Source organism: Homarus americanus, unplaced genomic scaffold (assembly GCF_018991925.1).
Source record: "Homarus americanus isolate GMGI-L3 unplaced genomic scaffold, GMGI_Hamer_2.0 scaffold52806, whole genome shotgun sequence".
Lineage (NCBI taxonomy): Eukaryota > Metazoa > Arthropoda > Malacostraca > Decapoda > Nephropidae > Homarus > Homarus americanus.
In genome coordinates, this window is record NW_024720773.1 from 5,138,568 (window position 1) to 5,281,534 (window position 142,967).

At 39.2% G+C, this 142,967-nt stretch overlaps 5 protein-coding genes across 8 annotated transcripts in view; 1 reads left to right on the top strand and 4 right to left on the bottom strand.

Annotated features, from left to right (window-relative positions):
- Positions 1-5,659: 5,659 nt before the first annotated feature.
- LOC121860923 (PHD finger protein 19-like) lies at positions 5,660-53,422 on the bottom strand. Of its 2 annotated transcripts, XM_042358299.1 has the most exons (13): positions 53,338-53,422; positions 51,492-51,571; positions 31,328-31,465; positions 30,655-30,855; positions 29,914-30,099; positions 28,100-28,272; positions 26,408-26,603; positions 24,872-24,939; positions 24,299-24,463; positions 23,866-23,883; positions 10,864-11,056; positions 9,089-9,268; positions 5,660-8,061 (listed from the first exon to the last, which is right to left on the bottom strand). In XM_042358299.1, exons 2-13 carry the CDS (start codon positions 51,513-51,515, stop codon positions 7,432-7,434), a joined length of 2,172 nt encoding a protein of 723 aa, XP_042214233.1. In that variant the 5' UTR covers positions 51,516-51,571; positions 53,338-53,422; the 3' UTR covers positions 5,660-7,431. The 2 variants fall into 2 exon arrangements, with proteins under 2 accessions (XP_042214233.1, XP_042214234.1); XM_042358300.1 differs by lacking the exon at positions 23,866-23,883.
- Positions 53,423-66,317: 12,895 nt separating this feature from the next.
- On the top strand, positions 66,318-81,931 carry LOC121860924 (platelet-activating factor acetylhydrolase IB subunit alpha2-like). The gene is made up of 5 exons (XM_042358301.1): positions 66,318-66,545; positions 72,500-72,706; positions 73,201-73,323; positions 75,600-75,701; positions 77,573-81,931. Exons 1-5 carry the CDS (start codon positions 66,480-66,482, stop codon positions 77,804-77,806), a joined length of 732 nt encoding a protein of 243 aa, XP_042214235.1. The 5' UTR covers positions 66,318-66,479; the 3' UTR covers positions 77,807-81,931.
- Positions 81,932-82,989: 1,058 nt separating this feature from the next.
- On the bottom strand, positions 82,990-103,419 carry LOC121860925. The gene is made up of 13 exons (XM_042358302.1): positions 103,280-103,419; positions 100,011-100,098; positions 99,299-99,394; positions 88,766-88,916; positions 88,585-88,684; positions 87,873-87,974; positions 87,412-87,575; positions 87,154-87,244; positions 86,606-86,757; positions 86,382-86,496; positions 85,658-85,798; positions 84,494-84,634; positions 82,990-83,534 (listed from the first exon to the last, which is right to left on the bottom strand). The coding sequence occupies exons 1-13, from the start codon at positions 103,406-103,408 to the stop codon at positions 83,400-83,402; spliced, it is 1,605 nt and encodes a 534-aa protein (XP_042214236.1). The 5' UTR covers positions 103,409-103,419; the 3' UTR covers positions 82,990-83,399.
- Positions 103,420-107,872: 4,453 nt separating this feature from the next.
- LOC121860926 lies at positions 107,873-120,711 on the bottom strand. 3 transcript variants are annotated; one of them, XM_042358304.1, is made up of 13 exons: positions 120,606-120,711; positions 120,241-120,334; positions 119,408-119,500; positions 117,118-117,265; positions 116,537-116,636; positions 116,220-116,321; positions 115,730-115,893; positions 115,339-115,429; positions 114,313-114,464; positions 113,634-113,748; positions 111,824-111,964; positions 110,931-111,074; positions 107,873-108,983 (listed from the first exon to the last, which is right to left on the bottom strand). In XM_042358304.1, exons 2-13 carry the CDS (start codon positions 120,302-120,304, stop codon positions 108,846-108,848), a joined length of 1,452 nt encoding a protein of 483 aa, XP_042214238.1. In that variant the 5' UTR covers positions 120,305-120,334; positions 120,606-120,711; the 3' UTR covers positions 107,873-108,845. The 3 variants fall into 3 exon arrangements, with proteins under 3 accessions (XP_042214238.1, XP_042214237.1, XP_042214239.1); XM_042358303.1 differs by having other exon boundaries at positions 120,556-120,689; XM_042358305.1 differs by having other exon boundaries at positions 120,537-120,689.
- Positions 120,712-133,231: 12,520 nt separating this feature from the next.
- LOC121861128 overlaps positions 133,232-142,967 on the bottom strand; it is a 17,617-nt gene continuing 7,881 nt past the window's right edge. Inside the window, exons 11-12 of the mRNA XM_042358692.1 lie at positions 134,172-134,371; positions 133,232-133,474 (exon numbers count right to left, since the gene is read on the bottom strand). Coding sequence (XP_042214626.1) covers positions 133,232-133,474; positions 134,172-134,371 — 443 coding nt within the window. The remainder of the gene's footprint in view (positions 133,475-134,171; positions 134,372-142,967) is intronic.

A 142,967-nucleotide genomic window follows, 5' to 3' on the forward strand; every position in this document is an offset into this window, starting at 1 on the left:
TGTATATATTGGGTAATTGGTTCCAGTTCACAGAAAAAAACATACTAAGTAAAAAAAAAATGCAGTAAGTACACTTACTTTGAGGTGTGTATGTAGAATGTTCCTGGTTGATGATGATGATGATGGGAATTAGAAGTGGGGGGTGGAGGAGAAGGGAGAAGAGAAGGAAGTGGGGATGGAGGAGAAATCACCTTTCAGGGGACCCGTGCTTGATGCCGTCATTTCACCAATAAAATTTTAAGTTCACTCGGTGTAATTCTAGATTATTTTATTTAAATCAACACTGCACTATATATTATCAATTTGCTAACTAAATTTCAGAATGACCAATAATTTCAATGTAAAAATGCAAAAATATTTAAGACACCAACAAAATAGATGTTCACTCCACTGTCAACAAAGCCAAACTGACACCTGGTGGCTGAGTCAAGCAGCTGATGGGCACACAAAATACTAGTTCCCTGTACTGCATATATTATCAATGTGTTAACTAAATTTTAAAATGACTAATAATTTTAATATAAAAATTAAAAAATATTAAAGAGCACAACTTCCTTGATATTTACTCCACTGGAAACGAATGTAAAGTTAGAACAGATTACTGAATTTGCAGACTAGCCCATCAGCTGATGCTCACAACAAACGTGTTGTTCGTAAGGATTTCATTAATTGAAGTTTTGTTTGTTAACCGAATTGAAGATCATTATAGGAGGTAATTCCTTAACCGAAAATTCGTTAATCGAACCGTTCATTAACCGAGGGACCACTGTATGTATGTATGTATGTAGATCCACAATGAAAACGTGGATAAGATAAATCTTGATAAAATCACCACGGAAACAACGGAGCACCTTAGCTTTCGTCTTTATTCAAGAATCTTGAATAGACGAAAATATCGATGTTTATCAGATATATTATATATATATATATATATATATATATATATATATTATTACACATAAGCAGCCACGTATACAATATGTAGGGTACAAAGATGAGATGAGAGGCCCAGAAGGAGGTTGAAGGGTGTGAAGGGAGTTTGTTTACGTATAATTATAATCACCTGACTCAGCCATAGCTGACCAGCTAAGGGGCCAGGCTATAGGGTGGGCATTTCAGTATAGCTACCCATATCTTAGAGTCAACACCTACCCTGGCTTCTCTCTAGACTTTCAACACGTAAGTTTAACTAGTACTTATTGTGTACACAGGTAGACTGTGTCCATTACATCATTTGTCAGTGTGACAGTATAGAAATATGGCAAATTGAGTATTCATTGTAAGTGTTAAGAGTAGACTAATTACATAGCCATGATTGTTATGTAAATATATATTGGATTAAACATTTATGTAAGAGTGCCTATGTATGACTTATTTGAAATACTAAATGAATTGTATTCAACAGGTTTGACCGAATTATAATGTTCGTGTACGACGTGAGAATTATTATTCACCCTTTAACCATCCGGATGGCGGTTATTTATATATACAGGTATATATATATATATATATATATATATATATATATATATATATATATATATATATATATATATAGTATATATATATATATATATATATATATATATATATAGTATAATGAGTAAGTTGAAACACATACCCACTATAGCCCCAAGTCCTTTTATACATCACAAATCACTTAATTTAAGAGAAAAGAAGAAATTGAAAGAAAAAACACAGTAAAGGAAAGTCAAAATTAAAGTTTAACACTTACATTGAAACCTGGGGCTGGCTGATCTTCAAACCCATATAACTACCAATCTTGTTTCTTCAGGCATATTAACAAATTCCAAAGAACAGTTCCAACTGGTGGCATAAAAGACATCATTTAAGTTTTGAGAGAGAGAGAGAGAGAGAGAGAGTGTGTGTGTGTGTGTGTGTGTGTGTTACCATTAAGTTGAATGTGGATGGGTAGGTCTCTTAAGTTGCCAATGTGAATAAACATGAAGTCATGATGAGATTGCCACAACAGGGAGATATGGAAGTACAGTCAGGTACTCTATAAATAGCTGAACGAGTGTAATTTGAGCCTGAGACATACACATTACCTACTCACATGGGACTGAAAGGAATCCCAATAGAATCAAGAATTTTTTATTTATAATGGACTACATGGAACCCAATATTGTAATTTTTAGTTTCCAGAAGACATAAAAATTCAAAACAACAATTTGGTAAACTTGAAAAATACTTTCTTTTGGAGTCAACATTTCTTTGTAACAGATCTAAAATGAAAAGATAAAATGTTCCCAGTACATACAGGAAGCATTTTGTACTATTGGGACAAACCCTACAGGGAATAAAATTATTGTGTACTTATAACCGCATACTCATTGCAAGTGTACCTACACTTGTCTCAAATCTGGAAATAAATTTCCACAATGAAAGCCCTGCAGTTACCAGCATGGTAAAACCATGAGAGGAGGTGGGAGAAGGTGGTTACTTTGCACACACTAATGTCCTTGTGATTGCTAATTGCAAATTCACTTACCGAAGCTCAATCTTTTTAGCACTGCATTTCCAAGTTTAGTGTCGATTGTATTCAAGGATAAACTAGATTACAGTACTTCAAAATTTAATTTAATTTCGGAAACCACATTAAAAGTTAACTGGGACAAGGCCCCCCCCCCCCCCCTATTATTATACTTGGCCCAGAGTAATTACCAGGACACTACATCTATTACCAGCTCCTTGACCTTCCAACTCATAACTGTACTTGGGAACTCTTGCAGGAGCACCATTGGATCATATCATTCAAGATGCAAGTTCATGGTAAATAACTGCTCACTCACATGAATATACATGCTATCAGTGCACCCTCTCAGCTAGTGAAAAGCTCTGACAAACCACTATTCCATTACAACTCTTCATTGCAACATAGTTCAACATCCTACACATATTCTGCAATAACAACTGAATGCAAGCATCCATATCTAATTTCTTAAATTATTAATAAAAATAGGAGTAATTAGAGAATATGTGTCAAAAAGTATTCATGTGTTCCTAAAAAAGTTGTTTACCATGAAAATACATCTTTATTTAAAACAATAAAAACATTTGATCATAGATTTTCTTCATGGATACAGTTGCCATTAAAAGTAAGTCAAAACAGTGACAGAAAACAGAAATCACAAAGTTTAATGCTACAGTAATTGTGGAAGCAGTGACATACCAAAAAGGAAGTAGAATTTGTAAAGTGCTGTTTTGTAACTATTGTACAGTACACAAGAGGTACAGGAGAATAAAGATGGGGAGGAGTTACAGTCAGAAAAGTTTTAAAAATCTAAATATATATTGTGTCTGTTCTGTGATTTTTGTGCTGATCTTACATTGTTTACATGTCACTGGAAAATGTAAATCACTCAAATATTGTGTTGACTGTTTTCTTTTCGGGATATGCTTTAATGCAGATACTTACTGAGTATTCACATATTCTGAGAATTAAGAAATTAAACAAAAAAAGGTAATGCAACACAACTCATATTTGCCTTCTAAACATTAGTAATGTTACCATGCAAAAACATAGCCTTTCCTGAACAAGCTTTCTTACATGGATGTATACTTAAATTATGCCTGGGTTAATAACAAGATCAATACTGTACTTCTCTACGGCTGATCCTGGTATGACAACTGCTGGGAAAACTGTTGAAGACAAATAATCCATAAGCAAATATTGGGAATGATGAGTGAAAAGTTTATATATATATATATATATATATATATATATATATATATATACAGTATATATATATATATATATATATATATATATATATATATATATATATATATATATATATATATATATATATATATATATATATATATATATATATATATATATATATATATATATATATATATACACATACATACATACATACATACATACATACACACACACACACACAGTATAGTCTTCATTTACGCGGTCAATTGAACCGTGGAGGTCCGTGTAAAATGAGAAACACTTAAACGAAATAACAGAACATGTGGGATTAATTGAAATAGAGACTGGGTCGACCCCCAAACTACACTTTTTCCTACACAATAGTACATTGTAGTAAAAATATCTTAATTTTATGATGGTATGCACACACAATTAATAATTAAGAGAAATATCAATAATATTAGGTTTTTTAACACTCACATTAGTAGAAAAGATGGCTGGACACACGGGGATGGGGGGTTGGTTCCGAGGCAGAGGGCAGATTATTGGCCCTCACCTGTATCACTTGTATCACTATTCACCACAATTGGCTTGCAGGGCCTCTGTCAAACCCCTCAAAGTCCATATCCTCACTATCACTGACTTGGGCTGGCTGTGGTGGGTGAAGAACTCGGTAACGTTTTGTTGACTGGGCGACTTTGTGCGCATCCTACCCATGCCGCTTCCCGCATAAATGATGGAATGAACCGTGTAAATAAAAATTGTCGGTCTGGCAAGGTGCCGCGTAAATGACCAAACGCGTAAACCAAATCCGTGTAAATCGAGACTATACTGTGTGTGTGTGTGCGTGTGTGTGTGTGTGTGTGTATGTATTTATGTATGTATGTATGTATGTATATGTATATGTATATGTGTATATATATATATATATATATATATATATATATATATATATATATATATATATATATATATATATATATATATATATATATATATATATATATATATATATATATATATATATATATATATATATATATATATATATATATAAATTATATATATAAATTATATATATAAATTTTGTGACAATTTTCCCACAGGGAAATAAACATCTTTCCTATGGAATGACATACAGTACATTGTCTAAGTCCCCATTATATATGTTATTCACAATTATTTTTTATTTATCTTCCAAACTAATCCTTGAAAAGACAGACTTTACTGAGTGCACAATAATTACAAAACACAGCTATTGTGAAAATATTATTCTGAGTATATTCCAGATACCTGGAAAGTTTTAAATACTTCTTGAATAATAAAATATTTAAGAGTGCAGAGTGATAACAACTTAGGTGGGTAACTCCATGTCTATTGCCTGTGCTGACTTGTTAAAACAAAATGACTAGACTACCAAACGAGTTCAAGAATGTGTCATAGCAAAGGTATAGTTACACATACACATTAGTTAAAATGTCATAAGCATTTTCATAACACATCCAAGTGACCATGTTTACTCACACAGTGAGCATAAGTGGTGCCCTATATTTTACCTTTTGAAAAAATTCTAAAGGTGGGAAGGCATAAAAATATAAATCAATCAATCAATCAACACAAAAATTACACATAACACCCAAATGCATTTGACACATCCTTAGTTAGCTCGATGTAACCCTGTTTCCGGGAGTTTAGGAAGAGGCAATGACATTAAAATGGCAGTGTTTCCAAGTGTTGTTGTTGGCAGGTAATGAGCAAAGTGAAATAGAAAAGGAGTTGGTACATATGTAACAAAATGACTACATCAGTAAAAATGGACATAATAATGATAATAATAATAAAAACACAATTGGTAAACAGGCATTAGACTGGAAAACAGATGAAGAGGACAGTACTGTACTGTACTGTACTTAATTAAGCCTCACAAGGAGATAGATAGAAATGGGATTGGGACACATTACAGCTAAATAATTTACATGATATTTAATAATCTCAAACACAACATACTTATGCATGTACAGTACTTGAGATTTGAGAAGAGGTACAGAAAAACATATACTGTATATTGACGAGATGACAACTGCGTAATTCACACATTCCAATATTTAAATTAAACAACATTAAGTATATTACATCAAGTGACTTATACTTGTAACCAATAGAGCGAGAGGCCAACAGAATTTTTCCCTTTAATTCTTCAACTGGATAAAAATAAAAAAGCACAAACTGTATTCAAAATTTAAGAAAGCCTTTCCTAAACATTTAAAAATACTCAACGATAAATTCTAAAGCACCGTGTAAAAAATCATGTATGTACCTGGGCAAAGAAATAGATAATGTACACAAAGAAAACTTCCTGATTTTCTGCGTCAAATACTGTAAACTCTCGTCTACTGATCTACTCAACACCAGTTATGTCTTATGTGCCACAGGAAAAAATAAAGATAATTATACTGTAGTCTGTACATGTCACGGAAGATTCATGCATGATAACGTTTTGTACTGTCATCATTAGGTATACAAAAAGGACAGAAATAAGGTACTCTAGCAACTATGGTCAATGGCAGTAAATGGTACAACGCTGAAATATGTCGCAGACAGAATTATGATTCCTGGAATGTTACATGCTGCAACGCTTGAAACATCTTACAAGTTGAGCACGATGGAATAGTGGCAGTGATAGTTGAAGGGCTAGCAGTAGGGATCCCTGGGTCAGGTTCACTTGGTATGGAAACAGTACTATATAAAAGGTTTAAGTCTTCAATAAAGCATCTAAAACATCACAATGTTATACACAACAGAATGGTTAAGATTAAAATTGTAAGAGACATTCAAAACAGAAACAAGAGTAAAACCCAGAAAGGGAAAGCCCACTAAATAACCTGACCCTTCCCTACTGCCTACCTTGACAAACTGTCGGCAATCTTTGGCAACAAAACAAGTTATAAACGTATGTACACGGCTACACACAGTGCAATTTCTCATGCACCACTACAAACAGGAGAGCCACTTCATTATGATCCAAATGAAGCAGGTTCAAGAAAAAATAAAATAAAAATAAATAAAAATAATAATATTAAACCTGCCACACAATTGTATCCCCAATCAAAACAAGGATACTTACTTCCCATGCCTTGAAAAACATTCATTTCCATTTGGTGTTCAGTAGGTTGCCCCCCTCCCCCACCCCACCCACATTTTAAGGAATCGTACACTCAGTCATACATAAACACAAGTCTGGCATCCACAACGCCAGATAAATATAACCAAAAACAAATACAGGACTTATGTACATGACTAAACAATAGTGAAATAACTTGCTTTTATGTGGTTGCTTCGGGCTGGTCTAACACCTCATACACCACCCAAAAGTCACTACTTCCACAAAGCACAATTTCCTGATCGATCACTTTCAACTCTTCACAATGGGTGTATTAGTGTTCTTAAACCTGATTTCTTGATATTTTTTTTTTAACAACAAACTCTTGCTCCCTCCCTAAGCAACCATATCACAAACTAAAGTTGAGGCTGTACGCCGCACCTGACACAAACCTCACACTCTTGCATCACTCACTCTGGCAGTGCATTATGAACACAGTCTGAATGTGGTTATGGGGTTGGTGCCTTATGCAAGTTTGTCTCAGAATTGACTATCTCCAAACTGGTTCACTTAGAAACCACTTCAAAGAAAAAAAATTAGTGCTGTAGCCAGAGGCCACGAGCAGGATTTGGAACTCGGATTACGAGGAACTTGGACTGTCCCATTCTATGAGGTACTGAACTTTATCTTCAAAACTGACTCTTCTTGCTATTACATGGAACTTTTCACCACTTGCAATTCGGTTTGCGGCCCCGAAATAGTTATTGACGGTTGATTTAAGGTCACTGAAGGAGAAGCCTGAGTCTCCCACTTTGGGATCCTCCACTATGTCACTGCAGTCATCTTTAGAGCCTGCGTTTAGCCTACCACTGAGGGCATAGTCCACACAGTTTTTTATGCTGTTCGTGCCATTTAATCTGATTCCATTTCCACCATTTATACTTAAAGAACCATTCTGTAGCAGGAACATGATCTTAGCCTTGTCACACTTCTTTCGGAAACGTCTCCTCTTTACTTCTCCATTCTTCCCTATGCGGATGTCACTTTCATTTAGTTTCCGTTTGAGAGGTCTAACAACCGGCAATCCGTAGCTTAGTGAATCCAGGTTCAAGAAGGGATTGTTCTGTCCCTCAAAATTAGAGGGTGGAGGAATGAAGGAGTCCAGGGTACCATGAGAGGATGTTTCATCTCCACTAGTGTCACCTGGGGTGATGCAGTTTGGTGTTGGGATCTCAAGACCAGATTTGGTGACAGGCCGCATACCTTGTCCCTGAAAAGTATGTACTGTATAATACCATAACAAGCCAGGGTCTACAATTTTTCTTTATCTTTTAAGCCAAGGCATATAAACAAAGTACCAATTAAAAATGAAAGGAGATACAACACAGAAAAGGGAGGGTGTGATGATAAATAGATTAATAAAGAATTTTAAACAATTGGTAAATATAATATTTCAGAAAGAGAAAATTGTCCTATTTATGAAGAGATGATCTAAAAAGTGTTAAAGCAAGAGAAAATCAATAAGGGAAGAGGTGAGACTTGTTGTAAGCTCAAGAATGGTGAAATACCAAGAATAGATGGAATCCCTGGAGAAATATTGAGAATGGACTGTGATGTTTGCCAGAAAACCAGAGGCCAAGGACGGATTCCACCTACACTGCTGAGGCCTCTACCAGTGACCTCTGAACCCTTTGGGACGAGATGATGGACATTGTGGGTCAGAAAAACTCAAAGTTGAGTGATGGGGCAGAGTGCATCCTCACCTTGATGGACTTCAGCATGTGGCCATGCCTTTGAGGAAAATCTGCCTGTATCTGTGAGCCCTATCCTACTAATTACTAAAGGTAATGACTGATTGGTCATGACAAAGTATAACCAATACCCTAGATGGATGTTGGAAATGAATGGAATTCATTAAATAATAATATATCAAGTATATAATACATTGAATGCCGGAAGTGGAGTGAAACTCTTCAGAAGTGATACACCATATACTGTAATGTCTTTGGTGAAGTTTCCATAACATAGGACACAAAACCCATGTACGGTAGCATGGTGGATAAGGACTATTAGCTCTCACCTAACCGGCAACTCATACTTTCTTGTATCTCCTTTATAGGGCCTATAAATGTCAAGAAAAATACTTTTCATTTCTGTAATTCCATCCCCATCATGGGCACCCTGAGTTGTCAAACCTACACATGTCTAGGCTTTATAAATCGCCCAATCTAGTATGTCTGTTATAATGAATATTAACAAAACACCAGGTGGGTAGTGATGAAGAAGCACAAGTTTACCTGTTTCAGCGCCTCTTTTAATAGCTTCTGTGCCCGCTTCTGCTTAAGGTCCCGTAAATCATCAGATTTGATACTCTGCTGATTTTTGGGTGGACGTCCTCTTTTTCTCTTGATAGGAGCTTGGGAATCAGTGATGCTATTCTCCTTTACTGATCCAATCTCTTCTATCATTTTTTTGGCCTGGAGAATGAAATAGTAATATAATACTTATACTGATAAGCATCTTCCTAATTTACTCTGAAATTTTTTCAATGGCAGTAATTTGACTAAAATTATTAATATTTTTTCTTCTAAACTTCAAATAATCAAATACACTTTTAAATGCTATATAATCAGAAGATAATTCAAGACATTAATGCTGCCACAGAATACTGAATTAGAATAAAATACTGTAAAGGTTAGAAGTTTAGCTTATTGATACTATACATCAGGCTGTGCAGATTAGCAGTGCCAGGCAGCCAGGACAAAAATTTTTTTTTCATGTCTTTGTACCTGGCACTTGCCTGGTGGAAAAGCTTATATTTTGAGAGGCAAATGCTTAGATGGAAATTTGTCAGGTGTTGTGTGATCCCACCTCACCACATATGTTAAACCAGGGAGGTGCACCAGGATTCATGACCTATGTCAGGTGCAGGTAATTTATCGCTACTTTATGCTGTCAATTTGTCAACATTTCAAAGGAACCACCAAGCTGAAAGGTTGTAGACGAGAGGTGATAGGAGTTATGACCTCACATGACAAGGACTTCTGACACTGACACCATTTAGATGGACACAAGTGGTCTGTAAGTTGACACACACAATTAATTTCCATGTTTTAAGTTGGTTATTTACCCTTTTCCAAAAAAAAAAAAAAAAAAAAAAAAAAAAAAAAAGATATCCAGGCAAGCAAATTACCTTCAAAAATTTGTCAGGACAAGTATATTTCAAAGATCACTTTGAAAATGTTACACATAATCTGCACAGCCTCCTATACATGTAAACACCATCTTATTGTCAAACCTACAAAACAATCAGTACACCCTTGAAAATATTTAACGATTAATGGAATTAGTTAGTGCTGTTTAAATTGTATCCTACTTTAAAACCATGCATTATCCTAAAACCAATACTGTACCATGTCCAAAGAATTGTGTATGCAGCAGCAGTAAGATTGTACTATGTTTCAATTAAAGTGCTGCAGTACCTTACATGCCTATTGATGAATAGACGTGAAAAATATTCAAGCCAAGCTGCATCAAAACATCTACAACACTACACGAGTCATGTTCTGGATACTTATAGTGTCTGATTTCATTGGTTGAATAAAAAGAACATGTACAATTCATCTTGCCTGTGTGTCTTCGAGTTAAAACACAATTTCACATAGTTGTATAAAATCAAAATTACCTTTCTAATTATTTCAGAGCACCCTAATATTTTTACTGTCTTAAGAATTTACAGCACCTTAGTTCTCATCTGACTCATTTGACATTCCTTTCAGCCGTTCACTTTACCTTCACAGCACTGAAGCACTCACCAATCATTTACATTTCACTTCAATCATCAAAGCTCCTCAGCACTTCATTACCATATTGTATTCATTTCTAACCACCCTCAATAGTGCTCACATACCACTCACTCCACTGCACCTTCCAACATGTTTCTATTCATGTAAAACTCAATGATCCATTCCTCCATAGTTGTATTCATTCCAATCTCTGGTCTTAAAATAACAATGTCTTGATGTCTCTCTAAACAGTGCAGTCTTAGATGGATTGCGAATGAAAACCTTACCTTTTTATCTTCCATGAGGATATCCAGTTCTCGTTTACGTTTTCTCTTGCCAGAACTGCTAGGGCTCTCCTCATCTGGCTCCAGCGCAACAGGAGACACTGCACGCTTCTTAGCTGGACTGAAACGTGCCATAGCCTCGTCTACTTCCTCTTGCTTGTCCTCTCGCAGTTTATAACTTCGTGGAATTGGCGGACTGGAAGAAGAGTAATTAATTAACAGAGTCAAGTGGCTAAAATCTTTAGAGAAAATATCATAAAACTTCTGAAAGTGGACTTTGTAAGTCTAATTAAGACTGACACTATTATCTTCAGCCTGTCATATGTCCCCATCGTTAAATTGCTTGACTAAAACAAAAAGTTTTTCATGACATTTCAAATACTGTATTGTACTTGTCCATACATGCAGATTTATTTTTCCTTGGACCAACAATACATTAAAATAAATCAACATTTAATCTAACAACTACCCAGTACTGTATATCTATTCATATCTCTTACCAAACCCACTTCCATTTTTTTTATTTGTGGTAATATTCTAAAAATATATCATCTCATTACAGGGGGTCCCTGGGTTACGAATGGGTTCTGTTCCTGAACAATGCTTGCACTAGCTTTTAAATGATACTGTATAGTTGGGGTCAAACGTTTGCTCCCTCCCAAAATGAAGCAGCACCAACTCCAATTGAGATAAAACACATCTACACCAGACGACAGTCAAGGGAAAGTAATTTCGGGGACTCATTCCCGTGACACAGTTTCACCACATGGAATGAAGTCTTGTCCATGACTTATATGCAAAAAGTTTGAATCTTCCTGTGTACAAAATAAGAGCCCTGTCACAGGACACTTCCTTGTCAGGAAAGAAATCCTGGTTATCCTATTACAATCATTTACCAACTAGTGTTAAGCATACTTATGTCTCAACTACATTAATAACTTCAATTACCCTAAAAGAAAACAATAACAGTACTTCCCATGATCCAGATCTCAATAAAAGTATTGGTGGTTATATTTTCAAGATCACTGAATCCCTAATCTGGTCAAGTGTCTAAATAAAAAATACTACCTATTTTCTTACATACCCTGAGTATCTCCAGGATGTTGTGTGAGCAAGGCTTCACACACCTACACGCACACAACACATGCATGCACACTCTCCTTTTGTCAGTCCAACACCCAAGATTTGATTTAATCCATGAAATCCTTTCTATACAAACCCTGAATTTACTTATCCACATACATAAACCTTGAAAATATTTTGGAATATGCAATTTATATTTGTGCTAAGCATTACTGACTATCTGTTTCAGCTGACATTTAAATTTTCTTAAGTGGAATTTTAAGTGAAAATCTAACGGGAAAAAATGATAACTAAATCTAACAACAGTTGTGCAAGCTGTCAACTCCCACAAAAAATGAGTTAGCTTTAGCAAGGATTCTAACTCGACAGCCACTGCCTCACCACAAACAATTACATTCCTGATGGCTGCAGGATCAAACTCACACCAAACTGTGCAAGAACAACCAAGGAATATTAAAATGCATTAGTATGAGTATCCCCCAACAAATGTAAACTAAGTGTATACAGAACACCAATATTGGGGATAAATCTTCACACTACTACAAGCTTTATGTCCTATACTGTATGTGTGAAACAACTAAGCTAAGTTTAAAATTAATTCACAGGAAATTGTAGAAACTTATTACACATACTGTACACCCTTTAGGAAAGTATTCATATCACCCTGAGAAATGTATAACATGAAGCACCTCTATAATACTACACGCACGTTGTCTATGTATGTATGTATGTATAAGTTTGAAATCAAGCCACTGAATACTGTAGCACTGAATTACAAAAAATATACACCCAAAGCATTAAGGGACAGAGCACTCTTCTATAAATCCAGTTCTGCTGGTGGGGAGGAACACTCTCAATCATTCTACTATACACCTCTGCCCACATCCAGAACCAGGTGGAAGGTACTGTACTGCCCTGACATGACTTCCTTTGCTATTTTGCCAGTTTTTCTTTCCTGACATTAGCCATCATATAGAAAAATATCATACAGGTCTCAGTTTGCATTAATTTCTTTAAGCTGATTTCTCATGACTGTAAAGTATAAACACACACACACCTCAATCAAATATTTAACATTGCACTGTTGAGCAACTAATTACTGAGAATGAAAATGTAGGAAATCATTTGATAAAAACAAAACAAAAAAACCCACTAGAGCCATTATTACTGTACTGCACATTAATTTAAATAAAGTGATTCTAAAAGAAAGAAGTTAGGGTGGTGAAAGTAGAGTAGATATAGAGCTAACCCAACCATAAACAAAAATTATATGATATATGCAGCACTCAATTAAATGTCAATCAAAAGATATAAAAATCCTCTTTAAAAATGATGTCAAGTTTGGTAGATAGGCATTTAAACACTTTTGACTAATGAACTTTTAAAGCACTTAAGTTGGGCTTATTTACAAAAAGTACACACAAAAGTTTACATCAAGGGCAAAATGACCTTTAGCTGTAGTATATTTGCAAATATTTATCCAGTACAACATGCAAAAGGAACAATAAAATAGAAGCTTAGCTAAAATAAGACAATTAATTTCCTGCAATATTACCGAGGCTTCTGTATTAATTGCATAAAATGAAAACTTGAGAGAAAGAGAAAGTAAGAAAATGCAACAATTCCTAATTTATGATAACCTTGAAAGTGTCAGAACTCTACTTCATGTACACAAGCCGTTTCCTATTATGATGTGCTGTGACTGGACAGGTGTTGAACTACTGTTTCCTATCATCCACCAGCTAGTAGGTTGTTTCCTATCATCCACCAGCTAGTAGGTTATTTCCATCCCCTTGGCAGGATACTAGTCTCCTGGCAAGCGCACTCAACACGGCTGAGTGCTCAAGACCTAGTGTACAAGGAAAGAATATAATCATCCACTCCAGTTAGGAAAAAGCCACACGACCATTCACTTGAGAGGTGAATGAATACAAGCCCACTTCCAAGTACCGTACCGTACTACCCGTACTATAAAATAACAGCCTGGCTGTCTTTGGTTACCTAAAGAAGCAGTAATTAAAAGGCTTCACCATCTTGGTTTCTTTTATATTCTTTACACATTCACAATGAGGGTCACCACTGCTCATAAATATTTGCAAGGCCCTCATTTACCTAACTGTTATTTCCTTATGTTCTAATTAATAGAATTTCCCTTCTTTCCTCTAGACTCTTTAAACAGTTACTAAAGCAGTCAATTTTTTTTTACCTCATTACTTAACTCTATATGGTGTCATGGAAAAAATTACCCAGACAAAAACTTAAAAACCTTTTAAAGTCATCTTTTGTAACAGAGCTTAATTTTTCACACAGTTTCAACATCAATTTGATTCACTTTACTCCAGTTCATAGTCTTTTTCCATTTTCTTGCACAATTCTTCTCCAATCGACACAAAACACTGGAAGTACTGTATCATCAATGACTCACTCCATTAATTAGGCAATCGCACCTTTCTTACCCTTAACTGTACCTCATTAAATTTTCCTTACTACCATTACACCACCTCCATACACTTCCATCCTTCATCCAGACTGATTTCTTCACAAATCTTTGACCACTAAATCCCTAATATTTTCTTAAATCTTCAATCTTTCTCCTATGATACATAAAACTGTGCCCAGGATGCTTACAGGTTCATATCCACACTCAAGGGTTGGAACAATCAGGCCCCAAAGCTCTTGCTGGTTCAAAAGAGCTCAGAGATTACCTTCAATTCTAATTTTTGTATTACAATCTTCTCAACTTGTATTTTCTTGCAACCTGCCTTCCTAAGCATTGACCTAAAAAATCTGAATACATCCACCAATTATTCTATGCTTCCTCTTCAACTAATACGACCCTAAAATTTTCCTCTTTCAAAGCACTAAAATGGCACAGTTAAATACACTTTGAACACCTTCCTCTAACTGTATGTATTTATAATACAAAGACACACACAATAGGTTGACAATATACAGTATATGTTATTTCATATAATTTACCCTCGTGCATCTAATACTGTACTTTCTTAATATTCTTACAACCATGCCATAAAGAGCCACAGCTTTCCTATGTTTACTTCTGTTCACATTATAATCTTAAAAATAAAATAAAATATTTACATACAGTATATATTTTCTTAAGGAATTATAAAATGAAGATTCTTTCATCAATAAAGTACAGTACAAGGCAATATCACAAACAATTTTTTCCTGAAATTGAGTGTAAATATCCTCAGTACAGGAAACAGTACAGTAGTATTTCACTTACATATGATAAATGCATAAAAAGGAAATGACATACAAAAAATATATATATATATATGTAAAAATTAAAGCCTGGATGTTCATGCAAAATGCCATAAATGCCAATACTGGATTTATCATTTTTTTTGTGTGATTCCCTAAAAAATTACCTATTTTCACCTAATGTGAATATTTTACCAGCTTTTATTACTTTCTAATACTGTACAATATCACCATGTTTTAAAGAAAGCCCCAGAGATGCTCATAAACAACATCTCTCTGACAGGAGACAAAATTTCACTTGAGTACATTGTTTGTATAATCTACTGCTTTGTTCACATCACCTCTGTGTGAGAAGGTTGTTTCAATAAAAAAAAAAAGTTATATATATATATATATATATATATATATATATATATATATATATATATATATATATATATATATATATATATATATATATTTTTTTTTTTCCCCATGAGTACATTGTTTGTATAATCTACTGCTTTTATATTATAATTATTACCCATTTTAACATTTATTTAACATATTGATAATATATGCAGTACAGGGAACTAGTTTTTTGTGCACCCATCAGATGCTTGACTCAGCCACAAGGCATCAGTTGGGCTCTGTTGACAGTGAAGTGAACATCTATTTTGTTGGTGTCTTGAATATTTTTTCATTTTTCATTGAAATTATTGGTCATTCTGAAATTTAGTTAACATATTGATAATATATAGCACAGTGAAGTGTTGATTTAAATAAAATAATCTTGAATTACACCTAGTGAACGTAAAATTTTGTTGGTGAAATGACGGCATCAAGCATGGGTCCACTGAAAGGTGATTTCTCCTCCATCCCTACTTCCTACTCTTCTCCCTCACCCCCACTTCTAATTCCCATCATCATCATTATCAACCAGGAGCCTTCTACATACACACCTCAAAGTAAGTGTACTTTACTGCATTTTTTTTTTTTTACTTTGTATGTACTTTCAATATCCCATTGGAACAATGGATTCGGTTAACGAATGACCCTCTGGAACGAATTGTGTTCGTTAACTGAGGGACCACAAGTTGACAATCCCTTATCCGAAATCCTTGGGGCCAGATGAATTTTGGATTTCAGAATTTTTCAGATTTTTTTTTTCTTTATTTTCAGGGATCGTTTGTTAACCGAACTCCATTATTTCAATGGGATATTGGGTAATTGGTTCCAGCTCACAGAAAAGAACATACAAGAACATACAAAGTATAAACAAAATGCAGTAAAGTACACTTACTTTGAGGTGTGTATGTAGAATGTTGCTGGTTGATGATGATGATGATTGAAATTAAAATTGGGGCGTGGAGGAGGAGAAGGAAGTGGGGATGGAGGAGAAATCACCTTTCAGTGGACCCATGCTTGATGCTGTCATTTCACCAACAAAATTTTAAGTTCACTAGGTGTAATTCAAGATTATTTTATTTAAATCAACACCGCACTGCGCTATATACAGTGGTCCCTCGGTTAACGATCACAATTCGTTCCAGAAGGTCGTTCGTTAACCGAATCCATGTTTCAATGGGATATTGGGTAATTGGTTCCAGCTCACCGAAAAGTACATACAAAGTAAAAAAAAAAAAAAATGCAGTAAAGTACACTTACTTTGAGGCGTGTATGTAGAATGTTCCTGGTTGATGATGATGATGGGAATTAGAAGTGGGGTGGAAGAGAAGGGAGAAGAGAAGGAAGTGGGGATGGAGGAGAAATCACCTTTCAGTGGACGAATGCTTGTTGCCGTCATTTCACCAATAAAATTTTAAGTTCACTAGGTGTAATGCAAGATTATTTTCTTTAAATCAACACTGCACTATGCTATAAATTATCAATATGGTAACTAAAGTTCAGAATGACCAATAATTTCAATGAAAAATGCAAAAATATTCAAGACACCAACAAAATGGCTGCTCTCTCAACAGTAAACAAAGCCAGACTGAACCTGTACTGCATGTTAAATAAATGTTAAAATTACTTATAAATTTAATATAAAACATTCAAAAATATTAAATCGCTCAACTTTATTGATATTTACTCAATTGGAAACGAATTTAAACATAGAACACATTACTGAATTGGCAGACTGGGCCATCAGCTGACCATCAGCTCACAACAAAACGTGATTTTCGTAAGGATTTCGTTAATCGAATTTTTGTTCGATAACCGAATTGAAGATTCTCATGGAAGGTAATTCGTTAACCGAGGGACCACTGTATTATCAATATGTTAACTAAATTTCAGAATGACCAATAATTTTAATGTAAAAACGTAAAAATACTCTGTATTCAAGAGAGCGACAAACACCATGTTTCCTCCACTGTATACAAAGTTAAACTGACGCCTGGTGGGTGAGTCAAGCGGCTGATGGGCGCACAAAAAAAAATACAGTAGTACCCTGCTTAACACGGTCAATAAAACCCACAGGGTACCTTGTTAAGTGAAAACCGCGCTAAGTGAACAATAGAACATATGGGATTAATTCCAATAGAAACTGGCCCGATCCCCAAACTCCACTTTTTCCGACACAATACCTATGTTCTAGTAAAAATAACATCTTAATTTTATGATGGTACATGCACACAATTAATACTTAAGAGAAATAGAGAAATACAGTCGCCAAGTTAATGTCCATTCAAATAATGGACTCGACTCCCTCCCCCTCTTCTCACACTACACTCACTGGCTCTTCCCTCTCTGAGAAATTTTGGGGGGAAAACCACTAAATTTTAATAAATAATACCTCAAACTAAAGTTAGGATAATACAATTGACATTGCTGGATTCCTGTAAGACCAGGAATATTTTGAATATAAATGTCATATATTTTGCACAAAAGATAACATATTTACTGAGAGTAAACATTATATCTAAAATTTGTATGTCTAATGCAAAATCTATGATGTATATATTCAAAATGATCACCAAATTGTAAGAATTCCAGCAATGTAAATTATATTCTGGCCGGGTAATTTGTATGAATTTTATGAGCTAAAACAAATATCTTCAGTTAATAAAAAAAAAAAAAAATATTCTTCGACACTATCTGTCAATCAAAGTACCCCACCTTGCCTCCCCCCCTCTTCCAACCGTGCGGTCAGTCCCAACCCTCCCCCCACCCCCCACCAATCCTCCCTTCAAGAGATGTTGGGTGAAAAAACTAAATTTTAACATTTTGTATTAAATAATACCTCAGATTAAAGTTAGGATAATATAATTGACATTGCTGGATTCCTTGTAAGACCAGGAATATTTTGAATACAAATGTCATATATTTTGCACAAAAAATAACATATTTACTCAGAGTAAACATTATATCTAAAATTTGTATGTCTAATGCAAAATCTATGATGTTTATATTCAAAATGATCACCAAATTGTAAGAATTCCAGCAATGTAAATTATATTCTGACCGGGTAATTTGTATGAATTTTATGAGCTAAAACAAATATCTTCAGTTAATAAAAAAAAAAATATTCTTCACACAGTAACAGATGGTCGGTCGGTCCCTCCCTCCCCCCCACCCCCCACCAACCGTCCCTACCAGATGTGTGGGAAAACCAGAATATTTACCTTTTTAGTAATAAATAATACCTCAAACTAAAGTTAGGATAATATAATTGACATTGCTGGATTCCTTGTAAGACCAGGAATATTTTGAATACAAATGTCATATTTTGCACAAAAAATAACATATTTACTCCGAGTAAACATTATATCTAAAATTTGTATGTCTTATGCAAAATCTATGATGTTTATATTCAAAATGATCATCATATTGTAAGAATTCCAGCAATGTAAATTATATTCTGGCCGGGTAATTTGTATGAATTTTATGAGCTAAAACAGGCAGTCAGGCAGGGTGGCGGGTGGGGCGAATCTAAAAATAGCTCTGGAGCTGGACACTCACGATTGTCCGTGTATACGTGGAAAAAACCTGTGTTAAGTGAAAGTTAGACTCTGGTGAGGCACGCGCGTATACGGTAAAACGCGCTAAGCGAAACCGTGTTAAGCAGGGTAATACTGTAGTTCCCTGTACTGCATATATTATCAATATGTTAACTAAATTATAAAAAGACTAATAATTTTAATACAAATTTTTTTTTTAAATATTAAGAGCACAACCTTCTTGATATTTACTCCACTGGAAACAAATGTAAACATAGAACCGATTACTGTATTGGCAGACTAGCCGATCAGCTAATGCTCACAACAAAACGCTTTTGTCATAAGGATTTCGTTAAAGATTTGTTCGTTAACCGAATTGAAAATCCTTATATATATATATATATATATATATATATATATATATATATATATATATATATATATATATATATATATATATATATATATATATATATATATATATATATATATATATCCTACCAGTTTTACATGTGCGTTGAAAAACTTTGAGACAAAGAAATGAGAAATTCCTATATTCTCCCAAATTTAAGTCATTTCCTCATTATCATTTTATTTTATTTTTCTGAGGGATTTCCAGTCTCTTTTACATTGAATAATGACACTGAGGATCATATTGTCTTTCAAAATATTGGAAAATGCTGAGGACCAAGTTCCTGGCCTGACTAACTCCTAATTGACTAGTTGGCCTTGAAATTTGTAATTTCCTAGGACAACAAAACTTTGCAACTGTGCAGGCATCAAGTGGTGGAGCTTTAGTAAGTGGTGAAATTTGCTGTTATTTCTCCACAGGTTGTGACTGTCATTATTGTACAGGTGAATACCAATATATTTTTCTGTTCAGATACACTGTGTACGTATTGACAGTTCAGGCTATCTAAAACTCTCCACTAGTATGACAACTCGCTCCCATTATTACTGCACGTCAAAATAAAACTGTTGTCCTTATACACATTTATGACAAATACTGAAATACAACAATATATTTCTTGATTGATTAGCAATTTCATAAATAATTTTCAACACATATCACAAATCCTCTATACAGCACCGTATATAGAAATTATAAAGACTCAAACTAGCTTACCACTTAACACAATACTGTGACACAAAAGACAAATCCCATCTAATCATCTTTTCTCTCACGGTTTATATGAAGCCTCCGAGGGAATAAAGACCCAATTTCTTTTATTTCTTTACACATACACGAGATGTGAAATGAATCTTACATCATTTTCTCCATTGTTATTACTGCCAAAACAGCACTAGAGAATTTATAAACATCACAAACTGTAAATGCCCAATACAGAGGACCCCCAAGTTTGCAGATTTTTATTTCGCGGTTCTCTATTATTCACGGATGACACCTGCATTTACCCGAGAATGTCAGTGGGTAGTTTTAAAGTTGCCGGCATTTACGAGGGAGTCATTCATTCTAGAGACAGTAATTACCTTTACCTGTATTGTAAATATGTGTGTGTTGACACACACACACACACAAAACACATACAAGTACAAATAAAGAACAATTGGAAAATCCTCTCACAAATAATCATAAGCAAATTTATTAAAAATGTGAGTCTACCCTAAAGTCTGTGCTTTAATAAATAAAGCACAGACTTGAGGGTTGACTCACATTTTTAATAAATTTGTTTCTGATTATTTGTTTGAGGATTTTCCAATTATTTATTTGTACAGTACTGTACAGTATATGTTTTGTGTGTGTCTATACACACAACATATATAGAATACAGGTAAAAGAAAAAAATTTCTACGCGCAAACATATAAAGGGAATATAACATTTCTTTGTACACAAGTAAAAATGTAACCCCCCCCCCTACAAATGTTATTCGCATATTTGACGATTCATGGCCATTTTGAAAACCTAACCACCGCAAATTTGGAAGGGCCCCCTGTACTCATTATATTTTAGTTATTGCAGTAGCCAGTCATAAGACCATACAAAAAATTTGAAGGCATAACTTTTTTTTTCAACATTTTCATAATGAACCAACTATAGTATCACTGGTAAATAGTTCCACATAAATATTAATTGTGGGTGATAAAATGCAGCATTTCTGATGGTCTTGCAATAAAAATCATCTATATTTTATTAGTGAAGAGGGCTAATGTTAACTTGCTTTTCATTTTATTGATACTTGGATGTTCTTCTTAAAATAATGTCAGGAAAAAGCAACGCTTAATAAACTCTCTGAATATATATCTGGCACCTTTTGTTTGCTGGTGACGTCAGTTTCTGATGTCACCCAGACACCGCTTGATGACAGAAAAGGGCTTTTAAGACGCTGAACCTTTTCATCATGTTTGTGTTCCCTTTATGATATTTATATGAGCACAGCATTTCACTAGCTTTTTTTTTTACTTTTCCATGTGCAGAAATTATCAGACACATATAGAGAATAGTTATTATCCCTTAAACTATCAGAATATAAATAATATTAAATACTGCATCCATCTGCCAGCCAAAGCTGCTTTGCTACAACTAACCCTAGGCCTCATTTTTTAAGTTCGATTGAACAGACTATAAATTAGCAATTCATGTACAGGTAATGACAAATATCTTATCTATGCCATTTACTCTCTCACCCTGAATTTGGAATTTAACCTATGTAAATACAAGTCAGGACACACTGAATGACTACATTAATTTTCAACTTCCTAAAGGTGTCACAAACATAAAAATACTATACTATATATCTTCTGTATTCATGAGTTACATGCAATTTGGCCAAAAGGTGGTCCCCCAGTCACAGTTATGAAAGCTACATTACAGATGAATTTCCCCTATTAGAGTCAGTTGGGTCTCCTTTTCTATAGGATAAATTTCAAACTACAAAACAGATCAGAACAGTACAGTACCCTACAAGCCCATCCCAAGTATATGGTAAATGAGAGAACTACAAGCAGAGGTTTCCTACTGTAAGTTTCATAACACAAGACAACCACTAAACAAAATATATTCAAGCTTAACATATGTAAATGGTCAGGCCAAGTCATATTACATGGAAACCTGAGATAAAAGAGTCCAACATACTTGTTATGACTTAATATACCATACACATAGCATCACTAATTTATGTACAGTATAAAAAATGGAATGGTGAATTGTTGCATATTATTTTTCTTATAAATTCCAAACAACAATTTCAATTATTTAATTTTTAGGAAACTTTTTTACTATCATATGACAAGCTTGTATATTGTAGTGATAAAAACAACAATTCCAACATAAAAAAAAATATATAGTTTTTATGAAAAAAGTCAGGAGGCAAGATTGTGGTGCATGTTAATGTGCAAATGTGACAACCTACATCATTAACAATAAAACACAAACGCTTTGTCTGAAGACAATTCTAGATGAGCTACTGTACATTGCATTAAATATCAACTTATTCTGAATGACAATGCTGTGACTGAAGAGTTTGAATATCCTAACTATGTAGAAACTGACTTTAAAGTGTTGAAATAAAGATGATTTTGATATATGAAGGTGGAAGAAGAGGAGGTAAAATCAAAACACACACAGAAGAGAGCAAGCATTCTCATCCTCCCCTTCTAGGATGGTGATATTAACAATGAAAATATTCAGATGAAGTGATTAAAGTGTGGTAGCTAAGTAAGAGTGGGGTCCAGTGTACTATACAAATGACCAGTGACCATGCTATATAGGGATATGGGTCAACAAAGTGAGTAAAAAGGAAATATGGAAAATTAATAACCAGGTAAGGTAAGAGTGTTGGGGGAGAAAATTGTGATGCTGTGGGTTGTGGGGAGTAAATTGTGATGCTGTGGGTTGTGGGGAGTAAATTGTGATGCTGTGGGTTGTGGGGAGTAAATTGTGATGCTGTGGGTTGTGGGGAGTAAATTATGATGCTGTGGGTTGTGGGGAGAAAATTGTGATGCTGTGGGTTGTGGGGAGTAAATTGTGATGCTGTGGGTTGTGGGGAGTAAATTGTGATCGTGGGTTGTGGGGAGTAAATTGTGATGCTGGGGTTGTGGGGAGTGTGATGCTGTGGGTTGTGGGGAGAAAATGTGATGCTGTGGGTTGTGGGGAGTAAATTGTGATGCTGTGGGTTGTGGGTAAATTGTGATGCTGTGGGTTGTGGGGAGTAAATGTGATGCTGTGGGTTGTGGGGATTAAATTGTGATGCTGTGGGTTGTGGGGGAGTAATGTGGGGAGAAAATTGTGATGCTGTGGGGAGAAAATTGTGATGCTGTGGGTTGTGAGAAGATTGTGATGCTGTGGGTTGTGGGGATTAAATTGTGATGCTGTGGGGAGAAAATTGTGATGCTGTGGGTTGTGGGGAGAAAATTGTGATGATGTGGGTTGTGGGGAGAAAATTGTGATGCTGTGGGTTGTGGGGGAGTAAATTGTGATGCGTGGGTTGTGGGGCAAAAACTCTACACGACACATGAACACGTTAGTTGATGTACAGTAATGCAATGACAGAAAAATCTACCAGTGACTACTCAAAGAAGATGAACTGAAAGTATTTTACAAGAGAAGGAGAAAAGCTACTAGATATAAATACAGCTTGTAGTTTTAGAAGTTTGTTTTTAAAGATTAATACATTAAGACTCAATAACCAGGAAATTTCATCACACAGACAACTGAAGATGTTAAGGGAATTAGGTTTAGTGCTGTACAGTATTAGAATTTAAGTGATGTGATAAGACTCTCAAGTAAACAAATAAAAACAGCCAGTCGTTTACTTGTCAGCTATCCAAAGCCTGCAAAAGAAGAGAAAATTATGATAATTGCTTCTAGTACCAATATAGCTGCAGTACTATAATAGAAGCAAAAAAAATCCCAAAATTTCTGAAAATATGACACAATACAGTAGTTGACTGTCCCCTCAGTCTTCAATTAACAGGTTCTACAGGATGATCTGTTAGAAAATGGGCCAAGACATACACACAAAAAAAGGACACCACAAGCTAAATAATAACACATGGGTCAAGACATACAAAAAAAAAGGACACCACAAGCTAAATAATAACACATGGGCCAAGACATACAAAAAAAAAGGACACCACAAGCTAAATAAAAATACAGTGTTCCGATAAAAAAGTTAAAAAATATTCTTCCAATAGTTTTAAATGAACAGAACAAAATAAAATAAATACAACACATGTATTCTAGTACCTGTCAGCATTGCGAGTCTTCTTGTTTCGAAGTGTTATGTGTTTTATAGAATCTTCAGTAATAGGACCAACATAAGGTAAGGTTATGGCCGGCACAGGTGGAGGTACTCGAACTCGTAGACCCCAGATACTAGTCTTCTTCTTTATCTCACGTCCACATTTAAATCTGCAAACACAGTACAAGGTGAACATAGTATTCAAAGATGGAAAAATGTAAATAAAAATAAAAATCCCACACAAAAAACTTTAACACTGGCAAATCCACAAATAACACACTCTAGGAAAATTCAACGTCTGATACGGTAACACACAAATCTTTACAATTGGCTGACTAAGGCCTGAAACTATTATAACTATCATTAGCAACAAACAACTACTGGATTGTACACTGTATATGGAGAGAAAAGTCATTTATATCGAGGGTACATTAGATGTGAAATCTCCAAATCTAATGAACAATATAGAGATCAAAGTCCGTTATATTGAGGATCTGTTCGGACGTAAAACCCCCACCTAACGGATTATACGGAGCGAAGTCCGTTGAGGGTTTCACTGTAACTGACGAAGAATTTACCTTGGCCTATTTCCTTCCAGCACTCTTAATACCTCGTGCTTTCGTTCACTGACCCGCATATTTTGTAACTGAAATGTAAGAGAAGAGGTGCGTTTTACGACAAGAAAGGACCCATTAACACCACTATATCACGCGATGGTTAACAATATCACTTCAGTACAGTATATACACACAATGGTCAAATATTGCTAAACTTCATGACAGGAAACACAAAGATCATGAACCCAGGAACAGTATTTCCCCCCCCCCCTTCTAACTTTTATCAGTGATGGCTAAACATATCCCAGTTAACTTGATTTTTAACGGTGCCTAAAGCTCCCAACAGGGGCTTAATCTCCCACACTGTACTGTACACTTATCATTCTATGTTTCTAAGTAGGAGAACATTAACTGGAAGTGTGAATGAAAGGTGATGTCATGAAAATAGGTAGAGAAGTGAAATGGGGGAGAAAATATAACTGAGAGAGACAAGGAGGGTTGAAGAGAGTGGGGGAGGGGAGAGGAGAGAGAGGGAGAGAGAGGGAGAGAGAGGGGAGGAGAGGGAGGAGGGAGGGGGAGGAGGGGGGACGAGAGGGAGGGGGGAGGAGAGGGGGAGGAGGGGGAGGAGGAGGGGGAGGAGGGAGGGGGGGGGGAGGGGGGGAGGAGAGGGGGGGAGGAGAGAGGGGAGGAGAGAGAGGTTGGAGAGGGAGGAGGGGGAGGAGGAGGAGGGGGAGGGGGAGGAGAGTTGGGGAGGAGGAGGAGGAAGGGGAGAAGGGGGGATGGGGAGGAGAGGGAGGGGGAGGGGGAGGAGGAGGGATGGGGAGGAGAGGGAGGGGGATGGGGGAGAGAGGAGAGAGAGAGATTGATTTGTATGCATCGAGAAATTGTTGTCAGGACATTGGTGTAAAAGTGACCCTGGATGTAAGAAGTTAGAAACCACACCGATGACGTCCTCTTGAGCAACATGTAGGGTGAAGAGGAAGCAAAGAAAATGAAATATGGGAATAAGATGTGGAAGTAAACACAGAGGCAATCACAGTGTTTGCTAAGGTGGTACACTATGACAATTAAAACAGAGAGAGAGTGAATGATTGGTAACAGTTTCTAGTTCAAAAGTAGATGGTAAAAAAAAATGCAAAGGGAGGACTAAGAATGAACAGGAAGGACATGCTCAGGGAGGTACTGGATAGGAGAGGGAAGGATATCCAGGAAGCAGTAGCGTGTGTGCATGACTGGAGAGCACTATGTTAGAGATATATAAGGATGAAAGTGATGTAAAAGGGTTAAAGCAATGTTGTGGAGAGGCAACACATTTAGTACAAGACATCTGTAACAACAATTCGATAGTGAATGACACCAATTGATGGGAAAGAAGTATGAAATGATTAAACTGAATCGCTCTATATTTAATTATACTGATTAATTCTGACCCTACAAAAGTCTTTAGGATATATACTGTAAATACATATATATCTGTATTTATTGTGAGATAAGTGAACCAAGAGCACTACAAGATATACAGTGTGCGTGGTGTGGCAAACAGACAAGAAAACCCACCCCTAGTGGTGCTTGTAGTAATTCCCAGTTGTCGTTGATCCACTGAGTGATTGTATCCTCGTACTCAAAGTATGTCTTTGAGTCTTGTAGAGTTAAGTTAAATATTGACAGATGCACAACATCTACCCATTTTACATCTAATCTATGAAGGAACTCATTTCCCTCATTACACAAAGCACATACAAACACATAAAACCTGGAAAAAAGGAAAAATCCATTACAATATATCCTCAGGGTAAGAATCCTCATATGTGTTGTTTTATGCACGGGGGAAGGGGGGGGGGGGGGATATTTACACCATTACTTTAAAATGTGGGTCTAATTATATGCTCATGAAAACTGAAGGTCTGATTCTCAAATCCCCTTTTATGGCCCAGATCATGACTATACAACCCCCACTAAAATGGCAGGAAGAGGAATGAATTACTCTGACCCTCTAACTACCATCAACCTACATTAAACTGAGATCATGGGTCACAAACTTCAACTCACAAACTATTAAGTCAATGTACAATATAAAAGCCTTTAATTTGGAGGTTATTATGATGGCTTTATGATAATTTGCTAGCTATTCACTTCAAGATACAAATTCTCAACTGTAAATAGTCAATTCTTTAAATACAGTTGATCTACTGTATGTCCACATAACTATAAGTAATAGTCAACTTGCATAAAATCATATTGTAAGTACAAGTCAAACAACTGAGACCAAAGTGAAGGTTAAAAGGTGATGATTTCCCTTGTCCTCCTGGTACACTTAACAAGAGTTAAAGAGCTTGAAACTACCCTTTTTGAGAAGTAGTAATCTGGGTACCTTCATGCTAAAGGGTGCACCTCAGTTTTGTTTAAACTATCGTCAGGTCATCAGCAATAATAAACAATTATCTACTTCCAATGTGACATAAACAAAGACCAACCCCTTACAATTAACTAAAAACTTGATTGATCTAACATAAAACTCGACTAGTGTTGAAACTAGACAACAAAATATTTATATCCCAGTCCCTTCAGAGGTGTACAAGAAGGCAGTGCTGATGAGCATTTAGATAGCATGGTACAGTGTCCAGGCAGGAACTGAAGGATTAAGTCTGGAATTCAACATGGTCAACCCAATTAACAACCACAGAGCATGAAGACTTGATGTTTACTCTCTTAAGTGGTCACTCATTTCTGAAGATTCCTTACAGACAAAGTTACAATGGGAAAACATTACTAATAAATGAATTAATTAATGTCTAATGAAGTACCTGGTCTCCAAACTGTGAATTTAGTACTAAACTACACAAGTGTTACACACTGTCACTGGTCATCCTTTTTTTTTAATCTGTATTTGTCCAGCATCAATATGAATTAATTCAATTTTAATTAGCATACAGTATATGATTATGCATTAGTTTTTATATGTGGACTGAGTTAGTACTGGGCACCATGAAAAATATTACCAAGAGGTTTCACAATACTGTACTGTACTTTAGTTTTATTTTCAAGGTCTTTCAGCATCTAGTTCTCCATTCTTAAAATTTTTAATAATATTTACCGGGTAATCAAAATTATCTTTTCTATTTACCGTAATCTCAGTGTTCATCCCTTCACTCACCATATCTCTTCACCTAATAGTATGACTACTGTCTGCCTTGAGGAAAGCAAAACTATTTTATTTGTACTGTATTATACAAGGTAAAGCTTAATTACCTATCACCATATAAGAGTGGGTAGTGTAAACAATCTACACAGGCTTCATGAAACCACTGTTTGCACCGTTGGCACTGGAGCATGCGGTTGTACCATTCCCCAGGGCCTCCACAATAACAGTATGTTTGCTCACGGTTGCTCTTGTGACCTTGGTCCCACGTTAAGGAGTTGATCTGCAAATAAACAGGTTACTGGTTCTTCCCTCAATTCAAAGTGTTCTACTGATCTTAAAAACAAATGATTAGGAACACTTAATACTACCTACAAGATATGGTCTTTACAGCTCAAAGTGACAAGAATTAACAATAAAACACTCAGTAGATGAAGCAATACTTTTGTTAACTCTACAGCCATTCACCTGCTATAGCTATCACTCTTGATATTCACCACATAAGTCACCGTTCCCAAAAGAACTCTCTCTCCCACTCTTTCTGACCTTATGAAGTAGTTCATAATAATCAAGACATCCTTCTCAAGACTAACCTGAGTCTATATCACACATTTCAGCAGATGACTTCAACATGTTTACCTAGATGTGTAAGTAGTAAGCACCAACAGGTAACTTTTGAGAGCCCTGCTATCTTTTTATTGCAGTTATTTAGTTCCCTCCCCTTATTTTCTTCACAGCAGCCTTCTAAAATCACTGAACCCATTCTGCTCTCTTCTTATCTCCAGCCCTGGTTATGTTAAAGTCTTGAAATATTCCTTCTACCTCCTGACAAATAACAGTATGTGTCTCCCACTGATATTCTCATTAGTCTCTTAATATTAATTTGATTGTGCTGTGTAATACTGAAGTAACCAACATAGGTACTTTATTGCTTCTAACCAACTCAAAAATCACATTAAAACTACCCACTCTGAAAAGCCTAAACCACAATCTATCTCCATCACTGATGCTCAATAAGGAACACTACCAAAATCAATACTAAATGTTCATGACACTTCTATCCTATACAGTTATGGATATCGTTACATTTAAATACTTATCAGCAACACTCACATCTGTCATAGCACACTAACTACAAATTTTCATATTTCCTGTTGGTTATTAAACTTCTTTACTTTCCATCCGTTAAAAGTACGGTAGCCATTGTAATAAGTTTCTCATGTACAGTCAACTACTAAAGTCTGTTGGCCTCTCCCCCTGAACCCAGAGATTCAGACTCATGAACCCGAAGCAGTAGACTGATACATAATTTAGCCATAAATGCCTCAGATTCATGGGACCAGGAGAAGCCAACGGACTTTAGAAGTTGACTACATTGCATTCGCCCTTTTATATAATTTTGGGTTCCCTGCTAATCTCTGAACATGCATTTCAGAAAAATACACATTATGCTATATTGTATATCTTGAGACACCAATGTCTTCAACAGCCTCAGATCAAATGTCTGCATTCTACTTTGATCTTCACCATTCTTTATATTTCTAATGTTTGATATCCTTTATGAAATTATCATTCAGAACAGATTTTGAATCTTTTATATCATATCAGTTATTCACTTGTTGCAAATTATCTTAAGTTGTTATTAATACATTCTTTCTACTTCCAACTATCTCTATTCAATCCACATAATCATATCATTCAATCCCTTCCATCATCATTCACACACAATAACCTGAAGTATCCAACCACCTGCTGTTCCTATACCCCAACATATATGTTGCCATCTGCACCATCGCCATACTTAGCTCACACGAATTCCCTATCAATAATCTTTAATGACTATCAATATACTGTACTATAAGTAAAACCCAAATGACACAACTTTCTTCCATTAAGACACGACACCAAATACCCCTTTACTTACATCATACGGCAGGACTAGCTTATTATTCTCTTCAGACTCTTGTTGATGGTGAGGACGAGGACGCTGCTTTCGTGGAGAATTCTCCCGTGATTTCTTTCGCTCTTCTTTCTCCATAGCTGAATGTCCAGAGCACCTTGGACATTCCCACTGGCTTTCTGGTTCACAGTACTCTTTGCCTATTCTTGGCTGGGGATAAAATCAAGCTTAAGACTCTCAAAAGAAATGAATTACTGTACATTTTGTATTTTAATCAATTATGACAAATTAATCTATAATTCCTTCACTATGTCAGTGACAACAGAGATTTATATATTTCTTCCTGCCACAAATAAAGCTTAAACCCATCAGTTTCTCATCTGCAGAATTTTTGTAAATCTGGAAACTCATATAGGAATCTAATAATAAAAACAGTTCCAAAGCTGGCATGTGGCCATGCCCCCCTGCTCAATATCTTCCCTCCTGTTATTTGTGATTCTCATTAGGTTAGTTATTTAAAGCCCTCATCTTTTCCCGTCAGAACATAGTCTATGTAAAAAGCTCGTCACCATTAAAGGGTTAATGTTTATTTTTCACATTGTACAGGACAGAGTTGATTAATTATCGAAGTGCTGTGGGTGAGATGAAACATAACCACAAGATTTTGATGGTAGTGATAATGATTATCAAATAAAGTTAGATAATCCAAGACATCAGTGATAATTGGGATATCCTGAGAAAGAGAGAGAAGAGACACACACACACCTGGAGGCAATCCTGATGGTAACCTTGTTCACAAATATGGCATAATACTATCTCATTTGTATCCCAACTCTTGGAAGACTTGCAGATAACACAAAGGTCATCTGACTCGGGCAGCTTCAGTTTGGTGATATCTTTATACAAGGACCAGTGGGCCGTACTGTCCTCAAACTGTACCATACACCGTTCATTTTCACTGTCGACCTGAAAAATTCAAATTAGTCAGAAGCAACTTGAAAACAAATATAATGTAAGCAGTTAAATAATTGGAGAAACTAAACCAACTTAGTTTAAGCTATATAACGGGTAAACGAATAACCAATCAAGGACACAATGAACTTTAACTTCTAACTAAGATCTATTATGGATTTTTTCTATCTCCTGAAGTCTGAAGTGTCACAACATTGTTTAGTAAAGTACAACCTGTCAATAACAGACGTCTTATCAACGGATATTCCTAACTAATATTCACTGCCATATAAGATGTGTGTTTTGTTGGCCGGGATGGGGGAGAAAAGGAAGCCCTGCCAACACTGAACAGGGCCTGCACAAATTAGTCTAATCTGATAAAACAAAAAGTGCTAACTGTACAAAAGCTGACAACTATGACCAGCAAAACATATCCACAGTAAACTAAATGAAGATATGAACATGAGGGAGGGGCAGAGTTACTCACCACAACTATAATTCCCAGGTAGAAGAGTCCATCCTTCCCATGTGAGAGCACGTCCTCGCCCTCTATGAAACGTGGCACTTTTTCCTTGGTGGTGCTGTCTGGTGTAACAAACCCACTGTCTCCCTCACTGTCCCCATCCTGCACCAGGGAAACAGAACACACCATAAGTTGTTGGAGGAGGAGAGCATCACTATTTTGTCACGCTGGACATAAAATATCCACTTTACATTATAATGTATAATGCTTTGTAATATATATATATATATATATATATATATATATATATATATATATATATATATATATATATATATATATATATATATATATATATATATATATATATATATATATATATATATATATATATAGTGCACAATAGCATTATTGGATAAAAAATAATAATAAAAAATATCATTGACAACCACATTCTTTCAAAACTAAAATTATGCTATTAACAAATATTTAAAAAATATATAAAAATTCATATTTTGTTTACCCTAAATAAATTAAATATGTGAGACCATACAAGAAATATTAGAATAGGTCAAGAATTTCATATACTGTACTTGGCAATGATGGTTTGTATAAGTGGTGTGATGGAGTAAGATCAGGAACATTACATTAGAGAGAGGCAATAGGAGAATAATGATAAGTATTATTATAATAGGATGGAATATTAGCATGAGGTTGAGGAGGAAATTGAAGTAGTACAGTACAGTAAAAGGGTGTACTATCCTTCACTACCTCGACATAACAGTGAAATTCTGAGATGAGAATGAAGCAAAATACTCATAAGCTTAAACTACAAAAATGTGAAGACTGAGAACTCCAGCTGGTGTTAAAAATACTGCAGTGGTGTATGGGGAAGAGGGCAGAGGGTATGAATTATGGTGCTGGGAAAAAATGTACTGTACTGCACTCTTGAGATGATATGGTCTAGTGAGAAGATTACTTGAAGACATCCAGGTAATAAGTGAGAGTGAGTTTACAGAGAATTTGTTTCATAGCACATGGGAGAAAGTGGAACAATACTTCATGGGGTAAAAATAGAGGCAGAAGTAAGGAGAATAGTGTGTGAAAGAAATATACTATGGCACAGAAGCCTAGAAACTCCTCTGTAATGATAAGCTATGTAAAAGTGAAGTTATTCCCTCTAGAGTAAATAATGGCACTGTAGAAACAATGTAGTAGTAATTTCAACTGCATAAAAAAATTTAAAATATCCTTGTAACAAAAATTTAAGATGTGATATACTACCCTCGGGAAGAATGAAAATAAGTACAACTAAAATGTATACTCTACAGTAAACCCTTGTTATTTGTGGGTTTACCATTCGTCGTTTCGTCTACTGGCGGTGAGCAGATGGTGGCTAGCCCATGAGCCTCAGCTGGAGCACTGTGGGTCACCCCTACGTCATCTCCTCTCCCATGTTTGTGCTCAGCCATTGTCTTGTGTTGTGCCCAAAACTTTCGTGTTTTTGTGCAAAATGGCCCCTAAAAGACTGTCTAGTGCTAGTGTAGTGAAAACATAAAAGGCAAAAGTCATTGATGACCCTTACAAAGAAAGTTCAATTATTATATAAGTTAAAGAAAGTAATGAACGCCACCGCAGTTGGCCGGTTGTTTTGGTGTGAACGAATCCACGGTGCGGTACATTAAGAAAAAAGAATAAGTGATTCGTGACTGTTGCAGCGAGTGGTGCTACAAGCGCAGATTGTTCGTGTTATGAACATACTCTAGTAAAAACAGAAAAAGCATTGAACATTTGGATTGAGGAGCAGTACCGCAAAAACATGCCGATTGACAACAACAATCAAGTTCCAAACTTCCACATATGAATGTAAGTACTGTAGTATGGGTGACTCTAATTTCTCATACAGTAGTGCATTATGGTAAAATAAGTTGCCATTCAGTTTTGCCTAAGACCCCATTCCTTGGAACCTACCCACCCCCCCTCCCCCTCCAAAAAAAATCACAAACGTTTAATATATTTTATAATGGGATGCAACTATTAAAGCTACAAAGAAAGGGAGAAATTATTGGAAAATGTCATTTAGTAAATAAGATAAAAACATTAAAACTAAACTGTCTTTGAGGGTGAGGTATGCCTTCTGGCCATAGTTCTAGTATATGATGATGGAAAATACTGATTCTCACACTCCGTATAGTTGTCAGGACATGAAACTGTATTTGTGAACATTTCAATTTGATCCACAAAGCCTTCAAGTTTATAAAAAATAAATAAAAAAAATATATAAATCGTGCGAGGGGTAAATTGTCCACCTTCTCATATTTGGCGATGCCTTTAAATATAGGGTTTCCCTATACTACAGTACTTTGAATGGAAAGAGGAAATGAGTTAATCCAATCAAGGAAAGGACTTGGTGAAAGGATCGAAAGTTATAAGAACATGTTGGAATTCTTTAAGGCAGGGTAACTTTCAGCTGTCCCTCTCAAACTCTTATAACCAACAAGTTAGTGGCGTGTCACAGTGCTCCCAGCAAGAAAGCAAATAGTTACTGTACTTTGCTTATGCCCCTCCCTAAATAACTACAAATTGTCTCATGATCACTGACAACACAAATCAGTTTTAGGGGTGGCCAAATTAAAGACTTGTGATAATAATTTCCAGTTTGCATTAAGAGTAAGACCTCATTACAGTACAGTACTAATTTCTATGAAGTTCAGCAAAACCGCTCCACTCTACTAAGCGTGGTTAATTAATAATATTTGTATAAGTTGTAAATTTCATATTATGCAAAATTTTGATTAAGAGAAATTTGTGGTTAGGGATAAATTTCAAAGTAAACAGGAGGATATTATAGTCTTAGGATAAAATTAATCTCAAGAACATCAAAGTACATAAATGGAAGTCTAGCTGTAATTTTCTTTTTACTGGTGATTTTTAACAGTGTATTGCTATTGGTTGAATAAGCGAGCGAGCGAGCGTGTGTTGTGGCGACCTGTGGTGTAATGGTCAGCATGTTCGCCTCGCAAGTGAACGGACCCTGGTTCGATCCCCAGGCAGGGTAAAACTATGGGCAAGTTTCTTTATGCCATTTGCCTGTCTACCCAGCAGTAATTGGGAACCTGGATGTTAATCGATGTGCAGATGTATTCTGGGGTAATGGTTAGCCAGTGCAGTTGGCGAGTTGTCCGGTCTTCTAGGACTATTCCTTGACACTAGGTCATGCAACTCGTTAACTTAGCGTGTGGTTGTTGTGTTGGCGACAGCTTGTACACCTTAAACAAATTCACGCCTAGGTGGCCCTTGGGCCGGCCATCTCGTTACACGAGGGGCAACCATTATTACTATTATTATTATGTGTACTGTATGTGGTGTGAAGGGTGACCTGTTGTGTAATGGTCATCATGCTCGCCCCACAAGTGAGAGGTCCCAGGTTTGATCCCCGGGCAGGGTGAAACTATGGGTAAGTTTCTTTACGCCATTTGCCTGTCTACCCAACAGTAATAGGAAACCTGGATATTAATCAATCAGCAGATCTTGTTCCAGGGTAATGGTTAGCCAGTGCAGTTGTCAAGCTATCCGGTCATCTCCTCAAACATGAGGAGCCACTATTATTATTTATTGTCAGTGTGTGTGTGTGTGTGTGTGTGTGTGTGTGTGTGTGTGTGTGTGTGCAGTTTTGGTTCCAAAAAAATGCAGCTTTATTGGATAAACGGCAGTAAATTAAGTTGAAAGAATATTAATTCAGGAGGCAGCTATCTTATCTACTGTGATAAAGGCAAACTTTTATGTCTAAGCTGGATGGGGAAATCTACATTGTTTCAATGGGAATTAAGTCACCAATCAAGCACAGGTGATGCTACAGGCACATTCCCTGAACTAAACTATCCGTGAATGCAATTTATACCTCTGCCAAATTTTCTAAACTGATTAAGGAGTTGGTATATATATATATATATAAAAAAGTATAAAATTACAAAATTAAATAAAAAATAAAAATAATAATAATGATCTCTGCCTATATACACTTAACAAATATCATTCCGATAAGGCAAGCTGTCATGAAGTTTTACAGAAACAAATTTTGGTCCAGATTTGTGGACACACAGCAGTAGCACTATGTGTCTCCACCCTCCCAACATTTTATATTGAAGCCTTTTAAATAAGTTTCTTGTCACAGGCAGCAACATCAATGCCTATATAAGGGTATATGAACTAACTAATGAACATAGATGCATCCATGCACCATAAAACTGTGACATTAGAAGACCTCTAACCTTGACAAATTTTGTGGATGTACAATGCGTTGCAGCTCAATTTACACAGCAAAAGTTAAAAACCTAACAGAGGTTGTATTTGGGAAACATTTATTTAAATAAAATAGCTTTGCAGTTACAGTGAGAACAGTCAAGAGTCAACTGTTGTCCAGCGTACATTACCATTTTTTTAATCACAAGCTCATTCGTTGTCGACTTCAGCCAAGTTTACTTGACTTTTTTCTTTCTTTTAGTCTCACATTGAGAAGGGAATAAAGATTCTATTGATTCAAAATATTTTGTTAACAATGAGGCAGCATTCATGACCTCTGCACCTGATACACACCTTGACACTGCCACATGACCTAAGACGACCAGGTTAAACCATGTGATACTGTATCAATGTGTGTGACATTAAGCAAGTCAATAATCCAAAACTTTCAGGGAAAAAAAGCTGTGACAATAAGATGCCAAAATGGATATTTGGCCAATTTGACAAGTGGATTTATATTTTTGACACTAAATAAGTTATAAAATTATGTGAGGTACTATTCAGCAAGTTGTAATGTTTTACATTAAACCTGTGTCAAACTCTATCATGGAATTTCAAAAATATTTATTTAAACTTGTTGTGGATCTTGAGTAAAACACAAATATCAAAGCTGAAAGCTCAAGCATGCTTAGTGGGTCAAGGAATTTTTCTAAGGTCAAAATCTGAGAAAGACAATTCAAGATACATTTCAGAGCCAGCAACTGGGAAAAGTTTGGAAAAAGTTGTGAAAGAAATCAGCAGAAAAACAGCAGCTGGGAATCGGCCAGGAGACATGAGGGTAAAATATTCTCTTGGAATTAATTACTGCACTATGGAGTGAGACAGGATCCTTCTGACATAGGAGATACTAATAGAATTTATATGGAAGAACAAACATTTCCAAATATCACAAAGCATTACTTATACTCAACGGGTTTTAGGCATTTAATACAGATGCCTAAATCTGAATCTACTTTACTACTGAGCAGCTTACAGGATCCTCACATTAAGCTAACAACACACAAACACTTCTAAAACGGGCACTGTCTACAACAGCGTCTATGTCTGGTGTACCTTTTCCTGTTGAGAGTGTAGGGTAGCAGCAAGGATCAAGAGCAACACAGACTCTCCCTAAACTCACTATCACTCATTCTTTCTCACTCCCTTGCCAGATGTATGTTGTTATGGTCTTCTCAATATTCACATCAGGAAAAAGTTCAGGACTAGCTACTGAGCAAACTTCTACCTTTTCAAACAATCTCTGCTTGTAAGAATATAAAATTCACTCAAAATGTCAAGCAATGAATCATAACCTAAATCTTCAGAAATTTTATTGATCAATATATTTTAAAATTATCACTCAGTTTCTTTACCATAAAAATAATAATATTCTATGCATGAAATAAGCATAGCCTTAACAACTATATAAGCCATAATTAATAAGAGTACTATAGTTATAAGACCAAATTAGATAGTTATTGGTTAGCTTGAAGCCAAAGCAGCTGTAGTTATTAAAAAGCATTATGATTAAAATGCCCAAAATAATAAATGCAACCTATAAATCTAGCCTTAAAAACACAAGGTAGTATACAGTACTGCCCCTCCTGAAAAATACATATTCATCGAACTCATGAGAACACAACTTAGAAAACAACTTGTAAAGAGTAAACTAATGATCACAGAATACAGGAGCACCACATTCTGCTTTAAGTTACAATGATTCCTACACTCCTTACATCGCACGCACGCACACACACACTTCCCTCAGTTCATCATGTCTTATACGCCATGAACCTCTTTCACCCTCAACCCTTCGCTCTCTGCTAGTTTCATTCCACCATGTGAAGTCCCTCACAGTACATTACATTCAGATCAATCAACTTTTATTTCCTTCTTCTATTCACCAATAAATAGTCTTAACAATACTGTATTGCATAAAACACAATATAAGCAACATAAAATAATTCAGTGATTAACCTATTTCATACAATTTAATGTACAAATCACAAGCATAATTATAACAGAACCACAAATTTTTTAGTTAGTATTAGACATGAGTGACAAAGTAGACGATCTTTATATTTACACAATATTTTTATTTTATTTTTATTTTTGTCACAGAAACAAGTTTAGTATTTCTAATCATAAAATCAAACCTGCTGCTACCTGGAATTCTACAACAAATAAATTCAATATGCTCTTAATTCTACAGTTGTTGATCAATGTATTGGCAAGGAGGCAACAAGCAGGCTGACAGTATGCACATGCATCCTTGGCATAGTCTAGATCAGACACTCAAGAAATCCTCACGTGTATGATGTGTATTGTACAGTGCTGTGTAGGGCGTCCAAAGTTCTAGCTCCACAGGGTTTTTGAAACATGTCAGTAATTTTCTACACACCATCCCATGTAACGCTGGCTTATTACTGATATTAATTTTAATATTTGTGTTTTCGTTACGCTTCAATTGGCTTAATATGTATCAAGAGAAGCTAGTTAAAATTATAGCACTATCAAATCTACCATTTCCTGAGGAGGGAATTTAGTTACCTTTTTTTACAGTTCACTTACAATAAACAGGGGGGGGTGGCATTGCGTGGCATGACATTACCGACACTATTAAAATTCTACAGGTCCAAGCCTTGGGATACCTTTGTAAAGACAGTATTTAGGGCATATAAAGCTAGCAATGGAATCCTCTAAATTTGCAACTGACTCCTGCAACATCTTTTACAGTGATTTTAGTCCTAATTTAATAAGCTTGATATCAGAACATCCAGTCACCAGTGGTATTACCAGATGATGATGTTCATTTGTTTGAATCATAATAAAATTTACCAGACTACTTCATTTATCAAATCATGAGTACTGACCATAGTAATACTACAGTACCATATTTGGGATTTATAAAAAAGAAACACTACTGTACTATAACGATTAATTACAAAGAAAGCTTTCAAACCAAACAAGTATTTTTTTTGCTTTGTAGAACACAGCTTACAATACAACCTTTATACTGTACCATGTACACTTAAGCAAACTTTAACAATACTATGCATGGAATAACAATTAACAATTACACAAACACAATATACAGAATATCCACATTCTAAGAAGGTTTAGTGCTTCATTCTTAAACATGACTGGTTTCTACATGGATGATCTTTAAAGGAGAAATTATATATAATCAATACATAGCAACTATACTCTTCTTGAAAAAGATGGTTGGCCACAATTGGATTTCAAGAATCATTCTTCAGCCAAGGACTAATATAAGCTAGGGCAAAAATTAAGCAAATCATATCTACTGTGAATTCAACTGAAGCAAGAGTAAAAGTTAAATGAGAGATGATGAGTCTAACCAGGGCATTGCTTCAGTCTCTTCACCAATAAAGGTCACACTATTTTTACAAGAGTCTAATTTAAAACAACTTTTGAAACATACACCAAACCATTTCAGGTGCTAATTACTGGCAAAATACTGTGTCATAAGTACAGTACTGTATGTTGAATGCAGAGACAATAAATAGCAACAATAACATGATAAACAGATATAAGGGTTAAACTGCATGATAACCTCCTGATGTCAGATCAACAGGTTTTATGCTCACAAAATTGGTTCCATGCACTACAGTACTGTAAGCTCCAAGACTCATCATCTTCAGTAACAAACACTGCCACAGGTACAGCATAAAAGATCGTCTACTTTAGTCTACTCTATATTGGTCTTGCTAAGCTAAAAATAAAAATAAATAAATAAAAAAGGGCAAAATGATAAACCATGAACCACTTGCCTAAGTAAGAAGAAGACATAGAGTTGGCAACTCCAGTTATAACTGAAATGATAAAAACAAAACAAACAAGAAGAGAAATTAAATTAAACAATGCAGAACGAGGAGATAAGTCAGGGGATGATGTTCACTGAACATGCATACAAGAAAAATAATACAGCATAACTGCTAGTCCTCTACAAATACATACACTAATTATTTTGGTACTTGTAATTTATCAAGAAATAATGAAGAAACATTTTCATATAGCAAAACAATTATGCATAAGATCCATGGAAAATTATGGTAAAAAGGTTTACAGTTATTCAACTTGGTGGCACCCGTTACTTTCTTATAAATGATACTTCATGTAATGTGCTTTTTGTATATACTGTATATCTATGAGATTTTTGGTGGTACCTGTACAGTAAACTATTAATTACAGTAATAATATAAAACAAAACCTAAACTACTGATTATGGTTCAGTTTATCCCTTTAATTTCACTCTTTTATCAGCTGTTATGAAAGAATAATTATATACTTGCAGCCAGTAATTAAATTATTTTACTGTACAGTACAGTATTCTAAAATTACCTAAGCTAGTTTGTCACATTAAACATAAGAAGTCTACTGGCCAAAACTAGGATTGGCCAGATTACTAAACTCATGCAAATATAGTACAGTACAAAGTATTTTTTTTTCTGAACTTCTCCAGTGCCCTCAGATTAAATGATTTTCCTTAGTGCAGTCCCAATTTGAGCCCATTTATAATTTTTTCTGTTTTCCTTCTACCATCCAACTCATTTTGGTAAATTTCACCTTCTCCGTGTGTTTGGGCTGGAGTGCAGACTGTTTAAGAACGTTACCCATTAGGTTCAATTAAGTTGGGGTCTAGTACTGTACTGTAGTATGATTATGACTCATTCAAATGAAACCAGACAAGCACACAAGACTCTTAAACAATATTTTTTTTTTACTTTCATAAGCTTTAAAACATGGAGAGGGTTAGCAACATAAAAGTTACTAGAAAAAGGTTTTTTCCCAGAGTGAACAAGTTACAGATAAACCAATCCAAAACAAGTAAAACATTGGTATCAATCCATCATCCATGGCCAGTGAAGCTAACCGTGACAACTTGAGTACAGTACCCTACTTTGTATCATACAAGATATGGTACTGTACCCAAAAATATTTTTTCTCAACAAAATTATCAGAGAAGTAACAGCAAAGAGCACAAAACAAAAGGATAGCTACTCCAGGGCCAGATAAAATTTATTTTTGTCTGTGACAGAATCTGTAAAAATCCAAATACTGTATTGGCTGCAAGTGCATGGATTTGATCAACCTAGAAGCTGGAGGTATTGCTGAAATTTACAGTATTTCACATCATGCAGAAAAAAGTTTACCCCCTCCCAAATGTCACTGAAAATCCAATTTGACCTAATGTGCCTTTGACTGGCAGTGGCAACTTTATTTGACTCCGGGATGCTCTTTCCAGTACCAGTACAGTATACTGTCGTTCCATTATCAACCTATCTTATTCACTAATGGGTATATTTAGAGTTTAAGTGAGGTCAGATTTGAGGTAACTTAAATTCATGGGTTAGGAGTTTAAAAGGCAAGATTGAAATGGGAGTGAAGCATGCTGTCCTTACACACATAAGAAAGGTGTGGGTAAAGAGAAAAACATTTGTTGACATTATCTTTTCAGTTTATGCTGATCTAATTTTTCTCCAAACATACAGTATTGTATATATTCATACTTGCATACATAAAGAAATCCTAATACTGTACACCTATAAGAGGTACAGTATCCTACTTTATATCACTAAATATTATCTCATAAAATTCCAAGAAAAAATGAAACTACAGTACAGTATAACCCCTTGTGTATGGGATCCCTTCTGAGCAGAATTAAATCATCTGGCATTACCTAAATAAAATATTAAATGTGGCCTCCCACAGTGAGATATGATAGTAAGATAAAAGTATTGGAAATATTTGGGATAGATAATAAATTGTTAAATACTATCCAATACTTTTCAGAAAAGGTGAAGTATGTACTTAAAGTGAGAAAGAAAAAAACAGAGTTGATATCAAAATTCTATTTACAAGCAAACCACTCGTCAGACTAAAAGAGTGTAGCTCTTCAACACAAGCAAAACCTAAGTTGTCTCCAGATCCTAGTTGTTAAATGGGGGGAATGGTTTACTGTTCTAGACTCTCAAAATGGCAAGCAAATGAATAAGAGCTGCCTGGCAAGAGGCATCAAGCTAAAAACAAAAGTTGCAAGTGTAAACAAATAAGTTTAGAAAAGTGTATTAGAAGTTAAATTTGGAAAAGAATACTGTAAAAGTAAAAATGATGAAAGTTAGAATAAAAAGAGACAAAGAAAAGTGAATATTAATCTGAATGAAGACAATTTAGATGAAGTGAGGTGTTTCAGGTATCTGGAAGTAAACATATGGATCAAGAAAATCACCAAGATGATATTGGGAAAAAGTAATAAGTAATGATGCACTGAGAAATGTATGGAGACGAGAACTCTGCCACAGCACACAAGGTGGGGATGTATACAGAAGCACCCAAACCAACAATGTTATACAAATGTGAGGTACAGATTCTGGATGTAAGAAAAAAAATTAAATGTTTGAAAACAACTATAGTGTTTAGAAAGTACAGAATATGAAACACACAAATATGATGTAGGAATTTAAAGTGTTAATTATGATAAACAATCAGGAACAGATAAGGTAGTATGGACCTAATGCGAATGAGAAGTGATATACTGCGCTGTAATGAAAAGTGTTCCATAATTCACTGGTGAATGGTATGGGACTGAGGGCAAGATAGATCGCACAAGGGTCACTATTTTGTGGCAGCTACAGATACGTTAGTGCATTGTAGGTCTGTGTCTACTGTATATTGTAGTGACACACACACATTAAAGAAAAAATGTGGATACAAGTATGTGAAGCCATCTTCATTGATTGGAGAAACCTTCTTTCAATGGAAAAAGTAAGAAAGGTAAGCATTACATAAAATAATAGTTTAATCGTATACACTGTAACTTCATTTAATATCCACTAAATAAAGCATAAACTGACCTATTTAGCACCTGTATTCGTATGCACCCTTGGACCATGAAATATTAAGCAAAATAATCTACAAATGTCTGTAGCTTCTCGTGTAAAGTAAAGTGACAACGGTTTTCATGTGGCAGTCATAAAACAGTGACTCATGTGCAGGAACCATAAGATGAACATCCAGGAAGTACAACTGGAAAGTCTGGCATCAAGTGGTGTATTGGTATGAATGTGTTGTTGGTGAGAGATGCTGGACTGTGTAAAGCAAATAGGGTTGAACCATAGGAACAGCTCGACAACACAACATGTCTCTACAGTAGTTAAAGAAAATGTATGACATTGAATGAAGGGAGGGCTGTTACTCTTCTTTCTGGTCACCCTGTACCACTAGCAATGGAAAGGTTTGAAAGAAAGAAAAAAAATAAATTAGCATTAAACATTTAATTACAGCTGAAGTCAGGGGCTAAATCAATAGTAAATACTTTTTATTTTAGCAACATAACCCAAATTGAAACGAATTTCTTCACAATCTGGTGAGTACCAACCATTCCAAAAATCTCATGTTTGTATTTATAAGCACCGGAGCAACCAAAATATAAACAATTAAACTAATCTAATAAATGTAAACCCTTACATTAAATGGCAAATAACAGTTGTTTCTACATGGCAAAATAATTTCCTCCACCAAGAACCAACACCACTGGAGAACTATAAAGGAACTTGAGGGTTATAGTCATGCTCATCTTCTACAACACTAATAATTAAAACCCAAATTATAAGGAAGTGTCTGGCACCACCGAAGAAAAAACTTAACATGCTGAATATTGTTACAGTACTAGGCAAATGTTATTAAATTGAATCAGATAATTCCACCAAAGTAAAATACCTGAAAGAATACTTTGAAATTTACGGGCCAATGAGAAAAGGAACTGAGTTTATTTCAAATATATTGTGTAAAAAATTCTCTAATAAAGTGAGAAAAGGAACTCCCTAAAACAACTTGTTTATATTTAGATACCTGTATACTCAAACTTGGATGCAAATATATTAATTAAGAATTAAATTAAGAATAGAGCAAACATTGAAAACTCAGCAATGAAAAGATAAACAAGATTATAAAATATTGTATAGCTGAAGGTAATTATTAACAATTAACAATTACACCATAACAGTTCCACTTAATGATATAAAACTTACCTTTTGTGTTTAGTTGGAAGAGAAAAGGAGAAAAAATCACAATCACTTCAGGAGTAGATGGACAAACACACAAAGCTCATGTAACTTAAAAAAATACAAAAAGTCAACAAAGTGGCTTGACTTAATGAGAAGACTGTTTCTTATCTCAACTGTGAGACAGGTGCTCTGAAAATTACTTCAATCGTGACAGCCCATTATGACCCACACAAGGAGCACAGAATCCAAGTAGGACAAGCGCCAGTACAGTATACCCCAAAAACAATATCTATATGATGTCCTTCACTAATTAAATCTAGACTAACAACACTACAACCTGCCACTTGAATCACTTTTAACTGCATTTTTTTTTCGACACTTGTCCTACTTCAGTTCTGTGCTCCTCATATACAGTACTGTACTGGGTAGTAACAAGAAATCTCTTTACTTGGCAAAGAAACCAAATGTGTAATACTTTTAACCCAACAACCCAAAAGGATTTATCAGTGTAACAGCATCAACGATTCAAGTCAACCATAAATGAGTATTTCTAACCCCTTGAGTATGATGATATTAACCCCTTGAGTACGATGACAGTAACCTCTTGAGCACAATAACCCTAACCTCTTGAGTATGATGACTTTAACCTTTGATACTAGGCCTAACCCGAGTATGATGATTGTAAGGTCCTCGTACTCAAGGGGTTAAGTAGGATTTACAGGTACCAAGAAATGGATTACCTCAGGTTACTTCATAAATCACGAATGTCCAAATAATAAAAAAAAATCCACAATACAATACAGTGTACAGGTATCGGCTTCCCTTCTATACTCGGCTCAGACTTGACAATGCACGAACCATGTACATAATGTGTCGGCTAGTAAGGAAGGTAGGAATCCATAGCAAGCAAGGACAACCCTTTGCCCTCCTAAAACTTATAAAAGGAAAATGAGGACCATAAAATGTATAGGAAGGGGCTTTAGACCACGTTCAAGCAGGATACAAAACCATTGCCACGATACAGTAATGTTCAGATGAGCTTTGCAACCAGAACCTTGGGCAGATTTTATCAATGCAGCTACAATAATTGGCTGACAGAATGAGATGTATTAGGTTAATCCAAAGTTCTTCATTATTTAATTATTTTTTTCTTCAAATGCAAGTAGAGTAATATTAAAAATTAATTGTTAATCCTGAATGATATCTAAAGCTGGGGAAGTAAAAATTAGCACGTGATACACACTGATAACATAAATCTTGAAAACAAAAAGGCATTTCCTGTCATCAACTCACGTACATATTCACCCTACATGACTCAACAATTTTCCAATCTCATGAAGCTCTAGGTCCATGGACAATCTAAACAAAAACTGTATATGCTAGCAAAACCAGTGCTGACCCACAACAAATTCTAATGAGCTATAATGTGTCAAAGGAAACAAAATCTAGTTTGTTAAGCATCTCAAAGAGGTTATACGCAAAAAAAATAATTTAAGTTACAGGTATACCCTGAAAACCAACGCCCCCCCCCCCAAATAACCGCCACTCTACATAACTGACGATTACATATAGGGCAAATACCCCCATAGATCCGACAATTGAGGGAGGAGCGGCAGTTGTTTTAAATTTCGTGAGCAGTGGCTTGGTACAAATTCTTGCCACCAAAGGGCTCTGTATGCAGCCTCGGACTCATTCCTACCATCTTTGCTCGTTTACATTTATCCTGCGTCTCTGACTCTGTGTTTTTTCGTTATTCCCGACTTTGTGTGTTATGCTATCATGCCTAAACGCCCCAGTGATAGTTTCTCTTGTGCTGGGCAGCTTGATGTAATGTGATAAGGCATAATAAGAGTAAGTGGTGATGGACCAGCAAAGACTGGTAGATACTTAACTTACCACCCTAGAATGTCTCTAATATTATCAACACAGGTAAATAAAAGCCTAAATTTATGCTTTACATTGCTTCGTATGCTTGCCTTGTGTCTGATTTATTTTCTTGCTTGACAGTCTGCATGATGAAAATATAGCAAGGATAGATGGGAGTTTTTTGAGGGTTGGTCCCTAACTCCCTAAATTTGTTATATTCTTATTGGATTAATTGCTTCAAAAACCGTTGATTCACTAACCAACGACTTTTCCCGGTTATCGGGGTACAGCTGTATATTTTCAAGTATCCTGATAAATGAATACACTCCTCTAAGAAAAGAGGTAGATACCTTACAGAGTACAGTACAGTACAGTATTGGGATTAGTCAAGTTATGAAACAATGTATTCCCCCCCCCCCAAAAATAACAAATTCTCCCTCGACAGAAGACAAGATAAACTTCCCAATTCCTTCTACTGGTATTTAACTGTAAAAGTTAAAGTAAAAAAAAATCTTGATGGTGTCAAAAGACCACAACCAAGAAGAGAACTTGTAAAAAGAAACACCAATGATTAAACACCATATTACATCACAATAATACAAAACAAAGTACTATACTGTACCTGTATCTACAATAAGACAAACTAGATCCCCATATGAAGGTCCATAAACTGGATAACCTAAACAGTGAAAGTGAAAATGGGTCTAACAGGACTGACTGCATAATGCGCACAGAAGTACAGCACCCAGAATACATAACCCCAACACCTGGGCACCTCTTGGTCACCTGTGTTCACCCCAGTCATAAACAAACAAAATCTTAATGGGGGTGAGTTGAGGGCTGTACAATGCTACTGGAGTGTGTGTGTGGATGAGGAATAAAATAAATGAAATAAATTCAGTCCAAAATAGGGAATTCATTAACCCTTAAACAATGGGAACGTTAATAGATGAAAAACGCCTTTTGTCACTCCCGATTTTGATCATCTATATACAGTACAATACACTACAGTAATCAAGATTTTTTCCGCACCATAATTTTTTTTATGTCGGGCCCGATTTCTCCCCGAGTGATTTATTTTGACTCGTGGCAAACTTTCTTCCCCCACATTAGTCCCTCCCTCCACCAGTAGTGTTTTTCTATTGGCATGAAGGAAGTGATATCTAGCAAGTCCTGTGACACAATATGAAGAAAGACCGCTCACCGTAGTAGTAATGCATTGATACCCAGAAAAATAAGTAAAATATTATGGGAATTATAGTGTGAGAGTGATACTGATGAACTGGTAGATTCATCGAGTAAATTCGGGTGGTATGTGAGCTTCAGCAATAGTGACCCCGACGAACTAGTCATCACATATAAGTGCTTACAGACCAGGGGGAACGTGAGGCAGAAGTGCGTCTCCATGTGCTGCATATGTACAGGGTAGGAATGTATCACCAAAGTGTACAAGGTGTTTGTGGTGCAGGAGACTCGAGTACAGTAGTGGCGATGATTTGGGTCATAAAGTCATTGAGGAAAAAGATGATATAAAACAACTGTAAATGAACTTTTGTTTGTTTCTCCCTCACCATGTTGATGCCCCAGGCCCATAAACTTGTTTTTCATCATTACTGAAAGATATACAACTATCAGAGGACACCTGTGTTTGGGAAGTACATGGACAAGACAGGTTCCAACAGTATTGTCATGACTCAAATCCACACAACCCCAACCCTATCGTCTCAATCTCCGTTATTATAAAATGAAAATAATGCATAAATATATACTGTGTATACACAATTATTTCAGCTTGATACCTCGTTTTACTTAATTCTCATAAGAAATGGTTTCTGCTATATTGAAAATTAGCTTACAATATCCTCTTAACTATCTACAGGAGTGAGGTACTTCACTGTCTGGTTCCCGAGATATGCTAGACACTGTCAGTTGATTGAAAATGTCCAAAGGAGGGCCACCAGACTGGTGTCTGCACTATGGCACCTCAGTTACCCCGAGAGATTAGAACATCTGCAACGGCCTAGCTTATACTAAAGACAGGCAAGAGAGTGAACCTAATTGAAGGTTATAAACATCTCAGAGGACACTACTCAGCCGAGTGTCCATACCTGGAGTTCAACTAGAGGTTGCAGCTCAAGGATGAAGAAGCCACAAGTCCAGAAAACTGTGAGGGCAAACTTTTTCAGCATGAGAAATGTAAACTCTAAGAACAATCTGCCAGTGTGTTGTGACGGCACCGAATGTGAGCTATTTCAAAACCAGACTTGACCAACACTGGAGCAGGTAAAGATACATTCAGGAGCCAGTGCATGCCCAGTACAGTACTTCCCAACAGTGCTTAACAGAGACGTGACCGACGACCCAGGCGGCTAACAAACCAATCAGTGCTGAAGAGGATGAATTGTACATCACAAGAAGCTGAAGCTGCAAGAATTTAATAGGAATCAATAATAAAAACTGGACCACGCAGCAATACCCCCACCTGGTCACACATGCAATATCTTTCCTCTCATTGTCCGTGGTTCTCACTAGGTGTACAGGGAATTTGATGACACCACTGTAATCAATAAGCAAAAATTTTCTTTTTCATAAGAATATTTTATTAGTTTATTTATTTTTTTAAACCTTTATTTATTCAAGTCAAAGCAAAAAGTCTAACTAAAAAGCTCCAGTCATAAGGACTTTACCAACTCTCCTTCAACTCAAATATATATGTAGAGTAATTGTTCTGTATATTTAGCTGCTAAAATGTCTAACTGGATTCCCTACCTGTCAAAACACCCATTTGAGAAGAAACGTTAACACCTAGCATCATAGTGATCAGTCAATTCTACACCTAACTAACAGCACAGGACACTCATAGTCCTTGAAACATACTGAAGAGAAATGTAAAGAAAAAGATGCAATGACATTCTTCATATAATCTACCATGTACAGTAGAATACAGTACTATACAGTATACGTGTTTCCGACTGGTAGGCTCTCTGTACTCCTGATGATGCGTGTCTGAATCAAAAATGACCGAGCAATTGCAATTTGATGCACGTACAGTACACGTCAAGTATGATGGAGTGTTAATGGCTTCTGATTTTCACAAATTCTAAATCATCAAATCAAGCCACACCAAAGCTTCCTAAGCCCATATCTAACATCACTCCTCATAATCGTGTGAAGATCCTTGGGGCTACTTTCTGTCTGAGAGATGCCTGAACTAGATACTGTACTGTACTCCCAATATCACTGTATGGGCGTTAAGCATGGACTCAGAATGTAAATAAAATAAATTAGATGTGACAGAGAAATATACCAGGTGAAAAGACTTCTTGGAAAACAAAATAACAGAAATGAGTTGTGGAAGCAAAAGAAGTTTTGGACAGAGGGCCAATCAGGGTTTATTATTTGTTTAGGTGGCATGGACATGATGAGAGAATGAAGAACGAAAGATTGGTAAAACATTTCTAATTAAGAAACAGACAATACAATTGAAAGACTGTACAGGAGTTTGAAGGACAGGGGAAAGAAGGGGATGGACACTGAGGAAGCAGCAGTGTTTACATGTAATCAAAGAACTTGATCCTGAGTGGTTTATAAGGAAGAACACCCAGTTGATGGTTGATCCCAGGTTGAGTAAATTCATCACCATTATCAACATTTTGCAGCCATTTCCCATGCTTGTGTGGGTTAGCCACAACAAGGATAAATCTTGGGGCCATGTTATGGAAGGAGAAGCTACAGCAGAACACAATTCTTACAACAGTTAGAGAAAAAAGAAGGCAAAGGATGGGAAAATTGGCATTGCTCCTGATTTGTCACCCTGAGACTTGCATGAGTGCTTTTATTTTTTTAGGGGGGGGGGGTGTAAACAAACATTTCAAAACATTCAAATACAGATCACCTGTATCAATCTAAAGGCCTTTTACCCTCACCCTTCCCCATCCAGTGGCATTTGAAGAACCTGTTTGCACAGCAATAGAAACTTTTATACAGATTTCCAGGTCAGATTATTGTGAGAACAAACCAATAGAAATGGGAGGGATCATCTGTGACATCACCAAGGATGTAACACACAGCTGGGTTTTCTTATAGGCCAGATAATTGTGGGAGCAGAAAAGTCAAGGATCAGCTCAGCTGTGACATCACAATATGGCAACAGATCAAGCACACACACACGCACAGCCTTCCCCCACATCCATCCCATCACCTCACTGGTTGACAGAACACACTGGTTAAACATGTACACTACAGGGAGAGTGAGGAGGGGCCAAGCAACACCTGACAAATTACTATCTTGGTATTTTCCTCTCAAAATATAAACTTGTCTGCCAGGAGAGTGCCAGGCACATGGGCATGAAAATATCACTTGTTAGGCCCCTAATCTTGACACTGCTACTCTGCACAGCCTGCCATAAACAAAATCCACTTATGACCAGAGGGAGTTGTGACCCTACCCTGCCTGTAAGTCCTATATATACAGTAATGCCCAATTTGAATCTATCAAAGTGGATGGTAATAGGAAGGGCATCCAGTGGTAAAGTTGCTTCAAATTTGACACATGACAACTGGGATGCCAGGCCATCAGGTAATCATGTCTAACCCACAGATTCATGGAAAATGGCCTTGGGAAACACAAAGAGCATGACACAGTGCAGGCAACACATGAAAACAGTATGCCAGAAGCAAAAATTTTGGGACACAACCTATACATGTACTGTTGCTTCCACTCCTGCCTTTAACAGCGAACCTGCAGTAGCTAAAAGATTCCCAGTCGACCGTAGGGTATCAATGATAGTGATTCAGTGAACTCATGTGATTCATTGCTCTAATCATAATCACATTAACAAAATGAGAGAAGGCAGTATAACTTAACTGGGTGTCCACTATACAGCGAGGTGATGGTGGATGGAGGGCAGGCGAGCAGGTGGTTAGGGAGGGGGGCTGTGAGTCGAAGGTCCCTCCACCTCACAATATTGTTTTGAAACAAATAATATTGGTTTCATATTGCTTTAGATGAAAGAAATGTCACTTTCAACTATCACAAGTATCAGGCAATAATTTAGAACTTCTTTACACTGGTTCACTCTCAAAATGAGCTCAAATGAATCACATGACGTTTGCTGATTCACAGTCAATGATACCCTTCACTTGGCTGGGAATATTTTACAGCAGTGCCACATCACATGGGAACACCAGGTTCACTGTTAAAGGCAGAGGCAAATGTACCTATTGGATCAGGGTTGGAGCCTTGGTTTGACTGGGGGAGTAGCTGTCTATGCAGCAAGAGACGCCGATTCAATACTACAATATACCTGCCTTCAGTACAGATACTTTTCAAAGAACCCATGAACCATAAAACAATCACGAGGACAGAAAAAAACACAATGGTGAACAGAAAAGAAATGTGAATGAAAATTTAGTGCCATAAGCATTAAAAAAAGACTGTAAAAATTAATTACTGTGGTAGGATCATTGAATACTGTATACTGTATAGAATTCTTCTCAAAACTTTTCAGATGTGATTAAGTTAGAAGACTAAAATATTATCTTGCAATATCTCAATGTTTGAAAAAATACAAACAATGAAACGATACGTACATAGAAATAGACAACTGTTCAATAAATCTTTGAAATTGTGGTCTGAAGACAAATGTAACTAAAAAGCTATCATCATAAATAACTTGGACCAGTGTTCTTCATATAACTGTACTAAACAATGATTCCAACAGCTACCAAGAAATAAATACATTATATATACACACACACAGTATATATAATCTCAAGCAGTCTAACATGCTGTGGCTAAACTACTGTACATGTAGACAAATTTAAATTACCACTAAAACTAGTGTCTACTCAAGAACATAATAATATGCCCATAATGCACTGCAAATATTTGTATTTCTTCTAATATACTTAACAGAAACTTCTCCATCTCTATCAGTATGGCTTCCCTCACATCTACATCAGAGTGGCTCGTGCAAAATAACTAGGTTACTTGTAGGAGCCACGCTTACCCTCTTCCTGGCGCTGGACATCATGGTCCTTGTCCTTGGGTCCTTGCACCAAACTCAGCCGGCCGGCTCCCTTAATAGACCTGAAACACACAACCTTGTCAGATAAGCCAGTTAGAGCACCATCCTGTTTACCAGTTAACTGCAACTCTAGGCATTTAATACACAAATTTCTGAATCAGTCCCATTCACTTTCTATATATGATGTTAATCTGACCTTTCAAATTATGCACCTTAAATATAAACCAATAAGCTATTATAGGATTTAGCCATATACAGTATATATATAATGCTGCAATGACAAAATAAACTTATCTATTTCCATGGGTACAAAAGCTGCCATTAACCATTTTCAATTAATTTTAATTTTCTTTAGAAGTACAAGAAACATTACAGATACCTGTAACTCACATCTTATCTGAATTACTACAGTACAGTATTGTATTTCCTTTTAGTAAGATTAGAAGAGATACTCATAAATGCCCTTTTGGCACAGTGAAGAAATAAAAACTGAATTCATGTTTATAATAATTTTCATAACTAAAGGAAATACCTCACAGTACAGTATAGTATCAGAAATACAGTATCGGGTTCCTTTATATACCTGTACATACAGGTACTCTTGATGAAATATAATTCTACATTTTGCTCCCAATAGTAGAATCTATATGAGCATGTTTGTACTTACTCCTATAAAGCAACGCTCAGTTCCTGGCTTCTGCCCTAACAGGTCTTCAGCTAACTGACAAAAAACATCACTGAGAGGACTAATTTATGGAGGAACAAACGAGAGTATTACTAACTGGAGTAGAAATTGTTGAATGATTCATTATAGCTGAAATCAGAAATAATTAAGGGATGGTTAGGTTAGGTTAAGTTAAGCCACGAGACCATGGCCTACTTACTACTCAATTAAATTCAAAGTTTGTAATGGAAATAGCAAATTACATCTGGAATATTCCTACTAATTGAGATAAGTGCTTTCATATATACTGTACTACACTGTTTCAAGTCAATCTACACACATGGAGCTAAGCTTACGTTATTTCTCTGAAGTACGACCCGTTAATTCTTACACAAGGTTTCAATACTAAGTTTAAGACCTGACCAAAAGAAATTCATGTCACTGACCAAACAAAATTTATTGACTAGAAATATTTTAAAATCCCATAATATAAAAGAAATTTCTGAACTTTCTCTACCCTTGAAAAAAATTACATAACCTCCATCACCTTCAACAACACTTGACATTCTAAAACTTAAGAAACACTTTTAAAAATTTCTTCCATATAAACAAGAACTAGAGAACCCAGGCCAAGGATATACTACACAACTCCCTACATTTAAAACAAATAACAACCCATTTAAAAGTAAGTTTTGGATACAGACCACAATTTGGCCATAGGAAGGGAAAAATCGAGGAATTAAGCCAAATACGAGGATGTCAAGGGAGAGAGAAGGCCAAGACCATCTGTAGGGTTAAAGACATGGTGGAGATGTCCCATAGCTCACTTAGACCATAGCTCCCAAGGTCCTACTTCCTCTTCAAAACACCGCCCTGAAAAAAATTTACTTCACGTGAAACTCTCATTTTCTATGGTAAGAACGCCGTCTACAGACAATGCTCCATATACCGGTATTATTTTATTGTACACGTGGGCCATGATCCCGGGTTCTCTAGTTGAAAATTCTACACAACAACTCCGAGAGGCAGAATGTCAACAATTCATCCCCCGATCTGTGTAACGTTCACACTGATAACACAGCCGTAACCTCTTTTACCACACACAAACAACACTTCACACAAATATCAAATTATAATAAGTACAGCATGTCATCGATATATCACCTTTAAATAATGTATTTGAGCCAAGCCGACGCGTTTTCAGTCTTCAAATACGGAATCCGCGTTCAGCCCAGGGACCTCCAGCCGCCATATTCCTCCACTGAATTGAAATCCAGCGATTGTAACGGCCCGCACGACCATCCACCAGCGCCAAGTTCAAACTCATCAAACCTGTTTCCATTTCCTTTACTTCTAACAACTACAACACCTTACACCAAATAATGCACACTAATAATGTACTTCTATGTTATATTTGGTGAGTTGTATACAATTAAAATTTAGTTAATATATTTTTTTAGATATATATGGAAAATCCCAGACATAAACAATACGTCCACTAAAAACAAACGTTGCACGTGGCAAGAATAGATAAATAAGAAATAGGTGTTGCCTCCAATCTGGTAAAAATCATTCGTTGATCAGTAATTAAAACCATACATCGTGATATCCACCAACTACCGAAGAGAATTTGTGTTTTCTTAAACCATTATATATCAGCGCACAAACAAGCATGAATGCATGAACACCAAGTTTTTTCGATAAATCGAAATCCACTGCCTTTTGAATAACTCATCATGATATTAAAACCCATACCAACCTATGAATCAGACTACTTATTGAAACAGTGGTAAAGTAAACGCTACTGTATTATCCCATTTCGGCTGCATTTTTTTGTGCATTCTGTCACCTCAAGCAAAGTTGCCATCTTATCTTTTCTCGGGAATATGATGTTTGCTGTGTTTTATTATCAAGGATTGTTATATTGTAAAAAATAAAATATATAGGCACTATGCATTTCGCAAAAGTAGACTTTAAATTGGCTGTGTACCCAGTGCTGTAGGCTATTTACAATATTTCTGATCGAAATTTATTTACTTTCACGACTACATTAGCTAGGAAAGTGTCAAAACGAATTTCAGGGGCGGATCCAGGGGGGTGTCCTGGGGGCCCGGACCCCCCTTTTCACCAGAAAATTCCAATACATTTTATTTAATGCAATGTTGTACTCAGGCGTTTTTATCCAGTAAAAAGTAATTATTATTGACCTCAGAATATATCCTGATATCAAGTGTACGTGACATCAAAAGGGCTCCCAAAAGCCAATAATATTAGTTTGATTTCAAAAAATTTCTAGGGGGCTTACAGCGCCCCTCCAATCCCCCAACACCCCCAGCTGGGTGGGCTCGCTGTGCTCGCCATGTTTTCTCACCCACAGTTTCTTGGACCCACAGTGAGCCTCACCCACTCCCCTTTTTTATATTCCTAGATCCTCCCCTGAATTTTATATTTTTTTTTTATCTTTTGGTGATTTGAAATTAATATGCCGACTGAATCTAATCAAATACAACATGGGTTAGAAGATCACCTGTTCGCATCGATAAAAAACATTCTTACCTTCATGTTGACTCCAGCATATCCACTACATTGTAGCCTCGTCTAAATAACTTACCAATGAGCTATAGATTCGCCCATTAGGATGATTTCTTACTAAAATGTACAGGTTCGTCATTATCAATACAGTATTGTGATTATCTGACCTGGAAAAAGTATATTACCAATACAGTACAGCCTATCAAACACGTCACAGGTCATTAGGTACTGTACAGCCTATTAAAGGCCTCACGGGTCACCAGGTATTGTACAACTTATCAAACGCGTCACAGATCACCAGGTATTGTACAGCCTATCAAACGCAACACATGTCACCAGATATTGTACAACCTATCAAACACGTCACAGGTCATTAGGTACTGTACAGTTATTAAACGCATCACAGGTCATCAGGTATTGTACAGCCTATTAAATGCATCACAGGTCACCAAGTTTTGCACAGCCTATCAAACACGTCACAGGTCATTAGGTACTGTACAGCTATTAAACGCATCACAGGTCACCAGGTATTGTACAGCCTATCAAATGCATCACAGGTCACCAGGTATTGTACAGCCTATCAAATGCATCACAGGTCACCAGGTATTGTACAGCCTATCAAATGCATCACAGGTCATCAGGTATTGTACAGCCTATTAAATGCATCACAGGTCACCAGGTATTGCACAGCCTATCAAGCATATCACAGGTCACCAGGTGTTGTACAGCCTATCACACAGGTCAGCGTAAACCTGCACTCTACATACTTGTGTTGAATAAATACGAACGGCAAGATTTTAAGAATAAAAAAAAGTCATGGACAATTGTAAAACAAACAAGAATAAGAACTTGGCATTGGTAATATAAAGCAAGTCAATACCACACCAATTGTTCGTCATACCCTAAAGGAAACGCATATTTTGGTCTGACTATATAAAACTGCCAAAATGCTATTCAAAAGGGTGGTTAATGGTTCATATGATGTGGAATCGACAATAAAAGTACTAGAAAATTACCTTTGATATACAACTGTGATCCTAACCTTTGGCAGAGAATTCAGATTTGGCGTTTTACATTAGACGAAGTCTTCGTCTAGTACAGTGGTTCTCAACCTTGTTTGCCTCATGCACCCCTTTCACCATGTCAGAATGTCATTCCCCCCTCCTTTCCAAGATTGTCTGCCTCAAAAAGTGCATTCCAAATAATATGCATATAATACTGAAAATCCTTTATTTTTCCATATTAGTATCAGTTTCCCCTGAAAACCTGAGGGGGGAAATTCCCCCCTGGTTGAGAACCCCTGGTCGAGTAGCTTCAACAAAACGCCATAATTTATGATTTGAACAGGGAAATGTCTTTACCCAGGTCTACAGAATATCAATGTTACAGTGCGTCCTCTTTTGTGAGTATGAAGTTTAGATGTTAATTCATATTTGAACCAAGGATTCATATTAAATAATATTAAAAAAGAAAACACAATTCGGGCTCTTCAGCATGATGAAATTTAATCATATAATAAAGGCACAGATTATATCTTTCAAATTAGATTGAAATAAAGACGTCTTTCGTTTGACGACAGTACAGTAGTCCAACTAAATATACGTACGTTGGATTCATGTGAATTTTTGCAAAAATGAATAAAATTTATTTACATGAATAATTGTTGCCGTACATACATTTATAGTAGTTATGTTGGATAGGATGCAGATCTATTCCATGTATTTTGTACTTGCAAGTTTTTTGGAAAAAAAATGTGTAATGTATAGAATGAATTGTGGAAGATTTGTAACATATTTTGTTAATAAACTAACTGTATTATCTATACTAATAGTGAATTACAGCAAGTTTTACATATAAGGTTTGAGTATGCTGAACGTGAGATAGAAAGGCTACTTATGCATTTACATGTTAATTTATTTTGATTTATTTACTTCGTATTTCTTTACCTGTATTTCAGTCCAGAGGAATACCTGAAGCTCTCTTCTTACCAATTAATGCCTGATAGTCAATCAGTACTTCCCGGATACGGTACCTGTTCTTTACTACTCTTTAAATATTCGATTGTAAAATTTTTGATTACTCTATTTCTGCTGTGTAATGTTATAAATACCGACATTGACAATGACCAGAGAACTGTACCATTGTTGCCAACTGTTGGTTATTGAATAAAGAAAACCACAACCGAAAAAATACTCTGACTTAATGGCGTAAGAGAATAAAAGAAAAATGTTTAGGGATACATTAATTAAAAGCCCGATTTTATGGACGATCAAATTTGGTAACTGCACTGCGGATCGATTGATTACAACTGTTTTATTTTTTTAGTTTATCAATTACGGATTAAGGTCTGCAGGGTTGCTTACTTTAATGACAAGTTCATGGGATACTGTACTTCAGTAAAAACACTGTTAAAAACTTTTATTTTTTCCCACACTGTAACGTGAAAATTCTTCTCTTACCTAAAAAAATAAATAAAAATGTCACTGCTGGAGTAATTTTCCAAAATGATTAAATTGCAAGAAAATATGGATAATTATTTGCCTGTTTTGCTTAAGAACATAACCACAGGAAGTATTAATATTCATCTTCTGAATGAATTAAGATGGCATTTGGAATTTCCATGGATTACTATACTGAGGGTGAATTAATAGAAACAAGTGCCTATCAACGGAGACGCTGTGCATCATGTCGTGTAGGGAGCACTTGTGAAGCCCACATTACTACAGCTACAGCAAGAACCGTTCCCACCGTAGACCCGTGACCGTACACTTGTGAATAAAGAAAAAAGTAACAACAAAAAAGTTTCATTGACAAGAGACTTTGATAATCTTCGCGCTAGTGTTTTCATATTCAATATGGTGACTTGTTCCTTCATTACAGTCAAATATACTTAAACACCAAATCAATCTGCAATATTTTTTATGCCACGTTGCATTGTGAAAGGATGCGAACGTCTGTGAGAGTTCTGGCAGAGACCGTATATGGCTGAGAGCTGAGTTGGTCTACTGTTCTCAGCACAGACCGTAGCATCACATCCGCTCCCCTCCACTCACGGCTCAACCTGCATACTTAAATGCCAAGAAGTACTGGAAAATACAACTGTTAGAACACATCCTTCATCACGAATTTTATCCTGGTAGATTTTAGTTCACAATTTTCGGTTGCGTTCGTGAAAATTCAGAGCTCATCTCATTTTTTCATAGACCTTTCACGGTGTGTGTGTGTGTGTGTGTGTGTAGAAGCATGTACAGTACTAGTTAATAAACGCCAAATAGAGAACAAGACAGACAGACAGAACCATGACTGCCACACGTGGGTTCACAACCAAGCTGGTCATGGCTTTTTGTCCTTACAGAGGTGGAAAGGCGCGTACGAAAGTATGAAAAGAAATTTAAGATGTTGAGAGCATTCAAACAACATGTTGGTATTGGAAGGAACAGTTTATGTACCTAATGAAAATACCGATATTAGAAGATAGATAAAACGAGTTAGTAAGTGAGGGGGAAATCAGGATTAGTATTAGTTTTGAGGGGTGTATAGTTTCTCGGGAGGAAGGTGGTGCTGAACAAGGAAGGTTTAGCCTCTACCTTCCCCTATACAACGGTTGCTGGGAGAGGGCTGAGGGTGCTACCATGCTCAATGAATGCACACCACACTTCACTTCATGCAACAGCAAATTTCAATGCAATTAGATTACATAAAACAAAGGGAGACGATTTAGAATTTTAGCAGTAAGGAAACTTAATTATCATTGACAAATGGTGATATCATTAATATCACCCAAACAAGTATCTGCGTCGACGTCTATATCTGCGAAATTATTTTAGGAGGCCTCACAAATTTAGATGATGTAAATGATGACCTTTCAGACACATCGGTAAGTGTAGTTGTTTCTTCACAACAAATACCTGCGGCTTTCATATATAACTAATGCTGACACCAAAACTACCTCTACTAATATAACTTACATGGAATTTCAGATAAACTTCTGTATATACAGGTATGTAATATTGATCCATGGAAATTTCCACAGGTGTGGTCTATCAGCTGACCCACATCGATGTGCTTCACCAAAGAAAACGATTCTCTAGGAGTCTAGGCATTTTGAAGAATTTACTGTACCCGATTTGTTTACGCTGGTTATAGCATAATAATACAGGAGACATTAGTTAAATCCCTATTTTTCTCCGTTGTTTAACTGAGATGTAGAGTGAAACAAAATTATAGAGTAAAAAAAGATTTATGCTGAACATTTTCAATCGACATATTCTACAACACTATCGCGGGGTAGTCAACATCATAGTCTTCCTGTCCTTGTTGAGTGAATTTACACTAATCAATTGCACTTCAGTGTCAAATGTCTACACTCTCCCCACCTTGCCACCGCACTATTCTCGTGTTATCAGAACTTTCCTTGACCCTAATGCACCTGTCTCTTCTTCTGCCATGTGGTCTTACCCTCATAAAAACATATTTCTCTGCACTCCAGAACCTCGTTAATTACATGCCTAATGTAGAGGCTGCTCACGTTCATCCACCATGGGTAAAATTCTTCTCTAGTTGACTCCTTCATCCACAGCTCCAAGGTGAACCCATCAGACGAAGAATGTCCCCGGGCTCCTATCACACACCATACAGTATGCTTCTTTATGCTCAGGTTGGGTCAGTCGAAGACTTATCGAACACGACCTACAGTTGAATATATTGACTAAGACACAGTTGATCCTCTCCCTCAGAGGACATTAAACCAAGTGATTGTGTATGATTCTCAATCTGCCCCTTTACCCCTCTCTTCCTCTCATCCTAAATAACTTCCTTTAGCCCAATATGACGTCCTGTAGACTCGTGTTGGTTTAACCCTTTGACGAAGACAGTTTAACCCTTTGTCGAAGACAGTTTAACCCTTTGACGAAGACAGTTTAACCCTTTGACGAAGACAGTTTAACACCTTTGACGAAGACAGTTTAACCCTTTAACGAAGACAGTTTAACTCTTTAACGAAGACAGTTTAACCCTTTGACGAAGACAGTTTAACCCTTTGACGAAGACAGCTTAGCCCTTTGACGAAGACAGTTTAACCCTTTGTCGAAGACAGTTTAACCCTTTGACGAAGACAGTTTAACCCTTTGACGAAGACAGTTTAACCCTTTGACGAAGACAGTTTAACCCTTTGACGAAGACAGTTTAACCCTTTAACGAAGACAGTTTAACCCTTTGACGAAGACAGTTTAACCCTTTGACGAAGACAGTTTAACCCTTTGACGAAGACAGTTTAACCGACGATTTGACGAAGACAGTTTAACCCTTTGACGATGGTGGTTTAACCCTTTGACGAAGACAGTTTAACCCTTTAACGAAGAAAGTTTAACCATTTGACGAAGACAGTTTAACCCTTTGACGAAGACAGTATAACCATTTGACGAAGACAGTTTAACCCTTTGACGAAGACAGTTTAACCATTTGACGAAGACAGTTTAACCCTTTGTCGAAGCCAGTTTAACCCTTTGACGGAGACAGTTTAACCATTTGACGAAGACAGTTTAACCCTTTAACGAAGACAGTTTAACCATTTGACGAAGACAGTTTAACCCTTTGACGAAGACAGTATAACCATTTGACGAAGACAGTTTAACCCTTTGTCGAAGACAGTTTAACCCTTTGACGAAGACAGTTTAACCCTTTGACGAAGACAGTTTAACCCTTTGACGAAGACAGCTTAGCCCTTTGACGAAGACAGTTTAACCCTTTGTCGAAGACAGTTTAACCCTTTGACGAAGACAGTTTAACCCTTTGACGAAGACAGTTTAACCCTTTGACGAAGACAGTTTAACCCTTTGACGAAGACAGTTTAACCCTTTAACGAAGACAGTTTAACCCTTTGACGAAGACAGTTTAACCCTTTGACGAAGACAGTTTAACCCTTTAACGAAGACAGTAGCCATTTGACGAAGACAGTTTAACCCTTTGACGAAGACAGTTTAACCATTTGACGAAGACAGTTTCACCGTTTGACGAAGACAGTTTAACCTTTGACGATGGTGGTTTAACCCTTTGACGAAGACAGTTTAACCCTTTAACGAAGACAGTTTAACCATTTGACGAAGACAGTTTAACCCTTTGACGAAGACAGTATAACCATTTGACGAAGACAGTTTAACCCTTTGACGAAGACAGTTTAACCATTTGACGAAGACAGTTTAACCCTTTGTCGAAGCCAGTTTAACCCTTTGACGAAGACAGTTTAACCATTTGACGAAGACAGTTTAATCCTTTAACGAAGACAGTTTAACCATTTGACGAAGACAGTTTAACCCTTTGACGAAGACAGTATAACCATTTGACGAAGACAGTTTAACCCTTTGTCGAAGACAGTTTAACCCTTTGACGAAGACAGTTTAACCCTTTGACGAAGACAGTTTAACCATTTGACGAAGACAGTTTAACCCTTTAACGAAGACAGTTTAACCCTTTGACGAAGACAGTTTAACCCTTTGACGAAGACAGTTTAACCCTTTGACGAAAACAGTTTAACCATTTGACGATAGTGGTTTAACCCTTTGACGAAGACAGTTTAACCCTTTGACGAAGACAGTTTAACCATTTGACGAAGACAGTTTAACCCTTTGACGAAGACAGTTTAACCATTTGATGAAGACAGTTTAACCCTTTGACGAAGACACTTTAACCCTTTGACGATAGTGGTTTAACCCTTTGACGAAGACAGTTTAACCCTTTAACGAAGACAGTTTAACCCTTTGACGAAGACAGTTTAACCCTTTAACGAAGACAGTTACCATTTGACGAAGACAGTTTAACCCTTTGACGAAGACAGTTTAACCCTTTGACGAAGACAGCTTAGCCCTTTGACGAAGACAGTTTAACCCTTTAACGAAGACAGTTTAACCCTTTGACGAAGGCAGTTTAACCCTTTGACGAAGACAGTTTAACCCTTTAACGAAGACAGTTTAACCCTTTGACGAAGACAGTTTAACCCTTTGACGAAGCCAGTTTAACCATTAGACGAAGACAGTTTAACCCTTTGACGAAGACAGCTTAGCCCTTTGACGAAGACAGTTTACCCCTTTAACGAAGACAGTTTAACCCTTTGACGATGGTGGTTTAACCCTTTGACGAAGTCAGTTTAACCATTTGACGAAGACAGTTTAACCCTTTGACGAAGACAGTTTAACCCTTTGACGAAGACAGTTTAACCATTTGACGAAGACAGTTTAACCCTTTGACGAAGACAGTTTAACCCTTTGACGAAGACAGCTTAGCCCTTTGACGAAGACAGTTTAACCCTTTAACGAAGACAGTTTAACCCTTTGACGAACACAGTTTAACCATTTGACGAAGACAGTTTAACCCTTTGACGAAGACAGTTTAACCCTTTGACGAAGACAGTATAACCATTTGACGAAGACAGTTTAACCCTTTGACGATGGTGGTTTAACCCTTTGACGAAGACAGTTTAACCCTTTGACGAAGACAGTTTAACCCTTTGACGAAGACAGTTTAACCCTTTGACGAAGACAGTTTAACCCTTTGACGAAGACAGTTTAACCCCTTGACGAAGACAGTTTAACCCTTTGACGAAGGCAGTTTAACGATTTGACGAAGACAGTTTAACCCTTTGACGATGGTGGTTTTACCCTTTGACGACATTTTAACCCCTTGACGACGTTTTAACCCATTGAAGAAGACAGTTTAACCCTTTGACGACGTTTTAACCCTTTGAAGAAGACAGTTTAACCCTTTGACGGCGTTTTAACCCTTTGACGATGATGGCTTAACCCTATGACAATGATAGTTCAACCATTTGACAACGTTTTAACCCTTTGATGAAGACAGTTTAACCCTTTGACGACATTTAACCCTTTGATGAAGATAGTGTAACCCGTTAACGATGATTGTTTAACCCTTTGACGATGATGGTTTAACCCTTTAAACACAATGATTTAACCCTTTGACGATGTTTAACCATTTGACAAAGACAGTTTAACCCTTTGACGATGATGGTTTAACCCTTTGACGACGATGGTTTAACCCTTTGACGACGACGCTTTAATCCTTTGACGATGATTGTTTAACCCTTTGACGACGATGGTTTAACCCTTTGACGACGTTTTAATCCTTTGACGATGATGGTTTAACCCTTTGACGACGATGGTTTAACTCCTTTGACGACGTTTTAATCCTTTGACGATGATTGTTTAACCCTTTGACGACGATGGTTTAACTCCTTTGACGACGTTTTAATTCTTTGACGATGATGGTTTAACCCTTTGACGACGATGGTTTAACCCTTTGACGACGTTTTAACCCTTTGACGATGATGGTTTAACCCTTTGACGACGATTGTTTTAACTCCTTCAGGACTCAAAGGGTTAACACACAGTGGTGACTATTTCGCTAAAGACGCCTACGTATGTATGTATATGGCCCTGTTACGCCACTGTTACTGTGACGCTTTTGAAACGTTATTTAAAACAGTCTTATAGTAGGATTTTTACTTATGTTGCCACAATGTTATATCCAACATTAGTTAAGATCATAGTTAATTTTATTTAGTTAATGATATAATAGGTTAAATGTTAAGGTCAAGTCAGGTAAGGTCAGGTTAATGTTACGTAGGTGAAGGTTATGTTAGGTTAACGTTATTTCAGGTTAATATTACGTTAGGTTAAGGGTGTTTGGTTAAGGTTATGTTTGGTTAAAAATTTATAGTTTGATCACAAAAATAACCTCTTAAACGACCCAACACAAAACACTCCCATACACCTGCTGTTCTTCACATGCAAACTGGTTCCCGTTGTTGTCACTTACTGACACAACAGGTATGCTTCACTGAACCATACCTCCCATAAGTAACACATCAAAATAAAAATTGTATTAAAAAGAATGTGGATTTAGTAGCTATAGATATGAAAATAGTCTCATTAATATAAATAATCAGATAAATTTAATCTTACACTTATTACAAAGAGAAAGTAAATTACTTTAAGATTTGTATATGATGTAAAAACTATCTATTATGTTTTATAGTAACTTAAATAGATATAGAATCTATACTAGTATGATATTTTTACTGCGAATTTGGTTGGTAAGTCCACCAATGAGAGGCTGTTGTTCCGTCGGTCCATACCTGTTGTCCAAAAAATATTAACAACAAGGAACCAGTATTCTACAGCATACCTACGGAAAATTTTTAAAGGTTTGAAATGGGGAACAAAAGTTTGGTTAGGTTGATTCTGATTTGCTTGTATTAGCTCCAAATAACTTTTATTAGATAGATTTGGGTTAGTTTACAGAGGATCAGGTGAGAAATTATTATTATAGTTTTATTTTAACTTGAATTTAGTTAGAAGTAGGCTATCAAACAGGGAGGTACTACCCCCTGGGAAGATATTGGAAGCATAATGGTAGACCCAGCTGCCATATGGCATCACAAAAATTGTGACCAAGTCCCAGGTTGCTGACCTGACTTTCTGCCTCATTTACACACAATTGAAGGGTCTCAATTGTTTCTCTTACTTTGACGCCACAACATATGTATGGTTTCTCACACTTGATTTGTTTGTTTAAATTGTTTTCCATTTCTGACTTTATTTTTGGTTATTTTTTTTCTCCCCCAGTCGGTGACCTGTACCTGGGTGGGCCAATCAAGGTAAAATAAAAATAATAATAATGCGTCAGGTTAGTTTAGGCTTGGTTAAGTTCCCGTTACTTGTATTAACTCAAAATGACTTTCATTATATTGAGTTAGGTTACTTTAACAATAGTTTGCCCCAAAAATTCAAATGATTTATTTTACATTGAATTTAGTTAAGCATTATGTTACGTTAGGTTGGGTTTAATGTGAGTTAAAAATACAACATTTCTATTTGTTAGTTTAATGAGACACCCCACCTTATTTCACCTGAGTAGTAGACACCAGCGCTACTTGGAGAGTCAATTTATTTTAGTTTAGATAAGGTTAGGTTAGGTTGGGGTTTGTTAGGTTAGCTTGTTTAACCATCAGGTGAAATATACTAGTGTGCCTCTCAGGTGAAATAAGCTGGTATGCCTCATCTTCAGGTGAAATAAGCTGGAGTGCGTAATATTTAGGTGAAATAAGGCTGGTGTGCGTAATATTTAGGTGAAGTAAGCTGGTGTGGTAATCTTTGGGTGATCCGTTATCCCAGACCTTGGCCATAATAATATTTAACCATGAATTAACCTTATAATTGATTAGGTTTGGTTTAGGTCATGTCAGGTAAGGTAATGCTAAGGTTACATTATGTTAATATTATGTCAGGGTAAGGTTGTACTGTATTATGTTAACGTTATATTACGTGAAATGTTAAATTAAGGTAAGATTAAGGTTGTGTTAGGAGAACATTATGTTTTTTGTTAATGCTATAGTTTGTTTAATATCAACTTAAGGATATGTTGAGACAATATTAGGTAAAGTTGGTTAGGGTTATGATAGGTTAAGGTTGTGTTAGGTTAATATATAAGATAAGGGTTATGTTAGGTTACCGTTACTTTAGGTTAGTATTAGGCATATGGACGTGTGCATAAGTTTTTCGTCACGTTTCTAGAACTGTATTTAAGTTTAATGAAACATTATTGCAACGAAACTTCTGCCATACAGAAAAATGTTCCAGTGCCTGTATGTTCTAATATGACTGTTTAATAAAGCTGAATTATTAGCTGGGTACCAATACAAGAAAGATTCAAATAACTTGCGGTAAATAATGACAATTTTTTTTTATATGAGTTGATGTTTCCTCAATATATATATATATATATATATATATATATATATATATATATATATATATATATATATATATATATATATATATATATATATATATATATACTGTGTGTGCTAATAGTTAAGTAGCTCAATGATCATGTACACTGATCAAGCAAAACAAAAAACAAGTGCTACAGCCGCCATGTTTGTTGTGAGGCGAAGTGGCTATTTTCGCCAAATATAGCTAGATATTTTATTATATAATTAATCTGCTCATTTACTGTTTCTCTGTTGAGAGTGAGTGTTATTTGCATAGGTTATGACTCTTAAAAAGACTCTCAAAAGCATTTTGTTGTTTTAGAATTGTTAAATCTTATTAAGCTTATATAATGAGGAATTTGTAGGTAATGGCAATACCATCACTGTTTTGGTACGTGAAATATTCTAAGACACAAGTTTTAAATATATTATTTTTCATGTATTTTATTAAACAAGACATGAAATATTCACATTGCTCATCGCAAAATCTATAGCACTTTTCGAGCTCTAAATATAGTGGGCATACTTAACTATTATAAGTCGACGTGAGTTTGATCAGAATGATTAATATTGAAATGCACGTTTATTTACTTCTATAATTTTGATCAGATCTCTGAAAAGGACAAACGAAATTCCCAAAACAGGTAAATTCCTACATCTAGTCAAACAAATTTAGATGTTGCGTCGATAATTAACTAAAATGATCGGTTTATTAAGCAATTTCTCATCAAATTATCTACACAGTAATAATTAAACAATAAACTGCCTTTCAGTGTATCACCATTGAATTATTGTTGCCATGGCAATGGTGACCACAGCAGCAGCCCTGGCTACAGCAGCAGCAATAGTGGCGTGACTGGCGAGTCGCTGGCGATATCCCGCCACCACAAGTTGTCATCCGCTGGGAGAGAGTTGCGTCTGTTGGTGTTGGAGGCCTCACCTGGGTACTGTGTTGTTGGAGAACAGGTTCCGTGGTGCTGGTGGCGTCACGATGAACCCAGCAGCGGTGCCCACACCCCTCGAGGATGTACAGGGGGATGGGCGCTGGCTCAGCATGGTAGGTGCTCAATAGGGCGGGGACCAGCCTGCACTTTTGGCTTGGGGATGACTAATAATTTCTTCCACAGCTCTGTACTATTGACTTTTTAGAGAGATCTGCTTTATCATTAGTTTTCATGTAAATTACGGCAAAAGGCAACTTATAGTACAGAGGAGAAACTTCCATCCGATAAGTTAGGCATTCACTGAATAAATGCAGAAGTGTTAACTATACCGTACTGCTGTCTGAAAACTGAATACTTTGGTGTGGTTGTTGTCATTCAGACCCTCTTGTAACTCAGATCACATCCTAGTGGACACCTTACATACAATCACATCTTCAGTGTGGCATAACTTCCGATGCCCCAGCACTTTATTAATGCATTTTATGAACATGTCCATCCCACCTCAGAAAGTGGTTGTAAAGTATCCCAGAGGACCCAGACCACACTGACCCCATTGTACTTAAACACCAGAACTTGTCAGAATATACTGTAAAGTTCACCTAAACACTGGGATCTATCTTTGTATCAGAATCTACCATTGCCTGTAAGCTTCGGCCTAAGATAGGTTGACAATAGAGTGCTTAGAAGTTCCTGTTATATTAAGGCAGAGACTTGTGTCATATACTGTACAGTACTTAAGTTGGTAATTAAGTTTAACAGTATTGTCATATACAGAATTATTTAAGGTATTATTGCATTTTCACACCCCACATTCCTATCCCTAATCTATTATCATATTCTAATAAGATGTCTAATTATAAGATAATTTTCTTCTATTACATTACCAGCGCAAATGTATATTAACGTAGATAGCGTATCCAAAATTTTCTCTATTTTATTCCATTAATCCTCTGCCATTATCGCCTACCTCACCTCCCACACTGCGTGTCTCCTTCATAAATCATCACGCGCATGCGTTCCCGTACACGTCACGCGGTTTAATTCGTGGTATTTTTGGCCCAATCAAATTCGATTTTTATTTTGGGTCATATTTCCAAATTCAGATTCATTTCCAACCATGGAAGTCTGCGATTGGTGTCACTTCAATTATATGGAGCTGATTGCGAGTTTTTTGAAAAAAACGAAGAAACTATAGCATTTTTTTGATCCCATGGTGTTCTCCCGTCCTCAGTAAAGTGTTCTAAGTGCAAGAACGAATGTAAATATCGTCAAGACCAACATATGTGGCATTGTGGTAACTCCTCCCTTATCCCAAAGACAAAGAAGAGACGGCCAATAAGGTAAGAAATAAGTGATTCCATCATATGGTGAGTCAGTTAGGTTAGGTTTGGTTTATGTTTTTCTTTTTTTTTGTGTGTGTGTATTTTGTATTCGATTAGCCATTATTTTTTTTTTTGAAAACGCCCCACGAAAAAAAAAGGCCATTTTCCGACGGAAATGAAGGTCACAATTGGTTTAAACACACATAAATACACTAGAAAAATATATTTTTTACTGTCTAACAGAGTTAAGTGCTCTTATGCAAATTTACCTTATTTAATTTCACTCTGTACCGACTATAGTCTTAAGCACAAGAATTGCAAATGAAAAAAAATGGTTAAAGTGCAACTTGCAACAATAAAATGGGTAATACTTTGTGACATTGGCTCTTGAGAAGAAGTAACTCGAGGAAATTTTTTATATAGAAGGAAACTTACATCTTGAATAAAAAAGATATAGAGAAATTGCAACATTCTTATTTTTGTCTTTCCCATGTTTTTGTCCAGAACACGAATCTACATTGGCACAGGAGCTTCCTGGGACAAATATTTCATAGACATTAGTGCTTCTTTGGCAGCAACTTAGGAACATATTTGTATAGACGATTCTAAATTCTTTAAGTTAATAATATACAGTACCACCATTTCACAAAGATTTGCAAAAAGTTTTGTGATATTAATTCGGGATTTTGCCTTGGTTGTGTTTCATACCTAAATAGCGTACTCACTTCTCCCTCATTAAACAAGATGATATATTGTAGATAAGGTAAACCAACCAAACCTACCTAACCTGCCAACCCAGGGATGGAAGTCCATTATTATTGGTCAGGATAGGTAGGTTGGTTGGTTACAGTGTTATTTTAATATCTTACCTTATTGTCAACAGGAGGAAGAATGCGAACATCATGTTCCAAGTTTGCACAGACCGTATTTACTTCTAACAAAGACAAGGGAAAAACAAAAGTAAGAAAGTTGCAATTCCTCCACCTTTTTTTGGATATTAAAGAGGTGAGAAAGAAGTTTTCTTGTATAGAAAATTTCTAAAGTTGTTCCTTCTCATGAGGCAGTGTCATAAAGTATTACTAATATATTATATACCAAATGCTGTACTCCTTTTAATAGAGGCAATTTTAAGAAGATTTGGCATTCCCAGCACAGTACTGTCCCTTAGATTTATTTCTATTCCTTTGGTTTGGCAAATTGTAAAAAATTCTCGCTGAACTACGGTATGTCAGATTTGGGCAGAAAGTAATAGCTGAACACAATATATTTTCATGTTTGGTGGTACAGGTACTCACACTTTTCTTTCTGGTAAATATCACACATGGTCCAGTGATAGATTTTGTCAGTTTGACAAACCATCGAAAGCATTAGGCTACTGCATACGTGCCACTTATCGAGTACAGTATTGTAATGAGAATAACAAAGTTTATCTTGGAGTTGATTCTAATAAGTGAGAAGAATCTTAAGTTTATAAGTCCACACACCTTAATTTGGTTTTCACCAAAATCTGTTAAATGAATTACCCGGTTGGAATGAAAATGATGTTAAAGTAGCCCACACCGATTCTTTCTACTACCGTACGTACCTCCAAAACTAAGATGACCCCCATCTCTCACTACTGCAGTGTAGATCCAAAGATAACAAGTTAACAATACTGTATTGTATAGTACTGTAATCGATTCAGTACGGTCCTGGATATAATTGCTATCTTTCACTGGCACATTTCAAATGATACTGACAAAATGGAGGGTGCATTGTTTGCAGATCAGGAGATATTAAGCAATCTGGTTCAGATCTGTTCTGGGATGTAAATGATTTTTTTTTTCTGAGTGAATGGACAGGTATAAACCATTACCTTAGCTGCTTGTGGTGTGAATACCAGAGCACATACAGTATTTAGTTTCCTTTTTATGGTTTTGTGGATTAAAAAATCAAACTCCTCAGAAGAGAAGCTTGTTGAAATACAACACCAACCTCTAGTTTAGACCAACATATTGGTAGAGATTGAAGGGTTCCAAGAGTCACTCTAAAAGTTAGGCCATAAATTTTGAGTGAGAGTGATGGGTTCTCATAGGTTCACTGGGAAAGTTGAAAGTGTAAGATGCAACCAGCTTAACTGGGGTCTGTTTGGATACAGGTAAATGTAGAAACTGTTTTAGGTACAGAACTGTACTACTGTACTGTATTAAGTTCCACAGACTGGGGTAATGCTCTGGCTGATACCCATTCCATTCAGGCAAACTGGAAGGTTTTTATAGCCAATTCTCCTGAAAAGAGACAAGGATGAAGATAAAATACACTAGGTATACTGGTAAGTGGTGCAGTGTAGTACTGGACTACCTTCATAGGTTGGAGGGGCATAGAGTAAACCCTCCCAATACTGGATTTATTTTTGCCAGCCCTGTCCATTATTGGGAGTAGTATTCCCTTAATTGGAGGGTTTTTTTTTTCTCTCCTGTGCATACAAAAAATAATGGACTAGAATATAAATTTCACACATAATTTCCATCCATCAAAATGCACATCTTTTCTGGAATGAATACTGTAAATAATAAGTTTATAAGTCCACCAGGCTTTGCAGGTTATGTGGAACATATGCTTGTCCCGGGCAAGTGACATGAAATTTACTTGTCCATATTTTTTTTTTCAGGGGGAAAGTTAATTAAACATATTGAAACATTAAAATTTATAGTGTGTCACAGATCACCCATGTCTGTCTAGATACCTTTTACCCTCACCCTTTTCCATCCAGTGGACAATTGCAGCGTCTGGCTGGTGTCAGGGGTAATTACCCTTGTCTTGTGATGTGTTAACTCCACACCTGCAGGGTGTGTGGGGAGGATTTAGGTTGTACCTGTAATTATCCTACCTTAACTACCACTCCCATTCTATAATCTGGTGTTTGAACTGCTCAGTCATGTACCAACTGACGACATGGTCAATAATGGAAAGTCACTCCCATTAATGGATTTTACAGGTTTTGCCTGCTAATGATCCTGGACAAAAGGCATCTGTTATTGGGAATATTCAGACATTATTGAGAAGGTTTAGTGTATATGTAGCTGTACATTATATATACTACTGTATACCATATTTGAGTACCCCTGTGAAAAATGTCTTAGCACTTCTGGAGCCAAATTTTTTTTTTTTATACTTTTATACTTTTACTTTTATCCTCTTCACCACTGATCGGCTCGTTAGCCATTTGGGTTGTCGGTCACGTCTCTGTTACACACTGTTGGCAAGTACTGGGCATGCACCTACTCCTGAATGTACCTGAACCTGCTCCAGTGTTAGTCAAGTCTGATCTTGAAACAGCTCACACTCGGTACCATCACAACACTCTCTGGCTGGTTGTTCCAAGAGTTCACAATTCTCACTCTGAAAAAGTTTGCCCTCACAGTTTTTTTTTTCAACTTGCGGCTACTTCAACCTTGAGCTATGACCCCTTGTGGGGCGGGCATCCACCAGCTCCAGGTATGGACACTCGATTGAGTAGTGCCCTCTGAGATGTTTATACACCTCAATTAGGTCCCCCTTTGATTGTCTGTAGTGTTAGCTATGTATTATATTTGTCAAACCTTCCTTTTTCAGACCCAATTGATAGATAACCAGTTATGGCATAAACAATGGGAGCAAAAGTTCCTTTAAGTCATATACAGTAGGTAACTGTACTTAAAAGTAAACAGTGCGCTCTGGGATAATTTGAATCCCATAGTCCCGAGCGAGTACTTTTGTCTCCCTCAGCCATACAGAAAGTGAGGCATCCAGTCATGGGGCGTGTAGCTACCACTACAAAAATTTTAGCCCTTCCCGGCCATTCACGATCTCTGAGACATTTGTCATGGACCAGCATTCCTTTCCTACTGCTATGTGCTGTATACCAACAGTGCCATACAGTATTGTCTTGCTCACAAAGTAACAGTATCCCCGCACTTCTTTTTAGGGAATATAAAAATACATTACAGGTACAATAATCTCCTGAATTACACATCACTTTTTCTCCATGATTATTAAAAGCAAACTTAATTTAATAGTTTATCATGAAAAGTTTTCCTTTTTATTCTCACTTGACTGTTGTTTACATGCATACCACTATAATTTTATGTATTTACCAATTATAATATTAATTATTTGTCTATATACCAGCATAATATGGGGGTCATAAGCTACAAAATATCAAATAAATGAAAAATAATTCTGTATTAATTCGAGTTATATTAATTTAATTTTTTTAAAACTTTAACTGCATATTTTTGCTTTTTTGGGGGTCACTGGCATTTTTCGCTCAGGACGTCTATGGCTTTAGGGTCAGGAGGTCATGAGGTTAGAATTCAAGATCACAGCTTATGGTATTTGGATCTTACTGGTTAAAAAGGGTGGCCTCATTTGAGTTGACACAATCCTTGCATGCATCTTGGTGAATGGATGAGAATGGTTGTCGGCAACACAGTGAGAAAAATAGGTAATCTGTTATCATAGCAACTGATTGGGGTAGGATGGAAGATTCAAAATGTGAAGTTAGGTTTCCTCATGTGAGGCACAACATACAACTTACAGTAGGTGTTCCTGGGTTTTGGTAAAGGTAAATTTACCCTATACAATACAGTACAGTACTGTATATGGAACTCAGTCCAGTATGTATCACACCTCTTTTATTGTTCTGTTTTATGCATCAATGTTTAGTGATATTTATACAGAAGAGCTGATATGAAATTTTATTTTATTTTTTTATATTTTTTCAGCACAATAGATTTGTGAACCAAGCAAGAGAAAGTGAGCCTGATGTTGTGTTTGTGGGTGACTCATTAGTGGCCAGCCTTCAGTCTACTGATCTATGGGAGAAGTGGTTTGCTCCCATGCATAGTCTCAACTTCGGTATTGGAGGTGACCAAACACAACATTGTCTTTGGAGACTTCGAAATGGAGAATTGGAGTACATAAAACCGAAGGTAAGATTTAGTTGCTTGGTGACTACACACTTAGGAGGGTCACCAGTAGAGTACATGCAAGGGTGTCTAGGGTGGGGACCCTCCTGTCCCTGTGGAATCCCTGTCTATGAATCTCATGGCTGTGCCTTGGGGGGAAAGGCTTTATTCTACACTTAAAAAATTAATATCACTGAGATTGAATGTTGATATGACTTATCATTTTGTTTTTGCATCATCTTTCACTGCTTGTAGAAGAAATATATTACAGTATTGTACTTTGCTTAATGTATACAGTATTTATCATAAGAAAAGGGATAGCATCAAGAGAACATAATGCCTGGTTATGTACTCTGCTTTATACTGGAAGAAATCTACAACTGGTTGATGCCATGAAGGCTATTTGAAGGTGGTGGTAGGAAATGAATTTTCAATGTTGCTAATAAATTTCAAACTGTTTTGATATTGGTATTTGGAAATGACATGATAAGAATGACTACTGTACTGTACTCTTACAGGCAGTTGTGGTGTTAGTGGGGACCAATAACCATGGACATTCAGCTGCTGAAGTTGCTGGAGGTATTACAGAAATTTGCCAGACAATTAAGGAAAAACAGCCAGAATCCTATATAATTGTTCTTGTAAGTAATTTGTACTTTTTTGTATTGAACTGTACCAGTATTTTCATTTCTCCCTAGTGCATGTTCTTTATAGGAAAAGTAAACCTTCAATATTCACAATACAGATATATAAGTTTGTATTGTCAATATAATTTATTGCGATGAACTAATTTAGATTATAATTTCCAGTTCTATGCTGTTTCCTATGCCACAGATGGTGCTAGGAGTTATAAACAAAAACTTAATACAGTAAAACCCCCACAATTCATACTCCCCTAATTCAAAATCACTCATAATTCGTAATGTTTTCCTATTACGAAATACAGGTATGTTACAATTTTTGTAATATTTGGGAAAATTTCAAATTGAGACATTTACAAATATGTATGGATGCGACCATTCGGTTCACTGTAAACAAGAACTGTAAACGCGTGTCGGTCAGATCACGTCTGTGGCCTTGCGTGTGAGCTATTTCCACCAGTTTTTCCATCATTGCCTAGTGTTTGTGCCATTTTGTCTGATAACCCTAAATCTGGTACTGTCCTGTACTTAGAAATGTTTAAATTTTGATTGGGGGCAGATAACAGAGAAGTACCATTGTTTTGTTTATTTTTCCCTCGAGTCTGTGTCCATCATAATTTATAAAATCTCGTAATTCGTAAAGGGTAGAGCCTCTATTATTTCGAATTATGGGGGTTTTACTGCCACAGATCAAGGAGGCCAACAAAATCTTATATTATATTACAGTGTAGAGTTAAATTAGTGGTTTAAAGGGTAATAAAAATTATCTGTAGCTAACACCAGACAAAGGACACGGTAAACGTGGTCTGGGTAAGGCTAGTTATGTTTGGCTCTGGGAACATTGAAGATTTCTAGACATACTACCATGAATTGCTTACCACATCACACTGTCACTACCCTTCATTCCTCATTACTAATTTAATACATTATAGATACAGTACACTACAAGTATATGATGTACAGGAATACAAGAGGAAAATTAGCATCATATCAGGGCCATAGACCGACCTGGCAGCTGACACTTCTGGTTCAACTGCTACCAAATAGAATTTAAAATTGGTGGAAGATTTAAAAGCTACCATAAAATAAAAAAGTACATTATCTCGTAATTATTTCAATTCAAATCACAAAAAACATATGAATTTGTGAAAATGCACTGCAATTTTTCATTTTGAAAATATAAATGTCAGCAGAAGAATGATAAATCTGCAGGTCTGCTGATAGAATCAGTAAAAGCAACAATGTTATCGCCCCAGGCTTCAGGAATTAAATGCCACTACTTTCATAGTTTCATCCTGTACTATGAATATTTTTAAGGTTTTCACAGGATATTCTACTAGAAATTCAAAATGCTACTTATATGTAGGTGGCAAAGGCACTGAGAAAGATAGTACAGGTAGTGTCTGCTAAAATCATCAACTGCATGGCTTACCTCATTTTTTCTTTTTTTTCCAGAATTTTTGTATTGCCACTTCTTCTAAATGTTTGATGAAATGAAATGGCAAGTGGAGCTTTCACAAAAGTTAAAATGTCAGAATTCATATGTAAGAGGATTGGTAAAGACAGTCTCAAAATGTTTAGAGTCGAAGCCAAGGTCACTATCCCACACATTATAGTGACACTTTGATAGATTGGAATAAGTAGCAAGAGTTTGCTGAGATAGTCAGGGAACTAATGAACACAAAAGGGAATATACTGTAAAGATAAATGTATTAATGCTAATTTTATAGATAAATCAGTTGTAATTGTGTGCCTGACTGGTTTGATTAAAGTAAGGGGGAAGGTGGCCAAAGAAAAAAAAAGAAGACTTTTTTAATGAGGAATTTTAGCTTTCATTTTGGTTCCCTCGCATTTATGTTGAACATTAACATTTTATTTTTCACAAAATATTTTGAACCAAGAGTTAAATGTCAGTAAAATAATTAAGATGCAGAAGCCCTCTTTCAATATAACCAATGTAGTGCTTTTCTCAAAATCTTATTGTCATCTCCAAAATCACAAAACTGACATCTTAAAGTAATTGCTCATTGTTTAGCCTTGCTCTGTGGGGAATTTGGATAATTTTTATTTTAACCTAAGTACCACTAGCTTTATACTGTACAGGAGTATGTAATAATATTAAAACAGGTCTTGAAGTATTTTGGTGATGCTGTACTGAACTGGCTGCCATCAGTAGGTTGTGTCCAGTTAGCCCATAGAATTAAGAAGAGGATTCTTGTACTTCAGATGATTAATGTGTTCTCATTAGTGATTGTGTATAAACTTTGGTGTTCCAGACACTTCTACCCCGAGGAGAAAAACCTAACCCCCTGCGCGAAAAGAACAGTCAAGTCAATACTCTCATTAAGGAAGCTTTACGTCAAATTGAATTATGCCAGGTTAGTTATTAGAATGAGTTTAAATGTGTTGTGTGATGGTGTTGTCCACTTGTCTGGTATCTTTGTTTTCAGTTCCTCAAAAACTAAAGTCAACATCTGTTAACTTGATATTATGGTTGCCATTAAGTACACAAGGTCTACAAATTTGAAATTTCTGTGCCTTATAAAAATTATGACAGTCCTTATGGTCTTGTGTGTTGAAACAGTCCTTATGGTCTTGTATGTTGAAATACTGTACAGTACAGTATTCCAAAATTACTCTGCCTATTAACTTTAAACTTAGTAGCAGTGATCACCATTTGACAACCTAATTTTTTGTTTGCATTTTGTTTAAAACTAGTTGGGCCTTCAGCACTAGTCCTTGTAGGAGTGATTACAAGTCAATGGACATTTGACCACGGTTACTTCAGTACAGTACTTTCAATAATCTGAATACAGTATGTTTGATTAATATATAAAACACATGAAAATGCTGCTGTTAATTTCTGTGAAATTTTCCTTACTGTTGGAAATAAATTTATTTTAGTATATTAACACATTCTCAATATTTCTTATTACTATCATCAATATTGTTGAAAATAATTGTGCAACTTTGTTAAACAATTATTGACCAGCATACAGTACAGTATGTTGCCCTGTAAGATAACACTCTTAAGGTCCTCCTGCACTGTTATATTTTATTGTATTCTTTTTTTTTATCTTTCTTAGATACCTTGATCTACTTTACACAAAAGTGGGAAGTAGTTAAGCTAATTACTAGATACACAATTACTACAATAGAATGAATCACCTTATGTAATTTGTGTACTGTATAATTATTTTGACTTCTAGATCCTTTCTTGTTAATGCTATGTGAATTATTTCTTATAATTCAGTTACTTTTGAAAGAGTTTTGCTCACTCACCTCTGGGAGAGGAAAGGATTATTTAAAAGATTCTTTTCTAAGGTGACAGAAACTAGACACATATCCTCAGAGACTGTTAATTAAGTTTCATCATACAGTGATGGTTGTTGGTAGACTTATTGTACCTGATACTATTATTAAGTTACTTCTGTAGGAGGGTACTGTACTTTTTGTCTCTTCCTTGGTATTATTCTACATTCACCAAACTCATAATTTATCTTCAGTATCCAAAGTCTGTAATTTTTGACTAATTATTTGAAGTTCCAAACATCATTTGACTGAATGTGTCACCTGATTAGTTAGCTCACCTGTTTGTTATTTTGGTGATTATTAGTTTTACACAGAGACCAAACCAGACTCTAGAGTGTGATACTGGTACTGTACAGTATCAGTTCTGGTGTTTTCATAAACTTATAATTAATATTTATAACCACTCGATAACACTGCCAAGTGGTGAAAACATTGTCCAGATAATATTAATTTTATTGTTACAGATTTTTTATGAAACTTTAATGAGAGTACAGTACAGTACTGTACTATACTGTATGTACTGTATATCATTACTTTAAAGTGTGCAACATTAAATTGAAGTGTCTAAATATGTATCATCACTATACAACTACAGAACACTAGTTTTCAGATAATTAGGCCACTCATTAGGTCCATCTTTTGTCCACACAGCATAAACAAATTTGTGAGTTATTTAGTTATTTTGACACAAGATTGGGGAGAGATATTGTACTGCTAGTATTAATTCTTACCTGGTACTTGTATCACTCAAAAATTACCTGTTAAATAGGGATTTGGTCTCAGAGCACTAGACTGCTAACCTATTTTGATAACTACTCTGCCAACATAGTCATTGTGGCCATTATGCACAATGGAAATGTTTGAAATGGAGTGATATATTTTGTTTCATATTCTCCATGATGTAGTGTACATCATCATAGCTTGCTTATTTTCACAGGTGGTTAATATTGATCGTGAGTTGGTCTTAGGAGACGGAACGATAGATCACCGAGACATGTACGACTATTTGCACCTTACATCCCAGGGTTACCGACGTGCCTTTGAGCCAGTCTTCATGCTTCTGACCAATTTATTGCAGGAAAATGATACTGCAATCCTCAATGATGCTGCTCTTGCATCTCCAGCTTCAGATAATCCCCCAGCAGACAACCGTGGATCTTGTGCCGAGTAACTTGTATATGGCACCAAACCGGTCTATCTACAGATGAACACCACTGCCCTGGTTTCTTGACAACCTCAGACATGACATCATATGCTTGTAACACTGCTGCTTTATATTCTAGGCCCCAGAAATATGCTGATCTACTTTTTGTCACATGTGCATTGTTGTTTGTCTGGCTTGCTTTAACCTTGTAGCACATTCTTCAGTCACCTAACTGTTAGCTAACTGCTCAATCTTGTCAGATTTTGTTAAGATTCTAGGTAAAGCTCCATGCAACGTAGCAGAGACCTTACTACATGTATGGTAACATACAGTAAATATACAACTACCCTCACTTATCATCTGCCATTAAGAAACACCATTCGTCTATCAAAATCTATTTCACTATGTCAGTACCATTCGTGTTCCTCTCTATTATTGCATTGTTTCTGCCTTTAAAGCATCACTAATCTTTTATTATTGCATGAAGTAGACATATAAAGCCATATGACTGTCAGCTTGCTTATATTATTTACTGTATTTTTTAAATGAACTTACAAAACTAGAGCACATGTTAACCAATTCTAAATTTTTTACTGAAAATTTCTTTATAAAGTTTTAGAAGAAACTTTAACTAACTTTAGTATTGAAAACTAATCTGTAGGTGAGGTTTGTGCATCAAAACTATATTTTTCATGGTGATACTAATTGGATTATTTTATTTTATTTATTAATTTATTTTTTCCTTTGTGTGGGAGTAGAAATTTCTGTGGGTATTAAATGTATGCTTTATTTTATGAATAATATATAAAGGGTCTGAGACATTCACAAAATGGTTATGGATGTACAATTTGGTTTGCACAATATCACAAAAAAAAGCTTTTGGTAGCTGGTAACTGAATATGGTTTGTGTCATGAAATTTCTTACTTGATCAGTTTCCATTGTAATGATGTTATTTATTATATAGACGGAGGCTGTATAAGCAGTAAATTTCTTTTGATATATGAGGAAGAGTTTGAGTTCAGTGATGCTTCTGTGTTTTTACTTCTGCCTGCATACTAGACAGTAATTACTGAGCAGTAATGAGTGATGCAGTTGTAACTGACGAGTTGTAAAATCATCAACTGTATTGTGCAGGAAGAACTTGGAGACTCGCAGTACAGTATGATGACTGCATGCAGCTTACAGGATATTTGAGAATCAGCTTATGCGAGGGGTTGTCAAAGTGCAGGGGTCCACCAGCTCCGGGTTTGTGGTGAACAACGCATTCCTAGAAACCAAAGTCTAGAACAGAAGGACTTGCTAAGCCTGTTCTTGTGATACAGTTTAAGTGATCTTATTTTCATTATTTAAATTTTTGTTATTACTAATGTTGTTACTTGTACATTTGCATTTCCTTTGTTTTATAATGCACTTGTGCAACTGCTTATTATTATTTTTTCATCATCAGTGTACAGGACAGTGCTGTGTGGTTTGGGTATAGGTACACAAGTTTTAGCAGTATACAAGTAAATTTGCATGTAATATTTGTATTAAGGAAGTGGATGTGAGTAGTATCTATTTTGTACACAGTATTTATTATATACAGAAAGATTTCTGTACAATATTTTGGCAATTAACATTGGGGCATAATATTTGTGTTGATGAAGGTGCTGAATCTAGTCTCAGTGAAATAGTTCATGGTCAGTCTAGTGCCTGCATACATGAACTGAGGAAAATGTTTGAATGAACCTTTGCTTCTTTAGGTGCACCCAATGTCATCAGTGTTCAATGATATTTAGTGAACTCTGGAGCTGTACCTACATTTTTGTACTTCTCACTTCCAGTACTATTGCTTCAGACTCAAATGATATTGAGGTACAGTTTAACTTTCCAACTGACAATGAATTTAATGATAAAGTGATAAGGACTTATTATTACATTGGTAATTGAGTGTAACATTCCACAAATAATCTACTTGATAATATAATATTATTATTTTTTTTGCATCTAAAATAATTTGGTAATGAAATGTTTATTCATATGTTCCATATGTGGAATATTAGTGCACCTTATTATGTTTTGATTTAGTAATTCAGCTTATGAGACAGATTTCATAATCAGATTGTCCTGTACTTTTAAGATAACCTAAGCTCAGTGTTTTTGACTGCAAATCACTGTACATGTATACCTATGTATTTACAGCTTGTTATAGAGAAAGGCTAGCAAGACATATACAGTACTGTAACAGAGTTCTGCTATTGAACTTATACATTATCAACCCATGTGACTGTTGCTGATCTAGTGCACCAATGATACTCTCATTTGGCACCCATTTTTAACAGCCAACTATAAACTGAATACAGTATTTATTTTTTGAAATTATTATTGGTTGTGTAGTTATTTTAAGGACTACAAGAGGTTTATCAAAATTTGCTAACCTCAGGCTTTACAGAAATATATAGTGGCAATATTTTTTTTACAGTGTTTACACAATTGCTAAAATGCTTAGCATGGCTATCAGTTGAGTCTTGTTCTCTTTAGTATAGGCAGAATGAAACCTGCCAGCTGGCAGACTAGTATATACAGAGCTCAGCATGATGCAGCATTGTCCTTCAGGTAGGAATTTTTCTCACCCCTTTGATGTTTTCATTCATCTTAGAAACCCAACTTCCTGCTGTGGTTTTCATTACCAAAGAATTCACTCTAAAGTTGAAGCATTTTTATGTTAAGTTAACCTCTCATTCACAGACGTTTACACGTGACATTAATTTCCAGGCATGCTAGTGGCGGAAGTTAATTAGGTTCAGTATGGCCAAGAAATTGGGTTTTTGTAGGAATTGTAATTGGTTTGAAGTTAATTATGTTTTAATGGGATCAGTTGAGGAATTGGACATGTCATATTGCTCACATATACTAAAGATTTAATTACAATTAAGAATCTCATAAGTTTAGTTCACTTTGCCATATAATAATGACAGACCTGAGGTGTTATGTCCAGGTTAGTTTGATGCACCTTATTCTCTCAGAAGAGTAATATATTTTATATTATTCAGGGTGTAACATCAACATTTTCCTCAAAGATGCATTTATGAATGTTAAAGAGATTTTTTACGTTCTATTGCCCACAGTCAGCTTTGAGTGGTAATTACGAGTCTGAATACTCTAATTATTTTCTTTTGGTGGTTCAATGCAGCCTGTCAAGGTTTAGGGGTAAACATATCTGTGTACATATCCAATTACTGTTTTCTCCTGACATCCTCCTAAGGAAGAAAAGGCCTAACTAGTTTCTAACATGAGGTGATTTTTATCTCTTCAAGGCCTAGAATGTTTTTCCAACAGCATGTTTACCCCAAATTATGGTAACAACAAATGTTAAGAAAAATTCCATTCTCAATAGTGTATATTTTTTATGCTGAAAGACTGAGCAAAATTTCTGTGTAGAATAATTTTTAAGCTCAAAGTTGTTAAGGTTAACTGATAATTAGCAGGATGTCCTCAAAGGTAATGCATTTATGACATGGTTTAGGTTGCTCTAAGAGAGCATTCATTTTAGACCGATAGTTGCTATGAATGATCACGTGTATGCACTCGCTGCTCTACTGTATTTAGTTTGATATTTATCTTTATACGTACACATGCCCAATTATAGTGCAGCTCACCCATTCTCTGTTCCTGTATAAAACTATACTATTAGACGAGTGTCAGTGCTGTACGGTGTGTGTTTCCTCCGAACCCGTGGTTCACTTTATTACGCAATGTACTGTACAGTACAGTACAGTATTCTATGTTTTGAATTATTACTTAGTGTCATTTATGACCAAAAGCATTCGTTCTCTTACTACTTGGTGTTGTCACAGGTCAATATTTTCACAAGAATCACAGTAGCTTCTTGTAATGCTTGTGGAGAATATATCACATTACTTGTAGTTTTTCTTTTTGAAAAACTTTAGCTGCCAGACTTTTATTACATGTGAGACTTTAAGTTGACATCCACCATGTTGCATTTTAGCTTTAATGATTCATTTAAATTCTGGTCTTCAGTTTAATTAAGTAATGACTACTATGCTTTACATTAAGAAGACAAAAGACACTGGTGGCAACACAGCAATGCTAACCTACAAAGGCTCTTGTGCACCTGTCTGTTTTATGTATAATTAAATTATTTACAGTTACTTTGTGTATTCTTTGAGTGTCCAAGTCTCTTATCTTTATGTTAATGTTGTGCAGTAATCCTGAGTAATTTTCAGAAAAACTTTGGAAGAATCACTTGAGTTTATATTTATTAGTAAGCAGTGTACACTACAGTAGAAGCAAGAGGAATGTGTTACATCAAGTGGTTTATGGGGATGCTACAGCAGTAAGAGTAAATGGATGTCATAAAAAGAGCATGTGTTTGCTCTTGGTTACGGGCACCTTTCAGTACAGTATACAGTGGTCCCTCGGTTAACGAACACAATTCGTTCCAGAAGGTCATTTGTTAACCAAAACCATTGTTTCAATGGGATTTTGGGTAATTGGTTCCAGCTTACCGAAAATTACATACAAAATAAAAATAAATGCAGTAAAGTACACTTACTTTGAGGTGTGCATGTAGAAGGCTCCTGGTTGATGATGATGATGAGAGGAATTAGAATGGGGATGGAGGAAAAGGGAGAAGAGACGGCATTGGGGTGGAAGAGAAGTCAGCCCATGCCGCCATTTCACCCATAAAATTTTAGTTCACTTGGTGTAATTCAAGATTATTTTCTTTAAATCAACACTGCAGAATGACCAATAATTGTACTGTAAAAACGTAAAAATAGTTTGTTCAAGAGAGAGTGCAGCAAGAAGCTTCCTCCACTGAGCAGGGACACACACTGACGCCATTTTGGGTGTGTTGAGTGGCTGTTTGGCGTGCTAAAAACTAGTTCCCAATTATGTTAAATAATTGTTAAAACGACTAAAAACTTTAATATAAGACTTGGAAAATTATTGAATAATACAACCTTCTTGATATTTACTCAAATGGTAACGAATTTAAGCCCTAAAACAGATTACTGTATTGGCGGACTAATACTACAGCTGGTGAGCAGGCGAACACTTGTTGGGAAAAATTCATAAGGAATTCGTTGACCGAAATTTTTTTGTTAACCGAAGTGAAGAATCTTATGGAAGGTAATTCGTTAACCGAAATTTCATTAACCGAGGGATCACTGTAGTGTAAAAGTGTATGAAAGATTGAAAAAAAAAATCAAATTCACAGGCCTTTATATAAAATCTTAAAGAGCACTTGCTGAATAGGACAACTCACATAACACATTTTATGTTGATGTAAATCCTCTTGTTGTTAAACAAATGCTTTGTGTGGATACATACATACATAATGGACAGCTCAATATGCCCTCTTATGCTATGCTGGAGGAATAAAAAATACCCCATTGCCTCATCATACATTCTAAATTTTTATGCTTCCATCATAAAATATGTCGGGACTATAATTGGTTAATGAAATTTTGTAGGCAGTTTCATATCTGAAAAATTTTGTGTGAGTTTGATAATTAGAGATTTTCAATGTTATTTACCATTTTTCCTGTGTTGACTTATAAATTTTGTTGGCAACATATGTCAACTTCAGGGAGAGTCTAGATTTTCATGTTATTCTTACACAGCTGTAAGAAAACCAAGCAAGTTGAGTCGACTTCCAGGATCCTGAGAATCAACCATGTTTTCCATGACTATGTTGAATGCAGCGTTATCCTGCAGCCGAGTGTCCCCATCAGGCAAACTCAGCAGCACCTGAAGGTAGAAAAGGTTATAAGAAAAAAAGGAATGCTACAACTGCTTATGACTATCATCATCATCTTCATCCTTGTTTTATGGCCATTTACCATGCTATGATTTCCTGATTACAGCTCTTCATGCTAGGTGGTCTCTTGCAGCCTCTCACATCAGGTTCTTATCTCTGAGGTCATTTCTCACAACCTATCCGTATGTTATTCTTGGCCTATTCATGACTCTCCTCCCCTCCACGTTTAGACTCGTACACCTCTTGAACCAACTGGTCTCCATTCTCACCATGTGCCAGAACCATCAAGCCTACCTTGCCAATGCTCTGAATACCCAGCTACCCTCTTAGCTCTGAGTAGGGTCTCCTATCTTTCAATGTCATACAATAAGTCCCCAAGCTTACCTTTGCTTCCCTTGCCTGGTTGTGCTCCTTAATTGCCACACAATGATAACACCTAGAAAAAGTCCTACTCCACATATCAAGAAGTGCTCAACACACAGACCTTCTTGGCTCTCTCTGATCATTACCATGACTTCATCTGCAAGTTTGGGGAGAAGCTTCTTCACCATCCTTGACACAGTCTCTTGCTCCTACCCAAGATCCCATGTCTGCGAATTGCTGTTCGACACTACAACCGCATCCAGCCCATACGACCATGTTGAGTGCTATAAGAACAGCCCAATCCCAACCGTTGTAAAAATTATCGACAACTCGTAGTTAGCCAGTGTGTTCACTCCCTGCCAACTTTACTTTGTACTGTTACTGCTGAAATTTCCTGTTGAATGACCTTCATCCCCCTCTTGGTATTACAGTATGTACGGTATGTTGCATTTGTACCGCTTATGTTCCTTATATATTGTAATTGACAATCAAGTGACCCATTCCCAAATTATGTAACTGTCATCATTTCTGTTAATAATAATAATTCTAGATAGTAACTAATGAACCACTAAAACACAGGGCCCACCTTATACTGGCCTATAGGAGCATCATCAGGGAGGGTCATGGATAGCTGGACACTGTGGTCACCGGGCTGCCAATTCCTCAGATCCACATTAGCTGGCTCTGATATGTAGCCCACACCACTGCTCACATGATGTAACACCAGCTGAAACCCCAAACACAGACCACAATTGAAGACAAAGAGATATCTCACAAATATTGTTCTTATTCATCAGTATCCAGATTTTCAACAGAATGAACACAATGAAAAACTTCTTCACGCAGCGGGTAGTAGACCTAAGGAACAGTATACCAGCTCAAGTTGTAGAATAAAGAACAGTACTGGACTTCAAAATAGCCCTTGACAAAACTCTCAAGAACAATGGAGGGTTCCTACACATGTCACTGACCTTCCCTAGTGGGTGGCCAATAGGTAAATAAGGTATTATTGATTATTTTTGCTACCTTTTGGTGACAGTTCAACTAGCTATGGCTGAATCTTAGTGGAATTCTAACTCTATAGTGATTGCTATCATTGTGTAGTTGCTTTAGTGACCATTAAGAAGAAACATCATTTTCCAGATTGGAGATAAATTTCACATATGAATGACTGAGAAAATTGTTTCAGGATATTCCTTAAGCAGTCAGTTTTTGTATGTGACAGACCATCAAATAACAGTCTTGTTTGTAAAAATTTAAAGAAGAATGAACTGCAAATTACTGGGGGATTTATTTTGCCCCAAAATTTATATGTACGTACTTTATATAAATGTATGTCATGAATATATACAACAGTAACTAGATTAGGGCCAGATACTTTGTTGTCACAACTCCTTCCCTTCTTGATAATAAGAGTTAACCACACTAGTGAACTGCTTCACCTGTTGCATGTTTCTCTAAACTGACAACAGGAGCTGCTCCATGAAAAATACATACTTTATTTTTGGTTGACATTGGTCAAGGGCTAACATATGTGATTACTCTTAAGTATTTTCATAAGTGTCAAGAAAGTTTTAAATAAATTTACTTTGACAAATGATAAACCTATGTAATGTATTTGTAATTGAAAAGGAGTTTGAAAAATAGGCTTTAAATTTGGTTTTGGAAGAAGCAGAAAAGAATGTTGTACTGGTACTGGGAAGAATGTAAAGATGAAGCAACTTTCTCACACCACCTGTACAGTACTTACCTGCCCTGAACGGTAATTGATGGGTGCTGCCCACCCCTGGTTGGTGACCTGCACTCCCACGTTCACCTCCCCTCCCACTAACACCTGGTCAGGCACCTGTGCTGACTTCCCCACTAGACGGTAGCCCATCGACGACCAGATCTGCTGACACCAAATTGTAATTGATTAGGTATGTACGTATACGGTAGTAATTTTAAGGATTAAAAAAAAGTTATAATAATGAAACTGCTGCTTTAATTTTTTTTTGGCTCCAAACATAAAAAACGTAAAGAGCTTTTTATCCCATGATAAACATCTTGTAGTATCAGCCATTCCTATATGTTAAACAAAGCTGTAATTATTTTAATAAATTTACATCTTGACATTAAAACTGCATCATGATAAGTATTAGCACTTCTGTGAGCTCGTCACTTGGACTCTACTAATATATTTCCAGTCCAGTATAGTACAGTATTTGGTAGCTTGAACTTAATGAATACTAATTTCCTGTATACAGTAGTTTGTGTAGTGGATTGTTTTACTGCATCTCTCTTCTATCCCCACACTCTCTACCTTATCCCCTACCCCTTGTCCCTTCCCCACACTTCCTATTTCACTCAACCAACTCTACCCACTGTCCTGTGCCTCTGTCCAGTATTCTGTAAACCACTCCCCTCTCCAACATCCTCTCCACCATTCACTAATCTATCCCTACACCACCACCATTGCCCCAACTGAGACTGACCGTATCATAGCAGCCTTGTATCTTCCAGCTACTGAGGACAGCAAAAAGGTTATCACCATTGAGGAACCTGTAGTGCAGTTCACTCATCTCCTTCAATGCTGTTGGACAATATGACCTGCAATTGTGGATAGGTAAAGAACAGCAGTTAGCAGAGTAGGAGTGACCTTGAGAGTTAGAGTCACAGATCATGAGCAAACTTGATTGAGAGGGTTAGTAAGACTAACCTAGTAGGGTTGTATTTGCAGGTCTCGCCACCTATGGAGAGGTACAAGGTTTCCTGTTCAACATAAGGGTACTCTTCTGACTTGTTCTTGTATGTGCCAATATCATTATCGGACGCCAAGAAGCAGTCATTGTGTTGCCCTATCCTTGCCACCTGACACCAAAAACAAAATCTGAATAAGAAAACCTTCTACATTCATTTGCAAGTTCACAATTCTGGAGATTGTCTTGCCAACCTACACCACTGAAGAAATTTATTGCATCATAAAATCATAAGCCCGGGGAGAGTGTTGTAAGCTCGAAGAATATAAATGGTTTGTAACTTTGTAACCTTAGAAGACTTGAAGGACTTAATATGTGGAGGATTGTCATAAGCTCATGTTACTAGAGGTACATCTTACTGGAGCCACAAGAGTGCTGAAGGCTTAATTGTGTCATGCTCACACCTTTGAAAATTTTAAAAACTGTCAGTTATTAATAAACTCTCTCTAATAAATTCAGAATGAACCTGAAGTAAGTAATTAGTAGGTAAAGTAAGTATGAGACTCACGGGTGTGTCCTGAAAGGCCTCATCCTCAGTAATGGGTGAGCTGCGATCCAGGATATTTCGCTTGTAGTAAGGTGTTCGTAATTGGATCTGCCTGTGGGGAGATACCAGAGTTTGTACACAAGCAGGGCAGAGAGATCCACATCTTATAGATGGATGCACAACTTTCAGAGTCTGGATAGATAATGTACAGAGTTTTTAAGCATTTATCACTGATTTATTGAATTTTGTTTAGTCCTGAAACATAAGACAGTTACCCACCTGGATGCAGGGAGGGCCTGCAGGAGCTCGTTGACCACCTGCCCTCGATTGTACCAGTCTTTGTCAGTGAGGTGGTCCTCGTCCCCATAGTTTGCAGTGAAGTACCACTCACCCCACACCCCAATAAAACCAGCCTGCATAACTGCTATCACCCCAACGTGCTCCTGCATCACCGACATATTTCACATTATCAAAATATATACCTTTTGTTCATGCTGTACTGTACTGTAAATATCTCCAAAATAGTTTCAGAAATAAACCAGTTATACAGGGTATTACTACACTTTGAGTCTTAAAACATTATATTATAAATGTATTTTATTGTGTTGAGAAAGAAGGATTTTGATGATATAAAGCATAATGTAAAATTATTTATTATAATGCAAAACAGGTCACCAGAGGCCTATTTTGATTTAACCAGACAGGAGACATTACAAATATGTTTACCTGAGTGAGCTCACCTGGAGTATGGGTGTCAGTTGTTGTAGGTGAGATGCCAGCTGGGCAGGCTTAGCATCTTCATGGTTGTTTTCGTCGAAGGTGTAGCAAAACCTTAACACAGTCTACAAAACAAACTTCTGTAAACAGTTGTACCTGCTAGAATGACTCCATGTCAACTATAATAATGAAAAAGGCATAACCTGACCTATTGTAATAAAAGAGATTATATTTTTTTGTGAAGACACTCTTCAACGAGACATCCACTTACACACTGCATGATGAGATGTAAGCACAGTACAGTACACGACACTTCATTGAGCTTACGTTACTGGTTTATTGTGACTTTCCCTGACTAACATAACAGTTAGGATTCTTACTTAACCTCAGTCTTCACCTAGATTGCATTTCCACAAGGTAAAAGGATGGAGAAAATATTTGTTTTTATTTTCTCTTTCTCTTCTGCTGTATCTACCTATGTACACCCACCAAAAAAAGTCATGTGAATCTGAGACATCACGCAGTGTGCCACCTATAGGCCTAACACTGTGTAATGTTTCGGAATTACAGGTTCATAGGTCTTGGAATTCATGGATGGGAGGAGGACTGACAGGATTTTTTTTGGTGGTTCTACCTTTCATTCATTTGCTGTGTTTATCCCTTTTGTGTCTATAAATATTTCGCTCTTTCCCATTCCTTCCCTTGCTGTCTCCTCAATAAAGTGTCCCTCCTCACCTTCATGCCCACATCCCTCAGGGTGTCAAAGTCCTTGCTGATCTTCTGCAGGATGTCACTCGAAATGTCACTATAAACGAAGGTGTCCAGTACCACATATCTGTAAAATAACATGTTTGATAACAGAGAGAGAGAGAGAGAGAGAGAGAAAGAGAGAGAGAGAGAGATAATTGCACTGTACCTAAAAACAAGAGTATAGCCGTCGTCGATCCACTCCTGAAGTTGTTGTGGCTTGAAGGGCGTCCAGGCAGATGCAAGGGTAGCCGAATACTTGTAGAAGCCTCTCTCAGGGTTACCTCTCCCTAACCCTGCTCCTGGGGCTGTGGTCGGTTCTGACAAGACCAGTAAATTGCATATGAGCGAAAGAACACAACACAAAAAGCAAATTTTGTGGAACATTTAATTACAAGAAAATAAGAACAATTCTTACTGAGAACAGTTGTAGTAACGTGCAATGTCTGTCGAGGAAAAAATAAACTATTGAATTCACTCTTCTATAGGAGTATTCTTGGTCGCCCCAAAATGCATAACTAGTTATGCTATCTGTAACCGCCCAATGAGCGACTGTGGGATACTGAGACCCTTGCACTCAATTGTTCTTTATTCGGTCAAAACCTGCAGAGTACAAATTACATACTGTATGTTACGTATGAGATAATTAATTCAATCGTCCGTTCCTTCACTATTAATGACTACATATAATATATTTGAGTAGAGTAGGGTGTTAAACCATATAAAACTTACGTGTTTCAGGTCTGATGCAGGACTTATTAACTCCCTGACTTGATGGCTCACTGGACCGCTAGAGACTAGTTGAGCAAGTCAGCCCGAGGCGAGGGCCATCTGTTTCACATTTAACACCTCAGCAAAGCTCGTTGTCAACACTCCCTCTGTCTCTCTCCTGTCCCCCCCTTCTCTCTCTCTATCCCTCTCTCTCTCTCTCTCTCTCCCTCTCCCTTCTAGTTTATCCTACTGTGGCGGTAACACTATCTACTGCGCATCTATACTGCGCATACCCAAGTTTTGCCTTGGAGGCAAAACTTCTTCAGAGTTGATATGCTCTCAAAAGCAAAACTAGTTGTTGTCTTAACTTATTTGGAAAGTGGGCGGAGATGAAGGGAAACTATCCAATCACATTCGTCGATCCATACACTCAACAGTAGACAAGATGAGACCTATGTGTGAAATTTTTTTTCAATAAAATCACAAATTACACACAGGATAGTAGATGTATATCACTTGAAAAATATGTTGTGTATGAAATTGCTTAGTTTGAGAGGCTTTAAATGAGATGATAATCAATACCTACATGCAACGAACTGGGAATGGCAGTGGCAGCGCTGTTGGCGTGTTCTTGGTTGGTTATCAGTCGGCGAAGCCAAGGAGCATAACTAGTTATGCGTTTTGGGGCAACCCAGAATACACCTCATCTAAAGTGAGTCTAACTATCATACATAAGGAGGCATTATGGCAAGGGTTGTGTGAAATTTCTACTACTGAAAAACATTTACCCATTTTCCCCAATAATGTCAATAAAATGGAGCAAAATGCATGTGACAGCTTGTAATTTTCTTATGCACAGAATGGATGTTTTCTAGTTGTGCACTTGGACACGCATGCACAGTATAGTGTGGCGTAGTGTGTATGGCCAGTAGTCTATTTTCTCTTTGTTTGGCTCACATACATACGTACTGTACATGTCGGAGATCTCCCACTAAGGATGGAGGTGAGAAAGGAAACTCACAACGGCATTTTCTTCACATATATTATATGTACAGAGCAGTCAGGTGCTGGGAAGTTGCTGAGAAGTTGTTGCATAGTAAAGGAGTTGCTGTGGAGGAGCTTCTTTAGAGGAGGTTTTCTCTGCTTAAGAGCTTGGTGTTGTCTGCCCCCACGGACTGACTGACTAATTAATGACTAGTGACGGGGAAGAAGGTTCAGGGGAAGGATAAAGGGAGGATGGAAGTGAGTTTTAGAAAGAGAGGAAAGGCACAGTGGCTTAAACACCGCTTGCGTGAGGGGGTAGGCGATGTGCCCGGATGGGTGGGTGGTGCTGCGACATCTCGCCAGGACGAGACCGAGGAGGGTCGGGCCAAGCATAGGTGCTCTGGCTGTTTTGGTGAAGCGGAGGAAGAACTGCCCCGCCACGGCGGCGGCGCAAGCTGAGAAGCGCAGGGGGGCGGGCGGCAAGGACACCACTCACTCAAAGAAAAGCAAGGAAGGGGAAACGGAATGTAGGTTAGTTGTAGAGTTGTTTGGAGAAAGGTGAATGTAAAGTCTTTGAGCTATGTCAAAGAGGAGCGGAGCCAGTTGGAGGAAGAGTTTTGAATCTTTGAGCTTGAAATGTCAAAGTATTCGTAGCAAGGAAGGATGAGCGTATCGTAGTAGAGTGTTTTAGTGAAAGCAGGAGACAGATTTGAGCTTTTTTTGTCAAATTATGAACGGAGATTAAGATTTTTTTTGTTTCATGAGTGTATGTTAGATTTTGTTTAGGGGGGGTTTAATTCGGGGGCTGGGCTTTTGGGGTCGGTAAGTTGACTTGTGGAGTGATAGTTGGGCGAGGCAGGGGGGGGGGATATTTATATCATTCTGCCGGGCCAAGAATCGAAATGCTAAGATGAGAAATGCTGCTGATTGGCTAAGATGAAGGCGGCAACTGACCAATCACCGCGCGGTTCGAACGCGAGGGCTGATTTGTGGAACTCGCCGCTGGTTGGCTGGTAAGTGGACGGCAGGTGACCAATCAGCAGTTGTAGGGGAGAGTATTCACTACAATAGCACCGAGATAGAATTTTTTTTTAAGGTAGAAATTTCACGTAACACTGGAACTGTATTCAACTTGCTTCACTTCACTTCCCAAACTGTAAATTAGGTACCCATTCGCTGTTGGATGTACTGGAGATACCAGATATACTCGTATTAACCAGTGAACTAGAGGTGAGCATTGTCACTACACACTTTATAATGTATCAAAACTATGAAAAAAAATGTGAAATGCTTACCAAATTTCTTTGTATTGAATACAGACCCGACAAATTATTTTTCTGCTGTAAAGTATGAATGACAGAGAGTGAAATAGTAATTGCATAAGTGGGCCACATGAATGACGCTCCATCAGTTGGCCACATGAATGAACCTCCATCAGTTGGCCACATGATTGACCCTCCATTAGTTGGCCACATGATTGACCCTCCATTAGTTGGCCACATGATTGACCCTCCATTAGTTGACACATGAATGACCCTCCATTAGTTGGCCACATGAATGACCCTCCATTAGTTGGCCACATGATTGACCCTCCATTAGTTGGCCACATGAATGACCCTCCATCAGTTGGCCACATAAGTGACCCTCCCTCACTGGGCCACAAAAGTGACCCTCCATCATCTCAGGGGCCACATGACATGACCCTTCATTAATGGGCCACATAAGTGACCCTCCATCAGTGGGCCACATAAGTGACCTTCCAACAGTGGGCCACATGAGTAACCTTCCATCAGTGGGCCACATGAGTGACCCTCCATCAGTGGGCCACATAAGTGACCCTCCCTCAGTGGGCCACATGAGTGACCCTCCACCAGTGGGCCACAGAGACTCCATCAGTGGGCCACATAAGTGACCCTCCATCATCTCAGGGGGCCACATGAGTGACCCTCCATCATCTCAGGGGGCCACATGAGTGACCCTCCAACATGTCACTGGGCCACATGAGTGACTCTCCAACAAGTCAGTGGGTCACATAAGTGACACTGCAACATGTCAGTGGGCCACATAAGTGGCCCTCCATCATCTCAGTGGGCCACATAAGTGACTCTCCAACAAGTCAGTGGGCCACATAAGTGACCCTCCAACATGTCGGTGGGCCACATAAGTGATCCTCCAACATGTCAGTTGGTCACATAAGTGACTCCAACAAGTCAGTGGGCCACATAAGTGACCCTCCAACATGTCGAAGGGCCACATAAGTGACCCTCCAACATCTCAGTGGGCCACACGGGTTCTAGATCAACGAATCAGGCATTTGGTAAATTCAAAGAGATACAGTGGAAGTCTTCTCACAGTAATGGGACAGGTTCATTCAGTTTCATGAAGCTCCGACATCTGCTCTGAGAGGGAATATGAATCAGTGTCATGAACCTTGACAGTCAGTTTGGTTGCCACTGTTGCCGTGTTAACGAGTGATGTGGTGATGTGTCGTCGTTGGTATAAGAATATAAAATCAAGAGGTAAGTGATGATCAACACGGGTTGTACTTGTTGGGGTTAATGTGTTAAACATAATGGTGTACAGTGAGGATGTAGTGGTTGCGGGCCAGTGTCACGTCTATCTGCTTCTCCTGTCCAACAACCTCTTGGCCACTGCTCATGGGTCAGATTTGATATAAACATCCACCCAGTCTAGTTGCTCTCCATTTGTGTACTTTCATCAAGGATACCAAGAACCTAATATTATATACAACATTTTTGGATAAAGGGGATTTTTCATAAAGAATTATTAACTTAGCGTGGGGTCCCCTGGGGAATCGTGTAAACCAGCAGCAAAATGGAGTGATTAGACCAGTCTAGTTTCGTGCCCTGGTATAATTATGCTCTTCCAGTGTTCAGATCATACAGTAGCTGTTTTATACGGAAATAAAGTGGGATATTCATTTTCAAAGTTCATCACTCCCAGACAATAATACGTGCACAGCAGTCTCGGTTCGGCTGGTATTTCTGATTGTGAGTTCTTTTACTTACCTTTATCCTCTTCACCATTGATCGGCTCGTTAGCCGCTTGAGCGATCGGTCACGTCTCTGATTACTTTTCCTTTTCTTTTATCATCTTCACCAAAAGATCGGCACGTTAGAAGCTTGGGCGGTCGGTCACGTCTCTGTTACGCACTGTTGGCAAGTACTGGGCATGCACCGGCTCCTGAATGTACCTAAACCCGCTCCAGTGTTGGTCAAGAATTGCCTTGAAAGAGCTCACACTCGGTGCCGTCACCACACTTTCTGGAAGATTGTTCCAAGAGTTCACAACTCTCACTCCGAAAAAGTTTGCCCTCACAGTTTTTTGGACTTGCGGCTCCTTCAATTTTGAGCTGTGACCCCTTGTGGGGCGAGCGTCCGCCAGCTCCAAGTAAGGACACTCGACTGATTAGTGCCCCTTGAGATGCTTATACACCTCAATTAGGTCCCCTCTTGCCCGTCTGTAGTATAAGCTAGGCAAGTTCAGGCGCCCCAATCTCTCCGGGTAGTTGAGGTGCCGAAGTGCAGGCACCAGTCTGGTGGCTCTCCTTTGAATATTTTCAACCAACTGACAGTCACTAGCATATCTCGGGGACCAGACGGGATGACAGTATTCCAGATGGGGAAGCACTGATTTACCTTCTTCTCGCAATGGCCCGAGAACTTCGGCTCATTGTCAACATACACACCTGGGTCCTTCTCACATTCAGTCTCAAATAGTGCAGTTTCTTCATCCCGTTGCGACATATTATACGCTTCCGTACCGTTGGTACGCCCCAGGTGTATCATCTTACACTTCGTGACATTGAATCTCAACAGCCATTTCTTCGACCGTCCTTGGAACTCACAAGAGATCTTTCTGAAGCTCTTGACAGTCCGCTTGGTTCTTGATTTCCCGAAATAACTTGGCGTCATCGGCAAACATTTGTATAGAGGAGTGTACAACGTCAGGCATGTCATATATGAAACAAACAAACAGCAGCGGGCCCATTGCACTGCCCTGTGATACCCCGCTTGTGACAGGTACAGATTATGATTTCGTACCATTAATCACTGCACACTGCTTGCGGTCATGTAGAAAGTCTTCTATCCACGCTAGGACATTTCCCCGAATTCCGTACCTTTCTAGTTTGATTTTTAGTCTTTCGTCGGGTGCTCTGTCGAAAGCCTTGGCAAAATCTTGGTATATATTGTCGATATTACCACCCCGTTCCAGAATATGGGATAGTATTATAATTTTTGTGAACTAGGTGTTCTGATTATTTTCTTTTCCAAGCAGCAATTATTTGGGCAAATTTAGGGAGATTTTCTTTTTGATATTAATGCATTAATTATGTAAGAATTTTCTAAAATGTATTTGCATAATTTTTTTTATGATTTACTTACACATTGTAAGCCTCGATCAGAGTAGAACGTTCTAGAACTTGCCAAACGTGTCTCGTTCCGACTCCCAGTGCTTGGATGGTGCTAGGTTGTTCTAGGGGCGTCTGATGAGGTATAAAAGTGATAGCGAGCTGCATATTCTTGCATCTTCAGAGCAAATGGCTCTCTTCTCTCCATCTCAACAGCAACAACAGGGGAAGTCAGTCGTCCGTTTCCATTCAGATTATGAAGTCCAAGCCGAATGAAAACTAAAAATAATTGTTCAAGTATTGTAGAATTGTTGTGAGCGATATAAAGTGAAGAGACTAAGGAATTGTGCACTGGTAGTGTGCTGGTTGTACTGTATATATACGAAGTGAGAAGCCTGGCTGTGAAAACATACCCTGTGAACAGTTGTATGAAGATTTAGTGATTATCAAAGCAGACTACAGTTCAAAAGTGTGTTTCTGTCACCTGGTGGAAATCTACCTGCTTGCTGTTTGTACACTGATACCGATCGGAGACGAGTGGGACGGCGAATGGTAATTCGACGACACTTGTGATATATACAGTATTTACTGCTTCTGTATATACGACCCGGGCCGCCGGTAACCAGCGGTGAGAGCTGGTAAGAAGTGAAAAAGAGGTTTCGTAAGAATATTAATTTCCTGGGTAAATGCTTATATTGGAAGATAATTGGGCCTCTATGGCTCACACTACTGTACTTCGTCTTTCTCGAAGGTGAAACGGCTTGGCGGCCTGATCTTCGCTCGTTATGTCATCCACTTTTTAAGAACATAGGAATAAAGGAAACTGCAGTGTGCCTATATATTGATCCATACTTGGCTTAGCAGTACTGTTTACACCAAATCCCTATCGCTCATATATCTGTTCAACCTATATTTGAAGCTACCCAGCGTGTTCAACTATTGACGATGTTCGGTAACTTGTTTCACTCATCCACTGCTTTATTTCCAAACTAGAGTTTACCTATCTTACGCCTAATAAATCTAAATTTGTCTACTTTAAAAGCATTGCTCCGAGTTCGCTCCCGGTGTTATAGTTTAAGTACCTTTGTAATAATTACCTTTGTTTAACCCTGACTTTACATTTATACACCTCGATCATATTGTCCCCACTCTACGTCTCTTGAGGGAGTGCAGATTCAGATGTTTTTAATGTCTCTAAATTTCAGGTGCCTCATGCCCGGGATTAATCTTGTCACTCCCCTGAATGCTTTCTAGGGATTCGATATCCATTATGTAGTACAGTAGCCAGAACTGAACCTCATATTCCAAGTGAGGTCTCACAAGCGCAAGGTATACAGTAGTTTTGAAATAACCTCCTACTCTTATACTAACACTCCTTTGTATGAACCCAAGTACTGTACTTTGTTAGCTCTGTTTCAGGCAAATACATATTGTTTTCTTGGTTTAAGGTTCTTACTTATCATTACCCCCAAATCTTTCTCACAGTCGGATTTCTTTGTCAATGTTGTTCATCTGATATCTGGTTTCTCTATTTACATCGATCTCCTAGGCTAAGTATTTTACATTTTCCATATTAGATTTCATCATCCATTTTTCAGACCATGCGACTTTTTTTAGATCATCTTGTAGTTTTCCTAAGTCCTAATTACCTGCCCTATTTTAGTGTCGTCAGCAAATTTACTTTGTTGCTGTGTACGCCTATATCTATGTCGGTTATGTATATATACAGTGTAATGTTTGCTGAGGCATAATTTATTATTATAATTTGTGTGAAAGGTGTTCTGATTATTTTCTATTCCAAGCAGAAGTTATTTTGTTAAGTTTGGGGAGATTATGTGGATGCGACTTCCATCACTATTTGGCATCACTTATTTTAAAGACATTGTCATAGAAAATTTCCTAATTGAGTGAGTAAGAATCACAGCACTGACCATTATGACTTCTTATACTTCGCTGTGTCAGGTTATATCGAGGAGCTGTGATCCTTGTTAAGGGATGTAAGTATTCACCATCTCCTGTTTTACTTTTATAGAAATTTAGTTTAAATATCAATAAAGTTGTATTTAATTAATATAATGAAAGCAGAACTGTAGCCTCATTCATTAATGCTGTTTCAGGCAGGACGGTCCCAAACCAAAGACATGACGGGTGATGCCAAGGCTTCCTCTACCACCAGGCAAGGTGAGCACTACTTTTGCTGCTCTTAGTGTGACACCATGGACAAGTATGTTTATTATATTTTGTATTAACTGAAAAAATCAATAATATCATGGTTGTTCCTGTTGGTTGAAGTGTACTATTGTTGGTTAAGATTAAAGAGAGGGTCGCCACCTTATCTTTATTTTGCTCCCCCCCCCAAAAAAAAATGGACACGATGGTTGTGATCTTATAAGTGAGAAAGAAAAAAAAAATATGGAATCTGAAATATATTCAGTTTTCCTTCAGAACTTTATGATCTTGCCATCAAAACTCCCTAACAATGGCAGATAACACGAACCTATTAAACCAAACATAATGATCTTACATAGCTAGTGATTTGGTTAGGGTTTATTGGTTACTGTCGCTAATCGTCGTAATCCCACAAAATGCTGTTGTTACGTAAGTACACTGCTAAGGGTACTACTGTAGGTTTTTAGTCATAATTTAATCCCCGAAGGACCGTAACACACAACACCTGACGCTTCAGGTATGTCCAAGTCAGTTTTATATATCATATATTATTTTTTTTGTATTTGCTCAGGAATCTTACGTCTCCACTAACTGAGTAAGTCGTCGTTACCTTCCTTATTGAAGATCGGGGTCATGTTTGCTGTATAAAGTCAATCTGGAAATTTTCTTGATTCGGTGATTTTTCTTGAGTGACTTGCATATATCATGAAGTCAACCAACTTCGGGAACTTTGAATTTTTTTATACCTTTATTACATGATCTTTCAAGTCATTTTCCATTCCAGCACCATGCATCCTCTTATAACTTTTTTACTTTTATTCTCTTCGCCACTGATCAGCTCGTTAGCCGCTTGGGCGGTCGGTCACGTCTCTGTTACGTACTGTTTACAAGAACTGGGCATGCACTGGCTCCTGAATGTATCTGAACCCGCTCCTCTGTGTTGGTCAAGCCTGGTCTTGAAAGAGCTCACACTCGTTGCTATCACAATACTCTCTGGCAAGTTGTTCCAAGAGTTCACAATTCTCACTTCGAAAAAGTTTGCCCTCGCAGTTTTCTGGCCTTGTGCCTTCTTCAATCTTAAGCTGTGACCCCTTGTGGGCCGGGCGTCCGCCAGCTCCAGGTATGGACACCCGACCGAGTAGAGCCCTCTGAGATGTTTATAAACTTCAATTTGGTCACCACTTACCCCTCTGTAGTATACAGCGTAAGCTAGGCAGGTGCAAGAGTTCTAATCACTCTGAATAACTGAGGTGCAGTAGTGCAGGCCCCAGTCTGGTGGCCCTCTTTTGGACGTTTTCAATCATCTGGCAGTCTCTAGCATATCTTGGGACCAGACGGGGTGGAAATACCCCAGACGGGGAAGTACCTCACTCACGAAGAGCGTCTTATAAGACTACTAGTTTAGTCGCTTTTCCAGTGTTTCTTGTGATTCCCAAAGATTGGGTCTAGAGTGTATCACAATATGCAAAAGTCTTTTTTCATTGTACTTTTTGCAAAATGGGACTGAATCTGGATTCAATCAGATCTTGATGATCCTTCCCGGAATGGGGCGAACGTCTCTTAGTTATCTGGTTGTTCCTTTAAAATATTCCTCCAGTTTGTTATGGTCTTCCACTCTCACGCGCTGGTAGTTATTTGAAGGAATCCCAATATTCCTACTTGAATGTTGTGTTTTGCTTTTCAAATAAAATATATCGTCGTAAATATGGTGCTCCCTGTCACGCACGAATTGTTCCCCAGCGTTTTCTTATTCACCAAAGACTCTTCAGTTTTCAGGGCCACAAACAAACACGAAAACTTAATTAAAATATTTTTTTACTGGAATTTGGAAGCATACGGTTGCATCCTCTTGAATCTGTAAATTTTATTTTCCGTTTGTGAGCAGAAAATATATACGAGTAAAGTTGATGGTGGAAAATTATAGTTATCACCTCCTGGGATGTTCATATTAAAGAAGCTTCTGGGTAGACAAGTCTCTTAAAGTTTTTAGAAAGGTCACTGGTTCACACTCGAGGCACCCCTATATATATATATATATATATATATATATATATATATATATATATATATATATATATATATATATATATATATATATATATATATATATATATATATATATATCTCAAGAAGGAGGGTGAAATAAATTTGTACGTAAAACAGGGGTAATTTCCCCACCAAGTTAACATGTTACAGGGAAGTCTGCCATATGTATCTTTAGTGCAATACATTCCTCTCTGTGTGAGTTTCGTTCACTTTCCTGGACTTGTACTATGTCAGACAGCAGTAATTTCCCGAGTTAATGTTCATTTATTGTGTCTTGTGTAATGAAAGACCCGTCTGACTCATCACTCTGTTACAGACTCATGAATTGCTATATTCTTAATTAGTTCCCCAATCTGTCGGGCTGCTGCGGCGTTAAACATAAGTAAATGTGTGTATTATTCCCAGCAAACTTAGACTTACGTGGGTAGTGGATGATGTTGCAGCCGTCTGGAGTGTACCCCATGAGTAGGTGACAGGGGGCAGCTCTGTGGTCAGGGTACATCACACTTGCAGCACCTGGAACAAATTAACGAGTATAGCAATAAACACGTCAACAGCAGTCAGCTGTCTTTAGAAGCTCTGTAAATATTGAGTTCAGCAGAAGTATCACCCCAAGCTCTGGCAACTTTTTCTGATGAAACTTACTAATATGTGACCTCATGCTGTGAGCACTACTACAGATCCTCATTAGTACTACTACAGGTACACAGGATACTACTACAGGTAATCAGTAGTACCCATAGATATGCTCTGTAACAGCATTACAGATACTCACTGATGTTGCAGGTGCTCACTGGTAACGCTGCAGATACCTAGGTATTACTGCAGATACAATTAAACAGGATATCGTGAACAGGTTAACGCGATTCGATGGCGGACCGAATATGGGGAGGAATTATTATTCACATTGCAATTTTAAATGCGGGAATCGAGTAGGGCTATATTCATTATTCTTCCAACTCCAAGTTTAACAGTTAAGAGCTAAATGTACATGTATATTCAGCAATATTCACTGATTTGCTGTTTTAGAATATCATATTCTTGTTAAACAGCAGCTATGGTTATGAAGGGCAAAGATAAGAGTTAATCTAGCTTTGTTCACTCTCTACGTGTTTTGGAGGGAAAAACTTACCTTGCAAGTTTGTGTAAGGGATCAACGCTGCTAGAAGAAGCGATGGGTAGAATATTAGCATCATCATTGTGGTGGACATCGATCTTAGCTGTTACAGGGAAAACAATACGTTAATCACAACGTTTTCTTAGTTCGACGTTTTTGGTTGCCGTTGCGATCTTTATTTATTTTCTTACCATTGACAAATATTTATAACCTTACACTGTTGTTATCGGAACTCACTCGAGGAAGGGTCAGGGCAAATTTGCTCCCGGGGGTTACCAGGCAGTGTAACCTTGTCTCATGCTAGCTAGGAACAGCTCTGTGCCTCTCTTAAGGCTGAGCTTCAGAAGGTCAGGGGCGAAAAGTGTGGCTGAAAGAAGAGATCTTGAGGCTGAAGGAGGAAGATGTGAGACGGGAAGAGTGTATCTGACGACACCACAGACCAGTGGAAGGTAGTGAAGAGAGAGGCGACTAGGCTGGTGGTGCCAAAGGCCAATAAACCAACAGCTAAGTGTACATCTTCTTTTAGTCCTTTGGAGGACGAAATGGACGGTAAGGTTACAGTTAAAGGCAAGGCAGACCATTTGATAAATAGGATAAGAAAACCTTAATCGTCGGTGATTCACAGGTAAGGTACCTGGATCGGGCGCTCTGTAATAAAGACAAATTGGAGAATGGGAGTGTGTTTGTCAGGAGCTGAGGTCGGTGATATAGTTGACAGGATGGACAATATCATGCCTGGTAATGGGAACATTCCCATTATCTGCCTCAGTGCAGGAGGTAACAATATTAGGATGAAGGGAGGGATCCCTGTCATATGTGGTGTCCTGCCTAGAAGGAGAGTTGGCAATGAACGGTTGTCAAGGGCAGTTGGTGTCAACGACCGTCTTGACAAATATTGCAAGACATATTAGTCCCATTAATTGGCATCTGCGACAACTTCTACAGCAGAAGGGACCTGTAGCTAAGGATGGGGTGACAACCATGGCAGGCTCTCTCGAGAGGGCAGTTCAAAAGAAGCCGAAGGGAACACGAGAGCACGGGGGTCGAGGAGACTGCAGTGGGCACGGGGATATATAACGAAAGGTTACATAGAAATCGTGCTAGGAATGATGATGAAGCTAAATTAGTCAGAGTTAAAGCCAAAATTCGACCGAGTGAGGACTCGGACCTCGACTAACTTAAATGTCTACTACGCGAACAGTAGAAGTTTGAGAAATAAAACATGGAAAGATCGGCTTCCCCCAAAACGTATAATCATGTAAAGGAATACTCGTGTATAATATAGTAAACTAGTTTAAAAAACATTTATTATATCCTGGAATTCGCTTTTTCTAAACAGTTGCGTCAAATTATTTTCATTAAAAGCTCAACTGCGTAGTACATGTTGATGTGTGGTAGTGGAGCAGCTGGGAGGATGGTTTATGAAAAGAATGATAGCGTATTCTAAACACTTGATGGTTCCCAAGCTGTGGTCACTGACACTTTTTAAAGTTCGGTTAATAAGTTTCACTAATGAACTCATATATATATATATATATATCTTGATAAAATCACACAGGGAAAAGGGAAACAATGGAGCACCTTAGCAGAGGAGCTTAAGAGAAAGGCGACGTGTTATATATATATATATATATATATATATATATATATATATATATATATATATATATATATATATATATATATATATATATATATATATATATGAGTGATAAATGAAACTTAACCGAACTTTAAAAAGTGTCAGTGACAACAGCTTGGGAACCATCAAGTATTTAGATTACGCTATCATACCTTTCGTGGGGGACTCTGTCGAAGGCTTTGCTAGAGTTGAGGCAAATCACACCATAATCGTGTCCATTGTCCACTGACTCGAAAACAGTTGAAAAGAATGTTAATAGATTTGTCAGATATGAACGCCCACTTGTGAAGCCATGTTGGGAATAATTGGTCAACTTGTGCTTCTCTAGGTGATTTCGAATTGAGTTTGAAATTATTGCTTCCAGCATTTTGCATGCAGTTGATGCTAAACTAATTAAATGGTAGTTAAAGGACCGTGATCTAACTCCCTTCTAAAAAATCGACATCACAATCGCTATCCTCCAGGATTCTAGTACTACACCGGTTTTTAATGACATGTTAAACAAGTTTGCTAAGGGCATACTAAGCTATATATGGGTCATAGCTTGCTAACTCTAAAATCCGATTGGCGATTGGAGCAACGTTAACAGTGGAGTTCCCCAAGGCTCAGTACTTGGACCATTATTATTTATTTTATACATAAACGACATAGATATCTGCGTAGACAGCAACTTAAGTAAATTTGCTGATGACATTAAAATAGGGCATGTAATTAAATATGACGAGGACTCCGCAAAACTACAGGAAGATCTAAACAAATTTTTCGAATGGTCTGAAAAATGGCAGATGAAATTCAACCTGGACAAATGTAAAGTACTCAGTATAGTAAAGTACTCAGTATAGGAGATGTAAACATGGAAACCAGATACCAGATGAACAATGATGTTATTGAGAAATCCAACTTCGAGAAAGACTTAGGAGTAATGATAAGTAGGAATCTTAAGCCAAGTAAACAATGTATATTTGCTCGAAACAAGGCTAATAAAGTACTTGGGTTCATACAAAGCAGTGTTAGTTACAAGACTAGTGAGGTCATTCTAAAACTATATCTTGCGCTTGTGAGACCACACCTGGATTACGCAGTTCAATTCTGGTCACCGTATTACAGAATGGATATAGAATCCTTGGAAAAAATTCAGAGGAGAATGACACGACTAATTCCGGGCATTAGGAACCTTAAGTTCAGAGACAGGTTAAAGCATCTTAATCTGCACTTCTTCGAGAGACGGACATTACAAAGGTACTTAAACTAACCACTCAGGAGCGAACTCGTAACATTGGTTTTAAATTAGACAAATTTAGATTTAGGCGCGAAATAGGGAAACATTGGTTTGGAAATAGAGTAGTGGACGAGTGGAACAAGTTACCAAATATCATCATAAACTCGAATACGCTGGATAGCTTCAAGCATAAGTTAGATGTATATATGAGCAATAGGAGTTGGGTGTAAATGGGACTGCCCAGTATGGGCCAATAGGCCCGCTGCAGTTTCCTCCATTCTTGTGTTCTTATGTAAAAGAGCCTGAGATATCGCCTGGACAAGAAAGCAATCATTGAATGTCTACTTTCACAGCGTTTTGTGGGGGCACCTGGAGACGGAATGGGGAAAGGATGCAGTGTACACTATGCGGTCAGATATTTACAGTAGTTTCATGATTTGACTGGATCAACGGCTTGTGTGGAAGAGGGAAGTACAGTTGTCCGTGCTGACAATGATATGTCCGATGCTCGAGTGATACTGAACACTTGTGGGCTGCCGCCACCTGCTTCATCTCACACTGTTGCTGCTTGTAGTGACTGCCTCTTTGTATGATAATTCCTATAAACAACACAAAGAAAGCTTTGTCAAATTATGTATAAACTTACTGAACTTACTAATTGTTATATCACAATTATTGATATTTTGCTCTCACAGTAAAAGCGAACGACTATAAGGCAGTTAAGGAAAATTGTCGGCCAGTGAACCTTTTGTTGTAGTAATTCAGGAAAGTGAGTTGTTGGTGGTAGAGCGATAACGCGCGTGTTCTGGGCCCTTATACCTGGGTTATCCATTGTGACCCCCAACAAACATCACAGGTTTTCTCCGGTAGTCCGGATTATGTGAAGATTAGCTCCGCTCATCTAACCTGACCTGACCTAACCTAACCTAACCTTACCTTAGCTAACCTAACCTAACTTGACCTGGTGTAACCTAACTTAACTTAACCTGACCTAAGATCCTAGATGTCGTTCAGGTATATAATCATTAGGTGAACTAGGCTGGGGCTAATCTTCAGGTGATCCATTTCTCATTTAGTCATCTTAGAGATATTATAAATTATAACCTAGCAAGAAGAGGTTTTTCTTGGAATTGCTTTCAAACTTAAAAAATACGGTGTTTAGGTTTTCCATATAATAAATATTCCATATATTCAACATATACTTGAGAGTTTGGAGGTTTATCATTCAGTTGTTATTATACAGGGTGTTCCGTAAGCACCTTTCATAAATTAGGGGGTGTATTCCTGAGACATAAATAAAGATAAATGACTAAATTGTCAATTCTCAACAGTTTGGGAGTTACGTAGGAATTTGGTAGGAATGTGATGAAACCTATGTGGGGTGTAACTGAAACATCCACTGTTGCTAGTGACGTTTATTAACAATAATAATAATGCCATATGATTTCTACTGGTATTGACATTTAGAGTAAATGTTCAAAGTTCCGCCCCTCAGCCCGTCGCACAAGTGACTTGCACACGTTGTGAATGTTTGTCACACTGCCCAGCACACGGTGCCACAGTTCCTCACTGTTCGGGATCTCTGTAACATACACCTTGCTTTTTATGTGACCCCACAGGTAGAAATCAAGGGGACTTATATCAGATGATCCAAGGACTAAACACAGTATTTTATCCTTGAGGTGACCGAGGTGGTTATGAGCTGGAGCACCATCATGCTGGAAGCATATTCGCTGCTGGATTCTGGTGGCCACATCCTCCAGCAGCAGAGGCAATGTGTCACCAAGAAAACGTCACATTCTTACCAAACTTGTCATGTGCTGCAAGTCCGAAACTATTGAGAAATGACAATTTAGTCATTCATCTTCAAGACGCGGGAATACACCCCTCATTTATGAAAGGTGTTTACGGAACACTTTCTATATTATTATATTATATCAACTTATAATTCTGAACTTAGGTTCATACAAAGGTTCATACAAGGCTAGCGAGGTTATCCTAAAGCTATATCTTGTGCTTGTGAGACTACAGTTGGATTATGAAGTTCAGTTCTGGTCACCGTACTACAGAATGGATATTCAATCCCTAGAAAGCATTCAGAGGAGAATGATAGGACTAATCCTGGGCATTAGGAACCTTGAGTACAGAGACAGAATAAAGCATCTTAATTTGCACTCCCTCGAGAGACGTAGAGTGAAAGGCGATATGATATAGGTGTATAAATGGAAGTCAGGGCTAAACAAAGGTGATATAACAAAGGTACTCAAACTATCCAACCAGGAACGAACTCGTAGCAATGGCTTTAAATAAGACAAATTTAGATTTATGCGCGAGATAGGTAAACATGGTTTGGAAATAGAGTAGTGTAGGAGTGGAACAAGTTACCAAACATCATCATTAACTCTAATGCACTGGATAGCTTCAAATATAGGTTGGATGGATATATGAGCGATAGGGGTTAGAGATAAACAGGACTGCGTAGTGTGGGCCAATAGGCCCGCAGTAGTTTCCTCCATTCTTATGTTGTTTTTTTATTTTGTTCTCACTTAATAACGAAGAATTTTCGTAAGTTTGATATTTCGTGAACGTCAAAAACACACACATGTTGGGAGTCTGTCTCAGTTCCCTAAAGGACAGTATTAAGAAACTTCAGATATACAAGTCGAAATGAATAATAATTAATTCTGTATAGGTCTATATTCATTATCTCTGTTGCAGAAATGATGATAACTGACATTTTCATAAAACCTGAATTATATTGGATAATAATTATATCAGATGCCCTTCGAAATCGAGGATGGCCGGCCCTAGGGCCACCTAGACGTGAATTTGTTTAAGGTGTAGAAGCTGTCGTCAACACAACAACCACACCCTAATTTAACGAGTTGCTTGACCCAGTAACAAGGAATAGTCCGAGAAGACCGGACAACTCACCAACTGCATTGGCTAACCATTACCCCGGAACACGATCCGCAAATCGAGTAACATCCATGTCCCTAATTGCTGCTGGGTAGACAGAGGCGAATGGCGTAAAAACTCGCCCATAGTTTGTATATAATGAATTTAGTGTGTGTGTTAATATGTAACTGTCTATAGCGTGTAGGGGTATCGAGATAATAAAGTTGTCTAGCACTCAGGATGGAAGGAAACTCTAATGTGGTTTTCTTGTATAATATATAAGTTATATGATAGACAGTCTGGTGCTGGAGATGCTGTGTGGTGAGGGGCTGCTTGGTAGAGACGTGCGGTGAGGGGCTGCTTGGTAGAGACGTGCGGTGAGTAGCTTGTTGAAGGAGGTAGATGTGCAGGAGCTTCGTTAGAGAAGATGCCTGTTGCTGGCCTCCTGGTTGAATGAAATGTTAACAGCGTGGAGCTTGCTGGAGGAGATGTTGCTTGTTCAGGAAAATGGGCAGAATGAGAGTTGGTTGGTGAGGAAGCTCAGGGAAGGACAGCTGGTGGGTCGCCATGCTCGCCGGCGGGAGCGAGGACCGCCAGGCAGGCGAGGAGATGCGAGGGGCAGCCAGGCAGCGGCAGAGGAGGAGGTGTTGCTTGTTCAAGAAGAATGGTCAGAATGAGTCTCAATGGAGAGACAGAGCTTACATACCCCGCAGCAGCCGCTTTGAGTCATGGTGGGAAAACCCGAGAAGTCGCCGGTGACTAGTTTCGTTGCTAAGATACGGTAACATCTGGTTGGTTGCTAGGGAAGGCGGCACATTGGAATGCGATACGCAGTTTGTAGGGGAGACGTCCACTACAATACTCCCCCTCCCCTCCAGGCGGTGTAGGAGACTTGTTGTTTGTAGAGTTGCTTAGCACATGTGAGGAAGACCGGGCGGTGCATGCCTCATGTGAGACAACGGCGATGGCGTGATGAGCCGATCGCTGAAATACAACTGTCTAGATACACACGATCTGTGGGAGAAGGGAGAAAAAGGGTGTGTGGAGGCGATGAATGTTGTGCTTCCCTCACGACAAGTACAGGGTCGTCAGATGCGCCTGCTGGGGGTGTGTGTGGGCCTGGATCAGGAGCAGGGGCTGGGTCAGCAGAAGCGGATTAGGGCTCGTGACAGCAGCTGGGTCCACGACAGCAGCAGGGTGCAGGACATTAGCAGGGAGTACCTGAGGGAGAAAAGAGGGTTTGTGGGGGTCGGGATTCAGGAACAGAGGCCGCGTCAGGGGTTATTGCTGGGCCGGGGTCGGCGTCTGAGGCATGACGGGTGTGCTGGGGTTGTCAGAATGTGGTGCGTGAGGCAGGAAGAGGAGCTGGTGTCTGCTTGAAGACTAGGAGCGTGATCAGTGTCTCCTCCATCCTGTGTGAGTGCTTATCTCCGGGAGTCACCATTGTAGGGGTATCGAATTATTAAAGTTGTCTAGCACTCAGGATGGAAGGAAACTCTAATGTGGTTTTCTTGTATAATATATAAGTTATATGATAGACAGTCTGGTGCTGGAGGTGCTGTGTGGTGAGGGGCTGCTTGGTAGAGACGTGCGGTGAGTAGCTTGTTGAAGGAGGTAGATGTGCAGGAGCTTCGTTAGAGAAGATGTTGCCTGTTGCTGGCCTCCTGGTTGAATGAAATGTTAACAGCGTGGAGCTTGCTGGAGGAGGTGTTGCTTGTTCAGGAAAATGGGCAGAATGAGAGTTGGTTGGTGAGGAAGCTCAGGGAAGGACAGCTGGTGGGTCGCCAGGCAGGCGAGGAGATGCGAGGGGCAGCCAGGCAGCGGCGGAGGAGGAGGTGTTGCTTGTTCAAGAAGAATGGTCAGAATGAGTCTCAATGGAGAGACAGAGCTTATATACCCCGCAGCAGCCGCTATGAGTCATGGTGGGAAAACCCGAGAAGTCGCCGGTGACTAGTTTCGTTGCTAAGATACGGTAACATCTGGTTGGTTGCTAGGGAAGGCGGCACATTGGAATGCAATACGGAGTTTATAGGGGAGACGTCCACTACAAGCGTTTCGAAGTCTTGGGTGAATTAAAACGAACTTCATTAATGTTTTAGGATATAAGAAAAGACTTTATTAAATTTTTATATGAGCTTTATATATTGCTAAAATCAATTGAACAGTACAAACTATTTAAATTCTATTACAGTATAGTGAACTTCAAATCATTTATTTAGGTGGTGCCGTAGGTATGAGTGCGGATCTAAAAACTACTAAAAACTCGATTAATTAAGCATGGGAATGTAATCAGCCTACTGTAAGGTCACCTTGTACAAAAAGTACAGCTAAAGTAATACACTCAAAAGCCCTAGATGCTCAGTAACAGACATTTTGTGTGACATTACTATACAGTAATTACTTTATCTTCTTTATGTGATCAGAATTCCAACTAACTGCTCATAGTTTCCAAACATTATGGCATTTCTCCTCACATTGATTACATTATTTACCGGATCATTTAATTATAGGTTATAAGCTTTTAAGATTATACCAATATTGCTTCTTGAGGTTAAATAGTCACAGTGAAGTGGTAAAACGGAGTGAAGGTTTCTGTAAAACAATACCTAATAACTGCACATAATGCGTCCAGTCTTGTGTACCAGTGCATACAAGTGATGGAGCAAGGGACCATGGTTGGTAACATAGCCATTCATTTTAGTTTGGAACCAAAAGTGTAGTAATAACAACGATGATGTTTATGTTTGACTCAGTGACTACAGTTTAAAAGGGAAGCTCTTGTTAGGGGTGAGGGACTTACGTTCATCGGTTCATAGAAACTCGTGTTACAGTTCAGACACCAAATTTGAGTCTCTGCAACAATTGTCTTAAGGACGAAGAACCTTAACCATATTATGTTAACTTTTGCTCATGTTATAGCTCGGAAGCCAGATATCTGGAGCCTAGTATCATTGGCGACTTTCCTCTTCTTCGGGAAAGTGTGTTTACCGGTACTCTCACATTGTATTCTGGAAACCAAATTGTTGACGGATGGACACACGAGCAAACGGGTGAACTGATGAACACACCCAGCCAGGTCATAAAACTGTCTTTAATTCTCAACCTCAGTGTAACCAATCAAGTTGAGGCGACGGGCAGCATTATTAGAGTCAACCAAGTTCTCTATGACAATGTTGTACACGTCCAGATCCTTCAGCCGAGAGTCTCCGTCAGGCAGTCTGAGCAACACCTGTAAAGAGACGATGATCACACAGGGGCTGAAGCCAAAGCTGGTCGTTTAAAAAGTCATGAAGCCAATACTTATATAATATGTTGATGGAAATACATAAGTTGCAGCGAGGCTTCGAGATAAACTGACTTTATTTTAAACTGATTGTCCTTGGGGTAAGTTTGGACTCACCCTATAGACTGAAAAAGGTTGTTTATATTAACATTTTATCTTCTAAATATACATGATAACATAAAAACATACTAATTTAAAGTCACAAATCACAGAGGAGCATTGTACCGAGTCATCTTAAGGTTTTCAAAATGCTGTTGGTCAACAAATAGCACCTGGAGCTGAGGAGGCAGAGGTGGTACTTGTCCGAGGTTCAGGTCAGGTCATTGTGAGAACAGACCAATAGAAATAGGAGGAATCAGATGTGACGCCACTTAGATTGTAGCACGTACCTCGGCTTTCTTGGCAGCTCATTGTGTGACTAAAAAAATCAGCGATCATTTCAGAAACCGAAGTCGGTTTCAGCCCCATGCCTGACGATGATTATCTTAAGAGCTTGAAGGAGAGAAGGATGCTGTTGATACTAGATTAACCTAGGGCATCCCAGCTTATTTCACTTGGGGATTAAACACCCTAATTCTACTTTAGGGGGTTTGAGTTAGGATTGATTATGATTGGTTTGGTTAACGTTAGGGTGATTAATTTTAAAGTGAAACAATCTTGGGTGACTAATCTTCACGTGATTCTAATAGACATTACAAAGCGTATTCACCTGCTTTTCTCTCAAATTTACTACTTGGCATGTGGGCTGATTCCAAGAAGGGTGACAGTAATGGGGTGTTGAAATTAAGGTTGACTGGAGTTAAGTTATACGCTATGCCCTCCATGCTACCGGTAGTTATCAGCAGACATGGATGAAGTGATTAAACATCGGATCAGATGTGTATCTAAAGACTTTGGCAGACTCCACACCCATGTGTTCAGCTGTAAGGAGTTTAAATTATCTAGAAAGCTGCATGTTTATCAATCAGTGGTCCTCCCCACCCTGATGTATGACAGCGAAACATGGGTCACAGGTTAAAGCATCTTAATCTACACTCCCTCGAGAGACGTAGAGTGAGGGGCGATATGATCGAGGTGTATAAATGGAAGTCAGGGTTGAACAAATGTGATTTAACAAAAGTACTTAAACTATCCAACCAGAAGCGACCTCGTAGCAATGGTTTTAAATTAGGCAAATTTAGATTTAGGCGCAAGATGGGTAAACATTGGTTTAGAAATAGAGTAGTGAAGGAGTGGGACAAGTTACCAAACATCATCATTAACTCTAATGCGCTGGGTAGTTTCATATATAGGTTGGACGGATGTATGAGTGATAGGGGTTGGGTATAAACGGGACTGACTAGTATGGGTCAATAGGCCCACAGCAGTGTCTTTCATTCTTATGTTCTTATGTTTCGAGTTTGCCCGACTGCATACCGAGGCAGACAAGCGCCAGTGCTCAGAAAGATGCTGCCACCGCCCCTCCTGCACTAGATGTAGCCCTCCACACGTGCAACATCTGTGGACGGCCCTGCCGGTCCCGTATCGGCCTCTCGAGTCACCTCAGAGTTCACCAACGAAGGTGACATCTTAAATAATTCATATCATGATTTCATAGCTGGATGATCGTCTTACTCGATTCCGAGTAACAGCAAAGTTGTAGTAGTTTATGTTTATGCATGAAGTCATCAGTGACAGGTTATACAATTTAAGGAGAGACCCTAGAGCACTGCCCCACGCCCCAGTTCAGCTCATCTCGTCATAACAATGTTAAAAATCTATAGCTATGACTGACAATGACAGAGGTTGCAATTTACGGAGGCTAAAGAGCACCCTAGCAGTAGAACGGATACAAATAATAATACTGTAATACTATTCTTATTAACGAGAGAGCCAATAGTAGGCAGGACCCACCTGGTACCGGCCTCGAGGAGCTTTCTTAGGCACAGTCATGGAGAGTTGGAGGGAATGGGTGCCGGGCAGCCAAGTCCTCAGGTCCACACCAGTTGAACCACACGTGTAGTAGGTGGCTCCAGAGGTCGGGTGATGGAGCACCAGCTGAAGCACAACAAATGGGACCACGATGAAGGACAAATGAATTTCTGACTTCTTCATAACGTTAATTTTTTACATTATTTCAATGAATGACAGTCTTCAGTGATAGTCGAGGCTTAAGGTAATTTCGACGTCATTTTGGATACAGCCTTTACATCATTTCTCACTTGGGCAAAATTAACGTATAAATCTGAAATTCCAGTCCAATATTTTTTATTGTGTTGACCTGGTCACATCCAAAGTGCTTTGATGTGCGCCAAGCGACGAATCTACAAATGTTTATTGTGAGATTGAGAGTTAAATTGAACACTACATAATCACTAATAAGTAAGGAAAGAAATCCTTAAAAGGGAGATAAACTAAGTATATTCCTTACAGAGATAGACTTAATTACCACTACATCTCCCTGTCTATGATAAATGGTCAAAGTCGGCCACTTCACAGACCTGTTGCCATGTGTGTCTCCAAGTTAACAACAAGACCTTCCCAGTGCGTCTCAGTGATCGACATTTGACGTAAGCTGATATTTAACACTCGCGACATTCAAGAAAGTAAACAGATTAGTTAGCTTCTAGAAGATTTCTTCATCAACTTAATCTACCTGTATGTGTGACGATGAACAAACTGAACTAGAAGATGTGGCCGATAAACTTGCACCAACAGGGTACAGTTACAGAGAGGAGGTAGGGAGGGGTGTTGGTGCTGAGAATAACACGACACTTGATCAGTTTACCTCGGTCACCTGTACTCACCTCAGCTGTCCTGTAGTTGATTGGGGCTGCCCATCCCAAGTTAATGATCTGCATGCCAACGTTCACCTTCCCTCCTCGTGACACCCGTCGGGGGAACCTCGCCCACTTGGCCACGAAACGGTAGCCAAGGCTTGACCAGACCTGTTGACACCAGACTTTGACTGACAAGATAATAGTTGTAAGGAAAAAAGATCACATGAAGATTAAACACCCCAGCTTATTATACAACGGTTAATACACTCCTCGTTACAATCTTGCGATGTCCCTGGTGTAACTTTACACTTGCTTACTATCACAAACGCCCTAAATAAGCAGTACTTGCAAAACTGGCCAGAATAGAGGACCGAATCCCCGAGTCTTAAGCTGAGTGTACTAAGGTGAGGTTGCATTCCTGCACAGTGTGTTTATCGCGTTATACCGTCTCATGTCTTAACTCTGTGTCTGTCTTGATCCTCCCAGTGATCTCATAGAAGTTGATCTTACTAGCCATGCAACATAGTGTTTTACAGCAGTAAGGTGAAATCAGCTGGGGCACCTAATCTTCAGGTGATCCTAAAAAGAGAAAAGAAAAAAGCTTGATAGTATGAAAGACTTGTTCTAGAAACTTCTGTATTCTGTGTCCTTGGTGGGGGAAATGATAAAGAAAAACAATCCTCTTCTAAAATAAAAAAATGCTCGAGTACTTTTTTCACCCATACATGTCAATTCTGGATAGGATGCAAATGCACTACAGGAGGATTTAAATAAACTGCAGGAGTGGTCAGAAAAATGGCAAATGAAATTCAACACCAGCAAGTGCAGCGTACTTAATATTGGAAGAACAAATACTGTCAATGTATACAGCCTTAACAACTTCAACCTAGAGAGGTCGACTTGTGAAAAAGACTTAGGGGTACTTGTAAGCCCGGACCTACGGCCTAGAAAACAGTGCGTTAATGTTCGAAACAAGGCAAACAGAGTATTAGGTTTTATATCTAGAAGTGTAAGCAATAAGAGTGCAGAGGTCTTATTGCAACTATATCTTGCGCTAGTCAGGCCGCACCTCGATTATGCCGTTCAGTTCTGGTGCCCTTATTATAGAATGGATATCAATTCACTAGAGTCGGTGCAGCGAAGAATGACGAAAATGATTCCGGGACTTAGAAACCTTCCATATCAGGATAGGTTAAAGAAACTAAACTTGGATTCCCTAGAGAGACGAAGAGTGCGGGGAGATATGATAGAAGTATTCAAGTGGGTGAAAGGAATCAATAAAGGGGATATGGATAAAGTTCTTATAATATCCGAGCAGCATAGGAGTCGGAGCAACGGATTTAAGTTGGATAAGTTTAGGTTAGGAGGGAGATAGGAAGGAACTGGTTCACAAATAGGGTGGTGGACGAGTGGAATAAGCTTAGCAACTTTGTAGTAAGTGCTGGAACGCTGGAAAGTTTCAAAAGGAGGCTAGATAGATTCATGGATGATAGAGAGTGGTAGTAACTCTCGACAGGAGCTGCCATGCACAGGCCAACCGGCCTATTGTAGACTCCTTATTTTCTTATGTTCTTATGTTATTAAGTAAGGAGCTTTATGTAGTGTAGTGAAGTGACTCGTTGCCTTAGTTGTTGCTTTATTTTGTGACACAGTATATACTCTCAGTCCACACCACACCACCACCCACACCGCACACCACCACCACACCACCACCCACCCACCACACACCACCACCACACCACCACACACACACCACCACCACCACCACACACCACACACACCACCACACCACCCACCCACCCCCCCACCCCCAACACACACCATAACTAAACTGTACCTCGTTGTAGCAGCTCTGTGTCTTCCAGCTGTTGAGAACACCTTCATGGTACCCGTTGTTGAGGTAGGTGAAGTGCAGCTCTCTCAACTCCTTCAAGGCCGTGGGACAGTCTGACCTGAGGGTGAGGGTAGGTGAAGGTGAGTGAGGGTAGGTGAGGGTGTGAGTGAGGGAAGGTGAGGGTGAGGGTATGGGTGAAGGTGAAGGTGTGGGTGAGGGTATGGGTGAAGGTGATGGTGTGAGTGAGGGAAGGTGAAGGTGTGAGTGAGGGTAGGTGAAGGTGAAGGTAAGGGTAGGTGAGGATGAAGGTATGGGTGAGGGTGAAGGTAAGGGTGAGGTGAAGGTAAGGGTAGGTGTATGGGTGATGAAGGTATGGGTGAGGGTGAAGGTAAGGGTGAGGGTGAAGGTAGGGGTAGGTGAAGGTGAGGGTGAAGGTATGGGTGAGGGTGAAGGTATGGGTGAGGGTAGGGTGAGGGTGAGGTTTATCAGTTACCAGAATCAATGTGAAGTTATATGACAATTTAGCTGAAAAAATATCTCTCTATCTATAGGTGGTAAGACTGACCTGGAGGAGGGAGGCAACAGGTCATAAGAATGGAGGAAACCGCAGCTGCCCTTATTGATTTCACATTGTAAGACTGACCTGGGAGAGCAGTTGCAACAGGTCAAGCGTTAGACTGACCTGGGGGGGTTGTAGTTGCAAGTCTCGCCACCCATAGGAAGGTATTTGGTCTCCTCCTGTAGGAAGGGATAGTCTACCGCTATGTTCTCGTAGGTGCCGTAGTCAGTGTCCGACGCCAGGAAGCAGTCGTTGTGGATTCCCAACCTCGCTACCTGAAAAAAAAAACATCAACTTTGTTAACTAAATTCTCCGGTCGAGTGCAAAAAGGGGCTAATATCACAAGAAAATCAACCCTTAGATATATGTTTCCAAGGCAAATACAGCTGGAAGCCCCACTTGGTCCCTAGCACCAACCGGAGGGAGGGTTAACTAAACTCACAACACTGGGTGGAGGGAGGGAGGGTTCTGTCCGATTACAAAAGCAGGTGTCTGGAGGAGAAGGTAGTGTTTACTGCTCTGTATACCAAGAAGTTAGTTAGATCATAATATTAGAGAAGTTTGTAGTCTGGGGAAGGATTTGTCATTAGCTCAGAAATACAGGAGGGACGTGTGTGTGGGGGATCATCGTAGGTTCACCTCATTGTAGGGATTCAATTTGTCTGAGGTTTTGAACACTGGCCGGGTTTGTTGTGTCTTGGTAACTGGTAAGTAAAGGACGCCACTAGAAATAAACTTTAGATTTTTTTTTTGTTTTTTTTACGTTTTCCTTGATCGAATTGACTTACTTTATACCACTGTTTGTTGTCTGTACTGTCTAGGTACAGAGGCGGAGGGAGAGAGGGAGTAGTTGGCGACATGACATGCACAGCTTGCACTAATGATGTATTGTAAATAACTCAATACACCAAACAACCACAATAATGCCGTAAAAAGTTAAATGTTTGAGGAGGCGTTTCCAAGTCTTACCTACACACCCACCCTCCTTCCTTCTCTCCTTACCTGCCGATTTTTTTTATAACTGTACATTGTTTGTATACCTCTATAATCTATGCATACTGTATACCTACATTGTGTAAATACAGGAATAATTAATGGAAACTTGTATGGCGATTTTACTGAATATCTACAGTATCCAGGATGACTGACCATTGTGTCGTGGTAGGCTTCGTTCTTGGTGATGGGGGAGGTTCTGTTCAGGAGCACTTTCTTGTACTTAGGCGTCCGTAACTGGATGTGCCTGTGGGGTGACACCGGAGTTTGTACAAGCATAAGGCATAGAGACACACAGTTACACATAGAGCAAACTAGTACTTCAGGGTTACTCAATTTTTATTGTGAGGGCTGACGACGTGACAGAGGGTAGCGCCCACCTTGTCCAATCTATTAAGTTTCGTCAAGTACAATTACATCGATAAATAAACAGGTATGGTTTATAGGACTATGTTTACTTTTTTTTGTTAGTAATGTCATTATTATGGCCGCTATTGAGAGATTTTAACGTTTATAATCTTTCTTACGACAAATGTAAATGCAACACCTGGAGGCCGGGATAGCGTTCATTAGCTGGGAGAGCACAGTGCCACGATCCATCCAGTTGGCTTGAGAGATGACTCCTTCGTCACCGTAGTTTTCGGTGTAGTACCACTCCCCCCACACCCCGATAAAACCAGCCTGCACCACTGCTATCACCCCAGCATGTTCCTGCCACACCAATACATAAAAGTTAGCAAGTTCATTCTTCATGCCAAACCAAAGTCAACTCTGCTTGAAAATATTATACGACTGTGAGTTACATGATATATTAAAGACCCAAAAGATATTAATAAAACACCCAAAGTTATATTGATGTGTCAGGTCTGGATATATTAAGCTTTTAATATCTGTGAATTCTACTGTGTGGAGAAAATTTTTAATAATCTGAAGGTTTATGGGATATAATGTTTTTTACTGATAAGCTGTTCACAAGAGGTGTATTTGGGTTCGGTAAGGTATCAAGCAGTAAGAGAGGAACTTATTGAATTGCTCACGTCCAGGATGGGTGTCAGCTGGTTCAGATGAGAGAGCAACTGGTTAAGCTTGGCATCACTTTTAATAGACTCGCTGATGGAGTAACAGAGCCTCAACACCACCTGTAACAAAAGCCTCGGTAAGCTTCCACAACAGTTATCAAGATTTCTTTTGCTGGCATAATTATATGAAGAGGAAAAATGTTTTGATGAAGATATAATTGGGTATGGGATATCCACCAGCACTCTTACACCATAGTTATAGGTTAAATCCAGACCAGTTTTAACTTCTTTTTGATCGGTAACGCATTTGAGGGCCGTAAAGTGCCTTGCCCTACCTTCATCCCAGCCTCCCTCAAGGTGTCAAAATCCTCTCCGATCTTCAGCAGGATGTCGTCGGAAATATTGCTGTTAACGAAGGTGTCCAGTATCACATATCTGAAAAATGATGTAGATGGTATAGCCACCAGAGAGAGAGTGAGAGAGAGAGAGAGAGAGTACATTTGGTGTAACAGTTCTTGTCACCTGATACCATAGTAATCTATATAAAATAACACAACATAATCGTCGATAAAATATCTATAATATTTAAAACTAAGTCAAACTATGCTTAAAAAGATTACACATCAACCTGTGTAGGTCTGCCTCCTCGATCAAACATTAAGAACTCCACTAACAGGAAATAAGACAACTGCTCCAGGAACCAAGGCTAGGCGGTAATAACCATCCCCTCCTTGATCCCTGCATCCTAAGGTACTCCAGACTAGGACACCCGAGCAACAAGGGGACCAGACAGTCTTCACACACACACACTAGCTGGGGCTCCTGGGTCATTATGTGGTTGTGTGTCAGTCTAGAGTGGGTAATGTGAGGTCTGGCCAGGGCTGTGTCCCATCAAGAGAGAGAGAGAGAGAGGTACCTAAATATAAGCGTGTAGCCTTGCTGGACAAACGACTGGAGATCTTCAACGTTGAGAGTGTTCCAGTTCGAGGTGCTGGTCTCTGTATAGGTGTAGAATCCTCTCTCAGGGTTGCCTCGTCCCGCACCAAGTACAGTCATATTCGGTTCTGACAAACACACGTAAACTGATACGTAAACAATGAAAAGGAGACGAGCCATGGCAAAATTAAGTAATTTATTGTAATATATAACAATGACCTTGACGAGTTCCATAATTTAAATAACGAGTTACTTAATGCACAGCTTCAGAATATATTACACAGAGAACTAAAATCTATTAAAAATGACCCCAAATGGATAAATAATTTAAAGAATATTATTGGACAAAGGAAGGCGAGAGGTAGGAGAATCAATCATGGTGAAGTTACCTCCGAGATTATTATAAAGTATTGCCCGTAGGGTTAATACCGAGATAAGAAAAGCAAACAGGAATAATGAACTGGAGTTAGTAAGAGAGGCGAAGTCAAACCTCAAGGGATTCTTCCAAATGTATCAAACTAAAACACGAGAAAAGATTGAACCAATACAGTCAGATACCGGCGAGCTAACTGACAACGACGGAGAAATGAGCAATAATTTGAACAAATATTTTTCATCAGTTTTCACCACCGAAAATTTAAACATGATACACGGGCCCTGGCTATATACAGAGATAGTGAAGAAATAGATTAAGCGAGATAGTAGTGACTAGTAACGATGTTAGTAAACAAATAGATAAACTAAAGCCTAATAAGTCACCAGGTCCCGATGAGATATATGCCAGAGTATAAAAGGAATGTAAGGAAGAGCTTAGTATGCCCTTAGCAAATTTTTTTAACATGCCATTAAAAACCGGTGTAGTACCAGAATATTGGAGGATAGCGAATGTGATGCTGATTTTCAAGAAGGGAGATAGATCACGGTCCTCTAACTACCATCCAATCAGTTTAACATCAATCGTAGGCAAATTAATGGAAGCAATAATTTCAAACTCAATTCGAAATCATCTCGAGAAACACAAATTGATCAATGATTCCCAACATGGTCTCACAAGTGGGCGTTCATGTCTGACAAATCTATTATTATCATTCTTTTCAACTGTTTTTGAATCAGTGGACGACGGACACGATTATGGTGTGGTTTACCCCGATTTCAATAGCTGCCCCCACGAAAAGTCAATACGTAAATTGGAGGCACATGCATCTGAGGTAACGTCACTAAGGGAGTACCATTACTAGTTATTATATACATAAACGACATAGATATAGGCGTAGACAGCAACATAAGTGAATTTGCTGACGACACTAAAATAGGGCATGTAATTGAATCTGATTAGGACGCTGCAAAACTACAGGAAGATCTAAAAAAAAATTTTCACATGGTCTGAAAAATGGCAGGTGAAAATTGATGTGGAAAATGTAATGTATTTAGCCTAGGAGATGTAAACAGAGAAACCGGATATCAGATGAACAACGATGTTATTGAGAAATTCGACTGTGAGAAAGATTTAGAAGTAATGATAAGTAGGAATCTTAAACCAAGACAACAATGTGTATTTGCTCGAAACAAGGCTAACTAAGTACTTGGGTTCATACAAAGGAGTGTTAGCAACAAGACTAGCGAGGTCATCCTAAAACTATATCTTGCACTTGTGAGACCCCACTCGGATTACGCAGTTCAATTCTGGTCACCGTACTACAGAATGGATATAAAATCCCTAGAAAGCATTCAGAGGAGGATAACAAGCCTAATCCCGGGCATTAACAACCTTGAGTATAGAGACAGATTAAAGCAATTGTTTTAAATTAGACAAATTTAGATTCAGGCGCAAGATAGGTAAACACTGGTTTGAAAACAGAGTAGTGGACGAGTGGAACAAGTTACCAAACATCATCATTAACTCGAACACGCTAGATAGTTTCAAACATAGGTTGGATGGATATATGAGTGATAGGGGTTGGGTGTAAACGGGATTGCCTATTAGGGGCCAATAAGCCCTCTGCGGCTTCCTCCATTCTTACTGTATGTTCCTACTTTCTGATGTAAGGTTGTTATAGTGAGTAAGGTTGTTATAGTGACTTGTTATAGTGACTAAGGTTGTTATAGTGACTAAGGTTGTTATAGTGAGTAAGGTTGTTATTATAGTGAATTAGTAAGGTTGTTCTACCATAAAGTGAGTCAGTGAGTATATCTTAAATGGGATCTCCAAAGTGTAGAGTTGCTGTAGTGCTCCACAGGTGTGTGTTTTACCTGGCAGAGATGTTACTTACCTGTGTATGTAATGTCGTAGCAGCCCACTGGAGTGTTCCCCGTCAGTTGGTGACAGGGGGCGGCCACCTTCCGAGGACACACATTATCGTTTCCTGTAAAATTTGTAAGAGAAATAAGGGATCAATTACATAGGACTTTAGTGGTATATTGTTTATAAGTCCGACATTTTGAGAGTTCATCTGTCACAACATTTCGATCGCAAACAAACATTTCTGACAAAAACTTTAATGTGTTGACTTTAGTGAACTCATGCCGTAAGCTGCAAAGAACTGCTGTTACATTTTGAGTACTTTATAGATTATTGATGAAATGATTGCTTGAACTCTTAAACAACTATTACAAGACCCTGTTAAAACAGTGTCAAGATACAGTAGTATTTTTTTTGTCAATGGACGTGAGAGGGAGCTACAGGAACGAGAAATACAGTACAAGGGATGATAGTGACGGATGATAATAGTTCAACTAAATAGAACAGAACTTGCGAGGAGAAGAGTTGACGAGATAATGAATGTGTGTTGAGACGTGAAGCCAGGGGAAGGGGGTGGGGTGTGATAGACTGGAGTATTGACCATGACACGAGTGGTAGAAGAAAGAACGTAAGGAGACATAATTATCTTTGAATGCAGAGAAGGGGAGGAGGACGTGAGGGATTGATATGTGACAAGGAAGAATGTTTTAATCTTGTCTAATAATGGGGTACAGGTCCTTCTTTTTGACCGTCCCTCGTGGCTGACACTGTACTGTACCTCTAAGGGAAGGGACGATCATCAGCTTGGATACCTACAATCACCTTTCATGTGTTTTTTTTGGATAGACTTAAAAATAAACATACCCAGAGAAACACTGCAATCGGCCAACGCTAACAGAAGTAGCGGCAGAAAGATTGCTCGATTCATCGCCTTGTTGGACGTCGATCAGCTGTTATTCTGTAACAAAACATCAATTAGATTTTTTTATATATGATGCACGAAAATACATGGAAAAGTAACATTATCGGGAATGTCAACTTGGTAATCAAATTCACATAAGTTTCTGATATATTATTTGCGAGACCTGTTTTAAGCTATACTCTGACACTATAAAATAGACTGACACATACTCTATCTACATTATAAAATACATACTCACTTCACGCGTATATACTTGCCGAAAGTGATAAACCTGAATACTGTATCAGATATGAGCTCAAATGGTTACCAGAGCTTTTGAGAGTCGGCGTGTGTGAGTGGTGCGTCCAGGCGGGTCTATTGCAGGAGGGAAAGTGAACTCAGTTGGACTGGAGCTCTAACACAATAATTCGTGTGTGAATAAAACGTGCTAAGTCAAGGTTACAGGTTAGTATGACAGATGGGCGATAATACTCAAAAGTTTTTATTTATGAGTAGAGTATTGTCCAGTCAAATAGTAAGTATATTAAGAAGGGGAAATTTAAAGTAGATAAACATACAAAAGAAGAAATTAAAAATAAAATTACAGAAAAGGGGGAAATTAAAAGTAAAAATACAGGAAAAATGGGAAATGTTATGTAATGTCGCCAAACACTACTTAATGACACCATCATCAACAAACTCCATTTAGGATCCACTTCATGCCACATAACTATACCATTCAACTTTGTTATGAGAACATCACCGTGTATAGTTGAAAGAACAGTATAATGGAAGATAATATAGTTTTGGTACGTCGAGTAATTGGTGAGGCGACAACATGGACCGGACTACACGCACACTACTACTTCTACTTTGCTGTCACTTGGAATCGAGTATGACGATCATTCAGCTATAATACATTGATATGAGTTATTAAGGATGTCACCTTCGTTGGTGAGCTCTGAGGGGACTCGATAGGCTGATACGGGACCGGCAAAGTCGTTCACAGATTTGAACATGTGGAGGGCTATATCTAGTGCGGGAGGGGCGGCGACAGCGTCTTTTCGGCGTTTGCGCTCGTCTTCCTTGGAATACAGTCGGGCTAACTCGAAAGTACTGACACCTTCTCGTGTGGTGCTCCTCCAAGGGTTACGGTGTGGAGTAATCGTCTCCCAGGTAAAGGGGGGGGGGGGTCGATTTGGCACTTTTTCAGGTTTGTCTTAAGACTATCCTTATACCTTTTTTGTTATCCGTAGAGAAAAGTCCGTTATATGGAAGTTTGATGTATGTCTTCATTTGTTTTCTTGTCTTTACTGACCACTTAAGTGGAGTTGTATGGCGACTTTATTGTTTCTCTTCCTCTCTCTCTCCCTCTCCTTCCGTCCGTCCGTCCGTCCGTCCGCCTGTCTGTCTGTCTGTTCCGTCTAATAAGAGAACCATCGGAAACTTCATTCTTTTCGCTCCAAACTTGCAATCGATCAAATCAAAGGAAGCTCGCGATTAATTAAGTCACACTGAGGATGGCGCCAAAATTTGTTTTCGAATATCTGGCAGATTTGAGGCTAGACTAATTATTTAGTCATTTTGAGCATAAATTTTAATCTAATCGCTACAAAATTGGACTGATAATTACTGATTTCCAGCCCAGAGGGTGTTTTATCCCCGTTATCCATACATTTTACGAGCCACCTTATTATACCCTATGCACTGTTAACTCCCGAGCACTGAATTCCTTATGCTAGTTCTCTTCCTTTACACGATTCCATGCGTAACTGATGCAGCTCTCATTTTAATATCATTTCCCATATTAAACACTCATTTGTTTTTATTATTATGCAATTTTTAAAGGGAGTAACGCAGCATTTAACGAACTGTAAAACCCAGTATCAAGGAATGACCTTAGAAAACCGGCCAACTCGCCAACCGCACTGGGTAATCACTACCCGGAAACGCAATCCGCCAGTCGTATATAAAGACGAGTGATGCAAAGCAACTTGCCGGGGATTCACTCAGTACTTACATTAAAGCGAATCAAAAATAACTTATATTAAAAATCGTTATGCATACTGAATATAAGTTTAATATCTCATCTTAGTCAACCAATAGTCTGATTAGTTTGTTCTGAAATCTAAATTATGTGCAGGAAGCTATTTTAAACCACCCATATAACCTTCGTATCACAGTAATTTCATAATCGTATCCTGTTGTCACTTTGCGTATAATGAAACATTGTTGCCACGGACAGGAAGGTAACACCCACTCCAAACTCCACATTATTGTTTATGCTTTAATTGATGTTATACAGAGGTTGCATGTGAGCATAGAGCTGTCTGTGTATTTTCAAATTATTTCATTTGTATTATATTGAGTGTAATTTACGTATACATACAGTATATAAGGGAAAGTAAAGGGATTTAATTTTAATAGTTTTCTGAACATACACAATAGGAGACATGTTGGATAACCATAATTTTCTCTCATCAACTTTCTTCTGTCCACTTTCTTTAAATGTTTTCTTGTCATCCCGTCAGATTTCGTCTGGTTTCTCTTTCGTCGTAACAGTTGCACCAACAGGTAACTGTACATACATATTTAAGATACATCTTGCGTTTTACCTTTACTTTTATTCTCTTCGCCACTGATCGGCTCGTTAGCCGCTTGGGTGATCGGCCACGTCTCTGTTACACACTGTTGGCAGTACTGGGCATGAACCTGTAGTGGACGTCTCCCCTACAACTGCGTATCGCATTCCGACGCGCTGCCGTACCCTAGCAACCAAGCGAGAGCTGACACCAGATGGTACGGTAGCCTAGCAACGAAACTACTCACAGGCGACTTTCTGGGTTTTCCCAACATGATTCATAGAGGACTGGCGGCTGCTGCTGGGTATATAAGCTCTGTCTCCCCATTGAGATTCATTCTGCCCATCTTCCTGAACAAGCAACACCTCCTCCAGCAAGCTCCACGCTGTCAGCATTCATTCAACCAGGAGGCCAGCAACAGGCAACATCTTCTCTAACGAAGCTCCTGCACATCTACCTCCTTCAACACGCTACTCACTGAACGTCTCTACTGAGCAGCTCCTCACCACACGGCACCTCCAGCACCAGACTGTCTATCATATAACTTATATTATACAAGAAAACCACATTAGAGTTTCCTTCCATCCTGAGTGCTAGACAACATTAATATTTCGATACCCCTACAATGGTGACTCCTGGAGATAAGCACTCACACAGGATGGAGGACGGACGGATCTCTCTGCCGACTTTCAACCACAACGTCGAGGACTGGCTAGACCATGTGGAAGCAGCCCTCGCCGGCTCACGAGCGACCGACGAGCAAAAGTATTGCGCCCTGCTCTGTGCCTTGCCCACGGAAGTGGCCACGCGGGTCTCACAAACCATTTCCAACCCTCCAGATGACAACAAATTCGCTACCCTGCGGGCTGCCTTGAAGACGTGTTATCAACAGACCAGCCCCAATCTCCTGCAAGATCTATCCTCTACCTCCCTCGGGAACTCAACCCCGGGACGTCTCTGGGAGGAGATGTGTCGGCTGAACTCCCGTCACACAGACAGACTCCCCGACTCTATCCTGCGCCAGCTTCACGCACAAAAGCTACCCACAGAAGTACGCACCATCCTGTCCGCAGTAGATTACTCTACGACACCGGAACTATATGCAACCGCGGCAGATAGAATTTTTAACGAGTGCGCTGCTGCACCCCTTGCCGCCACGGTCACACCAGTACCTACCATCGAACTTGTAAGCCGGGTCAACACCCCTCAGCCGAGCAATACCTCACAAGACATCAAGGACCTGTTGCAAATTTTGAACCGCAGGATGGACACCATTGAGCAGTTCTGCTCCTCCATACCCGCTGCTGCGCCGGTTCCTGACTCACACACTACGCCCTACAAGTTCCGACACACAGCAGCCAACCCCCAGCACAACAAATTTACCCTCTGCTGGTATCACCAGACTTTCGGCCGCAATGCTCGAAACTGTGAGCCCTATTGCACCTATTCGGGAAACGGCAACACCGGAGGCTGGTAGACGCCTCAGCCTCCGTCCCTCCAGGCGTCTCATTACTGCGCGTCACCGACCGCACCTCCGGCAAGAAGTTCCTCATCGACACCGGTTCATTGGTCAGCCTCATCCCTCCCTCACTACGAGACAAGTCAAAGCAACCCTCGTATGACCTGTTCGCTGCCAACGGTACCTCCATCGCCTCCTACGGCGTACGCACCCTCGCCTTAGACCTCGGTCTGCCCAAGACTCTGCGTTGGTTATTCGTGATAGCAGACGTGTCTCAACCCATCCTTGGTTTCGACTTCCTCACCTTCCACAAGCTCGGCGTCAAACCAAGTCATCTATGCCTCATCCATGAGCCTACAGCACGCAAGATCCAGGGTTCTCGTGCCAGACACACCGACACTATCACCTGTCTTGCGCCTTCCAACGAGTTCTCCTCCCTGCTCGACGAATTCAAGGAGCTTTTCTCACCCCGAGTCTCCCTACCCCCACCACCTACATCGGGAATTTTCCACCACATCGAAACCAAAGGACCACCAGTCTTTTCACGCCCTCGCCGCCTGCGCCCTGAGCTCCTGTACACAGCCAAAGTAGAATTCAACAAACTACTGCAAGACGGCATCATTCGCCCTTCAAGGAGTCCCTGGGCATCGCCTCTTCACATGGTTCCTAAGCGAACACCCGGCGAGTGGAGGGTGTGTGGCGACTACAGAGCCCTGAATCTCGTCACCAAACCTGACAGGTACCCTATTCCGCATGTCCAGGACTTTCACCACAAACTTCATGGCAAGACTATCTTCTCGAAGATCGACTTGGAGCGTGCCTTCCACCAGATCCCAGTAGCACCGGCAGATACCCAGAAGACAGCCATCACCACTCCGTTCGGACTCTTCGAGTACACTTTCATGAGTTTTGGCTTACGCAATGCAGCACAGACTTTCCAGAGGTTCATGGACCATATGCTTCGCGACCTCGATTTTGTCACCGTCTACATTGACGACATCCTCGTCGCATCTTCGACGCCTGCCGAGCACCGCCACCACCTACAACTCCTTCTCCAACGCCTGCAGAACAACAACATGAAAGTTCATCCTGCTAAGTGCGTCTTTGGAACCTCGGCCATCGATTTCCTCGGTCACAGAGTCTCGCCCAGTGGCATACAACCCCTACCACAGAAGATAACCGCGATTAGGGAGTTCCCCAAACCTGAAACGGCGAAGAAACTCCGAGAAGTCCTGGGTTTAGTCAACTACTACCACCGCTTCATTGACAAAGCTGCCACTGTCCTAGCCCCCCTACACGACCTTCTCAAGGGACACCCAAAGAAGTCTCACAAGTCTCTCATGTGGACTCAAGAGGCTACTACGGCATTCACCACTATCAAACAGCACATCACACGCCTCACTAGGGTGTGTCATACGGAGGCGAATTTTTTTTTTTGAGTTTGAAAAATCGGCCCATGGTATTAATGATGTAGTTCTATGTGCAGAATCATGTGATATCTTCAGATTTGAAAAGTTTTCATTTTTTGCTAGGTAAATTTAAACTTGAAATCTTATGAAAATTCAGTATTCCCACCCTTTTACCAACACCACTAAATAGCTTATTTAAAGTAAAGTAAATGTATCAGGTTAATTTATTAGGATGAAAATGATCCAGAATAGTGAAACGAATGATCTTGACACATTTATTAAATTTAATATTCCTTTCGAAAACAAAATCATCAAATACAAAAACCGGTTTTACTACTACGACCCGGTGTTGCTGCACACCATAGAGAACATGTCTTTTTGCTTTGTTTCTACTCATCACCTCCCCTGCTGACCACCTGAGCTCTCGGATGTAGCCTTCCTCCTCTCCTGGCTGTACACGTGACTGCTGGCCTCGCTCACTTGCTGTACACAACGCTCTATACTCTGGGTGTGCGAGGGCCAGGCAGGGACATGCATGGGGTTGTCCAGGAAAGCTCTAACTTGAACATTGGTAAGGCTGCAGGTAAGAGGGGGCTCACTGCCAGCCTGGATGTTATCCAGATCTATGAGATCAGTGAGGGTCTTGGCACCTAGATTGACTTCAGGAGTCTTCCTGACCCTGAAGGAACCGTCACCAACTGATTCGTCATGCCCAGATCCTCTCATAAGTCTCATATCCAAGATCTTTTTGACTGCCACTCTTCTCTCCTCCTCATCCTTACTGCAGAGCATTGTCTGCAGAACTGCCTCGGGATGAGCATACAGGAAGATCTCCTCACAGTCTGCTCCACAATCTGAACAACCTTCCTTGGCTGACTCCTCAGGAGCTCAAGCTGGAAGAGAACATGCCTCGGACCTTCGGAGAACGATGACTTGACCTTGGTGTTGAACCAATTTGGCAGAAGTAGACACTCCGCGATGAATTGGACAATAAGTCTCGGGTTGTGAAGCTGGTTCCTTTCAGTTTATGATGGCGACCCAAATTCTGCAGAGAACCTGAGAGCGTTGTGAGCCACCTAGAGATGTGAGACTGGACCTATCTGCAGGTAGCAAGTCTGTATCAGGCATGACCCCAGTTTTGATGGCACTGCAATCATGTAACCATAGTACTGGTCCTCCCGGGTCGTCAATGACGGTATGTGCAAGCTCAGCAGTGGAGGGGCCAACTGTGATTTTTCAAGCTTCGGATTTATTTCTAACTCAGTGAAGTCAGCATCTTGTCAGAGGACCAGACCATCTGTTGTTTGAGAGTCTTGCCATCCAGCTCCTGGATCAGATGTCTGAGTGCTCTCGTTGGTGTGGAGGTCTGGAAACAATCCAGACCAGCTTCCTCCCAATCTTCCAGCTCTATCCACTGTATGACCCCTTGCCACCCTGTGTTTGTTGGTGCTGTCCCTCCATGGCCTGCAGGGTCTGGTCTCGTTCACTCTCTCTGAGCCAGTTCACAATGTTATCTGCCACTATCTCAGCTGGTTTCCTGATGTCATCTTTCTCTGGAGTGAAATACCACAAATACTTCCCCTCCTGGTTCACTGCAGCAGGGTAGGTGTTCCTCCTTCACCATGGCGAGGAACAACTTGTCCAGAATCTCCAACTTTCATGAACACTTTGAGTGTCATCCTTCTCCCATCAAAAGAACAAACAATTGATTCCATTTTCTCTTATCCCCTTATCAAACTCCTCTTCTAGGTTACTGACAAGTTTCTCCTGAGCTCTCCTTACTTTGTTATGATCTATCACCAGGTGAACATCATCAGGTGTTATCAAACCACCCGTCAACCCAGGCAGCTGTTGCTATCTCTGCAGTTTCTCTGAGACCAGTGTGGTGTGCATGCTGGCCAGAGCTATACTAGGGAAATATCTTTCCTATTTCGAATCTTATGCCTGGAAGGTTGGGATCATTATTTTCTGGGTTAGGACAAAGTCACCATTCTCCTGGTCAGCACTCGGATCAGCCATGGGAAGTCATTAAACTCTGAATCAGCTTGACTCCAATCATCGGCCTTTTTTACCTCACCTGGGCCTTCTCAAGTCTCTTTCTCGGCAACTCTTCTCCTCTTCTGTCTCTCTGTAGCGGCCTCTGTCTGCAGACTCCGGAATATCTTGGCTAGAAATCATGAGAGCCCCTATACTGCCAGTCTTCTCTCTCTGTGCTTTGACAAATGCCAGTTCGATCACAGGAATCTTCAGTTCAGCTTGCAAATACAGGAGATGTGGGCCTGCGGATTTACAGTCACGTCGCATCAAACTCAGGACAGAGAACAATTGGAGAAAGCACTTACAAGCCAATTATGTCAAATAACTGGTCCGGATTGCTTGTAGCTGTCATAACTGCAAGTTTTCACTCTCCCAAAGAGATATCTCTTGCCTTTCCCCAACTGTCTCTCATAATCTTCTTCTGACTTGGTATGACTGGAGCTGAACTGAGCGTTAGCCAGAGTGTACTATTGCCAAGACAGCTTTGGTCATATCACTGGCAATATCTTTGTTTGTGTAAGAAGAAGTTCTTTGGTTCTTTTCACTTTGATTTGCCTGATTAAACTTACCGTATCTCAAAGCATCTCTCAATGTAGGCAACTCCGGCTTCAGGAGCTCTCTCCCAGACCCAAGACAGTGACTGAGATGGCGGATTTTTGGTTCCTAGATCCTGACACAAGCAGCCATGCGCCAAATATTATCCAACTTATAAATGCATCAGAATCTGAAACAGAAAAAATATTGTTAGTTGGGTTGTTAAGAATGAGGGTAAGAAAGCAATGTTCACTATTTAATTGTAATGCACTATAATGTAGCTATGCGTTAGATTTTCGATATATTTCACGCTAAAATTTACCTAGCAAAGGTTGCAAAATATTAAAGCTGAAATTATTTTCTGTTTATATACACTAAAATCTACCAAAAGTGATGGGCCATTAGTTTTAGCTGATCTTCCTCCTATGACACACCGCGCCCTCACCACCCTAGCCCACCCAGCACCTAACATACGGACCACTCTCACAACAGGCGGCTTCTTCTACTGCAGTGGTGGGGCGCCCGTCTTTAGCAGGAGATCAGCGGAATTTTCATGCCGTTGCTTTCTTCTCCTACTTGACTTCAACCACCACACCTCCAAGTACGGCGCTTTTTTGATCCGGGGAACTCCTGGCCATATACTTGGCTGTCAGACATTCCAGCACTTCCTCGAAGCCCGTCAGTTCACCATCTTCACACTGATCACAAGCCCCTCGTCCGCCTTGGCTTCAGCTTCCCAGTCACATACACCTCTGTCACGCCATGGCTTACATCTCGGGAGTTCTCCAGCGACGTCCAACACATTAAAGGCAGCCACAAGATCGCCGGCCTCTCTAGTTGTATATCCACCATTCTTCCCTCATCTCCACCCGTGATTATGGGCAGCTAGCGCGGCTCTGAAAGACGAAGACCTGGCAGCATACGGGCCTTCCCCCTCGGGCCTCATACTCCAAGAACTCCTGTTCCTGGCACAAAGACAAAAATTGTGGTCGCGGCGTATCCTGTGGACAGCCTAGACGTTAGGTGCCTCGCGTCACACGCCCGGCTGTTTTGACCGCATCCATGGTCTCAGCCACCGGGTGTCGCGGGCCTCCCAGCGCCTCCTCGCATAGCACGTGTCGTCTGGCCCGGCGTAAAGTCTGATACTAGAAATGGGCAGTGCCTGGCCTGCCAGTCCTCCAAAATACATGTCACATCACGGTTTGCCACAAGCCTTTCCTATTCCCAAGGGCGTTTCAAGTAGTACACCACACCGATGTCGTGGGACCTCTACCATCATCCTCACGGTAGTACCTACATCTTCTGCCATCGACCGTTTCCACCAGGTGGACAGAAGCAATTCCCATGCTTAACGTTACAGCAGAGACTACTGTCAGCGCCTTCTGTAATCATTGGGTTTCCGTTTGGCCCCAACACGTAATCACTGACCCGAGGAGTACAGTTTGGTCACAACTCTGGCAGCACCTCCTACGGTTTCCGACGCGTCTAGATAGCACTACAATACCACCCCAAGCCAACGGCATGGTGAACGTTTTCACCGGCAGCTGAGGGCGCACTCAAGGCACAACCACGACCCTTACAATGGACTGATCGCTTCCTTAGTGCTCCTCGGCATCCGCAGCGTCACACAAGGGAGGGATATGGACTGTAGCCCAGCAGATCTGACACTGAGAGCCTTCAGCTTTACCGGGGATTTCTCCTCCCTCCTGATCCCAACAAACCACTCCAACCGTTCGTCGGCTTACTCCCAAAAAGCTCGACAAGCAGTTTCTACATTCAAGGCTACTGCTCCGCGCCAGCCTACTCGGCCCTGAACATTCACTCCTGCACTACTAACAGCCGAGTATGTTTCGTCAGGCATGATGCTCACTGCAACCCATTACAATGCCCCTACGATGGACCCTTCCAATTGGTTACCCGTTCAGCAAAGTTCTGACAATTATCGGAATGGCAGACATGACACCGTCAGCATGGAGCCGAGTCAAACCGGCCTTGCACCCGTCGGGCCCCCAGCCCAACAGCACCATCAACAAACTACGCCTGCACCAGTCTACCGCCAGTTACCACCGGCGGCAACACCCGCCCGACATTTCTGGGCACCCTCTTTTCTCACCCTCATGTACAACCTGCTCCTGTCATAGAACCTGAACCTGTAATAAACCTCCCTTCTATCATAGAACCTGCTCCTGTCATAGACCCTCCTCCTGTCATAGAACCTGAACCTGTAATGGGCCGCCCTTCTATCATAGAACCTGCTCACCATGGACCCTCCTCTGGCATTTTGCAGAACTTCGCGTAGCCTCTCTAATCCCAAACCCTCTTTCTCCTCCCTGAATTCCTCCCACAGGTTTTGTATATGGTGGGATCATTACCGTGGCGGTCGAGTCGTACATACACCTGCCGGTATGTGTTATGTGTGGGACACAACCGGACCAACATCCAGCCTCACGTCGGCGCCCGGGGCGGAGAGGTGTATGGACGTCTCCCCTACAACTGTGTATACGCATTCCGTAACGCATGCTAGCAACCAGCGAGGGCTGACACCAGATAGTACGGTAGCCTAGCAGCAAACTACTCACCGGCGACTTTCTGGAACATACTTGATTCATAGAGGACTGGCGGCTGCTGCTGGTGTAAGCTCCTGTCTCTCCATTGAGATTCATTCTGCCCATCTTCCTGAACAAGCAACACCTCCTCCAGCAAGCTCACGCTGTCAGCATTCGTCAACCAGGGCCAGCAACAGGCAACATCTTCTCTAACAGGCTCCTGCACATCTACCTCCTTCAGCGCATACTCACTGAACGTCTCTACTGAACAGCTCCTCACCACCACGGCACCTCCAGCACCAGACTGTCTATCTTATAACTTATATTATACAAAGAAAACCACATTAGAGTTTCCTTCCATCTAGGTGCTGGAGCAACATTAATATCTCGATACCCTACAAACCTGCTCCAGGTTTTAAAACAGCTCACACTGGGTGCCGTCACAACACTCTCTGGCAGATTGTTCCAGAGTTCACAACTCTCCTCCGAAAAAGTTTCCCTCACAGTTTTCTGGACTTGCGGCTTCTTCAATCTTGAGCTGTGACCCCTTGTGAAGGCGGCGTCACCAGCTCAAGTATTGACACTCGACTGAGTAGTGCCCCGCTTGAGATGTATACACTCGGTTGGGGTCTACGCCCTTGCGTCTGTACTAAGCAGCAAGTTCTGGCGCTCCATCTAGGGTGGGGTGGGGGCGGAGGCAGGCACCCAGGTCTGGTGCTCTCCTTTTGAACATTTTCAACCAGCGGACAGTCCTAAGCATATCTCGGGGACCAGACAAGGTGACAGTACTCCAGGTGGGGAAGCACTTCACTCTTGAAGATGGATTACGAGGAGACCGGACCCGTCTAGATATCTGCTCACGACAGCCTTCTTATAAGACCCGATTATTTGTTGCCTGGTTACACTTCTTCTGCCAATGACCGGGAGAACTTCAGCTCGTTGTCAACATACACACCTAGGTCCTTCTATAAGACAGATACAGCAGTGCAGTTTCTTCATCCCGTTGGGACACATGCATGATGCATATGCCGCCGTTGGTACGCCCAGGTGCATCCTCTTACACTTCGTGACATTGAATCTCAGCAGCCATTTCTTCGACGGTATAAGAACCACAGAATCCTTCTGCGGCTCCTTGCGAATCAAGCGGCCGGTTTCCCGAAATAACTTGGTGTAAGCAAATGGTAGGAGGAGTGTATAACGTCAGGCATGTCATTCATGAAACAAACAAACAACAGTGGGCCCAATATACTGCCCTGTGGTACCCTTGTGACAGGTACAGAGAGAAAGGATTTCGTGCCGTTAATCACCACACACACACTGTAGAATCTTCTAACCACGCTAGGACATTTCCCGTATTCCGTACAATTTCAGTTTGATTTTTAAGCCTTTCGTGGGGTACACTGTCAGAAAGCCTTGGCAAAAGTATCTATAGGTATATATTGTCGATATTACCACCCCGTTCAGAATAGGTCTAAATATCCAATACCTTGAGCAATTGTGTTAAGCGGGAGCGCCGGCATAAACCGTGGTAAACGTCTTTACAAGGTTGTTTCGTATGATGTTCCATCACGGCATCTCTGATAATACTCTTAAATTACTTTACATATTCTGACGTATGTCACGGATACCCTAAAATATTCTATACTACTGAGGGTATACACAAACACTTGTTGTCTTAAAAGTAGGTTCTATTCTCATGCGAGGAGATATATATATATATATATATATATATATATATATATATATATATATATATATATATATATATATATATATATACTCTCTCTCTCATATATACACATTGGGACGCAAGCTACGCGTTCACACCACGACGACTTCCTCTCTACATCTATCTATGTATTACTGCAGCTGGGATGTACAGATGCCAGCATTCACAAACTGAATACATAAAAGTATAAATATGATAATTTATATACATAATATGAGATTGCACAATAAATGGAATATTACATAGGAGTCATGCAATTCTGTGTACTGCTATACATAATTGTGGGTAATATAAGAGTAATATAATAATACACGGCTGGTACTACTTTGTGTCCATATATCATACACCTCCCTCCCCTATCGGCTCATAGTTTCATCTTGAGCGGTTACTTTTATTTCTGAGTCATTTCGGACCTGCGGTACTGGGGGCAGAAACACAGGGTGAGGATGGATTTACTAGGAAGACATCAACATTAGGGGACTCAACTGGGGAAGAGGGTCAACACTAGGCAGCTCCACAGGTCCGGAGGAAACGACGGTTCCTCCACCATACTCTCACTGGAAGACGCGCTTGGTAGTCCTGGACCGTAATACCATAACAGCAGCCTTGTCCCAGCGGTGAGATACCGGATGTTGGGTCCTGATCTGCTGGCCGATACTCAACTGGGAAGGGCCGAGACCGCCCGACAGTCATACCCGAGCAGCGACATTTGCGGCTGGATTCTGCTGCCGGCGGTCACATTCCTCAGTCTTGGCCTGCCACTCTCGAAGAACTTTGGGTGGGCAGGAACACAAGACCTGAGATGATGCCGTATAGAACCTGGAGCTGGGGAGCGTCCGGTGAAGTTCGGGGTGTTGCGTAACTCCAGCAAACCTCGGGCAGTCCTGCGCGGTCGGTAATTCTAGAGGTGACACCTTAAGGATCAGGTGTTTTAACAGTCTGACTGGAAACTTCAGCATGTCATTCGCCTGGGGTAGTGGGGCGAGGTCACGACATGACGGACTCCCCCAGCGGTCCATACAGTCCCGGAACTCGTGGCTGGTGAACTGGGGTCCTCCATCAGTCCTGAAACTGAGGGAACACCTTCTCTGAAGTAATACTTACAAGTTCGGATGGTAGCGTGGCGTTGTATCGCACTACCACAGGGGACGACAACAGGCCATCAGACGGAACCAGACCGGCAATGACGAGGAAGGACTTCCCTGCAACTTCTACCAAGAAATCGGTGACACAGACTCAGAAGGGTCTTGAGGGTTGTCGTCGCATTAAAGGTTCCTGTTGCAGCTGGGTTGCGTCTGGCATGGTTCACCCAGACACGCGGACGGTACTTGCAATCGCGTCGATTCCGGGCAAAATACAGTCTGCTTCGCCCGTAAACGGTGGCCTCCACTCCTCGATGGCTGTAGGTGAAGCGGGTCAGGGCGGCGTGGGGCAGCGGGAATACTAGTGGACCTTTGGGGCTGAGGTCTCCGTCACAATAGAGGTCCTCGCGTATTATTTTTCCAATGCGGGGAGTAGCGATTCATGAAAGGTAAATTATCGGTTAGATGGAAATCCCTGAGACACACAGTCGTGAGCGGATGTAGGAAGAGATTGACCAGACTCTTGATGCGCGGGAAGTCTTCAAGGGTCTTGTCTGCATCCGGTGCTGTAGACTCTCTGATGTGAAAACTGACCTTCAATGAAACTACGGCTGCTTGAGGATGCAGCAGCTGGCAGGGCACAGCATCCGTCCTCTGGGGGTGGGCGACTGGCAGGAGCCGCAGGGACAGGGCATGCGGGATGCACAACAGCTTACCTGCGTCACAGCCGTGAAAGAATAAGGCGAGCTTCTCTTTCAGACGTTGGCCGAGGGTTCTCTACTGCGTAGAGTAGTGATGATGCCAGGGTATAAGAGGCGATGATGATCCGTGAAGAGGTGAAGTGCTGAAGTCCTATCAGGTGGCGGCTTGCCATACATCGCGGGCTCTTAACAACATCTCCAGCTCAATGCGTAGCACATGCTCCCAGGTCTCGTCTGTCAGGAACCGGGATCACGCAATTAAGCGGAGTTGTCCACCGCCAGCAGTCCTGCAGAAGGGCGTAACCAGCGCGGCTAGGTCTGGAAGGCGTCAGTCTGGTGGGCCGGTGGGTAGGGCTGGGTCATGGCTGGCGGGAACAGGTGGACTTCACGGGGGCCTGCTTGACTCACTGGAAGGCCTCTTGATGATCTGGGGTCAAAGGGAATGTCCTCCTGGGGCTCAGGAGGCGTAACAGCTGGGCTGCGGCGGAGATGTCGAGGTGTAGAGATTCAGCCAGCTGATTGACCAGGTGGCAAGAAGGCGGGTCTGGCTAAGTTGGCAGGGCTTGGAAAATCTCTGATTCCACACCCTTTCTCGGGTCAGCTGCGATAAGAACATAAGAACATAAGAATGGAGGAAACTGCAAGCGGGCCTATTGGCCCATACTGAACTTAGGTTCTCCGTTTACACTAACCCCTATTGCTCCTTGAGCATCAACCTATGTTTGAAGCAATTCAGCGAATTCAGGTTAATGATATTTGGTAACTTGTTCCATTCATCAACTACTCTGTTTCCAAACCAGTGTTTACCTGTTTCGCCTAAATCTAAATTTGTCTAATTTAAAGCCCATTTGCTTCTGAGTTAAGCTCCTGGTTGGATAATTTGAGTACCTTTTGTGTGTCCCCTTTGTTTAGCCCTGTCTTCCACTTATACACCTCTATCAGGTCGCCCCTGCGCTCTCACGTCTCGAGGGAGTTTTTGCAGAATTAAGATAACAACCTGTCTCTGTACTCCAAGGTTCCTAATGCCCGAGTTAGTCTTGTCATTCTCCTCTGAATTCTTTCCAAGGATTTATATCCATTCTGTAATACGGTGACCAGAACTGAACTGCGTAATCAGGTGTGGTCTCACAAGGAAACAAGATACAGTTTTAGGATGACCTCGCTAGTCTTGTAACTAACACTCCCTTTGTATGAACCCAAAGTACTTTATTAGCCTTATTCACGAGCAAAAACACATTGTTTACTTGGCCAGGTTCCTATATCATTACTCTAAATCTCATAGTCGGTTCTCTATGGCACATCGTTGATTTCATCCTGAGTATCTGGTTTTCCCTGTTTACATCCTCCTATACTGAGTACTTCCCGATTTTGTCGACGGTGAATTTCATCTGCCATTTTCAGACCATTGGAAAAATTTGTTTAGATCTTCCTGTAGTTTGCCGAGTCCTCGTCAGATTTGATAACCGTCCTATTTTAGTGTCATCCAGCAAATTTACTATGGCCTTTGTCTATGCCGATATCTATGTCGTTTTATGTGTAAACAATAATGGTCCAAGTACTGAGCAGGGAACTCACGCGGCGTTGCTCAATGGGACTTGGGTAGTTAATGCTCACTACGCTGTTTCCTGTCCTGTAACCCGCGCCTAATCCATTTTAAGGATGTCACCTTTGATGCCATGAGCTTCTACCTTTCTAATTAGTCTTTCGGTGCAGAGTTTTCTGTCGAAGGCTGCTAAAAGTCGAGATATACCACATCATAGTGTGCCCCTCGTCCACTGGTTAAAGCAAATTGAAAAGAATGTTAATAGATTAGTTAGGCAAGAACGTCAGCTTGCTGAAGCCATGCTGGGAATCATTGATCAATCGGTGCTTCTCCAGGGTGATTCGAATAGAGTTTGAAATGATTGCTTCAATGGTGCCTACTAATGATGATGAACTGATTGGGCGGTGATTAGGATGATGATCTATCCCCCTTCTTGAAAATCGATTACATTAAGCTGTCTCGAGTTCTGTTGCTTCACCTGTTTTTGGGACATGTTAAACAACTTTTGCTAAGGGCATACTAAGCTCTTCCCTTACATTCCTTTAATGCTCTGGCAAATATCTCATGGGACCAGGTGACTTATTGGAAACTTTTGGTTTGTCTATTTAGCACTAACATCGTTACTAGTCACTACTATCTCATAATTTGTTTGTTCCATATCTCCTGAATAGAGTGATTGCCTGGGGTATCATGTTTTAAATTTTCGGTGGTGAAAACTGTTGAAAAATATTTATTTAAATTATTGCTCGGCTGTGGTGGTTATCAGTGAGTTTCGCGGTCTGACCGTGTGGTCCAATCTTTTCTCGTGTTTAGTTTGATACATTTGGTAGAATCATGCGGGTTTGTCTTACGCCTCCCTTGCTTCCCTTACCTCATTATTCCTCTTTGCTTTCCTTATCTGGAACTTTAACTCTACTGTAATACCCTATAATGGTCAATTGAATTCCTTACGATTTATCCTTCTACCTGTAGCCTTCTTTTGGCCAATGATGTTCTTTAAATAATTTATTTATCCATTTAGGGTCATTGTTGTCTGATCTGAGTTTTGTATGGTATGTTTTGGTAGTAACTCACTATTTAGAGGTGGCCATTGGAGCTTAGGCGTCATGGATCTGATATCCGAATTCCGATTGTCATCTGTCCGGGTTCACGACCCAGCGCGTACCCCTCTCTCAGCTGCCTCTTTAAACTGTCCAAAGTTTGCCCTTCTGAAATCTGGTACTTTAGTGGAATTTTTCGCCGTGCCTGAAAATCTAGCTGGAATCAATTTCTTTGTGATGCTTTGTTTGCAAGTTAAGTTTCCCCTACCTCTAGAACATTTCACTGTGCGGGTTTTCTCTGTTGGAGTGAGACTAATCGGCTATATTATTACCCGTGTGGGTTAGGTTATATATGTTGACTTAGGAAACAGTCCTGGATAAATCTGAGAAAATCCTCTGATTCTGGTTACCGTAAGGACAGTCAATCTATTTGGCCAAGGTTAAGAGTGGCCTACTATACAGACTTTAGCGTGACCTCGTTTCATCCCAGATAAATTACGGCTCATTGGCCTTCTCGAGATTGGGGTCTATAATATATTACCCGTGATTAATTTTCCACGACCATTAAACTTAATTCTATCCAAATTGTTTCTGTATTCCTCTCAGTTTTATTTCATTATTTGTACACTTCAGTTATCCCTAACATAGATTGCTACTCGCCTCCTTTCCTGGTCTGCCTATGGGGTATGGAACAGTTTGTAACCGCCAATTTGGTATTAGGAGAGCTGGTAATTCCGTGTGTCTAGGTTGATCCATGTTTCAGTGAATGCAATTATATCGATTTCTTCTTGATTACATACCAAGGCCTTAATATCATCCATTTTGTTTCTCGTACACTTCTACTGTTAAATGATACATTTTAAGTTAGTGGTGTTCTGAGTCCTTCCCTTACAGGTTTGTTTCAACTCCTGTCGTTTTGGTTTGTGCGTATATTTCCTAACACTATTTCCCTGTAATCTTTCTTGCTTGTTTACCACGCTCCCACTGCAGTCTCCTCCACCCCCGTGCCCCTATGTTCTCTTGCTTAGCAGTTTAAAGACTTCGATATCTTTTGAACTGCTGCCCCTCTAGAAACCCCAACCAGGTTGCTACTCCATCCCTGGTGAGTTGCCCATCCCTAGCATAAAGGTCCCTTCTGCCATAGAAGTTGTCCCAGTTGTCAATGAATGGGACTGATATTGACTTGCAATATCTGTCAAGGCGGTCGTTAACACCAACTGCCCTTGACAACCATTCTGCCAGCTCTCACCTTCTAGGCAGGACACCGCATATGATAGGGTCCTGCTAATACATCACGATCCGTAACGCGAGCATAAAGTTCCTGCGGCTCCTACACCGGCCAATATCATTGCCTCCTGCACCGAGGCAGATAATAGGTTGTTCCATTACCAGACAAGATATTGTCCATCCTGTCAACTATATCCCCACCCCAGCTCCTGGCAAACACACCTCATCTATTTTTGTTTTTACCACAAAAGCTATTATCCTTGCCTTACCTGTGAGTCACCAACAATTAAAGTTTTTATACCTTCCTTGTCATCCCTGTATCCTGACTGTACTAACGTCAATTAGATCTATCAAGGGACTGAGCGAGGGTTGGTACTTAGCTGTTGTTGTCGTTGTTGTGCGTATCCTTTAGAGTGCTTCTTTACCACCAGCTTGGTCCTGCCACTACTCACGACTTTCCCTTTCGTTTGATTTTTCGTCGAACACTGGCTTTACTTTCGTCCAGCCTCTCCTTTTAACCGCCCAGCTCTTTCCTTAATTTCCGTTCTCAGCGTGGCCCTCTCAATTTCCTAACTTGGCCCTGTAATTCTTCAGTGGACCACTCCAGTTTGGTCAACAAACTCTCATACTAGAACCCTTTTATATCACTGGCCATATCTGATAGGTATCCTCTGGAGCTACCTGCGTGACCTTTCCCTAGTGAGGTCAGAACACAACACCCCTGATGCTTTGAGAGTGTACCCGAAGTTCACTGATGGTCTGTGACTACAAACTGTGTCAGCGTTGAGGGTAATCCGTACTTTCGACATCTGGTGAGAACCCATTTATATCGACAGAGGTGGGCACAATAGTCTTAGATGCGTGGAGTAAGATATCATCTTCACCTTGACACAATTCATGACTCCTTAGGAAGGGCGGCGTCCTGCGTTGACAGAATGCATCGCCCACGTGCTTGGCAAATCCCATGGGGCCTCTGCAATACTGGTATCTTCCAAATGGTGTGATGAATGTAGTCAAGTGTTGGTCTTCTTTTGTGCTCGATCTGCCAATAACCATAAGGCGATCCCGCCAGTTGTAAAAAACTTAAGCCTTTGGGTCCACCGCCGAACATTTCTTGAAGATTGTGGGTGAAGGTGGGCTGGACGGGAAGCTTGCTGGTTAAGTTTTGACAGATCGTGGTGATCGTACTCCATCACGAGGTTTGGCGGGGGCGAGAGGGTGGCACCAAGGTGAAGGTTAGATCTCGGCGGTTTGAATTCCTGAGCAGCCAGCGATTAAGCTCAACACGTCTAACTAATCGCTTGTGGTGAGGAATCAAGCGAGGGGTGTGGATGGCAAAGGTGTAGCACCATCCTTAAGATGAATCTTCCTTAAGGTGGACCCACCATGGGCAGTAGTGTGGATCCAAAGATTTCTTATTAATAACCACGTCAGCAAACTCCTTGAAGGTAAGCTCTTGCGTCAGAAGGGGGCGTATTTAGTAGAAGATAGTGAATTCCTTCAACCCACCATTGACATGGGTGATCTTTAAAATAGGCAGAATTCTTGGAAATAATGGCCAACTCTTGACAATGGCCGCATATGATAAAAGCAGTCGGGATACCATTATAGAACATCAATCCGGGCTAGGCGAGACTGCTTACCAAAGGTAAGGTAGCCCAGAAAGATCCCAAAGGCTGGAACCATCTTGGGAATTGTCGCTGCCAGTTTCGTTATTGTGTCTGAGGAGGGGCTGTAGGTTGCTCCTGGGTATTCCCAAACTTGCTAAAGTGTTGTGGACCAATTACTGAGACGATAAGCACCCGGTGTCAGGTAACATCTGAAGACTGGATGACGAGTTACCGTAGAAATGACAGCATTGATGTGCTGGGGCGTCGTGTCGCAATGGAACTATGTACGGCGGCAGGAACGACTGAACACAGCGTCTTGATGCTTGCCAGAAGGAGGAAGCGGCGCCAGCACTACCTGGATGACTTCTTGGATCCTTGGTGGTGTCGCTTTATGTGTATTTCTTACGACATGTTTGTCATAATAGCCCGCACGACCACCGTCTACTGAACTTTCAGCAGGGCGCTTGACTGTGTAAGCCCAGTGATGACCTGGCGGTCGCCAGCTTCTGCACACGCTTTGAGCGGCTGGGCGCTGGGGAGGCATTATGCTGTCTAGCACAGCTGTTACACAGCTGCTGCTGTGGGTGCAGCGCTGGAGATTGAGGGTGGGTTACCTTGCTGCTTCTTACCCTTTCTGTAGTAGACAATACCCTCACCTGGTCAGGCTGTGGCGTAAGAAGCTGAAGTCGCACACACCTGGCGGCCTGCGTGCGGCTTCGACATTTTGTAACAACATCTTGAAGGGAGGGGGTAGAGATTAGAAATGAGCTGAACTAGCTCTTCATCTCGGACACCTGTTAAAATAATTGTCTTAAGTTGGTGTCTCTTCACAGACTTGGGGAATGTCCGGGACAAACATCAACTTCCTCTGAACACCTTTTGAGCCTTACAAAATGCGTCAAAGATTCTCCCATCAAGCTGTTTTACATTGGAGAGTTCTCTTCTCCTAGTGCTTAGATTGCGCTGTCCCTTAGCGTGTTCCTGCAACTTGTCGAGCCGCGGCTCTACCGTCAGAGTTATGCGTAGGAGGCACTTGAAGTGTGTGCTTTCTGAGAATGCGTTGTGTCTCTAAGGACAACACATACGAAGCTGTATCATTTTGTTTCGGCTGTGATAAACTTGACGATAACCATTGTTAAGTAGTCTTGCCAACGTCGACGCCATTCCCGAAACATCTGTTAGAAGCGTCAGACATCAGAGAGGGAGGCGTCTGTGCTGCAACCTTTTGAGGTGTTGTTGATCCGACTCTGGAAATGAGGGTACCAAATGCACCTCTAGTCATCAACATTAGTAGTAGCAGACGAATCTTATGCGGTAGATCGTTATTGGGGGCTAGCAAATCAAGACTTCAAATCTGGCTTGATCTTCCTTTCTTCTAAGGTCATCCTCCGTCTCACATGTCTTTGAAGGTTCTCTCAGGTACATTCCTCTTTGTGGCATAGATCTTTCAGACTCTTTGTACGAATTTTTTCCTCGTCTCCTTGCAATATCGTCCTGGTGAGAAGTTTCCATCCACTTTATCAGTTAGCCGGAGATTTGTGGGCCTTATGCATCATAGGAGAGCTGGCTAAATGTGAGCTAGAGGAGATTCTGTGGGTGACTTCGGCGTTTGTCTGTGGGGGCGTGGGTGGGGAGGTCTCCCACACACTAAAACTACGTAACCCCATCGTCCAGGGTATCATTTTGATCCCTGTGAGACATACCGACAGCTTCTGTACTCTATCTGTGCAAAGACCGGGTCAGCCCCCTCATGAAATATACTGCAAATTACAGAAGTCTGAGTAAGTCACAAGAAAAATAGAAGGTGAATGGAGTGATATTGTGTGTGTGCTTGGCCGGGGAGGGAGAGACTTGGCCGCTGCCAGGCGTGAAGGCGGGTGGGCAGCGTCGAGCGCTGGTTCCTCAGTCACCCTCAGGCCAGAGGCGGGGAGAGCGCATTACTGTCGGGCGCTCCCATGAGTCATCTGACCGCAGCTTGCACAGACAATTATAGTTAAAATACACAACACAGCACTTCACAAAACACTTCACTTCACAGCACAGCACTGTACACAGCATAACTTCACAGCCTGTAAGTCCTAGAGGCTTGTAGTGGTCTTGCGTGGATGAAAAACTTAGAGGAGGCGCCATTAACAGGAGTCGAGGCGGAAGCAGTCCACTGTATCTCACTGAGAGAAATAATCACTGCGCCATCTGGCGTATGTCAGGATACCCACAAAATGTTCTATATACTACTGAGGGTATACACAAACACTTGTTGTCTTAAAAAGTAGGTTCTATTCTGCAAATGCGGAGTATATATATATATATATATATATATATATATATATACAGTAGAACTTGTAGAAGCTTCAGCGTTCTACGGCAACGACTCTGTCTTCCCTCTCTACATCTATCTATGTATTACTGCTTGGCTGGGATGTACAGATGCCAGCATTCACAAACTGAATACATAAAGTATAAATATGATAATTTATATACATAATATGGTGCACAATAAATGGAATATTACACTTAGAATTAATGCATGTTCTGTAATACTTTACTATACATATTAATGGAGTAATATAAGAGTAATATAATAATACACAGCTGAAGGTACTACTTTGTGTCCATATATGCACATATTATGGTGGTCAGGCTCACGGTCTATAGTTGTTGAGTGGAGTGATGATCGCCCTTCTTGAAGATAGGTCTCACATGAGCCACTTTCTACTCACTGGGGACCTTTTGTTCATCCAGGATTTTACCAAACAGGATCTTTCAGGGGCTCCAAGCTCGTTGTTCAACTCTCTTAGCACTCTAGGATGCACCATGTCAGCGGGGACTCTTATGGATACCAAAACACCTCATAAGTTATGTTTTTCAGCATGATACAGTACTATATATTGTAAGCCTTACACTACCACAAATTTAAAGCCCAAAATTTAATTATGGTTCCGTAAGCCTCCGTAAGTTCTCGTAACTCTAGTGTTTACCCTGTAAATTAAGTTCTCTTGTCGGACGATAGATTCAGTGCAGATGAGTTGGCTAACTGTTAACAAAATCATCAACCAATCACAAGAGAAGGAGAAATCAGCTGAGAGCGACGAACGTAATATTATTTTGTAAACATGGAAGGACCACCAGCCAAGAAGAGACGACCTAATTTCAGTGAGATGGGGAATATATTTCTGGGTTCGAGAGATGAT

Bases quoted from the DNA above. Each gene is read 5' to 3' on its own strand.
- LOC121860925 (XM_042358302.1), bottom strand. From the start codon at position 103,408: ATGAAGCAGGTGGCGGCAGCCCACAAGTGTTCAGTATCACTCGAGCAT. The intron at 88,917-99,298 runs GTAAGTCTAAGT...TGGTCTTGTCAG, and splicing joins CAACATCATCCACTACCCAC to AACCGACCACAGCCCCAGGA. The intron at 86,497-86,605 runs GTTAGTCTTACT...CCACAATTGCAG, and splicing joins TGCAAATACAACCCTACTAG to GTCATATTGTCCAACAGCAT.
- LOC121860924 (XM_042358301.1), top strand. From the start codon at position 66,480: ATGAACCCAGCAGCGGTGCCCACACCCCTCGAGGATGTACAGGGGGAT. The intron at 73,324-75,599 runs GTAAGTAATTTG...TTGGTGTTCCAG, and splicing joins AATCCTATATAATTGTTCTT to ACACTTCTACCCCGAGGAGA. The intron at 75,702-77,572 runs GTTAGTTATTAG...TTATTTTCACAG, and splicing joins GTCAAATTGAATTATGCCAG to GTGGTTAATATTGATCGTGA.
- LOC121860926 (XM_042358304.1), bottom strand. From the start codon at position 120,304: ATGAATCGAGCAATCTTTCTGCCGCTACTTCTGTTAGCGTTGGCCGAT. The intron at 111,075-111,823 runs GTGAGTACAGGT...GTTGTGCTTCAG, and splicing joins TCAACTACAGGACAGCTGAG to CTGGTGCTCCATCACCCGAC. The intron at 108,984-110,930 runs GTGGGTCCTGCC...GTCTCTTTACAG, and splicing joins CTCCTCGAGGCCGGTACCAG to GTGTTGCTCAGACTGCCTGA.
- LOC121860923 (XM_042358299.1), bottom strand. From the start codon at position 51,515: ATGATGTCCAGCGCCAGGAAGAGG. The intron at 24,940-26,407 runs GTGGGTTTTCTT...CTTACATTTCAG, and splicing joins TACTACAAGCACCACTAGGG to TTACAAAATATGCGGGTCAG. The intron at 8,062-9,088 runs GTAAACTTGTGC...CATACTTTTCAG, and splicing joins TAAAAGAGGCGCTGAAACAG to GGACAAGGTATGCGGCCTGT.